We start from the raw sequence: 144,179 nt of genomic DNA, 5'->3' as shown, positions 1-144,179 counted from the left end.
AAAGATGTTTTCCCCCTCCCTCCATCCTCCTCCTAGCTCAGTATACTCACTGACCTCCATGGAGTGTTGTTATCAAGGAGTGCTAAGCTTTTGGGATTGCTTTTATTGATGTTCAACCAGGAGAGGGGAAGAGTGCTTTTTACGCTCTCTGTGTTGGTTTGCATGCCACTCAAGCCTCATATTAAGAATGGGTATTTAGGCTATTTGTGCATTAGGGAAATATTTCATCCATAGAAGTTAGTTTTTTTTCACCTGAGAAGAAGTGATGAAACCTAGTGAGGGTAGCAAAATTATGAATCAAGCTGTGTATCAAACATGTGAGTGAGATGTTTCGGGCCTTGTATCAAATCACAATTTAACTTTGCATCTGTCCCCTGGGTTTGAACCTAGAGGCCACGGGAACAAAAACAAAATCGTATGACGCCCTACTGTGTAGACCTATATATATACAGTGGGGAGAACAAGTATTTGATACACTGACGATTTTGCAGGTTTTCCTACTTACAAAGCATGTAGAGGTCTGTAATTTTTATCATATTTACACTTCAACTGTGAGAGACGGAATCTAAAACAAAAATCCAGAAAATCACATTGTATGATTTTTAAGTAATTAATTTGCATTTTCTTTTTCTTTCCATTCAGTTTCTTCTTCCTCCCTTGTTCTTTTTCTTCCTTTCTGGATCAGCATTCTGGGAGAAGAATAACAGACGAGAAATAAGAGAGAAAGATGGATGAGTTGAGCATGCTAAAAAATCAAATCAAATCAAAGTTTATTGGTCGCATACGCAGATTTGCAGGTGTTATCGCAGGTGTAGCAAAATGCTTGTCTTTCGAGCTCCAACAGTGCAGTAATACCTAGCTAAATGCTGGTGTTATTAGCTCCAACAGTGCAGTAATACCTAGCTAAATGCTTGTTACGCTCGTCGTTGGAAGGAGTAGACCAAGGTGCAGCGTGGTAGGGGTACATCTTTCTTTTATTGATGACACCGAAAAACAACAAATACAAAACGAAACGCACAGTTCTGTAGGGATGGAAAGCAACAATATAAAAAAGAGATCCCACAAACTAAGGTGGAAAAAAGGCTGCCGAAGTATGATCCCCAATCAGAGACAACGATAGACAGCTGCCTCTGATTGGGAACCATACCCGGCCAATAAAGAAATAGAAAACATAGATTGCCCACCCTAGTCACACCCTGACCTAACCAAATAGAGAATGAAAAGGATCTCCAAGGTCAGGGCGTGACAATGCTGGTGTTATTAGCTCCAACAGCGCAGTAATACCTAGCTAAATGCTGGTGTTACTAGCTCCAACAGTGCAGTAATACCTAGCTAAATGCTGGTGTTTCTAGCTCCAACAGTGCAGTTATACCTAGATAAATGCTGGTGTTTCTAGCTCCAACAGTGCAGTAATACCTAGCTAAATGCTGGTGTTTCTAGCTCCAACAGTGCAGTAATACCTAGCTAAATGCTGGTGTTATTAGCTCCAACAGTGCAGTAATACCTAGCTAAATGCTGGTGTTTCTAGCTCCAACAGTGCAGTAATACCTAGCTAAATGCTGGTGTTACTAGCTCCAACAGTGCAGTAATACCTAGCTAAATGCTGGTGTTATTAGCTCCAACAGTGCAGTAATACCTAGCTAAATGCTGGTGTTATTAGCTCCAACAGTGCAGTTATACCTAGCTAAATGCTGGTGTTTCTAGCTCCAACAGTGCAGTTATACCTAGCTAAATGCTGGTGTTTCTAGCTCCAACAGTGCAGTTATACCTAGCTAAATGCTGGTGTTTCTAGCTCCAACAGTGCAGTAATACCTAGCTAAATGCTGGTGTTACTAGCTCCAACAGCGCAGTTATACCTAGCTAAATGCTGGTGTTTCTAGCTCCAACAGTGCAGTAATACCTAGCTAAATGCTGGTGTTACTAGCTCCAACAGTGCAGTAATACCTAGCTAAATGCTGGTGTTACTAGCTCCAACAGTGCAGTAATACCTAGCTAAATGCTGGTGTTTCTAGCTCCAACAGTGCAGTTATACCTAGCTAAATGCTGGTGTTATTAGCTCCAACAGTGCAGTTATACCTAGCTAAATGCTGGTGTTATTAGCTCCAACAGTGCAGTAATACCTAGCTAAATGCTGGTGTTACTAGCTCCAACAGTGCAGTAATACCTAGCTAAATGCTGGTGTTATTAGCTCCAACAGTGCAGTAATACCTAGCTAAATGCTGGTGTTACTAGCTCCAACAGTGCAGTTATACCTAGCTAAATGCTGGTGTTATTAGCTCCAACAGTGCAGTTATACCTAGCTAAATGCTGGTGTTATTAGCTCCAACAGTGCAGTAATACCTAGCTAAATGCTGGTGTTATTAGCTCCAACAGTGCAGTTATACCTAGCTAAATGCTGGTGTTACTAGCTCCAACAGTGCAGTTATACCTAGCTAAATGCTGGTGTTTCTAGCTCCAACAGTGCAGTAATACCTAGCTAAATGCTGGTGTTACTAGCTCCAACAGTGCAGTAATACCTAGCTAAATGCTGGTGTTATTAGCTCCAACAGTGCAGTAATACCTAGCTAAATGCTGGTGTTACTAGCTCCAACAGTGCAGTAATACCTAGCTAAATGTTGGTGTTACTAGCTCCAACAGCGCAGTAATACCTAGCTAAATGCCGGTGTTTCTAGCTCCAACAGTGCAGTTATACCTAGCTAAATGCTGGTGTTATTAGCTCCAACAGTGCAGTAATACCTAGCTAAATGCTGGTGTTACTAGCTCCAACAGCGCAGTAATACCTAGCTAAATGCTGGTGTTACTAGCTCCTACAGTGCAGTAATAACTAGCTAAATGCTGGTGTTATTAGCTCCAACAGTGCAGTAATACCTAGCTAAATGCTGGTGTTATTAGCTCCAACAGTGCAGTTATACCTAGCTAAATGCTGGTGTTACTAGCTCCAACAGTGCAGTTATACCTAGCTAAATGCTGGTGTTTCTAGCTCCAACAGTGCAGTAATACCTAGCTAAATGCTGGTGTTACTAGCTCCAACAGTGCAGTAATACCTAGCTAAATGCTGGTGTTATTAGCTCCAACAGTGCAGTAATACCTAGCTAAATGTTGGTGTTACTAGCTCCAACAGTGCAGTAATACCTAGCTAAATGCTGGTGTTTCTAGCTCCAACAGCGCAGTAATACCTAGCTAAATGCCGGTGTTTCTAGCTCCAACAGTGCAGTTATACCTAGCTAAATGCTGGTGTTATTAGCTCCAACAGTGCAGTAATACCTAGCTAAATGCTGGTGTTACTAGCTCCAACAGCGCAGTAATACCTAGCTAAATGCTGGTGTTACTAGCTCCTACAGTGCAGTAATAACTAGCTAAATGCTGGTGTTATTAGCTCCAACAGTGCAGTAATACCTAGCTAAATGCTGGTGTTACTAGCTCCAACAGTGCAGTAATACCTAGCTAAATGTTGGTGTTACTAGCTCCAACAGCGCAGTAATACCTAGCTAAATGCCGGTGTTTCTAGCTCCAACAGTGCAGTTATACCTAGCTAAATGCTGGTGTTATTAGCTCCAACAGTGCAGTAATACCTAGCTAAATGCTGGTGTTACTAGCTCCAACAGCGCAGTAATACCTAGCTAAATGCTGGTGTTACTAGCTCCTACAGTGCAGTAATAACTAGCTAAATGCTGGTGTTATTAGCTCCAACAGTGCAGTAATACCTAGCTAAATGCTGGTGTTATTAGCTCCAACAGTGCAGTTATACCTAGCTAAATGCTGGTGTTACTAGCTCCAACAGTGCAGTTATACCTAGCTAAATGCTGGTGTTTCTAGCTCCAACAGTGCAGTAATACCTAGCTAAATGCTGGTGTTACTAGCTCCAACAGTGCAGTAATACCTAGCTAAATGCTGGTGTTATTAGCTCCAACAGTGCAGTAATACCTAGCTAAATGTTGGTGTTACTAGCTCCAACAGTGCAGTAATACCTAGCTAAATGCTGGTGTTTCTAGCTCCAACAGCGCAGTAATACCTAGCTAAATGCCGGTGTTTCTAGCTCCAACAGTGCAGTTATACCTAGCTAAATGCTGGTGTTATTAGCTCCAACAGTGCAGTAATACCTAGCTAAATGCTGGTGTTACTAGCTCCAACAGCGCAGTAATACCTAGCTAAATGCTGGTGTTACTAGCTCCTACAGTGCAGTAATAACTAGCTAAATGCTTGTGTTATTAGCTCCAACAGTGCAGTAATAACTAGCTAAATGCTTGTGTTTCTAGTTCCAACAGTGCAGTAATACCTATCTACAAAATAAATAAAAAACTATACACACATAATACAGAAGAAAAAAAATTACATTCAGAAATGTGTATAGACTGTATGGACAGTATATGAATAGAAAAGGTGTGTATAGCAGTAGTTATATAGGATTATCCATGACTAGAATACAGTATATAAAAACATCCCTTTTTCAGGACCCTGTCTTTCAAAGATAATTCGTAAAAATCCAAATAACTTCACAGATCTTCATTGTAAAGGGTTTAAAACACTGTTTCCCATGCTTGTTCAATGAACCATAAACAATTCAAGAACATGCATCTGTGGAACGGTCGTTAAGACACTAACAGCTTACAGACGGTAGGAAATTAAGGTCACCATTATGAAAACTTAGGACACTAAACAGGCCTTTCTACTGACTCTGAAAAACACCAAAAGAAAGATGCCCAAGGTCCCTGCTCATCTGTGTGAACGTGCCTTAGGCATGCTGCAAGGAGGCTTGAGGACTGCAGATGTGGCCAGGGCAATAAATTGCAATGTCCGTACTGTGAGACACCTAAGACAGCGCTACAGGGAGACAGGACGGACAACTGACCACGTGTAACATTTGCACAGGATCGGTACATCTGAACATCACACCTGATGGGCAGGTACAGGATGGCAACAACAATTGCCCACGTTACACCAGGAACACACAATCACTCCATCAGTGCTCAGACTGTCCGCAATAGGCTGAGAGAGGCTGGACTGAGGGCTTGTTGGTCTGTTGTAAGGCAGGTCCTCACCAGAAATCACCGGCAACAACGTCGCCTATGGGCACAAACCCACCGTCGCTGGACCAGACAAGACTGGTAAGAAGTGCTCTTCACTGACGAGTCGCGGTTTTGTCTCACCAGCGGTGATGGTCGGATTCGCGTTTATCGTCGAAGGAATGAGCGTTACACCAAGGCCTGTACTCTGGAGCGGGATCGATATGGAGGTGGAAGGTACGTCATGGTCTGGGGCGGTGTGTCACAGCATCATCGGACTGAGCTTGTTGTCATGGCAGGCAATCTCAACGCTGTGCGTTACAGGGAAGACATCCTCCTCCCTCATGTGGTACCCTTCCTGCAGGCTCATCCTGACATGACCCTCCAGCATGATAGTGCCACCAGCAATACTGCTCGTTCTGTGCGTGATTTCCTGCAAGACAGGAATGTCAGTGTTCTGCCATGGCCAGCGAAGAGCCCGGATCTCAATCCCATTGAGCACATCTGGGACCTGTTGGATCGGATGGTGAGGGCTAGGGCCATTCCCCCCAGAAATGTCCGGGAACTTGCAGGTGCCTTGGTGGAAGAGTGGGGTAACATCTCACAGCAAGAACTGGCAAATCTGGTGCAGTCCACGAGGAGGAGATGCACTGCAGTACTTAATGCAGCTGGTGGCCACACCAGATACTGACTGTTACTTTTGATTTTGACCCCCTTTGTTCAGGGACACATTATTCAATTTCTGTTAGTCACATGTCTGTGGAACTTGTTCAGTTTATGTCTCAGTTGTTGAACCTTGTTATGTTCATACAAATATTTACACATGTAAAGTTTGCTGAAAATAAATGCAGTTGACAGTGAGAGGACGTTTCTTTTTTTGCTGAGTTTACATATAAAGTGGGTAAAACAGTATATACAAATTATTAAAGTGACCAGTGTTCCTTGACTATGTACATAGGACAGCAGTCTCTAAGGTTCAGGGCAGAGTACCGGGTGATAGCAGGCTAGAATAGTGATTAAGATTCAGGGCAGGGTACTGGGTCGAGGCCAGCAAGTGATGACTGTTTAACAGTCTGATGGCCTCGAGATAGTAGCTGTTTATCAGTTTCTCGGTCCCAGCTTTCATTCACCTGTACTGTCTCTGCCTTTTAGATGGTAGCGGGGTGAACAGGCTGTGGCTCGGGTGGCTGAGGTCCTTGATGATCTTCTTGTCGTTCCTGTGATACCCCGGGTGCTGTAGATGTCCTGAAGGCCAGGCAATGTGCCCCCGGAGATGCGTTAGGCTGACTGCACCCTCTGGAGAACCTGTCGGGCTGTGGTGATACAGCCCGACAGGATGCTCTCAATGGTGCATCTGGTGCATCAAAAGAGGCAGTCCTCTATCTTCCCATATGCTTTTGTTGTTTTATCAGCTTTGTATCCAAATCCTGGATTGAGATAACAAACAAATGGATGAGCCCAGCAACGTGCCGAGGGAGAAATCATATTCCCTGGCACACAGAGGGAGAAAGAAAGAGAGGGAGAGAGAGAGGCACAGTGCTGCGTAGTGGTCAAAGTAAGAAACCCAACTGAACTGGTTCTACTGGTCGGGCCTGGTCGGTCCTCTCTGGACTGGTCCGGTCCGCTACTTCCTCCTACCTCACTTCCTATTTCCTTCCTGTTACTTCCTTGCGGTTACAACAGTGAAGTGAGTGACTGGTGTATCTGGTAGAGAAGGAGAGGGGGAGTTAAAGCCACAGCTCACATATTTGCTCCTTCACTCTCTCTCTCTTCAACTATGAGAAAAGGAGGATTGTAGATTATGTCTGGCACTATCCAAGCCAGTGAGAGTTGAGGACTGGGAATCACTGTACGAAGAGTTTAAAAGAGGAATGGTCTCACAATAGCGGTCATCCTTATCTGATTGACTATTTAGACTCTGGATAAGGTTAGGAAAGGCACAACTTAGACCAGGATACAAGATGTCTATTCAAATTACCTTTAGCCGAGCATGGAATAGTCATGATATAATCAAGACTTGTTTTGATATGCAAACACACACACACACATCGTCTGGGAATGTTTTTGGGGGAAATAGACCTCATTTGTTATCGCGCTTCTCATCTCGTTCCTCCTCTCAGTTCAGCGGGTGGGCAGCCAAAAGCAAGCCTTCCCCCGACAATGTCACACAATTACCTCTTAACTGCTCAAACATCTTAACGCTCAAACAAATAGAGCAACCCACAGAGTGACATGGAATCAAAACTGTCACAGGTGATTGAGTCTTCTCATCAAGGCAACCCGTGTCACGCGAATGAAGAGAGCAGAAGTGTAGAGGGGGACAGTATATGTAATGGTAATGATAGGGAACCATGCCGGCTCTGCTTCTGAAAAGACATTGGATACTAATGGGGTTAGATTACATAGGGTGGAGGTTCTAGGGTGCATCCCAAATGGCACCCTATTCCCTGTTTAGTACACTATTTTTGACCAGGGGCCCATAGGGAACAGGGTGCCATTTGGGAGGCATCTGTACTAAACTCAGCCACATCACTGCTCTGCCACATAAAATACACACAGCTAATGGACAACACAGACTACTTTTATGAGGGAAACACAATGATACAATCACATGGCGACTCCCTTATGATTAGGTGATGTTGCGAATAATGTCATGTGAATAAATAAATAGAAAATAAGGTTCATTTAAATGAGAAGAATGCACACTGTACATTAGACCAATGGAAATGGAACCCAAACCAGATCTTGTATTTTTTCATTATTTACACACACACACACAGAGAGAGAGAGAGAGAGAGAGAGAGAGAGAGAGAGAGAGAGAGAGAGAGAGAGAGAGAGAGAGAGAGAGAGAGAGAGAGAGAGAGAGAGAGAGAGAGAGAGAGAGAGAGAGAGAGAGAGAGAGAGAGAGAGAGAGAGAGAGAGAGAGAGAGAGAGAGAGAGAGAGAGAGAGAGAGAGAGAGAGAGAGAGAGAGAGAGAGAGATATTAGCAACAAGATTATGTTGTCAGTGACTGATGTAAATTGGAGAGTGACAGTCAACAGGCATGGCTGACTGGTCGCCATGGTAGAGCAGTGCGGTGGGGCCGTGACACTGACAAATTGAATATCTTGGGAGGGAAATGAGCTTTGGTCTGCAGGTGACAACTGTCCTGTTCCAACACACACAAAGATAACTGATTGCCTGCCTCCAAAACCCCCACCATCCCTCCATCTCTCTTCCATTCTCTCCATCTCTCCCTCTTTTCTCTCTCTCCTTTCTTCTCTTTCACCACAATCTAAAAATAAAAAGGTTCCTGAAGTATCCTTTTGGGGTTCTTCAAATTGAGGGAACCCCTTTTAATGGATCCTCGAATAACCTTTTGAAGAACCTTTTGGGTTTAATTTTTGAACTACCCCCACACCTCCCCCATTATTATTATTATTTATAATAATACACATAACAATAACAACAATATATTATACAGATGTTTAACAAAACATTCACACGACAGTATTCATACCTTTGTTTTTGTGGTAAATGTGAAGGAAAAAAAAATGTTTTGATAAAGTTTTTCATACACATACCTTGTCCATAATGTAGAGGCCAATTTTTGTTGAAGAGGTAAGGGAAGAGGATGGTACATGTGATCTGCATAACATAACAATACCAACTGATATACCTTTGTATGCCTCCTCGTCTGTATACCTGCAGACACAGACACAAAAGTGAGCAGTTCAGTCATCTGCGCCCAATACAGCTAGCCTTCAACATATTCTTATAGCCGACATACTCATACCTCTGTTGATTGATATCCATTGAATTGTGTATTTTCTGTTTTAGAAAGATTTGCAAAAATATGAAAAGATAGATGGTATCATCATAAAACAATATCAATTTAGACAAATCTTACTTTAAATTGAGGAGATCTTAAAATGTTTCAGTTAAGGGCCTGCACCTGCTGTCCTTTCAAATTCAAATCCAACTGTTCCAGTTGGGCAGTTAGGTTCCTGCAAGAACCCCCACCAACTAAGGAGGTTCCTCGATGAACCCCACCTCCTATGGGGTTCTTGGAAGAACATTTTGGGGGCAATTTTCAGAGCCAAGAACACCAAGGTTCTTCAAAGAACTTTGAAGATCTTAGAAGAACCCTTGTTGAACCTCAACATTTTTAGAGTGCAGTGCTTTACAGCATTTATTAGGGTGACCACATGTCCCTGATTGGGAAGGACACTCTGGCATTTTGGCCCTATGTCCTGCGTTCCGCAACCAAACACAATGTCCCGCATTTTATCAACAAATTCAACCACACATCATTTATTTTTTAAGTCGGTTTGTCCCGTATTTCAGTCAAACGTTCCAACCTGTCTCTTGCAGTCACGTTGCACTTATGAAAATATATGTTGCATATACAGTATGTGGTACTGGTGAAGTTAAACTCTTCCCCAATCGTTGTTGAGATCTGATATTCTGTGCCAGACGAGACGTAAGGCCAATGTCATAGCTCTGTGGAGAGTACGGCATAAAGAGGTACTATGGACAGATACTCCAATCGCCGCTGTGGAGCTTTGCAGCTCCTTCAGGGTTATCTTTGGTCTCTTTGTTGCCTCTCTGATTAATGCCCTCCTTGCTTGGTCCGTGAGTTTTGGTGGGCGGCCTTCTCTTGGCAGGTTTGTTGTGGTGCCATATTCTTTCAATTTTTTACTAATGGATTTAATGGTGCTCCGTGGGATGTTCAAAGTTTCTGATATTTTTTTATAACCCAACCCTGATCTGTAGTTCTCCACAACTTTGTACTTGATATGTTTGAAGGTTTTCATGGTGCCGCTTGCTTGGTGGTTCCCCTTGCTTAGTGGTGTTGCAGACTCTGGGGCCTTTTGAAACAGATGTATAAATACTGAGATCATGTGACAGATCATGTGACACTTAGATTGTACACATGTGGACTTTATTTAATGAATTATGTGACTTCTGAAGGTAATTGGTTGCACCAGATCTTATTTAGGGACTTCATAGCAAAGGGGGTGAATACATATGCACGCACCACTTTTCCGGGGGGTTTTTTGTTGAATTTTTTGAAACAAGTTCTTTTTTTCATTTCACTTCACCAATTTGGACTATTTTGTGTATGTCCATTACATGAAATCCAAATAAAAATCAATTTAAATTACAGGTTGTAATGCAACAAAATAGGAAAAACGGCAAAGGGGGTGAATACTTTTGCAAGACACTGTATACTGTATTATATTCTACTGTATTTTAGTCAATGGCACTCCGACATTACTGGTCCTAATATTTATGTATTTCTTAACTCCATTCTTTTACTTTTGATTTTTGTGTATTTTTGTGAATTGTTAGATATTACTGCACTGTTGGAGCTAGGAACACAAGCATTTGTCACGCCCTGACCATAGAGAGCTTTTTATTTTCTATGTTGGTTAGGTCGGGGTGTGACTAGTGTGGGTCATCTAGGGGATTATGTTTCTATTTTGGCCAGGTATGGTTCCCAATCAGAGGCAGCTGTTTGTCGTTGTCTCTGATTGGGGATCATATATAGGCAGCCATTTCCCCTTTGTGCTTTGTGGGATCTTGACTATGTTTAGTTGCCTGTTAGCACTATTATTAGCTTCACGTTTCGTTTTGCGATTTATTGTTTTGTTTTGCTGTGAGGTTCACCAAGTAATAAAAAGATGTGAAAGCAGATCACGCTGCACTTTGGTCCAGTTATTATGACGAACGTGACAGCATTTCACTACACCTACAATAACATCTGCTAAATATGTGTATGTGACCATTAAGATTTGATTTGATACAGTGAGAAGTGGGCCTTGGTCAAAGCTTACACTGAAAAGAGCAAACTCACGCACGCACGCACACAGACAGACAGACAGACAAACATTCCCCCTGATCTGTATGGTGGCAGCTTCTCTCCTCTTTGATTTCTCATCACTCCTCCAGATCCCTTGTTTTTCTCCTCTCCTTTAAAATCCGGTCACACCTGTAATCGGGCTCTACGACAGGAAACTTCAGAGAATCAATTAGTCCTCTCCTCATCCAGGAGCCAAGACGATTCCTGGAGACTTGCGCCTCAAACTCCTTCATTTTGCCCTCCTAACACCCAGCCTCCTCTCTCCTGAGCCCGGATACGTTCGACTGTAAGCCTCTAAAACGTTGATAACGCAAAGCGCCTTCCTCTCTTTCCTTGAACCCCTACCGCCTACCTGCCTCACCCCGGCCCTTCTCTCTTCTCTTCTTTTCTTCTGTCTCTAAATAAAGCTAAAGATGTAGGATATTCATTTGAGCCAGTTTGCTACAGCAGGAAAATAAAATCCTGCAACAGGAAATGTGAATTATTATGTGGATTATAATTAATGGACATTTAGGTAGAAGTTATATTTTTTGTTAGGGCAAATAAAGTCTGATATTTCAAAGTGGAAATGACAAACTTTTGAAGCATTTTAAAAACTCAAATACACTACAAGTTTGCATTTCCTGCTGTGCAGAAACATTCTCAGAAACAAAAGAGTGATCAAATTAAGATCCTACATCAGTAGGATTTGTTTTCATTTTCGCAGCCGGTGATAATGGCTGCCACGTTATATGGCATTTCATCCGCAATTAAATAAACAGTCCTTTGAAGAATCTCTGAATCCCCCCCCCCACCTTCTCTCTCTCTGCCACCGAAGCCTGCTCGGGCTCCTGCCTCCATTCCTCCCTTTCTCAAGGCTTGGTGACAAAGAACTCTGGGGGCAAAGCCAACGACTCAAGCTTTTCTTTTGTCGTCCTGGGTGAAATTAGCAACTGAAGAGGCTTCATTGTAGGGGCCGTTGTTTTTAAACGCTGACGCGTCACACAAAGGCAAACCTGGGGGCCTCTCCCTCTTCTCCGGACCCTCCAAAGCCCTCCACTCAGGGAACAAACAGCACATTGAGGGGTCATCTTTAATCCCCCTCCGCCCCTGCCTTTTGTATTCAGATTAGAGACTAAGAACGATTTGCAAGAGCCCGAAGTCTCTTGTTAAAAGGCGGTTTCCCACTTAACCTGCAATTTACCTGTCACTTAAGCCCGCTGCAGAAATCATGCACAGCCAGTCACACACACACACCTCCTGCAGTAAGAGGCACACACTCACCTACCGCAGTAAGAGGCACAAGAGGTACACACATACACATCCTATGATAAGAGGCACACACACACCTCCTGCAATAAGAGGCACACACACATTTCTGCAGTAAGAGGCACACACAAACCTCCCGCAATAAGACCCACAAACACACCCATCTCCCGCAATAAGAGGGACACACACACACCTCCTGCAATAAGAGGGACACACACCCACCTCCCGCAATAAAAGGCACACACACACACACACCTCCCGCAATAAGAGGCACACAGACACCTCCCGCAATAAGAGGCACAAACACACCCACCTCCCGCAATAAGAGGTACACACACACATCTCCCGCAATAAGAGGCACAAACACACCCACTTCCCGCAATAAGAGGCACACACACACCCCTCCCGCAATAAGAGGCACAAACACACACCTCCCGCAATAAGAGGCACACACACACCTCCCGGGGTAAGAGGCACACACACACACCTCCCGCAATAAGAGGCACAAACACACACCTCCCGCAATAAGAGGCACACACACACCTCCCGGGGTAAGAGGCACACACACACACCTCCCGCAATAAGAGGCACACACACACACGCCCCTCCTGCAGTAAGAGGCACACACACACACCCCTTCTGCAGTAAGAGGCACACACACACACCCCTCCTGCAGTAAGAGGCACACACACACACCCCTCCTGCAGTAAGAGTGTCTGTGTTGTGTTACTCCCTCAAGCCACTGCTCTGACTGGAGTCTTTGTGATGAATGTGGATGTTTATTTATTTATTTTATTTCACCTTTATTTAACCAGGTAGGCCAGTTGAGAACAAGTTATCATTTACAACCGCGACCTGGCCAAGATAGAGCAAAGCAGTGCGACACAAACAACACAGAGTTACACATGGGATAAACAAACATACAGTCAATAACACAATAGAAACGTCTATATATAGTGTGTGCAAATGTAGTAAGATTAGGGAGGTAAGGCAATAAATAGGCCATAGCGGCGAAATAATTACAATTTAGCAATTAAACACTGGACGGCACCCTATGTGCCCTGGTCAAAAGTAATGCACTATATAGGGAATAGGGTGTAGTTTCGGACACACACTGTTCGTGGAGGAAAATGGGGAGCTGAATAAGTTACCCAGTGTTAGCAATTTATGTTATTCTTTAATAACACAAACTCCAAAGCAAATCAGGGGGAGGAAAATAGGTTTATTCAAAGAGGACAAATCAAACGGGGAGGTAGATGGTCATTCTCCCCTGTCCTCAGTGATGCTCTCCTGTGGTTCTCTCCAGTGATTCTCTATCCACAGAACAAAGGAACAGCATGTAGTTTTATAACCCAGCCCTAGCCTGTGGTTGACCAATTAGAATTCCTTGCAATAAAACTAGCCAATGGCCAAATAACAAGTATCCTATTTCAGAAGACATATTCCTCCCATGTCTCTGAACCATTGATCAATAATTCAGAAAAAAATTACTATTTCCATTCCAGTTCTATTCTCGTACTCGGTCTCTGCTTTGTGTGTAGCAGCAGTGTACAAAACAAATGGGGGGGAGGGGTTCAATGTAATAGTCCAGTGACCATTTGATAAATTGGCACCCATATAAGGCTCTGGTCAAATGGCACCAATATAAGACTCTGGACAAATGGCACCAATATAAGACTCTGGACAAATGGCACCAATATAAGACTCTGGTCAAATGGCACCAATATAAGACTCTGGTCAAATGGCACCAATATAAGACTCTGGACAAATGGCACCAATATAAGACTCTGGTCAAATGGCACCAATATAAGACTCTGGTCAAATGGCACCCATTTAAGGCTCTGGACAAATGACACCAATATAAAGCTCTGGACAGATGGCACCAAAATAAGACTCAGATCAGATGGCACCATATAAGACTCAGATCAGAGGACACCAATACAAGACTCAGATCAGAGGGCACCAATATAAGACTCTGGTCAAATGGCACCAATATAAGACTCTGGACAAATGGCACCAATATAAGACTCTGGTCAAATGGCACCAATATAAGACTCTGGTCAAATGGCACCCATTTAAGGCTCTGGACAAATGACACCAATATAAAGCTCTGGACAGATGGCACCAAAATAAGACTCAGATCAGATGGCACCATATAAGACTCAGATCAGAGGACACCAATACAAGACTCAGATCAGAGGGCACCAATACAAGACTCTGGACAGATGGCACCAATATAAGACTCTGGACAGATGGCACCAATATAAGACTCAGATCAGAGGGCACCAACATAAGACTCAGATCAGATGGCACCAATATAAGACTCAGATCAGATGGCACCATATAAGGCTCTGGTCAGTAGTGTGTTATACAGGGAATCAAATCAAATCAAATTTTATTTGTCACATACACATGGTTAGCAGATGTTAATGTGAGTGTAGCGAAATGCTTGTGCTTCTAGTTCCGACAATGCAGTAATAACCAACAAGTAATCTAACCTAACAATTCCACAACTACTACCTTATACACACAAGTGTAAAGGGATAAAGAATATGTACATAAAGATATATGAATGAGTGATGGTACAGAACGGCATAGGCAAGATGCAGTAGATGGTATAGTGTACAGTCTATACATATGAGATGAGTAATGTAGGGTATGTAAACATAAAGTGGCATAGTTTAAAGTGGCTAGTGATACATGTATTACATAAAGATGGCAAGATGCAGTAGATGATATACAGTACAGTATATACATATACATATGAGATGAGTAATGTAGGCTATGTAAACATTATATTAAGTGGCATTGTTTAAAGTGGCTAGTGATACATTTTTACATAATTTCCATCAATTCCCATTATTAAAGTGGCTGGAGTTGAGTCAGTATGTTGGCAGCGGCCACTAAATGTTAGTGGTGGCTGTTTAACAGTCTGATGGCCTTGAGATAGAAGCTGTTTTTCAGTCTCTCGGTCCCTGCTTTGATGCACCTGTACTGACCTCGCCTTCTGGATGATAGCGGGGTGAACAGGCAGTGGCTCGGGTGGTTGTTATCCTTGATGATCTTTATGGCCTTCCTGTGACATCGGTGGTGTAGGTGTCTTGGAGGGCAGGTAGGAACAGTTGCCGTACCAAGCGGTGATACAGCCCGACAGGATGCCCTCGATTGTGCATCTGTAGAAGTTTGTGAGTGCTTTTGGTGACAAGCCGAATTTCTTCAGCCTCCTGAGGTTGAAGAGGCGCTGCTGCGCCTTCTTCACAACGCTGTCTGTGTGGGTGGACCAATTCAGTTTGTCCGTGATGTGTACACCGAGGAACTTAAAACTTTCCACCTTCTCCACTACTGTCCCGTCGATGTGGATAGGGGGGTGCTCCCTCTGCTGTTTCCTGAAGTCCACAATCATCTCCTTTGTTTTGTTGACGTTGAGTGTGAGGTTATTTTCCTGACACCACACTCCGAGGGCCCTCACCTCCTCCCTGTAGGCCGTCTTGTCGTTGTTGGTAATCAAGCCTACCACTGTAGTGTCGTCCGCAAACTTGATGATTGAGTTGGAGGCGTGCATGGCCACGCAGTCGTGGGTGAACAGGGAGTACAGGAGAGGGCTCAGAACGCACCCTTGTGGGGCCCCAGTGTTGAGGATCAGCGGGGTGGAGATGTTGTTACCTACCCTCACCACCTGGGGTGGCCCGTCAGGAAGTCCAGGACCCAGTTGCACAGGGCGGGGTCGAGACCCAGGGTCTCGAGCTTGATGACGAGTTTGGAGGGTACTATGGTGTTAAATGCTGAGCTGTAGTCGATGAACAGCATTCTCACATAGGTATTCCTCTTGTCCAGATGGGTTAGGGCAGTGTGCAGTGTGGTTGCGATTGCGACGTCTGTGGACCTATTGGGTCGGTAAGCAAATTGGAGTGGGTCTAGGGTGTCAGGTAGGGTGGAGGTGATATGGTCCTTGACTAGTCTCTCAAAGCACTTCATGATGACGGAAGTGAGTGCTACGGGGCGGTAGTCGTTTAGCTCAGTTACCTTAGCTTTCTTGGGAACAGGAACAATGGTGGCCCTCTTGAAGCATGTGGGAACAGCAGACTGGGATAAGGATTGATTGAATATGTCCTTAAACACACCAGCCAGCTGGTCTGCGCATGCTCTGAGGACGCGGCTGGGAATGCCGTCTGGGCCTGCAGCCTTGCGAGGGTTAACGCGTTTAAATGTTTTACTCACCTCGGCTGCAGTGAAGGAGAGCCCGCAGGTTTTGGTAGCGGGCCGTGTCAGTGGCACTGTATTGTCCTCAAAGCGAGCAAAAAAGTTATTTAGTCTGTCTGGGAGCAAGACATCCTGGTCCGCGACGGGGCTGGTTTTCTTTTTGTAATCCGTGATTGACTGTAGACCCTGCCACATACCTCTTGTGTCTGAGCTGTTGAATTGCGACTCTACTTTGTCTCTATACTGGGACTTAGCTTGTTTGATTGCCTTGCGGAGGGAATAGCTACACTGTTTGTATTCGGTCATGTTTCCGGTCACCTTGCCCTGGTTAAAAGCAGTGGTTCGCGCTTTCAGTTTCACGCGAATGCTGCCATCAATCCACGGTTTCTGGTTTGGGTATGTTTTAATCGTTGCTGTGGGTACGACATCGTCAATGCACTTTCTAATGAACTCGCTCACCGAATCAGCGTATTCGTCAATGTTGTTGTTGGACGCAATGCGGAACATATCCCAATCCACGTGATTGAAGCAGTCTTGAACCGTGGAATCAGATTGGTCGGACCAGCGTTGAACAGACCTGAGCGCGGGAGCTTGCTGTTTTAGTTTCTGTTTGTAGGCTGGAAGCAACAAAATGGAGTCGTGGTCAGCTTTTCCGAAAGGAGGGCGGGGGAGGGCCTTATATGCGTCGCGGAAGTTAGTATAACAATGATCCAAGGTTTTACCAGCCCTGGTAGCACAATCGATATGCTGATAGAATTTAGGGAGTTTTGTTTTCAGATTAGCCTTGTTAAAATCCCCAGCTACGATGAATGCAGCCTCAGGGTGTGTGGTTTCCAGTTTACAAAGAGTCAGATAAAGTTCGTTCAGGGCCATCGATGTGTCTGCTTGGGGTGGAATATATACGGCTGTGATTATAATCGAAGAGAATTCCCTTGGTAGATAATGCGGTCGACATTTGATTGTGAGGAATTCTAAATCAGGTGAACAGAATGACTTGAGTTCCTGTATGTTGTTATGACCACACCACGTCTCGTTAATCATAAGGCATACACCCCCGCCCCTCTTCTTACCAGAAAGATGTTTGTTTCTGTCGGCGCGATGCGTGAAGAAACCAGCTGGCTGCACCGACTCCGTTAGCGTCTCTCGAGTGAGCCATGTTTCCCTGAAGCAAAGAACGTTACAATCCCTGATGTCTCTCTGGAATGTTACCCTTGCTCGGATTTCATCAACCTTATTGTCAAGAGACTGGACATTGGCGAGTAGTATGCTAGGGAGTGGAGCGCGATGTGCCCGTCTCCGAAGCCTGACCAGGAGACCGCTTCGTTTGCCCCTTTTACGGCGTCGTTGTTTAGGGTCGCCGGCTGGAATCAGATCCATTGTATTGGGTGGAAGGCAAAACACAGGATCCGCTTCGGGAGAGTCATATTCCTGGTTGTAACGATGGTGAGTTGACGTTGCTCTTATATTCAGTAGTTCCTCCCGACTGTATGTAATGAAACCTAAGATTACCTGGGGTACCAATGTAAGGAATAACACATAAAAAACAAAATACTGCATAATTTCCTAGGAACGCGAAGCGAAGGAACGCGACCATCTCGGTCGGCGCCGGAAGTACATGATTTGAGTACCATTTGGGATGTAACTTGTGATTCATGTGGCCAAATCAGAAGACTTTATTTATCCATATCCTCCCTCTTGTGAGTTCTGCTGTCCAACACCACCACTGGGCTGCTGTTGGCTAATGCCCCTCTAAATCTTCCCTGTGACTGGGGCTCTCCGGGTCCACGATGTTCTTCAAGTGATCCATTCGTTCTCAATTGTAGAGCCAAAGACAAAATAAGAGTAGCTTTGGTGTTGGTGTTGCTGAGACAGAGTCACCCATTTTTTAACCAGGCAAGAACAAATTCTTATTTACAATGACGGCCTACCCCGACCAAACCACAACCCGGAGGACGCTGGGCCAATTTGTTCGCCGCCCTATGGGACTCCCAATCACGGCCGATTGTGATACAGCCTGGAATCGAATCAGGGTCTGTAGTGACGCCTCAAGCTCTACGATGCAGTGCTTTAGACCGCTGCGCCACTCGGGAGCCCCGCTATATAGGGAATAGGATGCCCCTATGAGCCCTGGTCAAAAGCAGTGCACTAAATAGGGAATAAGGTGTCATTTGGATGCACCCTCAAAACTGGCTGCCAAAGCTCTGCTCCAAGCCCTTCGTGCTTTTAAAACCATGAAGCATCAGCCATCAGTCGATACCCAGCACCAGACAACCGCTCCGTTTCTGCCAGAGCTTTGAAAGCGTCTTTGATTCACTCTCTCTAATCTCTCCATAAACTATCCCACTGGTTTTAACAGTAACACCCCAGATGTGTTAGCCTGTCTTATAACTTAAAACAGTTTCTTGTTATATGCGCAAAATATAGCTAAAATTTTTTCACCTCTGGATGTTAGAACTCTGGGCAGCTTGAATGAGCAGCATGCCGATTGATCCGTTGTCACAATGCATCACAGGACGGGGATATTGTCCATTGTTTTAAAAATGAGATCCCTACTGCCATTGAGCCATCTCAGATTAAAACCATTTAAAACTCATCACTTCAACCATTTAGGAAATACAATCATTTGGATGGTGGAGATCATTTCCCCTCCATCCTGATTTACAACTGAGAAATGCATCCAAAACAAAAGACAACTTATTTTTTAAGCGGCTTCTCTACTAGTCCAAAGTAAAGAGCAGTAGTACGGTGTCCATATTAGGACAGCCTGACATTGAAACAAGTCCTGCGGAGACTGAGATTGTCCGAATATGGACACCGTACAGGAATATGGAGGATAAAAACCAGGTTAATCATCCAGTGGAAAACTACTTAATTTCCTCCTTGTGTTAAACTGGATCCGTGGCTGGCCTGCTGCTCTTTAAATTTGAGCCTCTCTCCTCTTCTTTCTTCTTCCCTTCATCCTCCCCTAAGAACCCAAGAGAGTTGCTCCCTTCCTTGTGGAAAAACCCACCTGTCTGGCTGCACATCAAGCAGCCTGTCCCGGTGGGGCTCCCGGTTGAATTCCAGTATTAAAACCCATTACAGAGCTATCAGCCCTCTATCAGCCCTCTATTAGTCCCCTATCAGCCCTCTATCAGCCCTCTATCAGCCCTCTATCAGCCCTCTATCAGCCCTCTATCAGCCCTCTATTAGTCCCCTATCAGCCCTCTATCAGCCCTCTATCAGCCCTCTATCAGCCCTCTATCAGTCCCCTATCAGCCCTCTATCAGCCCTCTATCAGTCCCCTATCAGCCCTCTATCAGCCCTCTATCAGCCCTCTATCAGTCCTCTATCAGCCCTCTATCAGTCCCCTATCAGCCCTCTATCAGTCCCCTATCAGCCATCTATCAGCCCTCTATCAGTCCCCTATCAGCCATCTATCAGCCCTCTATCAGTCCCCTATCAGTCCCCTATCAGCCCTCTATCAGCCCTCTATCAGCCCTCTATCAGTCCTCTATCAGCCCTCTAATAGGATGCGTCCTATACACTCTTTCCTCTTTCCATGACTTAGACTGACCAGGTGAATACAGGTAAAAGCTATGATCCCTTATTGATGTCACTTGTTAAATCCACTTCAATCAGTGTAGATGAAGTGGGGGAGACAGGTTAAAGAAGGATTGAAACATGGATTGTGTATGTGTGCCATTCAGAGGGTGAATGGGCAAGACAAAATATTTAACTGCCTTTGAAAGGGGTATGGTAGTAGGTGCCAGGTGCACCGGTGTGTGTCAAGAACTGTAACGCTGCTGGGTTTTTCACGCTCAACAGTTTCCCAACAGTTTCCTGTATCAAGAACGGTCCACCAACCAAAGGACATCCAGCCAACTTCACACAACTGTGGGAAGCATTGGAGTCAACATGGGCCAGCATCCCTGTGGAACACTTCGACACCTTGTAGAGTCCATGCCCCAACGAATTGAGGGCAAAAGTTGGTGCAACTCAATATTAGGAAGGTGTTCCTATTTTTTTGTACACTCAGACCAATGGCCCCTAGTCAAAAGTAGTGCACTACAAAGGGAATAGGGTACCATTTGGGACAAACACATTATCCCTCATCTCTCTAAGTGTTAGCCCTGTCAGTCACAGGAGGCTTCGCTGGCCCAGGCTGCCACCACACACCACCGCTGTCTGAGGCTTCTGTCCGCTGTGAGGCATCGGTATCTCCGCCACCCTCCGGCGCTGCGTTGCCAGTCCTCATCAAAAACAGGATAGAAATGCTCAATCCGTGGAAATATGTCAAGGCAACTGGGGAGGGAGAGATAGAGAGAAAAAAAAACTATTGGATATTAGTCAGAGCAGCACAGTCAATCAGGGCCCCATTTTGATTTGAGGTCAGGAACAGAGAAGAGGAGGAGGAGAATTGGCACATGATGGCTAAATGGCTGCCGGTCATGGGTTGGCTATCCAAGCTCAACCGTATCAGTCAGGAGGAGTAGGTGTGTATGAAAATAGATGATTACTGAAGTGATCAGTACTCCTGCCCTGGACCGCTTAGGAGACAGCAGAGAGAGTGTGTGTGTAAGTGTAAGTGTGTGTGTGTGTGTTGGTGGGTCTTTGTGGAAGAGTGCGTACGTGCGTGCGAGTGTGAGGGTGCGTGCATACAAGTTAATGTGCACTGCTGCTTTAATCTCATTTCCCTCCTATCCTACTCCCTAGGTCCCTCACTACATTTCCCTCTTATCCTACTCCCTAGGTCCCTCATCACATTTCCCTCCTATCCTACTCCCTAGGTCCCTCACCACATTTCCCTCCTATCCTACTCCCTAGGTCCCTCATCACATTTCCCTCCTATCCTACTCCCTAGGTCCCTCATCACATTTCCCTCCTATCCTACTCCCTAGGTCCCTCATCACATTTCCCTCCTATCCTACTCCCTAGGTCCCTCACCACATTTCCCTCCTATCCTACTCCCTAGGTCCCTCACCACATTTCCCTCCTATCCTACTCCCTAGGTCCCTCACCACATTTCCCTCCTATCCTACTCCCTAGGTCCCTCATCACATTTCCCTCCTATCCTACTCCCTAGGTCACTCACCACATTTCCCTCCTATCCTACTCCCTAGGTACCTCACCACATTTCCCTCCTATCCTACTCCCTAGGTCCCTCACCACATTTCCCTCCTATCCTACTCCCTAGGTCCCTCACCACATTTCCCTCCTATCCTACTCCCTAGGTCCCTCACCACATTTCCCTCCTATCCTACTCCCTAGGTCCCTCATCTCATTTCCCTCCTATCCTACTCCCTAGGTCCCTCACCACATTTCCCTCCTATCCTACTCCCTAGGTCCCTCACCACATTTCCCTCCTATCCTACTCCCTAGGTCCCTCATCACATTTCCCTCCTATCCTACTCCCTAGGCCCCTCATCACATTTCCCTCCTATCCTACTCCCTAGGTCCCTCACCACATTTCCCTCCTATCCTACTCCCTAGGTCCCTCACCACATTTCCCTCCTATCCTACTCCCTAGGTCCCTCACCACATTTCCCTCCTATCCTACTCCCTAGGTCCCTCATCACATTTCCCTCCTATCCTACTCCCTAGGTCCCTCACCACATTTCCCTCCTATCCTACTCCCTAGGTCCCTCATCACATTTCCCTCCTATCCTACTCCCTAGGTCCCTCACCACATTTCCTTCCTATCCTACTCCCTAGGCCCCTCATCTCATTTCCCTCCTATCCTACTCCCTAGGTCCCTCACCACATTTCCCTCCTATCCTACTCCCTAGGTCCCTCATCTCATTTCCCTCCTATCCTACTCCCTAGGTCCCTCACCACATTTCCCTCCTATCCTACTCCCTAGGTCCCTCACCACATTTCCCTCCTATCCTACTCCCTAGGTCCCTCATCTCATTTCCCTCCTATCCTACTCCCTAGGTCCCTCATCTCATTTCCCTCCTATCCTACTCCCTAGGTCCCTCATCTCATTTCCCTCCTATCCTACTCCCTAGGTCCCTCACCACATTTCCCTCCTATCCTACTCCCTAGGTCCCTCACCACATTTCCCTCCTATCCTACTCCCTAGGTCCCTCACCACATTTCCCTCCTATCCTACTCCCTAGGTCCCTCACCACATTTCCCTCCTATCCTACTCCCTAGGTCCCTCACCACATTTCCCTCCTATCCTACTCCCTAGGTCCCTCATCACATTTCCCTCCTATCCTACTCCCTAGGTCCCTCATCACATTTCCCTCCTATCCTACTCCCTAGGTCCCTCATCACATTTCCCTCCTATCCTACTCCCTAGGTCCCTCACCACATTTCCCTCCTATCCTACTCCCTAGGTCCCTCACCACATTTCCCTCCTATCCTACTCCCTAGGTCCCTCACCACATTTCCCTCCTATCCTACTCCCTAGGTCCCTCATCACATTTCCCTCCTATCCTACTCCCTAGGTCACTCACCACATTTCCCTCCTATCCTACTCCCTAGGTACCTCACCACATTTCCCTCCTATCCTACTCCCTAGGTCCCTCACCACATTTCCCTCCTATCCTACTCCCTAGGTCCCTCATCTCATTTCCCTCCTATCCTACTCCCTAGGTCCCTCACCACATTTCCCTCCTATCCTACTCCCTAGGTCCCTCACCACATTTCCCTCCTATCCTACTCCCTAGGTCCCTCATCACATTTCCCTCCTATCCTACTCCCTAGGCCCCTCATCACATTTCCCTCCTATCCTACTCCCTAGGTCCCTCACCACATTTCCCTCCTATCCTACTCCCTAGGTCCCTCACCACATTTCCCTCCTATCCTACTCCCTAGGTCCCTCACCACATTTCCCTCCTATCCTACTCCCTAGGTCCCTCATCTCATTTCCCTCCTATCCTACTCCCTAGGTCCCTCATCACATTTCCCTCCTATCCTACTCCCTAGGTCCCTCACCACATTTCCCTCCTATCCTACTCCCTAGGTCCCTCATCTCATTTCCCTCCTATCCTACTCCCTAGGTCCCTCACCACATTTCCCTCCTATCCTACTCCCTAGGTCCCTCATCTCATTTCCCTCCTATCCTACTCCCTAGGTCCCTCACCACATTTCCCTCCTATCCTACTCCCTAGGTCCCTCATCTCATTTCCCTCCTATCCTATTCCCTAGGTCCCTCATCTCATTTCCCTCCTATCCTACTCCCTAGGTCCCTCATCTCATTTCCCTCCTATCCTACTCCCTAGGTCCCTCACCACATTTCCCTCCTATCCTACTCCCTAGGTCCCTCACCACATTTCCCTCCTATCCTACTCCCTAGGTCCCTCACCACATTTCCCTCCTATCCTACTCCCTAGGTCCCTCACCACATTTCCCTCCTATCCTACTCCCTAGGTCCCTCACCACATTTCCCTCCTATCCTACTCCCTAGGTCCCTCATCACATTTCCCTCCTATCCTACTCCCTAGGTCCCTCATCTCATTTCCCTCCTATCCTACTCCCTAGGTCCCTCATCACATTTCCCTCCTATCCTACTCCCTAGGTCCCTCATCTCATTTCCCTGTGAAATTATTTTGGTAAATACGGAAAGGCCCCCTTAGGCCACACAGGCCTGGACCCTCTCTTTAGGACTGGGCCCTCTCTTTAGCACCCTCTCTTTAGGACCCTCTCTTTAGGACTGGACCCTCTCTTTAGGATTGAACCCTCTCTTTAGGACCCTCTCTTTAGGACTGGCCCCTCTCTTTAGGACTGGACCCTCTCTTTAGGACCCTCTCTTTAGGACCGGACCCTCTCTTTAGGACCCTCTCTTTAGGACCGGACCCTCTCTTTAGGACCGGACCCTCTCTGTAGGACTGTAATCTCTCTTTAGGATAATTGACTCCTTTTCCTCCTCCTCGATAATTCGTTGCTTGCGTATGACAGCTAAATCATCAGTTAGCCTGCCCCTGTCACACACACAGGAAATCGGTGTGGTGGAAAGTGGTGTCATTGTGCAGAAAAACAGGGGTTAACAAATGAGAGCACTTCTAGATCTATGAATGAATTATGTCTCTTAAATACCTTGAGCAGAGGCAACTGTCAGCCTGCCTCCATGCTAATCAGGGACAAAATATGACCAGTTTGGCATTAAGGAGGCACGGCTGCTAGAGAACGAGGCGAGATATCAGGCCATTAGAATACGATGTAGAAAGAGGAGGAAGGGAAGTGCTACTAAGGTACACAATAGTACATTTTGGTAAATAGAAGGTGCTCTTTGGTAAAAGGGGTAAATTGGTCATCAGAAAGAAAGCAGGACCAAGACACTCTTCATATTATTAATTAAAATGCCTTTATTAGTATGGCATGTTCAATAGAAACAAAGTGAATTAGAATATTAGAATACGATGTCGGATTCAGCATTGGTGGACACTAATGCATTCGTCATGAGATGAATAATAACAGTGATATCCTCCTCCACCCCCATTCCACTTTAATGCCATCCCCCCTCTGTATTGAAATAGAGGTGGATTATAGTGACAAGAAGACAGAGATATAATTTGTTTAACAATATCCGAGTCAGCACTCAGCATCTATACCAGAGCAGTCATCAGGAATAGAAGAGGGTACTGCAGTGTGGAAGAGAAGTGTACTGGACTGCTCATTTTGTAATGAGGCTGAAATCAGACACAACACGACTAGAGACAGCAGCTACAGGGTCTTCAGAAAGTGTTCACACCCCTTGACTTTTCCAACATTTTGTTGTGTTACAGCCTGAATTTAAAACGGATTAAACTGAGCTTTTGTGTCACTGGCCAACACACAGTACCCCATAATGTCAAAGTGGAATTATGTTTTTAGATTATTATTTTTTTTTACACATGTATTAAAATGGAGAGCTGAAATGTCCCCTTTGTTATGGCAAGCTAAAGTAAGTTCAGGAGTATTAATGAGCTTAACAAGTCACATTATAAGTTGCATGGATTCACTTTGTGTGCAATAGTGATTAACATTTTATTTTACCCTTTGTTTTTTAAAATCAGGTAAGTTGTCTGAGAACACATTCTCATTTACAGCAACGACCTGGGGAATAGTTACAGGGGAGAGTAGGGGGGATGAATGAGCCAATTGGAAATTGGGGAGGATTTTTGAGTGATTACCTCATCTCTGTACCTCACACATACAGTTAATTGTAAGGTCCCTTAGTCAAGCAGTGAATTTCAAACACAGATTCAACCACAAAGACCAGGGAGGTTTTCAAATGCCTTGCAAAGAAGGGCACCTATTGGTAGATTGGTAAAAAATAAATTAAAAAACCCTGCATTGAATATCCCTTTGAGCATGGTGAAGTTATTAATTACACTTTGGATGGTGTATCAACACATCCAGTCATTACAAAGATACAAGCTTCTTTTCTACTGCAGTTGCATTTCACCCTGAGGCCATGGTGACTTTAAAACAGTTACAGAGTTTAATGGCTGTGATAGGAGAAAACTGAGGATGGATCAACAACATTCAATCAATCAATCAACTGTATTTATAAAGTGCTTATATGGAAACCCAGCCTAAAACCTCAAACAGCAAGCAATGCAGATGTCGAAGCACAGTGGCTAGGAAAAACTCCCTAGAAAGGCAGGAACCTAGGAAGAAACCTAGAGAGGAACCAGGCTCTGAAGGGCAGCCAGTCATCTTCTGGTTGCGCTGGGTGGAGATTATACAAGATTCTAGTTACTCCACAATACTAACATAAATAGAGTGAAAAGAAGGAAGCCTGTACAGAACAAAAATATTCCAAAACATGCATCCTGTTTGCAACAAGGCACTTAAGTATTACTGCAAAAATTGTGGCAAAGAAATGTACTTTTTGTCCTGAATACTAAGCGTTATGTTTGGGGCAAATCCAACACAACACATCACTGAGTACCACTCTTCACATTTTCAAGCATTGTGATGGCTGCATCATGTTTTGGGTATGCTAGTCATCGGTAAGGACTAGGGATTTTTGGGGGGATAAATATAAATCAGAATACAGCTAAGCACAGGCAAAATCGTAGAGAAAAACCTGGTTCAGTCTGCTTTCCAACAGACACTGGGAGACTAATTCACCTTTCAGAAGGACAATAAACTAAAATACAAGGCCAAATCTACATTGGAGTTGCTTACCAAGATGACATTGAATGTTCCTGAGTGGCCTTGTTACAATTTTGACTTAAATCAGCTTGAAAATCTATGGCAAGATTGAAAAATGTCTTTCTAGCAATGATCAACAACCAACTTGACAGAGTATGACAACATTTTAAAATAATAATGGTCAAATATTGTTAAATCCAGGTGTGCAAAGCTCTTAGAGAGTTACCCAAAAATACTCACAGCTGTAAATCGCTGCCAAAGGTGATTCTAACATGTATTGACTCAGGGGGTGAATACTTATCTAATCAAGATATATTAGTGTTTAATAAATGTTCGAATCTTTCATCCACTTTGACATTACAGAGTATTTTGTGTAGATCGTTGACCAGAAATTACAATTAAATCCATTTTAATCCCATTTTGTAACAACAACAAAAAGTCAAGGGGTGTGAATACTTTCTGAAGGCCCTGTAGTGGAGTTGTTACATACCCTCATACTCCTGCTCATTCACCTGCAGCTGATAGTTTTGTTCAAAGATCGTCAAAAGACATGCTCACCTTGCTATTGTTCTATCTTCCAGAATCATCTCGCACATTGGTATATTTCCCCTGGGAAATGTGTGTTTTAGCATGTCAAGTGGGCAGACTAGAGCGGTTCAGGGCCAATGGAGGGCACGTCCTCTCTTTCTCTCTGAACAAAAAGTTGGAGAAATTGGGGGCCAAGGACAGTGCATTAATATTCCTATCCAGGGTTGCAGAATACCAATCAGGATTCTGGGATTTTTTTTGCAACCGATTTCTTATTTGACTTCAATGACTTCAACAATCTCTCAATAAATTATAATCCTTTGATCTACAGTACCAGTCAAAAGTTTGGACACCTACTCATTCAAAGGTTTTTCTTAATTGTTGCTGTTTTCTACATTGTAGAATAATTGTGAAGACATCAAAACTATGAAATAACAAATATGAAATCATGTAGTAACCAAAAAAGTGTTAATAAACAAATCAAAATATATTTTATATTTGAGATTGTTCAGAGTAGCCACCCTTTGCCTTGATGACAGCTTTGCACACTCTTGGCATTCGCCATTTGATTAAATGTTCAGCCTTCTTATGGCTTGGTGGTAGAAGCTGTAAAGGAGCATTTTGGTCCCAGACTCGGTGCTCCGGTACCGCTTGCCGTCTTTCACAATGTTTAGGGCCTTCCTCTGACACCACCTGGTATAGAGGTCCTGGATGGCAGGTCTTAACTGAAAGGAAAAACCAAAAACTAGCAGACACTAGGCCCTCCATGGAATGAGTTTGACACCCCTGCTTTAGTACAAGCTTTCCACTCACACTTTCTGCCTTCTGTCCTGTACTATGAATGGTTAGACCTCCCTCTAGTGACTAAATTGTACGCTACATACAAACTAACTGTTGGTGTCTTCCCCCCCACTCACATCCACTAGATGAGGTTTGATAAACTTCGTCTGACTTTCAATAAAAACTCTTGCCTGAGTTGTAATAATGCTGCACGATGTGTTTCAACCAGCGCATGTGAGCGGAGTTGAGTGTTTGGTGCTCCATGTCCTTTCCTGGTGCTCCATGTCCTTTCCTGGTGCTCCATGTCCTTTCCTGGCGCTCCATGTCCTTTCCTGGCGTTCCATGTCCTTTCCTGGCGTTCCATGTCCTTTCCTACTGCTCCATGTTCTTTCCTGGTGCTCCATGTCCTTTCCTGGCGCTCCATGTCCTTTCCTGGCGCTCCATGTCCTTTCCTGGCGCTCCATGTCCTTTCCTGGCGCTCCATGTTCTTTCCTGGTGCTCCATGTCCTTTCCTACTGCTCCATGTCCTTTCCTGGTGCTCCATGTCCTTTCCTGGTGCTCCATGTCCTTTCCTACTGCTCCATGTCCTTTCCTGGTGCTCCATGTCCTTTCCTGGTGATCCATGTCCTTTCCTGGTGGTCCATGTCCTTTCCTACTGCTCCATGTCCTTTCCTGGTGCTCCATGTCCTTTCCTGGTGCTCCATGTCCTTTCCTGGTGCTCCATGTCTTACTAGTACCTTTGAATTCATTTTTAGAAACAGGAGTTTGGCCAGTCTGGGGCTTCAGGCTCATGCGATGGTGCCTGAAGAGCCGGCCAGCAGCGGAGAATATCCTCTCCACAATAGTAGAGCCACTGGGGATGCTAAACACCATGTTGGCCTCTCTTGCCAGGCTGGGTAGAGATGCAGAGTTGTTTAAAAAATATATCTATAGGTAGGCCTAACGTTTTTAGGCAAAAGTTCACAATCAAAACGCTCCTTGAACGTGGGAATATGCCAGGCCTATTGGGCCATTGTGTAGATAATAGAACAAAAATGAACAAAACGTTTATGAGATCCTATTTTTTGTTTATAACTACTTTGCTACAATGACACACTTAGTTATCTCCCCACCTTGTTCATTTATTTTAGCATGTGCACATATTAAGTACACCATCATGCTTTTGGGAAATGTGTCTTTTCAGATTCCACAATGATTCTTCAGTTATGGACACTAGCCTACATCACCGCACATTCTCTCTTGCTCTTGGTCCTCTCTTTGTAAGTCACCTTGATTTAGCACATGTGTCTTTTATCAGTTGGTTAAAATATTTAGCAAATTCCATGACAGGAGCTAAAGCAAGATTTATAGCAGAACACAAGTACACTACAAGCCGAGCCCTGGGCTCGTGAAGTGAGCACTACTGGAACGAAACTGGAGCAGGTGAGAAAGCCGAAGCTCCAGACTTTGGGAATCTGGCTCCATGTTCCAGTCAAATTGGGCACTCAGCTCCTTGCTCCGCTCCAGCTCCACTCCGCTCACGTGCTCTGGTTTCAACCAGGCATACTACTCTTTTTTTCTGATGACAAGAATGAGAATGATCAGAATGACACATTATCAAACCCACATATTTGTATTTCCAATACCCCACTTTACTTACCTCCGAGTTTTACTTAAGTCAGAGTAATGAATGCATTCTTTATTCAAAGCGTCACATTTGCATGACAAGTGTTGCATAATACATTTGTAATGGTCCTTAGCACAGGGCTAATGAGTGATGCAATGTCTTTCTGAATTATCTAGCCAATAGTCTTGTGCTCTGCCCCTGACAACCAAGTGATTAGGCCTTTAGTCTCAATGTCAACATTATTTAATCTGCAAATCACTGGCCCACAATGAGAGGAGAGACAGGGAGATGGCATCCAAATCACATTCGATTTTTTCTCTGTAAGCAATTATTGGAGCCAGTGATTGCAATATGAACAATGTCTAATGAATATTCCCATGAAGGTATAGAATCAATCTAAGGCCACTATGACCGTGCCTGTGTCCCAAATGGGTGTTATTTAGGGTGCACTTGTGGCTCATCATAACACATCTAATCTTCTCTGAATGCATCCTAGCCAAATTAGATCACAGGAAACATAAATCATCCTAACTTCTTCTGTGCTATCCCTCCTCCATCTCAAGACTGCCAACAAAGCCAGTCGCCAGATCTATACTGTGTTATTGAGATACCAGATGGCCATTTTGTGTCATCTTCCTCTGTGGACAGTCTTGTCTGCTGTGATCTCTGCTTGTTGTAATGTGTAGTTGTGTGGCTAGCTGTGTTTGTGGATGGTGGATGAGTAAACAATCTCGTCTAGCCACCAGCTGTTGCGTAAAATGTCAAGTGGTAGTGTTGGGCATCATGCTGGGGAAAGAGCTGAAGGAGCTGTTTGCATTGGCTGTCCAGCCTGTCAGCTACATGTTAACCTCATCCCCAGGCAACGGGGAGGAAGCCTGGTGTCAGCTACATGTTAACCTCATCCCCAGGCAACGGGGAGGAAGCCCGGTGTCAGCTACATGTTAACCTCGTCCCCAGGCAACGGGGAGGAAGTCCGGTGTCAGCTACATGTTAACCTCATCCCCAGGCAACGGGGAGGAAGCCCGGTGTCAGCTACATGTTAACCTCGTCCCCAGGCAACGGGGAGGAAGCCTGGTGTCAGCTACATGTTAACCTCGTCCCCAGGCAACGGGGAGGAAGCCTGGTGTCAGCTACATGTTAACCTCATTCCCAGGCAACGGGGAGGAAGCCTGGTATCAGCTACATGTTAACCTCATCCCCAGGCAACGGGGAGGAAGCCTGGCGTCAGCTACATGTTAACCTCGTCCCCAGGCAACGGGGAGGAAGTCCGGTGTCAGCTACATGTTAACCTCGTCCCCAGGCAACGGGGAGGAAGCCTGGTGTCAGCTACATGTTAACCTCATCCCCAGGCAACGGGGAGGAAGCCTGGTATCAGCTACATGTTAACCTCATCCCCAGGCAACGGGGAGGAAGCCTGGCGTCAGCTACATGTTAACCTCGTCCCCAGGCAACGGGGAGGAAGCCCGGTGTCAGCTACATGTTAACCTCGTCCCCAAGCAACGGGGAGGAAGCCTGGTGTCAGCTACATGTTAACCTCGTCCCCAGGCAACGGGGAGGAAGCCTGGTGTCAGCTACATGTTAAAGGTCCTGAACAGTTATTCTGAAATTACTTTTTCTCTCATTGCTAACTACCAGGAAGTTTGAAAAGACAGGGTGAGTGGGCAGGGAGCATATATTCATGAGCTCGCCTTGACTGACAGTTCTTTGAAACGCCTGTGTCAAGCAACTTGAATGTAGTGAGCAGCAGTGGAGGCTCCTCAGAGGAGGAAGGGGAGGACCATCCTACTCAGTGAATTTCAGAAAAAATAAATAGTGAAACAATTAAAAAGGAATCGTTTTTAGATACAACTATACTAAATATATTCACATAACTGAGTCACCAAATAACTGATTAAAACATACTGTTTTGCAATGAAGCCTCAACAGCATTCTCTGGGGTGGCATCAGGGTGTAGCCGGAAGACAGCTATTTCCCATCCTCCCTGGGTACAATGACTTCAATACAAAACCTAGGAAGCTCATGGTTCTCTCCCTCTTCCATAGACTTACACAGTAATTATGACAGCTTCCAGAGGACTGACATGTTGTCCACCCAATCAAAGGATCAGAGAATTAATCTAGTGCTGAAAGCATAACCTACCTAGCTAGCACTACACTGCAGTGCATTGCAGTGCAATAAATGTGGCGAGTAGTTGACTCAAAGAGAAAGACAATAGTTGAACAGTTTTTTACAAATTAATTTCTTCAAAAATGAAGGAGAAGCAGCAGAGAGTGAAGGGAAAAGGTGTGAGGAGGAGAGCATGTAGATGTGAGAAGGAATTATACAACGAGCAAAGTGATGATGCTGTTTGTATGTGGCTGCTATGAAAGTGAGCTTTTGTGTGCAGATGATCAGGAGTATATTCATTCCGCCGATTCTGTTGAAAAAACATTTCACAAACGGAACGCGGATAAACCTACCTGAATTTGTTCAATAGAAACTCTTGTTTGCAACTGTTTGGACTAATGATTACACCCCAGATAAGCTAGATGCAGGCAAGAGAGTGCAAGGCGGTATTGAATGTGTTACTGTCTGTCACCTTGATTACTCCTAGTTGTCTTTTGATCTGTGCACCTATGTTATAAACTTTAATTCGTAGGCTAGGTTGTAGGAACCTCGTGATGGGCATAGGAACATTTTGAGTATCATGTAGTAGCCTAAACCTATCGATGTTACATTGAGCTGGTTGAATGGAATATGAATGACAGTCATCCAATATGCGGTAATCGAAATAAGGCCATGCTCATTAAAAAAAATTGGCTTACCTAATCTTAAACCACACCGATCACCACTTGTGAGCAGTGTTTCAGTAAAATCATCTCAAGCTAATTTGGTGAAACACAAAGCAACTCAAACAACATTAAAATTGCATTAATGATAAACATTTTTTTATACATCTCCCATTTGGCATGTCTCTTATGATACGGTTCACAGCAGCACTGACGGATGTATTGACTTGACAACTGTGTCAGAGTTTGGACCCGCCCCCCTAGCTAGGCTGAAGACCTAGCTAGCCAGTAACTTTCTAACACCAGACACAGATGAAAGGGGAAACATATAAGTATCTTTGCCATAGGTGAATAGAGTACATTTTTTATTATATTTGCTGACACCCTACAGTCAAATGTTGGCACCAGTAGAGTAGCTATCTACAGTTGACATCAGAAGTTTACATACACTTAGGTTGGAGTCATTAAAACTAATTTTTCAACAAATCCACAAATTTCTTGTTAACAAACTATAGTTTTGGCAAGTCAGTTAGGACATCTACTTTGTGCATGACACAAGTCATTTTTCCAACAATTGTTTACAGACAGATTATTTCACTTATAATTCACCGTATCACAATTCCAGTGGGTCAGAAGTTTTTAGTTTTTAGCTTTTTAACTAGCTCATGTTTTTTTTAAACATGAAGTCTTTTGTCAATCCAGATGCTCAGATATTTGTAGGCGGGAACCCAATCAATGGGAGAACCATGCAGTGAATAAATATGTAGTACATCTGGAACATTCTGGAGAGAACTAGAGAACAACATGTATTTAGTCTTGCTCACATTAAAACCAACCAGGGCGTTCTGTAAGGTAACAAGGTATTAAAATTAGAGTTAAGGGGATGAAGTTTGATCATAAAGTTACTTGTCCCCTCCCCCATGTCAAACACTTGGATTCATTATTAAGGGGACAGCCTTGTCCCGTTAATAGGGGGACAACCTTGTCCTCTTAATAACCAATCTAAGTGTTTGACATGGGGGAGGGGACCAGTAACTTTATTTTCAAACTTTATCAATGTAGAAGCAACAGTCATTTTTCACATCTTGGTCATAATAATACTTTCATCTGGTTTCCTTCAAATGTCATCCAATTTCATGATAAACATGCTTTTGACTGTTCATGACCTTTGGCCTCGTCCCCAGGCTACGGGGAGGAAGTCTGGTGTAAGCTACATGTTAACCTTGTTCCCAGGCTACGGGGAGGAAGTCTGGTGGAAGCTACATGTTAACCTCGTTCCCAGGCTACGGGGAGGAAGTCTGGTGGAAGCTACATGTTAACCTCGTTCCCAGGCTACGGGGAGGAAGTCTGGTGCACGAGGCTAGCTACTTTAGACTCCCAGAATGTTTGTCCTCCAGTATATCTGACCTGTACACCTTTCCACATATCTGAGCCAGTTTTTTAGGGTGCAAAAATTATTTTCTTTATGTACGTACATTTTTCAGAAGAACACATCAAATGGTTCTTAATTTTTGCAATTATACATATCACTTTCATTGCACAAACATTACAGAACATTACTTTCAATAGTCAATAGTTGTCACGCCCTGATCTTAGAGATCCTTATTTATTCTCTGTTTGGTTAGGTCAGGGTGTGACTCGGGTGGGAGATTCTATGTTTTCTATTTCTTTGTTGTTTTTGCCATGTGTGGTTCCCAATCAGAGGCAGCTGTCTATCGTTGTCTCTGATTGGGGATCATATATAAGTTGTGATTTTCCGTTTGGGTTTTGTGGAGAGTTATTTTCTCTTTAGCTGTTTTGTTGCCTGACAGAACTGTTCGCTTTCGTTTTCTACTTTGTTATTTTGTTGCGTTGTTCAGTTTTATTAAAAATCATGAACGCCTACCACGCTGCACCTTGGTCTCCTTCTTCAACCCACGAGAGTCGACACAATAGTCCTCTTTTACAACATCTTTCCTTCATCCTAGCATAGAAAGAATAAAATACAAAGGATATATATATGTTTACGTTGTACTATACATTAATATTAAAATGCAGCACTTGTAGTCGATACAAAGAGCCAAAGAAAATGACAGCAGTCACATATTGCATCTCAAATGGCACCCTATTCCCTACATAGTACACTACTTTTGACCAGAGCCCTGGTCAAAAGTAGTGCACTACATAGAGAATCGGGTGCAATTTGGAAACAGCCACCATTTCCGTGTGAAAGACTGCTAGTCAATGAGTCATCAGCTTTCATGACTTAGGGAACCTTACTTTGCTGAAGATACTAAGTTGTCCCTTTGTCGTGGAAAATTGCGAGATTATGTTTTAGTGTTTGTAAGATTATATTATAATCTTTGTATTGCATTAGAATGGTTGTTTTATTAGACAGAATAGAATCTGTCGACTATTGTGTGTGTGTTCCACTGAGGATGGGCCTCTATGAGATAGAACTGACAGAGGAGATTTACGATGTCTTTGGCCAATAAAGCCTAAAGAGCATTCCAGATGGATGAGGTAATGTTTTTGTACTATGAAGTACCAGGAACGAGATTAGAACCTCGTCTTAGAGACCAAACTGAACGATAATTTATAGCTAATGCTATCTGGCTATGGGATACTCTTTTCTAAAGTAAAAGGCCCTTTGTGAAGAGTTCCTGAGATCTGTGGTTCGTCATGTGAGTTGAGAGGGGTATATCTTGGCTATAAAAGATCTTGGTATTCTTTTGTAGGCACTCTCAAAGGGAGATTTTGAAGCTCTCAAAGGGAGATTTTGAAGCTCATATTATTAAAGATGAAATTTAAGTATAACTCTGACTGGTGTGTGGTTTATAACTCTACTCATTTGGGAATACAGGAAATTGCCACGACACCTTTTACAGTATACAGTGTCCAAGGTAACAGGACAAAACAATAAGCTAAGGAAAAATAGAAGAATATCTCAAAATAACATCCTTTTTATAGGGTCTATCACGATAGCACCGTGATGTTTTTTAAAATCTTATAGGCATAGTTTACCTAAATTATAAAATCAAATATTGGCTTCCTTACCAAAGCACGTATTTCTGTCTTCCCCTGTCCATATACTGCTTACAGGGTAACACCCAAACCAGACCAGCCACGTTGCGTCAACGAGTGTTGCAAAATAAATGTACACGTTATTAAAATATTTCATCCAGACTGGTCACAAGCATCAACGAACATCTGCATAGCCAAGCACTATAATAGAACTTGGTTCTATTTGAGACGCTTGACACGATGCAAGTCCCACCTCTCCGATCTACTCATTCGTTTTCAGGAGCATACAAACCCACATGGGTATTTGAAAGATGAACGAAGAGAGATTAATCATAGATAACTAACTAAAAACTAACTACGTTTCGCCTTGTATCTGTGGATCAACACTAGAAGCGCTGAGAGCATATTTTTAGGTCATATGAATTTAGCATTTTAATAACTCTGCCATTTTCAGTCATGTCTCCCCGTCCTTGACATTTCCTAAATACGTTTATTCAGGTTTCAAGTTTTAATGTCAAGTACAGTGAAATGTCTTTCTCGCCAAGCTCCAAACCCAACAATGCAGTAATCAATATCAACGTAGCACTAAAAATAACATCAATAAAAAATAAGAACAACACAAGAAAGTAAGATGCTATATACAGGGTCAGTTCTAATACCATATTTACGTGCAGGGATACTGGAGTGATAGAGGTAGATACTGTATGTATAGGGGTAGGGTGACTATGCATCAGGATATGCCAGGTGGCGAATCGCATCTCTGCATGTCTGGCAGACATATCAGTGTGGATGACGGATCACCACCTCAAGCTGAACCTCGGCAAGACGGAGCTGCTCTTCCTCCCGGGGAAGGACTGCCCGTTCCATGATCTTGCCATCACGGTTGACAACTCCATTGTGTCCTCCTCCCAGAGTGCTAAGAACCTTGGCGTGATCCTGGACAACACCCTGTCGTTCTCAACTAACATCAAGGCGGTGACCCGTTCCTGTAGGTTCATGCTCTACAACATTCGCAGAGTACGACCCTGCCTCACACAGGAAGCGGCGCAGGTCCTAATCCAGGCACTTGTCATCTCCCGTCTGGATTACTGCAACTCGCTGTTGGCTGGCCTCCCTGCCTGTGCCATTAAACCCCTACAACTCATCCAGAACGCCGCAGCCCGTCTGGTGTTCAACCTTCCCAAGTTCTCTCACGTCACCCCGCTCCTCCGCTCTCTCCACTGGCTTCCAGTTGAAGCTCGCATCCGCTACAAGACCATGGTGCTTGCCTACGGAGCTGTGAGGGGAACGGCACCTCCGTACCTTCAGGCTCTGATCAGGCCCTACACCCAAACAAGGGCACTGCGTTCATCCACCTCTGGCCTGCTCGCCTCCCTACCTCTGAGGAAGTACAGTTCCCGCTCAGCCCAGTCAAAACTGTTCGCTGCTCTGGCACCCCAATGGTGGAACAAACTCCCTCACGACGCCAGGTCAGCGGAGTCAATCACCACCTTCCGGAGACACCTGAAACCCCACCTCTTTAAGGAATACCTAGGATAGGATAAAGTAATCCTTCTAACCCCCCCCCCCCTTAAAAGAGTTAGATGCACTATTGTAAAGTGGTTGTTCCACTGGATATCATAAGGTGAATGCACCAATTTGTAAGTCGCTCTGGATAAGAGCGTCTGCTAAATGACTTAAATGTAAATGTAAATGTAATAAACAGAGTAGTAGCAGCGTACATTTTGATTGTATGTGAGTGTGTATTTGTGTGTGTGTGTGTTATGTGTGTAGAGTCAGTATAAATGTGTGTGCATGTTATGTGTGTGTTGGAGTGTCAGTGTGTGTGTATATGTAGAATCCTGTGAGTGTGCATAGAGACAGTAAAAACAAAAAATTCAAGGGTCAACTCAGATAGTCCGTGTAGCCATTCTGTTAGCTATAAAGCAGTCTTATGGCTTGGGGATAGAAGCTGTTCAGGAGCCTGTTGGTGTCAGACTTGATACACCGATACCGCTTGCCGTGCGGAAGCAGAGAGAACAGTCTATGACTTGGGTGGTTAGAAACTTTAACAATTTTCCGGGCCTTCTTTTCACACCGCCTGATATAGAGGTCCTGCATGACAGGGAGCTTGGCCCCAGTGATGTACTGGGCTGTCCTCACCACCCTCTGTAGCATTGCTGTTGCCATACCAAGCATTGATGCAGCCAGTCAAGATGCTCTCAATGGTGCAGCTGCAGGATTTTTAAGACTACGCAATATCAAGATTTTTTAAGACTACGAATGGACCATTTTAAATCCTTAGTGATTTGGACACAGAGGAACTTGAAGCTCTCGACGCGCTCCATTGCAGACCCCCCCCCCCTTTTCTGTAGTCCACAATCAGCTCCTTGGTCTTACTTTTGATTAGGGAAGCAGCGAACCTTCACTGTAAGGACAACGTTTGTGATGCATTTCCTTATGAAGTTTCCTTATGAAGCTGGTGACAGAGGTGGTTAACTTGTCGATGTTTTCGGCGGAGTCTCAGAACATATTTCAATCAGTGCTAGCAAAGCAGTCCTATAGCATAACCTCGGATTCTGATGAACATTTCTCAACGGAGCGAGTCACAGGTACTTCCTATTTTAGCTTCTTCTTGTAAACAGGAAGCAGGAGTACAGAGTCATGATATGATTAGTGGTCTAGGACTTCTACAAAGATTCAGTAAAAAAAATAGAAAAAAGGACCATATGCATTTCAAGTAAAATAACAACCCATTGTTCATCTCCTAGGACAAATTAGCTAGCAATAGCAAGCTAGCTAAATGTCCATGAATGTTTAACGTGTGTTTCGACATACCCCCAAATGTATATCGTTGGTTCACAATTGGTTTTGGTATTTTAATCAGCGTGTCATGATTTCGTTTGTTGTGGACTGACGAAATCCACACATAACATCTTTCCTTCATCCTAGCTTATAAGAATAAAATAGAAAGGCCAGATATGTTTACGCTGTACTATACATTAATATTACAATGCAACACTTGTAGTCGGTACAAAGAGCCAAAGAAAGTGACAGCAGTCACAGGCTACAGCAGTCACATTTGTGGCCTGCTGGAGGTCATTTTGCAGGTCTCTGGCAGTGCTCCTCCTTGCACAAAGGCGGAGGTAGCGGTCCTGCTGCTGGGTTGTTGCCCTCCTACGGCCTCCTCCACGTCTCCTGAGGTACTGGCCTGTCTCCTGGTAGCGCCTCCATGCTCTGGACACTACGCTGACAGACACAGCAAACCTTCTTGCCACAGCTCGCATTGATGTGCCATCCTGGATGAGCTGCACTACCTGAGCCACTTGTGTGGGTTGTAGACTCTGTCTCATGCTACCACTAGAGTGAAAGCACCGCCAGCATTCAAAAGTGACCAAAACATCAGCCAGGAAGCATAGGAACTGAGAAGTGGTCTGTGGTCACCACCTGCAGAACCACTCCTTTATTGGGGGTGTCTTGCTAATTGCCTATAATTTCCACCTTTTGTGTATTCCATTTGCAGAACAGCATGTGAAATGTATTGTCAATCAGTGTTGCTTCCTAAGTGGACAGTTTGATTTCACAGAAGTGTGATTGACTTGGAGTTACATTGTGTTGTTTAAGTGTTCCCTTTATTTTTTTGAGCAGTGTATATATATAATGACACACAGGTCATTGTCACACAGGATATATAGTACCAGTTTATGTAATAGCCAGTAGACAGCCATGCTATGTTGGGCAAGGCTTGTATAGTGCCGTCATCTGGATGCTCCCCTTATCTTTAATATCAGCAGTCAATGCCTGGTCCTCAGAGGTCAAGAGCTGGTCCTCAGAGGTCAAGACCTGGTCCTCAGAGGTCAAGAGCTGGTCATCAGGTCTCACATCTATATCATAGGCCTCTGAGCTGGCGAGATCACAGGCCCCTACTGCAGGGGTATCCCCATGGGCGGAGTTACTAGACTTGTGGGAGGAGCTCTGAGAGTTGGTGGGACTGAGCTGCACAGCAGTGGTGTCCTGCAGCGTGTGCTCGCTCGTCTCCATCTCAAATGTGACGCCGGCCCCTATCCGCGTCCGACCCCAGCTCTTGTCCCCCTTGGCCTTCCCGGCATTGTGGGTTGGTGACCGCCGCCCACACACACAGCACGCCCCAAAAAAGGACAGGGCCACCAGTAGGAGGAGGGGCCCGATGACGATGGGTGGGTTGCTGGTGGGGATGAAGGACTTGAAAGCGAAGGCCCCCACCAGGGTGATGTTGATGCCCGCCAGCATAATGCACAGGCCACAGGCGCAGCACAGGGCCGGGGAGGGGAGACTCTGGGGCCGTTTCCCGAATACCGTTTTGGGCCCCGAGCTCTTATCGGGAAGGACCATCTCTCCAGGCTTTATGTTGTATACTGCCTAATTTAGATATTTTTGGGATTGCATATTACTTAATTATTTTATGGCGTCAGCTAAAATACAATTTAATAGTCTTGATTAACGACAACATAATCCAGCCCAAATGCAGTACAGGTCTGAGTATTCTCTGCCCTACAAGAGAAGAGAGAGTCAGATGATGAGGAGTCAGATGATGTGTTCCTGTCATAGAATAAGTTTTGTACAAAATAAATCATTGTCACACAGGTCTAAAGGCAACTGACATTGAGGGAGAAAAGCTGATGCATTATGCATACATGACGAGTAATAAATGCTACAAAGACTAGATAAATCAACGGTATTATTATCTTCAGCTCTGCAACATATTGATGCCCAGTTTTTTCACAGAGAATAAGACATTCTGAGTTTCTTGTCTTTTGTTCATATATATATTCCTAAGTACACAATGAACAAGTACACTGGCTTCTGATAAGCAAGCAGCCGATCGTTTACATTCTGAAGAGGTATTGGTCTTATATTACATGGTTAAAAGTGTATTAGACTACATAAATATACGTCTTAGACTGACACATAGCCAATAAACTGGAGCATTTTAACACATTACGTTACCCTGATTAAACAATAAAAATATAATTACCATTACAGAAGTTATTTTATTTAAATTGTCGTTTAAAGACCAACGTATATTCTAAAATCACTGACTGGCATTGGACAATTCATTCAGAACAGAAAATATTTTATATTCTTTTGGTGGTGAAAACAAATACGTCACTGACAGCAATTGCTTTTACTTACATATGATGCGTCCCATAGTTCAGGTAATCTTGTTTGAAATACAACACTATTCCCGTCGTTTGCCTCTCATTTCAATCGAGTCGTGGACTTTCCATGACACTCTCTCTCTCGTGAGTTCCCCCACCCGAGCAGGTGGAATACGATAGAGGAAAAGAGAAGAGCGCTCATGAGTTTCGTGCATGGTTAACCACTAGGGGCGCCATATGGGCGTCATTCACTGATGAACACACACAAGTACAGCGAGACTAATGGTTGAACAAACCAACACAGACAAGTGTATTTAAACAAATTAAATAAAAAAAGGTATTCGAGATATCTGTAGAAATTGATTATGAAAGCAAGTTATATTTTTTGCAGGAATTGAAAGAGCCCAATATGTATTATGGGGATAGTTATTGTTCATTTTGATGATTAATTAACCAAATGCTTTGTATATAATCAAACTCTGATAGAATCCCTGTGAAATATTGCTTGCTTAGAAAACCATCCAAACATGTAGCCCAGATAAACTGTACCACTCTTTGTTCTGAACCCACAATGCAACAAATCATGATTCTGAACTACCCACCCCATACACAGTGGTATAAAGTACTTAAGTAAAAATACTTTAAAGTACTAGTAGGTTTTTGGGATATCTGTACTTTACTATTTCTATTTTTGAGAACTTTTACTTCACTACATTCCTAAAGAAAATAATGTACTTTTTACTTCATACATTTTCCCTGACATCCAAAAGTACTCATTACACGTTGAATGCTTAGTGGGACAGGAAAATGGTCCGATTCACACACTTCTCAAGAGAACGTGGTCATCCTTGCAACCTCTGATCTGGCAGACTCACTAAACACAAATGCATCGCTTGTAAATGATGTCTGAGTGTTGGAGTGTACCCCTGGCTTACTGTAAATGTTTAAAAGAAGAAAATGGTTCTGTCTGCTTTGCTTAAAATAAGGAATTTGACATTTACTTTTGATACTTAAGTATATTTTAGTAATTATATTTACTTTTGATACTTCAGTATATTTAGAACCAAATACTACTTTTTTACTCAAGTAGTATTTTACTGGGTGACTTTCACTTGAGTAACTTTCTATTAAGGTATCTATACTTTTACTCAAGTATGACAATTGGGTACTTTTTCCACCACTGCCCATACAGTGCAACAAAGCATGATTCTGAACTATCCACCCAACATTCAGTTCAACAAAGCATGATTCATGATGTCTTCCTCACCAGCTTGTGTGTATATCCCCCTCGAGGATGGCATAACATTTTACTAGACACTCTTATCCAAATCTACTCCATGTGGGAATTGAACCCACAACCCTGGCGTTGCAAGCGCCATGCTCTACCAACTGAGCTACACGGGACCATAACAGTGTCTGCCCGTACAACTTCACGGTTACCTTCTTCCTTTAGGCGCTCTAGACCAACCCCCATACTCCTCTCTTCACTGTGTGGTCAGGTGAATCACAATCATCCATGTCCCAGTTTCATTCACACTCTACAATAGGCAACTGGTGAGTGATGCGCCTGAAATAAACCCATTCAATCAGTCTCTGTTTATGTACTCGCACTGAACCTAGAAGAACAGTCAATCTGCCTAACTTGTTACATGATGTCAGAGTTCTGCCTAGAAGTCAGAGAAAGAAGAATTTCATAAGAAAGAAATGGGTTTTATTGGGAAAACAGCATACCACAGGGGCTATTGATGTGCAACATCGTAAGAACATTTGCCATAAGACCTCATACACATGGGTTATAAGGTATTTAGCTGCATAGCTTATGCCAATTAATGTATCTTATCCCATCTGATTTGAGTTTAGTGCACATGTCCCAAATGGCACCCTATTCCCTATGTAGTGCCCTACTTTGACCAGGGCCTATAGGGTGCCATTTGAGACACAGCCGGCCACATGCATCAGGCCCTAATGAGAGTGAGGGCTTTACCATAGCCACTGGGAGATCCCTAATGTGTTGCACCCTCTCTGACGGCGAGTCCGTGCCCGCTTAGGAAGGCCACTTAGTTGCTATAGTGATGGAGTATCCATGGCAAACGGGGGAGATCCAGGCATTGGGTAGAAGCCGTTTTACATGGGGGGGGGTGCAATACATGAAGTTAAAGGGTGAGGGGAATAAGTGCTAGACTTCCATCAGTGTCCCCACATTAATAAAATGACAAGCTCTTACAGAAGTGAAACAGTCAAACTGGTAGAGGTAAATCAAATCATTTCAGTAACCAAAGAGCATTTCAGTAACCAAAGAGCATTTCAGTAACTAGGTGGATTTGAACAAATATGTTACACAGGCTGAAATGGCCATCTGACCAATTTATTCTTAAAAATCTGAATGTGACATGCTAGCATTCACAGTCAACACAAGCTATTTCTATCAGTCTCTATGGTTTCTTTGGTATACTTATTCAGATCCATTAGCTGACAAACCAACCAACAATACACAAATAAAAGAATTACCTAAAAAACTGATATAAAACTATAACTCCCTTTCCGCCGGAGAAAGGCATCTTTATCATGGCATCCCCTCTGGAATATAGAATATATAAAAAATAAAGTTATGGATGTTTAAAAAAACAATACAATATTAAAAAACAAAAAGACATTTCCAGATTTCTAAATCACTTAAACGAAGTGTGAATAGCCAAAACAGTAATTCATTCACGTAAAAAGAAAGCTTCAGGTTATTAGTGGTATGAGTGAAAATAAGTTAAACACATTTGAAGCAAGCAATGGCAGAATGGTCCTGTAATCATTTGGAAAAAATGTGCAAAGACATCATACAAATTCTAGCTTGGCCCCAGATCTGTTTGTGCCATCATGTCAACTCTTTGTAATGTCATGTTTTGCATGACATTGAGTGACAACATAACACAAACAAACTGGCAACCAGGCTAGTGCAATTCTGGTTTCTGAGGTAATCCTTATAGTTTATCAATACTTCAAATATGTTAGAAATAAAAATACCGATGAAATGCAATCATTTCAAATAATTTAAAAATACATATGACGATTGAGTTATTTCAAAGTATAGAAGTGTTCCAGGTAGCTGATGTTTCGATAAGGAGATAAGAAATGGAATTTCAGGGTCATTAAAATAATAAAATGATTTACATCTTCAAAATGCTTTTCAAATTAATGATCCACTCTCAAATCATTCAGTAACCCACCTTCCACAGGCACAATGTCTTAAAAGTTCTAGGCCAAACACTAGGTCAACATACTGTAGATATCGACCCATCTGTCAATAATAGGGCCCCAGAATGCTTACTAGGATAATCAAGGACAGAGTCCATTCCCTGAATACCAGGCCATAGTCATTGTGTCTGCTTGCCTTGCCATTATTGGGTTGCAGACTTCAGGGGTTGCAGAATTCTCAAAACATTCCAAAAATTCCCAGTTAGGTCAGAAATCCTGCATGAAAGATTTGAGGTTGGATGCTTCTTCCCTGCTGGTTCCAGAAATCCTACAACTGGGATTTCTGGGAAAACCAGGACATTTTGGGAAAGTTTTGAAACCCTCCTCACAGCCTATGTATGACCAGCCCTAAAAACAGCATTACTAAGTGTCTGAAAAGTAATGCTCTACTTTTGCAGCATTCAGTAACTCTATAAATAATGCCAAAACCTTTTCACAGCTTGACCAACACAACGTAAATTAAAATGGTTTTTAAAATTAAAATTATTTTTACAATAAGACAGGCTAGCTACATGTACTGTATGTGTATTAAATGCCCCATGCGGACGTCATCAAGAATCCATTCCTAATGGAAATAACCGTGCAATTAAGTATAGCTAGCATAAAGCAACCATCACTAGCAGTCTTAACCATAGAAAAATAATCACTAGAACAGGCTTAGACCAATTCTAGTGACTATATTTCTGCCGTCTTAACATGATTGCGGTCTGTATAGACTGAGGTTATTATCAAATGCAGGAAACTACCTCAGCCCAAACTAATCACTGAAACCAGACTCAGCAACTGATACAAAGCTGGGACTAAGTGTGTGTTAGCTAAGTAGAGGATAAAAGTGCTTCCCTTTGTGCTCCTGTCTCTCTGTTTCTAGATGATAAGAAGACCACTGGCCATGATGAGAGCTTGAACAATGAGGCTACCAACCTGTGAAGCTACACAGGAGTCTGCTGCCAATGGCAGTTATCGTCCATCTCAGATGGTGTGACATGGTAAACACCACGTAGAGAGGAGGAGCAGGGGGGACGAGAGACTAGCACCAGGATGGAGGGAACAGAGGGGAAGGAAAGGCACACAGAGCCTGGCAGCAGTTCTGAGGCTGACATTGTTAAATCAGAAAATCTGACCCTGTAGGGATCTTAGAAGCACACGACTATATTAGAAGGATAAACCAGGTGCGAGGGAACTCCCGAGCCTGCAGTAGCACCAAAACGAGGTCTTCCTGGGGTTAAACCATGAGCTGGTCAGGTGACGAGAGTGTCGAGGTTGTCATCATCAGCAGGCAAGAAGTCCTGGGTGGTGCGCTGAGCGTTGGACTGCGCCCGTCTGCGAGCCAGCCGGGAGTTGGAGGGGGGCGAGAGCCTCATGGAGGTCACAATGGTGGTGACCACTTCCTCCTGCTCCTCGTCGTGCTGCGACAGCTGGCGGTTGAAGGCGATGGCGTCGGCGGCAAACTGGGTCAGGTCTTTGGTGCTGCTGTTCCTGTAGAGAACGAGCAGACGATCAGTCAGAGATTGATCAAATTATAGATCACACGTTTAGCTCTAGGAGACATACACTCAATTTGTCAGGCACACTCCTAAATCTAATTTTGTTCGATGTTTTCAGGCCTCAAAAATGTCAAGTTGAGGCCATTATGCTACTTTGGAGGTCTGGAAAACAAACTTTGATTTTGAAGTGTAACGTCCCTTCAACGACTGACTTTATTAGCCATCTGTCTGTCATAACAGAAGAAATTAGCTTTAATGTACTGCACATTCTGTGAAATGAGCACTGAGTGGATTACCTTTGGAGGAAGTGTGGGGTTGGGAGACCTCTCTCTGGTGCATTCTAGGGGAAAATAAATAACACATTTAAATAAGATAACAGGAAAACAGAATCCATTTATTTTAATTGTACCCTTTCCTTCACAGATATACAGTGGAGGAAATATAGAGGTGAAAACAAGCCCACTGGTTTCTTGGATGTCTCTTTCACACATTCAGCCTTCTTAGATCAGTGTAGAATAGACAAGAAAGCCACATCAGAATATTAACATCCACCGGAACAACATAAAGTACAGACCTGGGTTCATATACTGTTTAGGGTATTTCAATTGATTTCAAAAGTAATTTTGGAACTTAAGTATTTGGATATTTTTTTATTTGAAACACAATTAGTATTGGAATGTATTTGGAAACACTTGTTTAGCAACGACATGTATATCTTTTTAATACTCAAATACACAGTATTTATACAAATAATTAAATTCCCATGCATTTGAACCAGGTCTGTTTGGTATTTGAAATTATGTATTTTTAAATACTTATTTCAAAATACTAGGCTATTTCCAATAGAAGTAGGTGATTCGAGCCACATTATTAGAAAATAATCAGATACACAGAAAATAAGTATTCAATAACAAATAATAGACATGTATTTGAACCCAGGTGTGGTATGTTATGACCATACACCCACACAGTGGACAGAAGGGTTAGGAAATTGACACTCACCCCCTGCACCCAGGAGTGCTGCAGGACCTGGGCAGCACTGAGGCGGAGGGTGGCATCCCGCACCAGCAGCCTGGAGATGAGGTCCTTGGCCTGGGCAGAGATGTGGGCCCAGTCCCTCTCTGGGAACTCATACTGGCCATCCTGGATGTTCTCAAACAGATTCTTCTGCAGGGGTGGGACACACCATATTAAAAAGGAAAATCGTGAATAGTGCAATATTTTGGGCATTCACTTATGACATGAATCAGAAAGTTTCTAAAGTGCTTATGAATTATAATGGTTATAACACAATTTTTATTTTATTTTTTACAAACGGTCTCGAAGGTCCAGAGTTTGTGTTCCTTCAAGACGGATTTTAAAAAAAGTGCTGTAGATGTCTAAGGTGAACTGGGGGTTTGAGGAAGACTGGTGATGGCTTGTGTACCTGGCAGGTGCGGCAGGTCTCTCCACGGTCCCAGCCACAGTCAGTCCCACAATGACCAGTGAAGGGGGGGCTGCCACTGAGCAGAATATAGAGGATGACCCCCAGGCTCCAGAGGTCACAACGCTTGTCGTAGAACGATGCCTCGTCTGTGAACACCTCCACCACCTCTGGAGCCATGTACTCTGCCGAGCCACACTGAGTCGGGGAAACCAAACACCGTGAGGACATATGTCAAATCAAATTTGATTTAAAAGTGCATTTAAAATCGCAACACTCTTTACAGTAAAAGTAAAAAATGTGCACTCAGGGACAATTAAGACATTGCCAGACGGACAGACACACAAATATCAGGGTTAGTGGTAGGTTCAGGTTGTGGTATTTACCGGTGTGGTGAGCTCTGGAGTGGTGATCGGAATACAGGCACTGCTCAGCTTCACTCCACTGCCCAAGTCAAAGTCACAGATTTTCACCAGAGACACCTGCAGAGGGAGAGAAAAATAGCAGGCATTCACTAGCTATATCCACAATAACTGTTTGGCAAACATGACATTTTCTACAGAAAACATATGTTGTTGTTCCGTAGCACATTAGGGGAAACAAAGGTTACCTGGTCCGTAGACTCACACAGGATGTTCTCTGGCTTTAGGTCCCGGTGGGCTATACCTGTAGAACAGAGAATGTTCATGAGGAAACAATCACACTGTAATTCTATACAGGCCCAACCCCATGTGCAGGGGTCCTACCTTTGTTGTGGAGGAAGTGGAGAGCTTTGGAGATGTCCCTGACCACACGGCTGGCCTCCAGCTCATCAAAGTGCTTACGGTTCTGGATGTGAGTCAGAATGGATCCTGTATGGGTAAAGAGGAGAGCTTTCAGGAGCAGAGAGAGGAGAGCTTTCAGGAGCAGAGAGAAGAGCGCTTTCAGGAGCTTTCAAGAGGAGAGCTTTCAGAGAAACACCTAATATTTTCATGTAACCTGGGTCATGTTCATTAGGCCACAAAGCACCACCATGTTTTGCAACAGAAAATAACATTGTTTTTATTGGACAAGTTCAGTTACAGCAGTATCTCCCCAGTTGACTTTTTTTCTCTCCATTTTGAGCATAATGAACATGACCCAGCGTCACCCTCACAAAAGTGGGATAATATGATAAAAACAAGAAGACATACCTCCACGCAACTTCTCAAACACCAAGTAGAAGCAGGAGTCATCTTCAAAAAACTGTATTAGTTCCAGAATGTTCCTGAAAATGTTAATAGGAACACAGTGGGTGATTTTTTGTTGTTGTAGTTATCATTTAACGTTCAGAACTTTAACTTTGTAAAGTGAGAGCACACACTTGTTGCCCTGGCACTGGTAAAGGGTCTCCACTTCACGGAAGACTCGGCTGCGACTGTGCCCCGCGTTCTTCTCAATGATCTGAGACAAAACAAAATGGACACGGGTATCAGTGAGTGAAGAAAGCTTAGTCACAGAACCATGAGCCTGATGTATAAATTTGAAGCACCCAGTTGGCATTCCCACTCACAACAAAATATGTTGATGAGAGGAAGCCCACTAGCCGGCAGTGGGAAAAGATGGAATCAGATGGATTTTGGCCGACGTTCTGCACATTTTCTCATCATTGAAACATTTGATCTCAATACAGTTTTCTGTTCCCAAAACTAGAATCTGTTTGGAACAGAGTGGACTAAGTTTTGTAGACTTTACCCTTTGCCAAAGTTTCTAAAAATTACGTTGTCTAGGAGTCCAAGGGCAAATTGAGCTATTGCACAAGCGCACTTCACAGGCGTTCCCTAACGGAAATATGCAACTACATGCTAGAACGCACCAATAGGATCTCATTAGCTTGTGCTCTGCCTACCTCCTTGCTAGTTCTGCCCACTATGATTAACTTGCTCCCAGTGGAAATGGCAGGCTGTGGGTCTATCTTGGATTAGTTATAAAAAATCTTTGGCTTAGTGGGTGGTATACGTGCACATCCAACAACAAAAAAATGTCCCAGGTGCTGGATCAGAGAGGACAATGTAGAACAAAAAGCGAATCTGCACACTGGTATAACGCTTAACTGTTTAATAGGACAACGTTTGGACCACAAACTGGGTAAAGAAAACACTGTTTGGGTTCGAAACAGCATCAGTTAGGGACTAATTATACTTTAACCACCCTGGAATGACAATAAAAGCTTTGCGTGTGATATATGACATTCATCACAAGTCCCATATGTCCTCTACGCACCCTGGTCAAAAGTAGTGCCCTAAATAGGGAACCGTTTCATATGGATTAACTATGTGCCAATCTGACTCACCTTCACAGCATATTCATTCCCATTCTGAAGACTGATGCATCCTTGGACCTTTGCATATGCACCCTGACCCAGCAGTTCATCTGTCAGTTTGTACAGGTCTGGAGAAAAGAAAAGCGCACAAAAGCCTGTCTCTGGTATCTATGGTGTGGGTGCATTTATTAAAACCCTAGATTTTGAATGACATGAGCGATTGGATATTTGACATGCTTGTCTGATTTATGTGCAACATGATTACCGCTGAAGTTTCCTGTAAAGCTGTCTGTTGCTCTTGACCTCCTTTTCTTCTTCTTTGGTTTGGCTGAGTTTGGAATGGTTACTGGCTGGGTGGCTTCCATTGGGTTGGCTGAGTCTGGGACGCTTACTGGCTGGCTAGCTTCCACCTCTGTATAAACAAGTCAACGATTAATTCACGTCAACCACAGTTACGTTGTAAAATATTGCTTGAATCACAAAGTGTTTGCAACGTGCATATTGACTAACATCTATTGACTATGTGCCAATCAACAAAAACACATGTTTTCTTAAATTGTGAATGATTGTTTAAAACTGTGATACATTGATAGATCCTTGAATGGATTAACTATGTGCCAATGTGACAGCAAAGAAATGATTGCTTAAAGCGTAGTGTGTGCAATGTGTATACTGACTAACATGTAGGACTTCTATTTGCCAATGTGATAGCAAAGCAGACAGTGAGAAGCTGGTTGTGGAGCTGGGTCAGTATCCACAAAGCATCGGAGTAGAAGTGCTGATCTGAGATCGGTCCATATAATCTAAAAGGCAAAACTGATCCTGGATCAGCACTTCTACTCTGAGATGCTTTGTTGATATGGCCCTGGTCAGAGGCCTGGGGTGCAGTACCTGGAGGGCCCTTTGAGAGGCACTGTCTCTCCTCTGTGGCAGTGGGGGGCACCACATTCTGCTGTACCCCACAGCTGTCCCCTACCGAGCCAAAGGCCAGAGAGTTACTCTGTAACAGAGAGAGAGAGAGAGAGAGAGTGGGAGGGAAAGTGTGAAAGTGAGAGCAGAGCCAGAGAGATCAGGTGGTGGAGAGGGACAGAAAGAACAAGAAGAAGCACAGTGTGTCACTTTTGTTCTTAAAGTACCAGTGCAGTCCTAAACTACATTCAAATCTACTGATATGGCATATTCTAGATAAAATAGCAATACAGTATAATTACAACCAAGCTCCTGGTTTAAAACATGGTTATCTTCCCCTGTGGCAGCCTGCAAATAGGGTACACTGATATGCAAGCACAAACGGGGAAAGCTTACAAAAACCTTATCTCCCCCTGGATATTCCCAAACACACTTTCACATCCAGTGATAGCATAGGCATATTTGTATTACTCATTGAAAATGATGCAACATATCCAGTTTAACCTCAAGATAAGCATAATTACTGGCAGTCTGTTACTACTAGAAGCTACTCTTATCTGATCAACAGGAAAGGTTAAGGGAAGTAACAAGTGTGACAAAACCAGAAGCTATGACAAGTTTGTAAAATAGCTAACGTTAGTTAGCTAGCTATTTCTGACAGCAATATTGAGTTACCTGGAGAGAGTGCTGGAAGGCTTGCAACTCTGCCACCCTGCTCTGCCTCACCATATCTGCCAACTGAAAAATAATGAAACATTTCAGATAGCTAGCACGTTTTCGAGTAGCGAGCTAGTACAGTAAAGTAATGTTGGCAGGGGCAGAAACAGGGAGAGTATTCAAAGTTACACTAAGGAATTCCATCAGTGATGATGTAAGATGTTTTCACTTGAACAAACATTCCAGAACTGGTTTTACCTTTCCTTACACACATATACAGAGCTGTTTTTGTAATGTTGGTGTTATTCTGCTAACTGTAGACTATGTCAAACCTATCTGGATAATTGGGTGAGTTATTGAGTCATTCTAGAAAACTCAGCTCCAAATATGCCGGTGAAAGCAGCCACGACTTGGTCGTGCCAGACTGGAGGCGGCAAAAATACAGCTAGTTAGCTAACGTTAGTTCAAACAAACAGGCAGCAAAAGTAGGCTATGCAATCACACACATTAGCTAGCTAACTATAGTAAAGATACTCGTAAGGTTATAAGAGGTCGGCCTTATTAGTTGTCTAGCTAGCTAGCAAACCATATATCAGCTCAGAGTCATAACGATGTTCTGAAAATAATTATATCAGATGAGTTTGTTATGAAAAGCCAAAGCAAATACATTTGCGCTAGCTAGCTACAGTACATAGTTAACTAGCAAGCTGGATAACGTTAACTATTTTAAGTTGGCTAGTTACTATGTCACCTAATCCGTCTTGCTAATGACGTTATGAATTACTGATGATATATAAAACAAATCTATCTCACCTGGAGTCTGTGTCCAAATACGCCGAAATCCTCCTCCAGAGCCTCGGTCATCCTCTGGATTTTGCGGTGGGTCAGGGTGGACAACAGAGTGAAATCCAGTTAGTGACGTAAGGCGGTAAACGCAGAGCTCCCGCCTCTTGCATGTCCTGTAGTTTATTCATTGGACGAAAAAAAATAAGCCACTAGGACGTCAGGTATTGCAAAACAACTTCCCCTATTTCATAATAGGGAATTTCTGGTGTATGACAGCACCCTCATTCATAGAAAATATACAAGGTAGGTTAAATTATAGTCTAGGGCGTCCTATTTAAGTTAAATAAAGGTTAAATAAAATATATTTGTAGTGCAAGTTATATTAATGAGTCATGAGTATTTTAAGATGAATCATTTCCTAAAAAATGAACACAATTAACTCAACAGGAGAGGCCAGGAAGGGTAAAAGAGGCTCTTAATACTTGGAAATTGAATCAGTTACACATCAGATCAGTCTCACAGAGTAAGGTTTAAACTGGTTTTGTGTAAATTAAAATGAAGTCAGTAATTCACAGTATGAGTCCATACTTGTCATTCTGTACATCCCTGGACACATCACACAATGTATGTTTTTTAAGTTGTCTGGCTAGGACACATTCAACACATATTTGTCACAAAAATGCAAAACACTGGAGACAGGTCTTGTGTTGTGACCATAGAGAATGATAGAGGCCTCTAGTGGCCAAAAGGCCGTATTAGCATGGGCAGCTCCATTGAGAGCTTCCAACATTTTAATGGGGTCAACTGGGCTGGACTTCCAACTTCATTGGTTGATCCCTCCTGGTGACCCTGTTGGAGTTATGTCCAATCAGGTCATCAGGAGGAATCACCCAATTGCGAAGAAGAAAATGTACTACTTCAAAATGGAGATGCCCATGCTGTCACAGACTCTATAATTGCACAGATACAAAGATGAGTCCTCTATCTATCTCTATGGTTGTGACCTTCCATCCATTACAGAATGTCTCAAACACCTCAAAGCCGCAAACATGTCCAAAGTTGATGATGTCAAGAACTATACATGCTTAATAAAACAGAGCTAGAATAGTTATTACTAAAAATGACTAAAATTACAATAAAGCTCAGAAGACTGGAGTGCTACATCATGTCACAGCACTATAGGAAGCAGAACAGTCCTTTTTCATAAAACATATAGACTATTGGCTGAAAATGTCACTTTATGAACAAACGTTGTAATGCTTGGGATGGATAACACTTTAGTTCTTCAAATCCACTCAAAATCCATTCCTTTAGTTTGACTGTTTGGTTGTATTGAAGCTGTGGGTCTCTTGAAGGCCACAGGGAATGCTGAAATGATGTAAACTCCATTTTCCAAGTGGTTTAGTTACAGATCTTCTCTGTCATTGCCCTCTGAGGGTAGAGAAGAGAGAGTAGAGTTGGGGGATTAACATGATATTGACAAATAATTGCATTATATGCCTACCTTGCTGCAAAAACAAGACATAGGAATGGTTATTACAAAGCTTTCTCATTGAACAGGCCTACGATTAAAGGGCCATCTGGAAAAAAACAAAAACAAAGCGTTCACTCGTCCCTGTTTTGGTAAGACATATTCTCCAAGAATCACTGTCTATCATGAAGTCCAAAAATGGATGTACCAATCCCAGATTGCCCTGTTAATTTGAGGTGACAGACAGAACTACATGCCTATGCTGACATGCTGTATGATGATGCTAAAATCACTTCCTAACGGATAGGCTAAAGCCATAATCTGAGGAGAACTCATTCGGCTGTTTCCACTCGCAAAACAGATGACTTATAGTCAACCAAAAGCAGACAAGCTAAATGCTCAATCCATCACACTGTCTTATGTTAACAAGGTTGATTTCCCCTCATATTGCATTGTTGACATAATGTCTCATTGTTATTTATAAGTAGAATCTGTACTTCATAATGATGATAACAGAGGACTTTTATTGTATACCTCAGAGCTCCTACCTTCATCGGTTCAGATGTAATGAAGTGCTGCACTAAAGAAAACAACTTGAAAGTGACATCATTCTTATGTATGGCTGACTAGACTGCAATTTCACTTATAATGGTTATATTAACCAAACCAGACTTTTAATTTTTTAAATTTGGGAAATAAGTAGTGCATCACTAATTCCAATGACTGTGGCAAAGGGAACAATTAAAGACAAACAGCTATTATATACTTATCTTATACTAGACTGTGATTTAGTCATTATGTTCTATGCCCAGAGAGTGATTGTGTATAATCGCCCAGGTTGTGGTTTGAGCAGACACACTTGTGGTGTGAAATAACGGTGACAATCCACTGCTTCTGTTTTATGACAGTAAAGCTCCTCCTTCATTGAACTACAGCAAAATTAGACCATCTAAGTCTGAATGACTGCACTACAGTATGTGAAGGATATTCCTTCATAAATGAATATCCAGACACCCCCTGCACTACACTGCATTCGGAAAGTATTCAGACACCTTCCCTTATTCCACATTTGGTTATGTTACAGCCTCATTCTAAAATGTATTAAATATTTTTTTTTCTCATCAATCTACACACAAAGCCCCATATTGACAAAGTGAAAACAGGTTTTTAGAAATGTTTGCACATGTATATATAAAAAAAAAAAATATATATATATATATATATATACAGTGGGGAGAACAAGTATTTGATACACTGCCGATTTTGCAGGTTTTCCTACTTACAAAGCATGTAGAGGTCTGTAATTTTTATCATAGGTACACTTCAACTGTGAGAGATGGAATCTAAAACAAAAATCCAGAAAATCACATTGTATGATTTTTAAGTAATTCATTTGCATTTTATTGCATGACATAAGTATTTGATACATCAGAAAAGCAGAACTTAATATTAGGTACAGAAACCTTTGTTTGCAATTACAGAGATCATACGTTTCCTGTAGTTCTTGACCAGGTTTGCACACACTGCAGCAGGGATTTTGGCCCACTCCTCCATACAGACCTTCTCCAGATCCTTCAGGTTTCGGGGCTGTCGCTGGGCAATACGGACTTTCAGCTCCCTCCAAAGATATTCTTTTGGGTTCAGGTCTGGAGACTGGCTAGGCCACTCCAGGACCTTGAGATGCTTCTTACGGAGCCACTCCTTAGTTGCCCTGGCTGTGTTTTTGGGTCGTTGTCATGCTGGAAGACCCAGCCACGACCCATCTTCAATGCTCTTACTGAGGGAAGGAGGTTGTTGGCCAAGATCTCGCGATACATGGCCCCATCCATCCTCCCCTCAATACGGTGCAGTCGTCCTGTCCCCTTTGCAGAAAAGCATCCCCAAATAATTATGTTTCCACCTCCATGCTTCACGGTTGGGATGGTGTTCTTGGGGTTGTACTCATCCTTCTTCTTCCTCCAAACACGGCGAGTGGAGTTTAGACCAAAAAGCTCTATTTTTGTCTCATCAGACCACATGACCTTCTCCCATTCCTCCTCTGGATCATCCAGATGGTCATTGGCAAACTTCAGACGGGCCTGGACATGCGCTGGCTTGAGCAGGGGGACCTTGCGTGCGCTGCAGGATTTTAATCCATGACGGCGTAGTGTGTTACTAATGGTTTTCTTTGAAACGGTGGTCCCAGCTCTCTTCAGGTCATTGACCAGGTCCTGCCGTGTAGTTCTGGGCTGATCCCTCAACTTCCTCATGATCATTGATGCCCCACGAGGTGAGATCTTGCATGGAGCCCCAGACCGAGGGTGATTGACCGTCATCTTGAACTTCTTCCATTTTCTAATAATTGCGCCAACAGTTGTTGCCTTCTCACCAAGCTGCTTGCCTATTGTCCTGTAGCCCATCCCAGCCTTGTGCAGGTCTACAATTTTATCCCTGATGTCCTTACACAGCTCTCTTGTCTTGGCCATTGTGGAGAGGTTGGAGTCTGTTTGATTGAGTGTGTGGACAGGTGTCTTTTATACAGGTAACGAGTTCAAACAGGTGCAGTTAATACAGGTAATGAGTGGAGAACAGGAGGGCTTCTTAAAGAAAAACGAACAGGTCTGTGAGAGCCGGAATTCTTACTGGTTGGTAGGTGATCAAATACTTATGTCATGCAATAAAATGCAAATTAATTACTTAAAAATCATACAATGTGATTTTCTGGATTTTTGTTTTAGATTCCGTCTCTCACAGTTGAAGTGTACCTATGATAAAAATTACAGACCTCTACATGCTTTGTAAGTAGGAAAACCTGCAAAATTGACAGTGTATCAAATACTTGTTCTCCCCACTGTATATGAAATACCTTTTTTACATAAGTATTCAGACCATTTGCTATGAGACACCAAATTGAGCTCAGGTGCATCCTGTTTCCATTGATCATCCTTGAGATGTTTCCTCAACTTGATTGGAGTCCACCTGTGGTAAATTCTATAGATTGCAAATGCTTTGGAAAGGCACACACCTCTCTATATAAGGTCCCACAGTTGACAGTTCTTGTCAGAGTAAAAACCAAGCAATGAGCTCGAAGGAGTTGGTCGTAGAGCACCGAGACAGGATTGTGTCAAGGCACAGATCTGGGAAAGGATACCAAAATATTTCTGCAGCATTGAAGGTCCCCAAGAACACAGTGGCCTCCATCATTCTTAAATGGAAGAAGTTTGGAACCACCAAGACTCTTCCTAGAGCTGGCCGCCCGGCCAAACTGAGCAATCAGGGGAGAAGGGCCTTGGACAGGGAGGTGACCAAGAACCCGATGGTCACTCTGGCAGAGCTCCAGAGATCCTCCGTGGGGATGGGAGAACCTTCCAGAAGGACAACCATCTCTGCAGCACTTCACCAATCAGGTCTTTATGGTAGACAGGCCAGACGGAATCCACTCCTCAGTAAAAGGCACATGACAGCCCGCTTGGAGTTTGCCTAAAGGCACCTAGAGGACTCTCAGACCATGAGAAACAAGATTCTCTGGTCTGATGAAACCAAGATTGAACTCTTTGACCTGAATGCCAAGTGTCATGTCTGGAGAAACCTGGCACCATCCCTACAATGAAACATGGTGGTGGCAGCATCATGCTGTGGGGATGTTTTTCAGCGGAAGGGACTGGAAGACTAGTCAGGATCGAGGGAAAGATGAACGTTGCAAAGTACAGAGAGAGATCCTTCATGAAAACCTGCTCCAGAGCACCCAGGACCTCAGAATAGGGTGAAGGTTCACCTTCCAACAGGACAACAACCCTAAGCACACAGCCACGACAACGGAGGAGTGGCTGCGGGACAAGTCTCTGAATGTCCTTGAGTGACCCAGCCAGAGCCCGGACTTGAACCCGATCTAACATCTCTGGAGAGACCTGAAAATAGCTGTGCAGTGACACTCCCCATCCAACCTGACAGAGCTTGAGAGGATCTGCAGAGAAGAATGGAAGAAACTCTCCAAATACAGGTGTACCAAGCTTTTAACGTCATACCCAAGAAGACTCGAGGCTGTAATCGCTGCCAAAGGTGCTTCAACAAAGTACTGAGTATATGAATACTTATGTAAATGTAATATTTCAGTGTTTTATTTTTTATACATTTACAAACATTCCGACAACCTGTTTTTGCTTTGACATTATGGGGTATTTTGTGTAGATTGATGAGGAAAAATAAAAATGTAATCCATTTTAGAATAAGGCTGCAACGTAACAAAATGTGGAAAAAGGGGTCTGAATACTTGTAAGTATATTAATAAAAACCTCCCATCCAAGTGTAACAGAGTTAATATCGTAAGCTCACCCCTAGGGTTGCAAAATTCAGGTGACTTTCACCAAATTTGCTGGTTTTCCAGAAATCCTGGATGGAGGAATCTTCCAACCAGGATTTGAGGAAAAAAAAAGGGAATTTTGGGAAAGTTACCGAAATGTGCAACCCTACTCACCACCACACCTCTCTCACCAGGGGCTCCAGTTCTGAGTGCTCGATGAGGCTGAACTCAGAGATGAAGTAGTAGTAGTGTTTGTAACAGGTATTGATGTGAGCCTCGGCGCCCATGCTGCAGATGCTGTCAAAGTGGTGGATGTAGACGTGCACAAAGACCCGGAAAAGACGGCTCAGAATCTTCTTACACACCTGCTGGAAGTTCTTAGGGAAAGGAACACCTACAACAAGAAGGATAGAGCAGTCAATGAGGAGGAACACTGGACAGTTAGTTCCCTTATAATTAAGCATTGAGCCTTTGCAACCACATTCAATTCCTTTTAGAGACCATCCCTGGATGCATTAATGAAAACCCGTTTGTAACTTTCACAATATCATTATGTTCCATAATTATGTTCTATTATTTTTCGATAATTGCTTCTTTTTTTTAAACTAGGATTAAAACACAAATCACATGAGTTTTCATTGAAGATCATTTAAACCCACACACTGGACATCAGTATCCATTACATCAGGTATTCCCAAACTAGGGTACGCGCAATACCGTCAGGGGTACGTCAAACAAAAATGTCATTCACATTTTATTTTTTAAACAATAGTAATTCTTCACATTTTCAAACCCTGGATGGAGGAATCTGGGGAAAGTTACTGAAATGTGCAACCCTTTGGGGCTATACATTTGGGTGAGTTTTTTTCCCCCTCGCCTGAGTAGCCTCATTTCACTGCCAATTAAAAAAAATTAAACCATCTAGTTTTCAGCAAAATAACTACACAATGTCAAATACAGGTAGCCTAGTCAAATAATTAACATCCAATCACATTAACATTGCTCTCTCGCAGGAATTCCACTAACGTTCCATATGTAGCTGCTGCTCATTCAGTTTGCTCGGAAATTGATAAATGGTTAAAAAAAGTAAGGCCCGCGTCCATAGAGACACATACAGTACCAGCTCTACTGGTAGTACTGCTACTACCAGCAGTACGACACCTGCACCTGTCGACGACACAAGTTATTCTGCTTCCACGAGCACATCCAATGCTAGCATCAGTAACTACATTTGTTGTTAGCCCAGCTAGTATGGACACTGACAGTTGTGAATCTGATGCAGCCGTAGAGCTACTGCCCCCCTACCCGGAAAAGCACCGAACAACAAACAGGGACGTTGGACCATCGAAGAGGCGCAAATATGATGAGAACTACATTGATTTGGGGTTCACATATATTGGGAGTAGTGCCTTTCCTCAGCCACAGTGTGCTATATGTGCAAAAGTACTATCTCACAACTCGATGAAACCTTCACTCTTCCGCAGACATTTAGAAACAAAACATGCCAATTTGAAAATTAAGCCACAGGACTTTTTTAAGCAAAAATTAAGACGACTTTCGAGTAGTAAGACATGTATAAAAGCAACAGATACCATTAATAAGAAGGGTCTATAAGCGCCTTATATGGTGAGCTACTGAGTGGCTAAGACAGGCAAGCCTTATACTATTGTGGAGGACTTAATTCTTCCTGCTGGGACAATGCTGGGGAAAAGGCCCAAAAAACTATACAGACAATGCCTTCATCAAACAACACGGTTTCACGACGCATCAATGACATGGCAGGAGATGTTTTGAAACAATTACTGCTTCGCATACAAGTCAGTGAATTCTAAGCTTTACAGCTGGATGAGTCAACAGACGTGGTGGGCCTGGCACAGCTCCTTGTATATGTCCGTTACGTTTATGGGGGGTCAATTAAGGAAGACATCCTCTTCTGCAAACCACTGGAAACCAGGACAACAGGAGAGGATATTTTTAAAGTACTGGACAACTTTGTGACATCAAATGGAATTTGTTGGTCAAGATGTGTTGGTATCTGTACTGATGGCGCAAAAGCCATTGTCATGATGTTGCCTGCTTGGGTACTGCAAACCCCATCCCCCTCTCCCTGCCTCTCCCTTTCCACCACAACCCATGCGGTGATCACAGAGAGATGTCGTAAATTCCTGAGAATCTCCCCACCACAAACAGTATTAAGACAGAGGGTAAACTTTCAGGACAAAGGAATTCTCTTCCACCTCACAGAACTTGAGGTACTTTACCTCATACCCATCCTGGATCCGGGAGCATCCTCATCAAAAAAGCTGACTAGCATAGCCTAGCCTAACGGGACAGGGATATAGCAAGGCCCCTGAACTCTCGTGTATTTTCTGCACTATGCAATGATATAGGCTGCGACCATGTAACGCTTTTACAACATACAGAAAGAAGTGCACTGGTTATCAAGGGGCAAAGTAATTGACACGTTTTTTTAATTGAGAGAGGAGCTTAAAGTTTCCTTTACTGACCATCATTTTAACTTGTCTGACCGCTTGCATGATGACAAGTTTTTCACACGTCTGGCCTATCTGGCTGATGTTCTCGTCTGAATGATCTGAATCTAAGATTACAGGGACTCTCCGCAACTATATTCAATGTGCGGGACAAAATTGAGGATATGATTAAGAAGTTGGAGCTCTTCTCTGTCTGCATTAACAAGGACCACAGATAGGTCTTCCCATCATTGTATGATTTTTTGTGTGCAAATTAACTCAAGCTTACGGACAATGTCAAATGTGATATAGCGATGCACCTGAGTGAGTTGGGTGCGCAATTACACAGGCATTTTCCCGAAATGGATAACACAAACAACTGGATTTGTTATCCCTTTCATGCCCTACTTCCAGTCCACTTACCAATATCTGAACAAGAGAGCCTCATCGAAATAGCAACAAGCAGTTCTGTGAAAATTTAATCAAAAGCCACTGCCAGATTTCTGGATTGGGCTGCGCTCAGAGTATCCTGCGTTGGCAAATCTCGCTGTAAAGACACTGATGCCCTTTGCAACCACGTACCTATGTGAGAGTGGATTCTCGGCCCTCACTAGCATGAAAACTAAATACAAGCACAGACTGTGTGTGGAAAATGATTTAAGACTGAGACTCTCCCCAATACAACCCAACACTGCAGAGTTATGTGCATCCTTTCAAGCACACCTTTCTCATTAACCTGTGGTGAGTTATTCACAATTTTTGATGAACAATAAGGTTTTATATGTAAGATGGTTATATAAAGAGCAAAATTATTGAATATTATAATATTATTATTTGTGCCCTGGTCCTATAAGAGTCACTTCCCACGAGCCGGGTTGTGACAAAAACTCACACTCACTCTTATGTTTAATAAATGTATCGTATAGTGTGTGTGTGGCAGGCTGACTCTGGTGCTAGAGGGGGTACGCAGCTGGAGGTTTGAAGGGGAACCACTGCATTAGATAATCTCCCTCCCCAAACAGAGGTTGATGACAACCCTTTAACAATGAACAATAGACTCAGAGTACCCCATTCAATTTCTTCTAAATGCCACCCTCATTGTATAATTAACCTATCCTTGAACCTTTCTAGATACATTAAAGGTATTGTCAGAGAAGGTGGAGTATGATGCAACATCACAGATGCATTCACTATCATCCACATCAAAGAGCTTTCATTTTAATTACTGCTGTAAAATGTTCTGTACATTGACTTTCTATAGGACCATTACAACTGAGAATGTCTCCTGAACATCAATATACTTTTGCACCCTGAAGCACCATTATATAGCTAGTAGCTTCCATGGTCACACACCCCATAGATTCAACTCTAACTTCAAAGACAGTCCCCCTACAGAGGAGTCCCTCAGGGTTTAGTATGAGGTCCTCACACACCTACTCTTGTGGGGAAGATGTCCTCATTGTTGATGTTGGTCTCAATCCAGTCCATCAGCAGGTTCATGTACTTCAAGGCAGGCAGCTTGGTGGGCTTCTTGTAGTCGTCTCCGTCCTGCCACCGGTACTCATAGCGCAGGCCCCCAGACATGATGGGGCAGGTGCGCTCGGTGCAGAACTCGCTGACCGTGCCGTAGATTAGGTTGATGCGGTTGAAGAAGTCCACCACATGCACGGCGATCCAGTCATTGATGTTCTCTCCTTCAGGAAGCTGGACAACTTTCCTCAGGTCCAGGCCAGACTTCAGAGAGGCCTGGGCCTTCTTGTATAGTTCAAAGCGCTGGGTCCCAGGCTCGAAGCGCTTCCGAGGCCTGAACGTTTTGTCTTTGCTGAAGACTTGTCCGAGACAGAGCGCCATTGTCTTAATGGTGGACTCTATGTTGATGTGTGGGCCTAATGGACAGTGTGTGTGTGTGTGTGTGGGGCGGGGGGAGGGGGTTCCTGAGAGGTGATTGGACAGGTTTCACGAACATAAGTTTGTTCAGGTTAAGGTGTTCTCTGAGGAGTTCTGAGGGCAGTGACCTCTACATTGGGGACGGTTGGGAATGCAGGGACATTTCTCTGAAAAATAGAGAAAACAACAAGAAAGGTCATGAGAAGTTAGAAAGGCTTCTACCCCCATTATATCATGCCTGCAAACAAAGTACCACAATACTATCATGCCTGCAAATTAGGCAACATGATAGAAATCAGCAAACTAAATCAGCAAATAATAAACAGTATTGTCAGCTTGTTTACAAAGGAAATAGCTTGAGGGACTTGATAAGCAAAGCATGTTGTGATTGTGGAACTGCTCTGAATATAAAATATGACCCCAAATATGAGGACAAACCAACAGTGGAGTGTACAAGAATCCATTTGCGGCATTCATTTCTGGTGGCTGCTATGTAAAATAAGTTGAAGGTAACAATACTGACAACCATCTGGCCCTTGAAATAGGTCATTTTATGTATGTATGCATGTATGTATGTACAGTTGAAGTCAGTAGTTTACATACACTTACGTTGGAGTCATCAAAACTCATTTTTCAACCACTCCACAAATTTCTTGTTAGCAAACTATATTTTTGGCAAGTCGATTAGGACATCTATTTTGTGCATGACACAAGTCATTTTTCCAACAATTGTTTACAGACAGATGTTTTCACTTATAATTCACTGTATCACAATTCCAGTGGGTCAGAAGTGTACATACACTAAGTTGACGGTTGGAGACAGAAAGCGTCTCCTTCCTGAGCGGCATGACGGCTGCGTGGTCCCATGGTGTTTATACTTGCGTACAATTTTTTGTACAGATGAACGTGGTACCTTCAGGTGTTTGAAAATTGCTCCCAAGGATGAACCAGACTTGTGGAGGTCTACAATTTTTTTCTGAGGGCTTGGCTGATTTTTATTTTTTTTCCCATGATGTCAAGCAAAGAGGCACTGAGTTTGAAGGTAGGCCTTGAAATACATCCACAGGTACACCTCCAATTGACTCAAATGATGTTAATTAGCCTATCAGAAGCTTCTAAAGCCATGACATAATTTTCTCAAATTTTCCAAGCTGTTTAAAAGCACAGTCAACTTAGCGTATGTAAACGTCTGACCCACTAGAATTGTGATTCAGTGAATTATAAGTGAAATAATCTGTCTGTAAATAATTGTTGGAAAAATGACTTGTGTCATGCAAAAAGTAGATGTCCTAACCGACTTGCCAAAACTATAGTTTGTTAACAATAAACTTGTGGAGTGGTTGAAAAACGAGTTTTAATGACTCCAACCTAAGTGTATGTAAACTTCCGACTTCAACTGTATAAAGGGCTGTGGTCAAAAGTTATGTATGTACAGTGGGGCAAAAAAGTATTTAGTCAGCCACCAATTGTGCAAGTTCTCCCACTTAAAAAGATGAGAGAGGCCTGTAATTTATCATATGTACACTTCAACTATGACAGACAAAATGAGAAAAAAAATTCCAGAAAATCACATTCTAGGATTTTTTATGAATTTATTTGCAAATTATGGTGGAAAATAAGTATTTGGTCACCTAGAAACAAGCAAGATTTCTGGCTCTCACAGACCTGTAACTTCTTCTTTAAGAGGCTCCTCTGTCCTCCACTCGTTACCTGTATTAATGGCACCTGTTTGAACTTGTTATCAGTATAAAAGACACCTGTCCACAACCTCAAACAGTCACACTCCAAACTCCACTATGGCCAAGACCAAAGAGCTGTCAAAGGACACCAGAAACAAAATTGTAGACCTGCACCAGGCTGGGAAGACTGAATCTGCAATAGGTAAGCAGCTTGGTTTGAAGAAATCAACTGTGGGAGCAATTATTAGGAAATGGAAGACATACAAGACCACTGATAATCTCCCTCGATCTGGGGCTCCACGCAAGATCTCACCCCGTGGGGTCAAAATGATCACAAGAACGGTGAGCAAAAATCCCAGAACCACACGGGGGGACCTAGTGAATGACCTGCAGAGAGCTGGGACCAAAGTAACAAAGCCTACCATCAGTAACACACTACGCCGCCAGTGACTCAAATCCTGCAGTGCCAGACGTGTCCCCCTGCTTAAGCCAGTACAAGTCCAGGCCCGTCTGAAGTTTGCTAGAGAGCATTTGGATGATCCAGAAGAAGATTGGGAGAATGTCATATGGTCAGATGAAACCAAAATAGAACTTTTTGGTAAAAACTCAACTCGTCGTGTTTGGAGGACAAAGAATGCTGAGTTGCATCCAAAGAACACCATACCTACTGTGAAGCATGGGGGTGGAAACATCATGCTTTGGGGCTGTTTTTCTGCAAAGGGACCAGGACAACTGATCCGTGTAAAGGAAAGAACGAATGGGGCCATGTATCGTGAGATTTTGAGTGAAAACCTCCTTCCATCAGCAAGGGCATTGAAGATGAAACGTGGCTGGGTCTTCCAGCATGACAATGATCCCAAACACACCGCCCGGGCAACGAAGGAGTGGCTTCGTAAGAAGTATTTCAAGGTCCTGGAGAGGCCTAGCCAGTCTCCAGATCTCAACCCCATAGAAAATCTTTGGAGGGAGTTGAAAGTACGTGTTTCCCAGCAACAGCCCCAAAACATCACTGCTCTAGAGGAGATCTGCATGGCGGAATGGGCCAAAATACCAGCAACAGTGTGTGAAAACCTTGTGAAGACTTACAGAAAACGTTTGACCTCTGTCATTGCCAACAAAGGGTATATAACAAAGTATTGAGATAAACTTTTGTTATTGACCAAATACCTATTTTCCACCATAATTTGCAAATAAAATCATAAAAAATCCTACAATGTGATTTTCTGGATTTCTTTCCTCATTTTGTCTGTCATTACATTTACATTTAAGTCATTTAGCAGACGCTCTAGTTGAAGTGTACCTATGATGAAAATTACAGGCCTCATCTTTTTAAGTGGGAGAACTTGCACAATTGGTGGCTGACTAAATACTTTTTTGCCCCACTGTATATTATGTTACTGCTCTAGGGATGTAATTATAGTTTGGATAATCTTATTTACTATTATCTATTGATTTTTACCTTTTTTTCCCACTCTTAATGTGATACGCAAAGGAGAGAACACCAGAAGAATGATAATTTAATTACCATAGTGAATTATTGTAATGTTTGTTTATGTGCCAATTAATCCCATAAGGGATGGGTTGCCAACTGGTGATTTGACACAAAAATAACATTTAATTAATTTCATTGATTCCAGCATGATCTAATACTGAAATCCGACCAGAGGGATATAATCAAGGGTATTTGACTGAATTAATGGCATGGTGCACTTCACTAAGACATTTTGGGTAGTACTGGGAAGTCAGCTGTTGTTTAAGTAATCTGTACGTGAGACATTCAGACGTATCTTCTATCCACACGCTCAACAGAAACATTTACTCTAACTGGCCATATGACTCCAATGGAGAAAATCAATTCAAATGCAGCACCTTGAGTTGTTTAGCACCTTTACTATTGACATGATACCTGATCTGCACCTTTTATACCTGCTGTAAACTGTGTACGTGACAAATAAAATGTGATTTGATACAATATTGACAGAGGTGGAACATGGACAAATTGACTGAGGATGTTATGGAGAAAGCTGCTCGGCTGGCTGTAGGGATGAACAGACCGGAACACAGTATACATACTGCAACAGTCTCAGAGACATCATTTTGCAGTGTCCTGGGCTGATTAAGGATCAAACAGCCTGAATGGGTTTGACATTTTCCTTTCAGACAGTCAATGTTACACAGAGGGAAAGTCATCATCATCTGGTCATCTGGGGGTCAATGGGATGAAAAGTGGGTCCTCCAGACCTGCCTGTTTATTACACTAAATTACTTGTTGATCATTAAGGTTAATATCAGTATTGGAATCTCAGTATGATAGGCCAAACGGCAGACTAAAAAGGAGGGAGGAAAAAGGTAAGGGGAGTAATTTAGAGGATGAGTCATCAGAATACCTAGAGTATCAATCATGTCCGCCATAGAGAAGAGTGGTGTGGTGTGTTAATAGTCCTGAACTGACTGTGGATCAGATCTTACGGAGAACTCTCAAACAAAACACAGCAACTCTGCCTTTCTGAATTATAGAAGGAGTTCAGTGCAGGTCAGTGGTAGCCCACTGAGTATCTAGCTTCTTGGCTCCATGGTTTAGAAGGTTTACTTTTCTTTACTGAGTTAGTTTCCATGACGGAGTTTCATGCGGAGAGCTCTGAGAAGTCAAGCCAAAATTACAGCTCTCAAGAAGTCATACAGATATGGTTTCAAAAGGCATACTGAATAAAATACAAACAGTGTGATGTTCTAGAATAGTTTTGAATCTGCTGTTGCTCCTTTCATCCATTCTAAATGACAATGTCTGGTGGTGATGTGACTATATCCGCATTTATGTCTCACGTCCCGTTTCACACAGCAGCTCTCAACACTTCCTGAGTTTGTTATTGTGCAGCTTGTGTGGTTAAACTGAGCACCAGTTTCTGTTTTTACAGTATATACACCGAGTGTACAAAACATTAGGAACATAGAAATAGACTGCCCAGGTGAATCCAGGTGAAAGGTATAATGCCATTGATGTCACCTTCAATTCAACTTCAATCAGAGTAGATGAAGGGGAAGAGACGGTTAAAGAAGGATTTTTAAGCCTTGAGACAATTGAGACATGGATTGTGTATGTACGCCATTCAGAGGGTGAATGGGAAAGACAAAATATTGAAGTGCCTTTGAACAGGGTATGGTAGTAGGTGGCAGGCACACCGGTTTGAGTGTGTCAAGAACTGCAACGCTGCTGGGTTTTTCCACACTCAACAGTTTTCCATGTGTATCAAGAATAGTCCACCATCCAAAGGACATCCAGCCAACTTAACACAAATGTGGGAACTGAGAAGCATTTGCGTCAACATGGGCCAGCATCCATGTGGATCACTTTTGACACAATGTAGTCCATGCCCCGACTAATTGAGGCTGTTCTGAGGGCAAAGGGGGATGCAACTCAATATTATGAAGGTGTTCCTAATGTTTTGTCCACTCAGTGTAAGTCAAGCATATTTGTGTGCTCTGAGCCTGAACTGTACAAAGTAATCCAGAATGAGACAAAGTAGAAATGTTGAATGCCACCTGGTTTAGTGTAATTTTACTGTAGTTTTGCTCTCAGACTGTAGCAGAAACTTGACAAAGAGCTTCAGCTCACACTACTCAGAACAGTAGGCCTAAAGTATGACTGTCATTCTTCTTCTGGACAGCTTCCTCCACATCTGTATGGTGTTTGTTACACAGTATGTGTGGTGTGAACAGGATCGTCCTCTTCCTCAGTACTTCACATCTATTATCTCTAGTGGATCATTTCCATTAGAGGCATTGGGTATTCACTTGGAGAATGACCATATGACAGAAGGAGCTGGTCCACAACTGGATAGGTAACTGACTTGATGATGGCCACTACACTCCCTTAGTTTTGGTATCTAAGTCTAAATCCATAGCAGTCCCACAAATGTGAATACCAGTCATGGGCAGTAAACCTCAGAGTAATTTAATAACAGTGACAGTGCACATAAAATAAATGTCTATATAGGCCAAGGGATAGGGGATATGCCTCCTTTTTTTTGGATTATGACCTCACTGCTTCTCAGTGACTTCATGCCTCTCCAGTTACAGACTGGTGCATGTCTGATCACGTATGTGGGACGGTGGACCAGGTCCGCTATGCACCCTGCATACTTTACTGATTTTCCATGGAATTTCCTTCTAACACTGGAGAATAACAATAGCTCTTTCAAGGTCCTACAAAAATACTGTATGTGGGAGAGAGAAAACAGTAGCTAATGCACAGGAACAAATTCAGTAAGATCTAGTCATATGGAACAAAGAGAAAGAGCGTGAGAGATAAAAAGAAAGGGGAAAAGTTTCCCCACAGTACCTGGCCGGGGTTCGTGTGGATTGCTTGGAATGATGTGGGGAGTCTTTGGATGGCCAAGGAGAGTTCCGTGGTCAGCCACCTTTACTTTAATTCCCTCTGGACAACGATCCAGGCAGATCTGTCCCTCTCCGGATCCTATGGAGACTCTCTCCTTCCCAGCCACCAACAGACCTTGAGGCTCCAACTTCACTCAGCAGCCAGCTACACAGCAGCGCAGACAAAAAAAGCTGAAAAAAAAGTTGTTTGGCTTCTCTTCCTGTGAGTGATGTCACATCCTGACTTTGTCTGCTAGGACCCTGCTGTATCTCTCTCTGTGTCTGTGTCTGTGTGTGTGTGTGTGTGTGTGTGTGTGTGTGTGTGTGTGTGTGTGTGTGTGTGTGTGTGTGTGTGTGTGTGTGTGTGTGTGTGTGTGTGTGTGTGTGTGTGTGAATGGAAGACCTACAAATCAACAGAGGAGGTTCCTGTACTATAGGGGTGGGAAGAAGCCACCTGGCTCTCTCTTCCACTCCTCTCAAACCGCTCAGCTCTGCTTCCAGGACAAGATTCATCCCAATAAACCTCAACCTGCTATAATTTCTATTTCATTGTCAAGATGTAACCAAATCCATCAATTTTGACTTGCATAAATGTATTGTCTGGTGCAACATACACAATCAAGCGTCACAAATCTACATTTTTTTTTTGACTCGAGCCACAGGAGACCTGGACTGTTCTCCATGCTCCTGTAACGAGTTTTAATATTGCCTTGTGTATTTCACCTAAATCCTTTCATTAGCTTTCATATCCATAGATTGTGAGTGTATCGATTGCTCTGTGGTATATTGCTCTGGCCTGTAGTACCTTCAAGTCAGAGGCAGGAGTTCCCTCTCAGTATGTTTTGATTCTACTGAGGAGAGGTATGTGTAAATGCATATGTTATACATGTTTAGAAGTAGTAAAACGTCATATAATTGTGATATAATGTATTTCAATAGTGTTGTGTTGCTAGCCAAACGTTTCTGATGAAATATTCTGCTGAAAGAGTTTTCTACGAAGTGGTGCAATTTTAAGCTAGCTAACGTTAGTTAACTTACATGCTAGCAGGCTGTCTGTAATGTAACTTCCCTCGTGCAGGTACTTGCTTGCATTACTTTTCCTCACGTTAGGTGTGCAGCATTGAGAAGCTCACCATTCAGTGCATTGCATGTATTCCATCCAATCCAGATAAATAAAAGACAACTACTGTCCATAGACCTGTTCGTTACAAATACAGCAGACTACAACGCAGAAAAGTAGCCAAATCGGCTACACTCCCATCCGGCAGGCGGGACCGGTGCATCAAGGCTCAGACCAACAGACTCCTAAACAGCTTGTATCCCCAGCCCATAAGACTGTTAATTGGCTAACAACTACAGCTCTCCCACAGACTATACATACGGACTATATGCCCATCCACAGGTCTCTACGGGGTATAGTAGGTGCCAGGCGCACGGTTTGTGTCAAGAAATGTCACACACATTTCCGTGTGTATGAAGAATGGTCCACCACCCAAAGCCAACTTGATACAACTGTACATTTATATTCCTGCACGATCGGACATATATATATATTTATTTTCTTCTTCATTTGTGTGTATTGTTAGGTATTACCGCATTGTTGGAGGTAGAAACAAGCATTTCGCTGCACCTGCGATAACATCCGCGAAATGTGTACAGCCTATTTAATAAAAATAAACCTCTACTAAATCAAATAATGTTGAACATTGTTAATCAAAGTGTATATTACTAAATGATGAGTTCTGTATCTCACAGCTGCATTGAAGAGATGTTTAGGGAATTACAGGTGAAAGGCCCCCTGCAGGGATCCACAACATCCACAGGATGTCATCAGCTACATATCTTGCTTCCAAGGGCTCAGAAATGAGAGAAGTCCCTCTTGAAATCCAGAGCTTAAAAAGAAGTCCCACATAAAATAAGTAATTGCCAATAATCAATGATGAAATTCATGTTCGATTTATAAAAAATGTGTGCAAGGCTAAGCTTTAACTGTAAGTGATTAGGATCACTAGGATATAACTAAATTGTACCCCTTACAGTAGGCTACGGTGTCAACTGTCAAAAGATGTCAATAGTGTAATTGTAGCCATTATTACACAGCTTTCAGACGGGACTGTAGGCCTAAAGCGGTGTAATAAATGGTACATTGGGTGGCCTATAAGTGATGGGTTAGTTTAGGAGATCATTAAAACAGGTTTTTTAGTGTATGTTAAAAAAATATATATATATATTTTCTCAGTTTGGGCAGACAATCAATGTCCTGATCAGTCTCAGCATGCACATTGGTACGGGTCTAAACTAGTTCGACTGAAAAAAGACTCCACCTTTTCCTTTAACCGCCCACCCTTTCCTGTTTCATCAAAAAAGGGAGTGCGGTAAAATCGTTTTTACGAGGGATGCGTTCAGTTTGATTAAATGTTCGCTACGTTGCCTAACGGCTTCTGCTGAACGGAACGTTCTTCAGAGTTCTTGAACAGACTGAATACGTTTGGTGGGTGGCGGGGTGTGGCTTGAAGAAATGAGTGACATTTATAGCGAAGCGGCCATGCTGACAGGGTTCCCCAACTCCTTTTTTAAACTTCGTTTCCGTTTAATTGAACATTGCGTTACCTTTTTTCGTACTGAACTCAGCCCTGAAGGAGGACACAACACACCACTTGTTTTAACGGTTCTTTCTTCTAACTCCTCACGCTCTCCGACACTTTGTTCCAGGTGGGTAACACTTTTATTTCACTAATTATAGCATACTTGCTGTTCTGTATAAAATTCATTTGGGAATTAAACTTATTTTTCTAGTTTAACTATTGTAAAACAGGTAACCTATTTGGCTGCAGGCAATCTACAGTATATGCTAATTGTTGGCTGTCACAATGTCACTGTAGTCGCCTATTATATTACCATGCATATGATTAGTCATGGTAGGGGATTTGAAAACCACTTAACTTGATAAACTTTGTCAGTGAAGTTACACATTTTATTTTTGTATCTGCGTCATGTGGCTATGCAGACCCTATTTCCTACAACTTTGACCGTTTTATTGTCAACATCACTGCGCGCATTGGCCACAAAGTGTTTGAATCAACGTTTCAACGTAATTTGTGAACGTATTGTGACGTGGAATCTACGTGGGAAATACATTGGATTTGAAAAAAGTCATCAACGTAAACGGTTGATTTGAGTGTAAAATTTCAGCCATAGGATTACGTCATCATGGTAACCAAATTTGAACAGAGATAAACCTTGTATAATATATGTTGAGTTTTACCTTTAAAACAATGTCAGACCTTTGACTCCACTTACCAGAAGGAAAATATATATAAGCAGGGCAGCACTTCCTACTGGGAAATGTATCTATCTACAGCTACCCTTCAGTTTCCCATCCAGGGTTTTAACCAAGCCCAGCCCTACTTAGCTATGCTATTTGTCACTGCCTATTAACAATGTGCTATAGTGAGAATGACTGACGGGTTTTTTTAGATATCTCCACTTAAAACCTAAATAAGTTCACTGCTGCTATTGAAGTCATTCCAAAGGTTGGGTTTAATAACAGAGCAAATTAAATGTGACAATACTATTGGGCATTTGCAAATTCAACAATAGCTATCGTTTCAATTCAACCCAGAGTAAAACAAAAAATTGACAATACAAGAGGCCTAGGGTTTCAAGCTCATTTAAAAAATATATTTAGTGATATTGAATTGTGTTTGGTTATCAACTCAACCAAGTGTGGAGAATCTGCAGTCTGAACTGAACACATTGCTCCTGTAAGTGCCAGGGCAAACCAACTTGCCCGTGGGCTTCCGTTGCAAAGCATTCCACTTTCCCATGAAGGCTCCTCTCACTTTCCATTGCTCTCTTTTTGTCGAAGGATACTATCACTGTCACAATACACACTGATGCCAGCTATCAGCTTATCAACAATAATGATTACTCTGTGTATTCAACTCTTCAATGGTAGTGTAGATAAATGATTTGTTCCATTGTTAATGGTTACGTCCATGTATGTTGATTATGGAGGATTGTTATCTCTCTCACATCACAAGGCTATTTCTTTGACATGTAAATGTTTCGGACCATTGAGGCAACGGTTTGAAACTATAGCCAAATATTTTAATAGCGTGTGAGAAACTGCTTCAAGGTGACTGGCCCTGTTTGTTTTCTGATGCTAATGTAAATATTATGATCTTAATGGAGCGGTGTCACTGTTTACACACAGTATACATCATGTTTCTATCGTCCGATGAGTGTCAACGGCTGCTGCATAAAGAGATAACCTTGTCTCGAGGCTAATTGCGCAAAGCGATTGCGTCAGATGTGTCAGAACATTTTCAGCTGGATTCCCGGACACCGATTTAAGCCCCAAAATAAAATATAGGCTTTTTAGTTTAGGACTGGGGTTAATCTCTGTCTGTGAAACCTACAGTATAGGGAAGGAAGACCCAGACTGGACTGATTAGAATGCTTTGGGTCATCATTTTATGCTCTTGCTCATTGCTTGATTGTCCATCAAGCAAAAGACTGGTGTCCGAAAGGTTGCTGGATCGAATCCCAGAGCTGACAAGGTAAAAATATGTTGTTCTGCCCCTGAGCAAGGCAGTGGATGTCAATTTAAGGCAATTTAGGCCTCTGATTCAGAGGGGTTGGGTTAAAAACTGAAATGTGTTTTCCGCAGAATGCATTCAGTTGTACAACTAACTAGGTATCTCCTTTACCTTTCCTTCTCCCATGTCATTTTCCCCTCAGCCATCTAGTAATTTTTAAAATGTATTTAACTAGGCAAGTCATTTAAGAAGAAATTCTTATTTATAATGACCGCCTACCCCAACCAAACCCAGATGACGCTGGGCCAATTGTGCTCCGCCCTATGGGACTCCCAATCACGGCCGGTTGTGATACAGCCTGGAATTGAACCAGGATCTATAGTGATGCCTCTAGCACTGAGATGCATTGCCTTAGACCGCTGCTCCCTTAGACTGCCGCGCCACGCAGGAGCAGCGGTCTAATACAGAGAGGACAATGGCTTAACTTGTTCCTCTTAAGAGTTGGCCAATTGCTCTACTCTCCCATCAGATTAAGGCATTTGCTTGTGTCCTTAGGAGGAGCCTCGTGATCGCTAAAAGGAAATCACTTACTTTGCCTCAGCACATTGAGTTGATAGAAGGCACTAAAGAATACTTTTTTCCCCCATAAGACTTTTGCGGACCATCTTTCACGTACACTGTACTCTGTGGAATGTTTAGTCACCTCAGACTGCCAAGAAATCTGCAGCTGGATCGAACATCAACATCATTTCCCAGAGCAACTCATTCTAGGTTTACCATAAGCGTTCAATGGATTAATTAATTGATTTGATATGTGGCGCTTATTAGTGTGTGGAAGTTATTTTCATAATAGGCAATGCATTCCTCACAGACATTATGGATGCTGTCATTCCATACGTTGCATAACCTACATAGCGCAGCATTATACAAGACTGTTTGTGAGACCTGCTCTATACTAAAAGCTCAGATGCACCAGTAGGATTGTCAAACATTTGCCTGCCGACAGCACTTAGCACCTCTGAACAGTGTCGGCAGTCAATCTCTTTTGTGTTCACACAGCAAAGACCTTGGAAGCAGTCAGCCCCTCAACCTTGTTAAAATACTCCAAACCAGAAGGTGGCAGTAGCGTTGTTTGGCATTGCATGTCCGTGTGTGTTGCTAATGGTCTTGATTCCAAGCTAGCTGCGCTATTTTGTATAAAGCCCTTGTTGTTTTTATTTTTATTTCACCTTTATTTAACCAGGTAGGCAACTTGAGAACAAGTTCTCATTTCAAACTGCGACCTGTATACTAGCCAGATGGCCTCAGTTAGATAACTACCTAGAAAGATGACGAAGAAACAATTTTATTCACTCTCCATAATTCTATACTGCAAGTGCCAGCTCATAGCCAAATGTTTAGCAAGCTAGTTAAGTTTAGCATATTCGCTAGCTAGCACAACCTAGCTAGTGCAGTGTCCTTTGCTAACTCGGCAGCTAACACAGGCAGCTGTTTCATGGAAACTAGCTAATCCATTATGATTTAGTTATAATGTCAATACTAGCTGCTGTGATTAGCTAGCTTGGAGGACGTATTTAGTGTTGTGTGTATTGCGTCTGTGCACTTAGCTAGCTCCTATCCCATAGCCTACATTACATATGAAGTGTGACTGGCTTATCCGGGGATGTATGGAAAAAATGTTGTCTGATTGGCTCAATGTCAAGTTGTTGGCAAGCATTGCAATTCTACAAGTAGAATCACTAGGTTCGTGGCTACCGAGTCAGCAAGCAGCAGGTACCGCTTTTGTTCTACATGCTTAGAAAAAAAGATGCCATCTAATTTAACTTAAAAGAACTTAAGGGTTCTTCGGCTGTCCCCATAGGAGAACCCTTTGAAGAAACCTTTTGGTTCCAGGTAGAACCCTTTTGGTTCCAGTTCCAGGTAGAACCCTTTCCATAGGGTTTTACATGGAACCCATAAGGATTATACCTGGAACCAAAAAGAGTTCTACTTGGAACCAAAAAGAGTTATCGTATGGGGAAAGCCGAAGAACCCTTTTGTAATGAAGGAACGGCTTGTGATAAGTAGATATTGGCAGTCTAAAGGCAGTGAGATTCTAGGTGTGTTTCATGCTTATTATGTCAAATCTGACTTCAGGATGTTACCTTTTAACCACATGAGGGGGGAGGGACCTTCTCCAATGTGATAGAAAAGGTGAGGAATTGAGGAAAGATGAATTGAGAAAGCCTGTGTCAGTTGAACCCTTTATCTGGCAAATGAGTAACTACCCAATGGGCCAAAACTGGTTGAATCAACGTTTTTCCCAGGCCATTTCAACCCCAAAAATCAGAATTATGACGTTGAATCAATGTGGAAAAAGTCATCAACGTAAGGGCATTTTGTTTATCACTTAACTTTTAACCTAAATCCAATGACGTGGTGAAATGTTTAATTGATTTCACATTGAATTCACAATAGTTGACAACGCAACCAAATGTAAATCAAAATGTTGAACTGATATCTGTGCCCAGAGCGTAGTTCCTTTTTTCAAGTGCGGAGATAAGTTAAAAAAATTCACTTTCTATTTATCAGAAGGGAAGTAGTGACCTTGTGTGACCACCCATACAGAAGTTAAAAGAGGAAGGTGTTTTTGAAATGTGTGTCAACCCTACACACAGTCCCACTTTGATACCAAAAGTTATAATGCTGACAGTTGTAAAGAATGATTCACATGTTTTAGTGTTGTGATGAGGGAGAAATACCTGCAAATATTTATCCTGACCAGTGACTCAAACTCTCTACCCCTCCTCCCTGTTCCCACCTTTAGAGGGTAGTAAACATCCTCGAGCCAGGTTTCATATGGATCTGATTGTTTGGAACAGTTATAATTCTGTAATGAGCACTTTTTCAAATGTCATCTGAAGCAGGTAATGTTATCCTATGTTGAAACCAGTTCTGATAAGATATACGTGTCACGTTCGTCGTATGGAGGAAGAGAGAAGGACCAAGGCGCAGCGTGATACGAATACATTAATTTAATGAAACGAAGAACACTTAAACAAACTTATAAAACAACAAAACGAACGTGAAGCTATATATGAAAAGTGCAGACACAGGCAACTAACACATAGACAATCACCCACCATATACCCAATGAATATGGCTGCCTAAATATGGTTCCCAATCAGAGACAATGATAAACAGCTGCCTCTAATTGAGAACCAATCTAGGCAGCCATAGACATACAAACACCTAGACAAAACCCCATAAACATACAAAACCCCTAGACATGACAAAAACACCTACATCCCTCATGTCACACCCTGACCTAACTAAAATAATAAAGAAAACAAAGATAACTAAGGCCAGGGCGTGACAGTACCCCCCCCCCCCCCAAAGGTGCGGACTCCGACCGCAACACCTGACACAGAAGGGGAGGGTCCGGGTGGGCCTTCTTACGGCGGCGGCTCGGGTAGGGGACGTGGACCCCACTCCACCATAGTCATTCCCCGCTTTGGTGGCCTCCTAGGAACGGCGACCCTCCTAAATGACCCCACTGGACTGAGGGGCGCCTCTGGACTGAGGGGCGCCTCTGGACTGAGGGGCGCCTCTGGACTGAGGGGCCCCACTGGACCGAGGGGCCCCACTGGACCGAGGGGCCCCACTGGACCGAGGGGCGCCTCCGGACCGAGGGGCCCCTCCGGACCGAGGGGCGCCTCCGGACCGAGGGGCGCCGCCGGACCGAGGGGCGCCTCCGGACTGAGGGGTAGCTCATGACTGATTGGCGGCTCCTGACTGGCGGGCGGCTCCTGACTGGCGGGCGGCTCTGGTGGCTCCTGACTGGCGGGCGGCTCCTGACTGACGGACGGCTCTGGCTGCTCAGGACAGACGGGCGGCTCAGGCGGCGCTGGACAGACGGGTGGCGCTGGACAGACGGGCGGCTCAGGCGGCGCTGGACAGACGGGTGGCGCTGGACAGACGGGCAGCTCAGGCTTGCCGAGGCGCACTGTAGGCCTAGTGCGTGGTGCCGGAACTGGTGGTACCGGGCTGGGAACACGCACCTCAAGGCGAGTGCGGGGAGAAGGAACAGGATGTACTGGACTGCCGAGGCGCACTATAAGCCTGGTGCGTGGTGCCGGCACTGGTGGTACCGGGCTGGGGGCACGCACCTCAGGGCGAGTGCGAGGAGCAGTAACAGGGAGTACTGGACCCTGGAGACGCACAGTAGGCCTGGTGCGTGGTGCCGGAACTGGTGGTACCGGGCTGGGGGCACGCACCTCAGGGCGAGTGCGAGGAGCAGTAACAGGGAGTACTGGACCCTGGAGACGCACAGGAGGCCTGGTGCGTGGTGTTGGCACTGGTGGTACTGGGCTGGGGACACGCACCTCAAGGCGAGTGCGGGGTGCTGGAACTGGAGGCTTGGTTCGTGGCGCCGGCACTGGAGGACTGGTACGAGGGGCTGCCACAGGAGGCCTGGTGCGTGGGACTGGCACTGTCATTACCAGACGGTTAGCACGCACCTCAGGACGAGTATGGAGAGCTGACTCAGGTAACATCAAATCCCGAACACGCTCTGTCGGGTGGATGTCGTGCCTCAAGCACCAACACAGCAGCTCCCTCATTTCACTCTCCTCCAAACTCCCCATTAAATCCTTCACAGTCTCTGTTTCACTCCCGTTGCTCACCTCCAATATCACCCCGACTGGCTCTGGTTCCATCTTCGGCTCCTCACGGTAAGCACTGGAAGTTGGCGCAGGTCTCCTACCTGAACTCGCCACACTCCCCGTGTGCCACCCCCAATACATTTTTGGGGTTTCCTCTCGGGCTTCCTACCGCGCCGTCGTGCTCCTTTCTCCAACTCCATTATCCTGTAACCCTCCTCGCACTGCTCCAGCGAATCCCAGGCGGGCTCCGGCACTTTCTCTGGATAGATCGCCCACCTGTCTATCTCTTCCCAGGTTGTTCTCCACTCATCCTTTTCCCGGGTCCATTCCTCCATAAAGCGCTGTTCCCTCCTTTCACGCTGCTTGGTCCGATTTTGGTGGGTGATTCTGTCACGTTTGTCGTATGGAGGAAGAGAGAAGGACCAAGGCGCAGCGTGATACGAATACATTCTTTCATTTAATGAAACGAAGAACACTTAAACAAACTTACAAAACAACAAAACGAACGTGAAGCTATATATGAAAAGTGCAGACACAGGCAACTAACACATAGACAATCACCCACCATATACCCAATGAATATGGCTGCCTAAATATGGTTCTCAATCAGAGACAATGATAAACAGCTGCCTCTAATTGAGAACCAATCTAGGCAGCCATAGACATACAAACACCTAGACTAGACAAAACACCATAAACATACAAAACCCCTAGACATGACAAAAACACCTACATCCCTCATGTCACACCCTAACCTAACTAAAATAATAAAGAAAACAAAGATAACTAAGGCCAGGGCGTGACAATCCTTCAGTAATAATTGTGGAATGGTGTTTTTGGATGACGTTGTTGGAGTAATAATCAGTACTACCTCTTGGTTATTATCTTAAGGCAAATGCCAGGAATAGCCTAGTTTGAGGTAGGTGACCAAGCTGACAGAGCTGTCACCAGGGGCTGTACTCCTACACAACCTTGGAAAACTACTGACTGACACTTCTCTCTGTAGAGCAAGTGTGCCATCCAGCTGGCTTGCTGGATGATTGTCTGTCCCCCCCAGTAGTCAAATATGTGATGTTTTCACTAGGGTTGTAGTATGACAAAGATTAATTCAATAGATGGAGTAGTTAGATAAGGTAATGCAATGTTGAGTAAACATTTTGGTGGTTTACTCAAGTAGTGAATGAGAGATGGAAATATACTTTTTTCAAAGTGAATATTTTATTTCAAGGTACGCTATTTTTAGTGCAGAAGTATGCTATAGGGTTAAAGAAGGGGTGCTTATTATTTTGTTTATGTACACAAATGTGCTTTTAAACCGATAGAGGTGAAAGAGCAAAGGCAAGCTTCTGATTCATTGCACAATCATAAAATAACAGAATATAACATTAATTTCAATGAGTGGTGACATTGAACTTGTTCCACTTTTCTGAACAACCTCTTGTATGGAACGAGTTCATACAGAACCATGCTGGGGGTGTTATAAAACCACATCCTGGCTTCAACTTCCCTTTCCTGTCAAATAAAATGGCTGGTGCTGAAGTTAGGCTAAAATAAGCTGGTGACTCGCAGTGGAGACACTGTGCTGGGACATGATAGGTTGTCCCTGCCTGGAAACACCAATTTTTGGCATCAACATAGTAAGTAGATCGTTCTGTCACTGTTATTAGTCAATACATGTAATTTATATAACTAGAGAGGAGTGATAGTGCAATAATAACCTTACAGTATACTGGTATTTGTGATTTACAATATCCATTACTAGGAGCTGAAAGACTAGAAAGTTAAACCGTCATGGTGAAGCCCCTCCCCCTCCACCATAGAAATTAAACAAATATGCCTAAATCAAACAAAAGAAATGCCATATACAGTGGGGCAAAAAAGTATTTAGTCAGCCACCAATTGTGCAAGTTCTCCCACTTAAAAATATGAGAGAGGCCTGTAATTTTCATCATAGGTACACTTCACCTATGACAGACAAAATGAGGGGGAAAAATCCAGAAAATCACATTGTAGGATTTTTTATGAATTTATTTGCAAATTATGGTGGAAAATAGGTATTTGGTCAATAACAAAAGTTTATCTCAATACTTTGTTATATACCCTTTGTTGGCAATGACAGAGGTCAAACGTTTTCTGTAAGTCTTCACAAGGTTTTCACACACTGTTGCTGGTATTTTGGCCCATTCCTCCATGCAGATCTCCTCTAGAGCAGTGATGTTTTGGGGCTTTTGCTGGGCAAATACATTTAAACTCAGTTTTTCACAATTCCTGACATTTAATCCAAGTAAAATTCCCTGTCTTAGGTCAGTTAGGATCACCACTTTATTTTAAGAATGTGAAATGTCAGAATAATAGTAGAGAAAATCATTTCTTTCAGCTTTTATTTATTTCATTACATTCCCAGTGGGTCAGAAGTTTACATACACTCATTTGATAGCATTGCCTTTAAAATGCTTAACTTGGGTCAAAGGTTTCGAGTAGCCTTCCACAAGCTTCCCACAAGAAGTTGGGTGAATTTTGGCCATTCCTCCTGACAGGGCTGGTGTAACTGAGTCAGGTTTGTAGGCCTCCTTGCTCGCACATGCTTTTTCAGTTCTGAACACACATTTTCTATAGGATTGAGGTCAGGGCTTTGTGATGGCCATGCCAATACCTTGACTTTGTTGTCCTTAAGCCATTTTGCCACAACTTTGGAAGTATGCTTGGGGTCATTGTCCATTTGGAAGACCCGTTTACGACCAAGCTTTAACTTCCTGACTGATGTCTTGAGATGTTGCTTCAATATATCCACATCATTTTCCTTTCTCATGATGCCATCTATTTTGTGAAGTGCACCAGTCCCTCCTGCAGCCAAGCAACCCCACAACATGATGCTGCCACCCCCGTGCTTCACGGTTGGGATGGTGTTCTTCGGCTTGCAAGCCTCCCCCTTTTTCCTCCAAACATAACGAGGGTCATTATGGCCAAACTGTTCTATTTTTGTTTTATCAGACCAGAGGACATTTCTCCAAAAAGTTTGATCTTTGTCCACATGTGCAGTTGCAAACCGTAGTCTGGCTTTTTTTATGGCGGTTTTGGAGCAGTGGCTTCTTCCTTGCTGAGCGGCCTTTCAGGTTTTGTCGATTATAGGACTCGTTTTACTGTGGTTCTAGATACTTTTGTACCTGTTTCCTCCAGCATCTTCACAAGGTCCTTTGCTGTTGTTCTGGGATTGCTTTGCACTTTTCGCACCAGAGTATTTCATCTCTAGGAGGCAGAATGCGTCTCCTCCCTGAGCGGTATGACGGCTGCATGGTCCCATGGTGTTTATACTTGCATACTATTGTTTGTACAGATGAATGTGGTACCTTCAGGCATTTGGAATTTGCTCCCAAGGATGAACCAGACTTGTGGAGGTCTACAATTTGGCTGTTTTCTTTTGATTTTCCCATGATGTCAAGCAAAGAGGCACTGAATTTGAAGTTAGGCCTTGAAATACATCTACAGGTACACCTCCAATTATGTCAATTAACATATCAGAAGCTTCTAAAGCCATGACATTTTATGGAATTTTCCAAGCTGTTTACAGGTAAAGTCAACTTAGTGTAATTAAATTTCTGACCCACTGTTATTGCGATACAGTGAAATGATCTGTCTGTAAACAATTGTTGGAAAAATGACTTGTGTCATGCATAAAGTAGATGTTCTAACCGACTTGCCAAACTATAGTTTGTTAACAAGAAATGTGTGGAGTGGTTGACAAACAAGTTTTAATGACTCCAACCTAAGTGTATGTAAACTTCTGACTTCAAATGTGTGTGTGTGTGTATATATATATATATATATATACACATTTATTTATTTATATATATATATCCTAATGTTGATTGAGTCCCAAGCCCACTGTATGCCATCTGATCCATTGATCCACTACCGGTTAATTCTTCAATCCCAAAAGAATGGGAAAGATGGGTACCGTATTAATAATACCAGAATTTCAGATGGTACCTTTCTTATCCACTGGGAGTTGAGGCATATAGCTTCATCAACATAACAGAAGTCGAGGAACGTGGACTTATTTTGACATTAGGCCATTAAGGGATCTTTAATGTGCCATCTGAGATTAAATGGTGTGCAATATCGTAAATAGCTCAGCTATTTTATTCAATTTCAGAACGGACTGCTTCTTTTGTAGGAAATCAGCATGTTGCCTTGGTCATTTTACTGTATATTTCATAGCCTGTAGCTCATTCCATTCAGAGAGTGGGGAAGGCCTTGGTAGTGTTGCACCATAGTACAGCATACGGGTGGAAATATCAGGAGATGTGCTTACTTGTTGTGTAACCATTAGAACACATAAAGACACATGACGCAACCACACTCACAGAAACCTGGGGCGTAGGCCTATTCACTAGAAACCAAACAAGTTTCAAGTTTTTATTAGTCGTATGTATGCATGGTATACACCGTCCAACGAAATGCTTATTTGCAGTTTCCTTTGTTTTGAGGAACAATTCCAGTTTTGACTTGATAGAAATACATACAATCCTATCAAATGCCATTTAAAGCTATATAAATCAATAACGTTTTCACTGATTATGACAGAATCAAACAAAGGTTGTAAAAGTATGCTAGACATTTATAGAATAAATCATATCTAGTTTGATTCTGTGACAAATGGTGAATTAGTTATTGATTTATACAGCTTTAAATTGCATTTTAAAGATGTATGTCTATCAAATCAACTGGATTTCTTTATTCAAAACAAAGGTTGTAAAAGTATGCTAGACATTTATAGAATACACCATATATTATGTTTCTGTGACAATCAATTAATTAGTTATTGATTCTTACTATTTTAAAATGGCTTTTGGCGAATGTCTGAATGTGTGAATATAAAACCAACTTTACCTCTGTCTTTTTAATACAGTGGATAAAATGGGGTATGCCAGGTGTAATCTCTGCCTGAAAGAGATCAATTATGCTAACAAAGGCTATTATGCTCTGCTGGCACATTGTAGAACAGATGTCCACAGGCAGAAAGTATACAATGTAATAAATGTGCAGTGTAGGCCAAAGAGATTGCTTTAGTTGTGTTGAACTTGACAGTAACACGTGTGTGAGAGTGAGTGGGGATTATTGAAATGTTTTACTCAGTGAACATTATTTTTGCACACATGTAGCCTTGTGCACTTGATCGATATCTATTATAGTGGCCACTATAATACAGCAAAAATAGAATGCCTGTTTGTTTCATTGTATTTCTACTCTCCCCCCAAGGGTGTGTGTGGTAACAAGCGTTCTATTATAAAAGCTGTCATGGTAACAAGCGTTCTATTATAAAAGCCTTCATGGCTAACTGCAATATTAGTGTGTTGTTTCTTTCTCAAGACTTGAGTGTCATTTACAGTAAAGTCTAGGCAACAAATAACATTGGATTGCTTTCTTTACATCTTTTAGCTGTGAGTTAGGTTCATATTAACCACTTTTTATTTTACACACCGAGACTGATCATGTAGTTCATATTCTTTGTTGTTTAATTAGCTCCAACCTGCATTTCCCCTTAGCAGAGATGTTTCAGTGGGCCCTCACCAGTTTGCTTCCCTGTATATTTACCAATACCATATGTTGGTGTAGAGAATCATGCATGTAGTAAAAAAACTAAATTAAAAAGGAATTAGTGCAGGTGCAAAAATAAGTGAACCCCAAGTTGCATTGGTTAAATTAAGTAGTTAAGTAGAATCAGGTGGGTAAATAATTTTAAACCAAATTAACCAATCAAAGGAGAGATCGTTTGGGCGGGACTCTGATAAATGGAGGTAAGAAACCTGGTCAGTTTGGTGTTACCCATCCAGGTGAATACAAAGCACACCATGCTGAGATCTCAGAGGACATCAGGATGAGGGTGGTGAGAGCACATCAGTCTGGGGAAGGCTATAAAATCATTTCAAAAAGATTTGAGCTTCATCAGTCCACTGTCAGGCAAATAATTTACAAATGGAGAGCATTTAACATGACAGCAACTCGGCCTAGAAGTGGACGCCCTTCCAAAATATCCCCAAGAGCCACAAGAGCAATAATAAATTGGGTAAAAGCCAAACATAACATCTAGAGATTTGCAGACTTCCCTTGCTGCAGCTCAGGTGACAATAAGAAGAACACTGAATCGAAATGCCATTCATGGGAGGGTTGCTAGGAAGAAGCCTCTGCTGTCAAAGAACCAAACTGCCCATCTTAAATTTGCCAGAGACCACCTGGTCAAACCTGAAAGTCCATTCTCCAAAATGGACCTTTTTTGGATTGGCCAAGCCAAAGTCCTGACCTAAATCCACTCGAGATGCTGTGGCAGAACCTGAAGCGGCAGTTCATGCCAGACACCCCTTAAACCTGTAAGGAGGAGTGGGCAAAAATCATGAGTGAAGGAGGTCACATTTTTGCACATCAAATCTGAGTTTCTGTTAAACTACTTTTTGTTCAATAAACAATATAAATATATACACTGCTCAAAAAAATAAAGGGAACACTTAAACAACACAATGTAACTCCAAGTCAATCACACTTCTGTGAAATCAAACTGTCCACTTAGGAAGCAACACTGATTGACAATAAATTTCACATGCTGTTGTGCAAATGGAATAGACAAAAGGTGGAAATTATAGGCAATTAGCAAGACACCCCCAAAAAAGGATTGATTCTGCAGGTGGTGACCACAAACAACTTCTCTGTTCCTATGCTTCCTGGCTGATGTTTTGGTCACTTTTGAATGCTGACGGTGCTCTCACTCTAGTGGTAGCATGAGACAGAGTCTACAACCCACACAAGTGGCTCAGGTAGTGCAGTTCATCCAGGATGGCACATCAATGCGAGCTGTGGCAAAAAGGTTTGCTGTGTCTGTCAGCGTAGTGTCCAGAGCATGGAGGCGCTACCAGGAGACAGGCCAGTACATCAGGAGACTTGGAGGAGGCCGTAGGAGGGCAACAACCCAGCAGCAGGACCGCTACCTCCGCCTTTGTGCAAGGAGGTGCACTGCCAGAGCCCTGCAAAATGACCTCCAGCAGGCCACAAATGTGCATGTGTCAGCATATGGTCTCACAAAGGGTCTGAGGATCTCATCTCGGTACCTAATGGCAGTCAGGCTACCTCTGGCGAGCACATGGAGGCCTGTGCGGCCCCACAAAGAAATGCCACCCCACACCAGACTGACCCACCGCCAAACCGGTCATGCTGGAGGATGTTGCAGGCAGCAGAACGTTCTCCACGGCGTCTCCAGACTCTGTCACGTCTGTCACATGTGCTCATGTGCTCAGTGTGAACCTGCTTTCATCTGTGAAGAGCACAGGGCGCCAGTGGCGAATTTGCCAATCTTGGTGTTCTCTGGCAAATGCCAAACGTCCTGCACGGTGCTGGGCTGTAAGCACAACCCCCACCTGTGGACGTCGGGCCCTCATACCACCCTCATGGAGTCTGTTTCTGACCGTTTGAGCAGACACATGCACATTTGTGGCCTGCTGGAGGTCATTTTGCAGGGCTCTGGCAGTGAGGTAGCGGTCCTGCTGCTGGGTTGTTGCCCTCCTACGGCCTCCTCCACGTCTCCTGATGTACTGGCCTGTCTCCTGGTAGCGCCTCCATGCTCTGGACACTACGCTGACAGACACAGCAAACCTTTTTGCCACAGCTCGCATTGATGTGCCATCCTGGATGAACTGCACTACCTGAGCCACTTGTGTGGATTGTAGACTCCGTCTCATGCTACCACTAGAGTGAGAGCACCGCCAGCATTCAAAAGTGACCAAAACATCAGCCAGGAAGCATAGGAACTGAGAAGTTGTCTGTGGTCACCACCTGCAGAATCACTCCTTTTTTGGGGGTGTCTTGCTAATTGCCTATAATTTCCACCTTTTGTCTATTCCATTTGCACAACAGCATGTGAAATTTATTGTCAATCAGTGTTGCTTCCTAAGTGGACAGTTTGATTTCACAGAAGTGTGATTGACTTGGAGTTACATTGTGTTGTTTAAGTGTTCCCTTTATTTTTTTGAGCAGTGTATATTTTTGTTTCTGTCATTTACTTGGAATGTCTATTACGAATTGGGGTTTCGATAAGGATCTTGTTTATTTTATAACAAATAATGACCAGCACTGTATGTTATTTAAAATTTTTTATCTGGCTTTGTTGGCTCTTCCATATTGTCTATTTCTGATAAGCTACCCAGGACAGGACTGCAAACAGCACATATAAATATATGTAACCTTAGAAATAAGGTTCATGAAGTCAATAACTTGCTAACATCAAATGTTTTTTTTTAAACCTTTATTTAACTAGGCAAGTCAGTTAAGAACAAATTCTTATTTACAATGATTGCCTACCCCGGCTAAACCCTAACCCAGATGACGCTTGGCCAATTGTTCGCCACCTTATGGGACTCCCAATCACGGCCGGTTGTGATACAGCCTGGAATCGAACCAGGGTCTGTAGTGATGCCTCTAGCACTGAGATGCAGTGCCTTAGACCGCTGTGCCACTTGGGAGCCCAAATAAGATGAGATTCATGTAATAGCCATTTCTGAGACTCACTTAGATAATGAATTTAATGACATAGCAATAAAAGGATATAACATCTATAGAAGAGACAGGAATGCTTATGGGGAGGTGTTACTGTATATATATTCAGAGCCATATCTCTGTAATGCTTACAGAAGACGTTATGTCAAGTGTTATTGAGGTGTTGTAATTGTAATTGGTTAAACAAGTTTTCCAACAGTATGCTAAGAGCTGGCAGCAAGCTGATAGGTCTGCTGTTAGAACCAGTAAAGGCCCTCTTTACCACTCTTGGGTAGCGGAATTACTTTGGCTTCCCTCCAAGCCTGAGGACAAAGACTTTCCTCTAGGCTCAGATGAAAGATATGACATACAGGAGTGGCTATAGAGTCAGCTACCTTCCTCAGTAGCTTTCCATCTAAGTTGTCAATGCCAGGAGGTTTGTCATTATTGATCGATAACAATAATTTTCCCAAAGTGGGCAAACTTAGAAGGAAAATGCCAACAATGAACAGTGAGCCATCGGACTCATGCATACAAAAACAAATAATGAAAGAAAAGCATTGTACATTTACATTTTGTAAAGTTAGTGTGGGAGAGGTGGAAAAATTGTTATTGATCAATAATGACAAACCTCCTGGCATTGACAACTGAAGTAGCTGACTCTATAGCCATTCCTATCTGAGCATAGAGGAAAGTCTTTGTCCTCAGGCCTGGAGGGAAGCCAAAGTCATTCCGCTACCCAAGAGTGGTAAAGCGGCCTTTGCTAGTTCTAACAGCAGACCTGCCAGCTCTTAGTATACTGTTGGAATTTTCTTTTGACCAATTACAATGCTATTTCTCTGTAAACAAATGAACAACAAACTTTCAGCATGCTTAGAGAGAAGGGCACTCAACATGTACTGCACTGACACAAATGACTGATGATTGGTTAAAATAAATTGATAATAAGAAGATTGTGGGAGCTGTACTGTTAGATTTCAGTGTAGCCTTTGATATTATTGACCATAACCTGTTGTTGAGAACTTGTCTGGCTTTTCAACCTCTGCCATATCGTGGAATCAAATCAAACTTTTTCACATGCACCGAATACAACAGGTGTAGTAGACCTTACCGTGAAATGCTTACTTACAAGCCCTTAACCAACAATGCAGTTCAAGAAAGAGTTAAGAAAATATTTACCAAACTAATGAAAGTAAAAAGTAATACAATACAGTATCGAGGCTATATACAGGGGGTACTGAGCCAATGTGCGGGGGTACAGGTTAGTCAAGGTAATTTGTACATGTAGGTAGGGTTAAAGTGACTATGCATAGATAAAACAGTGCAAAGCAGCAGTGTAAAAACAAATGACCCCCCCTCCCCCTACCAATGTAAATAGTCTGGGTGTCCATTTGATTAATTGTTCAGTAGTCTTATGGCTTGGGGGTAGAAGCTGTTAAGGAGCCTTTTGGTCCTAGACTTGGCGCTCCGGTACCGCTTGCTGTGTGGTAGCAGAGAGAACATTCTATCTAATAGAACTCAGAGGGTTTTATTTTATGGAAGCTTCTCTAATGTCAAACATGTAAAGTGTGGTGTACTGCAGGGCAGCTCTCTAGGCCCTCTACTCTTTTATATTTTTACCAATGACCTGCCACTGGCATTAAACAAAGCATGTGTGTCCATGTATGCTGATGATTCAACCATATAAGTATCAGCTAACAACAGCTAATAAAGTCACTAAAACCCTTAACGAAGAGTTGCAATCTGTTTTGGAATGGGTGGCTAGTAATAAACAGTATTGGAAAAAGTACCCAATTGTCATATTTGCATAAAAGTACAGATACCTTTTTAAAAGAAAATGACTCCAGTGAAAGTCACCCAGTAAAATATACTTAAGTAGTAAAATATTTTTTTTTAGGTACGAATAGCCAGGGGCACACTTCGACAGTCAGACAATTTACAAATTAAGCATTTGTGTTTAGTGAGTCTGCCAGATCAGAGGCAGTAAGGATGACCAGGGATGTTCTTTTGATAAGTGTGTGAATTAGGCAATTTTCCTGTCCTGCTAAGCATTCAAAATGTACCGAGTACTTTTGGGTGTCGGGGAAAATGTAAGGAGTAAAAGGTACATTATTTTCTTTAGTAATGTAGTGGAGTTAAAGTTGTCAAAAATATAAATAGTAAAAGTCAGATACCCTAAAAAACTACTTAAGTGGTACTTTTACACCACTGGTAATGAAATGGTCCTGAACGTCTCTAAAACTAAGAGCACTGTATTTGTTTCCCTGAGTTCTAGACCTCAGTGGAATCTGGTAATGAATGGTGTGGCTGTTGATCAAGTTGAGGAGAATAAATTACTTGTTGTTACCTTAGATTGTTTTGACCATGAAAGTTTACATACAGTGCATTTGGAAAGAATTCTGACCCCTTGACCTTTTCCGCATTTTGTTACGTTACAGCCTTATTCTAAAATGTATTGTTTTTTCCCCTCATCAAGCTACACACAAAGCAAAAACAGGTTTTTAGAAATGTTTCAAATGTATTAAAAATAGAAAACTGATATCTACATAGGTATTCAGACCCTTTACTCAGTACTTTGTTGAAGCACCTTTGGCAGCGATTACAGCCTCGAGTCTGCTTGGGTATGACGCTACAAAATTGGCACACCTGTATTTGGGAAATTTCTCCCATTGTTCTCTGCAGATCCTCTCAAGCTCTGTCATGTTGGATGGGGAGCATCGCTGCACAGCTATTTTCAGGTTTCTCCAGAGATGTTCGAACAGGTTCAAGTTTGGTTACTGGCTGGGCCACTCGAGAACATTGAGTGGCCACTCCAGCGTTGTCTTGGCTGTGTGCTTAGGGTCGTTGTCCTGTTGGAAGGTGAACCTTCGCCCCAGTCTAAAGGTCCTGAGCGCTCTTGAGCAGGTTTTCATCAATGAGCTCTCTGTACTTTGCTCTGTTCATCTTTCCCTCGATCCTACCTAGTCTCCCAGTCCCTGCCGCTGAAAAACATCCCCAAAGCATGATGCTGTCACCAACATGCTTCACCGAAGAGATGGTGCCAGGTTTCCTCCAGATGTGACGCTTGGTATTCAGGCCAAAGAGTTCTTGGTTTCTAATCTTGGTTTCATCAGACCAGAGAATCTTGTTTCTCATGGTCTGAGAGTCCTTTAGGTGGCTTTTGGCAAACTCCAAGCGGGCTGTCATGTGCCTTTTACTGAGGAGTGGCTTCTTTCTGGCCACTCTGCCATAAAGGCCTGATTGGTGGAGTGCTGCAGAGATGGTTGTCCTTCTGCAAGGTTCTCCCATCTCCACAGAGGAACTCTGGAGCTCTGACCATCAGGTTCTCCATTTAAGAATGATGGAGGCCACTGTGTTCTTGGGGACCTTCAATGCTGCAGATATGTTTTAGTACCGTGCCTCGACACACTCCTTTCTCGGACCTCCATGGAAAATTTCTTCGATCTCATGGCTTGGTTTTTGCTCTGACATGCACTGTCAACTGTGGAACTTTATATATACAGGTGTGTGTGCTTTTCCAAATCATGTCCAATCAATTGAATTTACCACAGGTGGACTTCAAGTTGTAGAAACATCTCAAGGATGATCAATGGAAACAGGATGTCCCTGAGCAGAATTTCGAGTCTCATAGCAAAGGGTCTGAATACTTATGTAAATAAGGTATTTCAGTTTTTTATTTGAAATACATTTGCAAACATTTCTAAACCTGTTTTTGCTTTGTCATTAGAGGATATTGTCTGTAGACGGATGACAAAACGTTTTTAATCAATTTTAGAATAAGGCTGTAATGTAACAAAATGTGAAAAGGGAAGGTGTCTGAATACTTTCAATGTGGCACTGTCATAGGATGCCACTTTTCCAACAAGTAAGTTCATAAAATTTCTGCTCTGCTAGAGCTGCCACAGTCAACTGTAAGTGCTGTTATTGTGAAATGGAAACGTCTAGGAGCAACAACGGCTCAGCCGTGAAGTGGTAGGCCACACAAGCACATAGAACGGGATCACCAAGTGCTGAAGCACGTAGCGCGTAAAAATCATCTGTCCTCGGTTGCAACACTCACTACTGAGTTCTAAACTTCCTCTGGAAGCAATGTCAGCACAAGAACTGTTCGTCGGGAACTTCATGAAATGGGTTTCCATGGCCGTTCAGCTGCACACAGCCTAAGATCATCATGCGCAATGCCAAGCATCGGCTGGAGTGGTTTAAAGCTTGCCTCCATTGGACTCTGGAGTAGTGGAAACGTGTTCTTTGGAGTGATAAATCGTGCTTCACTATCTGGCAGTCCAACGGACGAATCTGGTTTTGGCGGATGCCAGGAGAACGCTACCTGTCTGAATGCATAGTGCCAACTGTAAAGTTTGGTGGAGGAGGAATATTAGTCTGGGGCTGTTTTTCATGGTTCGGGCTAGGCCCCTTAGTTCCAGTTAAGGGAAATCTTAACCCTACAGCATACAATGACATTCTAGATGATTCTTTGCTTCCGACTTTGGGGTAACAGTTTGGGAAGGCCCTTTCCTGTTTCAGCATGACAATGCCCCCTTACACAAAGCGAGGCCCATAGAGAAATGGTTTGTCGAGATCGGTGTGGAAGAACTTGACTGGCCTGCACATAGCCCTGACCTCAACCCCATCGAACACCTTTGGGAAGAATTTGAACGCCGACTGCGAGCCAGGCCTAATTGCCCAACATCAGTGCCCGACCTCACTAATGCTCTTGTGGCTGAATGGAAGCAAGTCTCTGCAATGTTCCAACAACTAGCGGAAAGCCTTCCCAGAAGAGTGGAGGCTGTTATAGCAGCAAAGGGGGGACCAACCAACTCCATATTAATGCCCATGATTTTTGAATTAGATGTTCGACGAGCAGTGTCCACATACTTTTGGTCATGTAGTGTAGATTCAATGGTTGTAAAGATGGAGAGAGGCCTGTCCATAATAGAGAATCTGCTTTTTTGACACCACACTCCACAAAGCAAGTCCTGCAGGCTCTAGTTTTATCTTATTTTTTATTATTGTCCAGTCATAGGGTCAAGTGAGTGCTGCAAAGAAAGACCTATTTAAGCTGCAGCTGGCCAAGAACAGAGCGGGCACTTGTAATTAGAGGGCTAATATTAATACTATGCAAGGAAGTCTCTTGGCTAAGAGTTGAGGAAAGACTGACTGCTTCACTTTTTGTTTTTCTAAGAAACGTGTTGGAAATTCCAAACAGTTTTGCATAGTCAACTTACACACGGCACTGACACACACTTACCCCCCCCCCCCCCCCAGACATGTCACCAGGGGTCTTTTCAGGTCCAAAACAAATTCAAGGAAACGCAAAACACACTTGTCTTATATTTATTTATTAAAAAATGTAGGACCACAGTAAGACTAGATGTTGGCGTCGGCTAATGCGGATCCTAAGAACTCCTAAACTAATCAAATCCCTTGGGAACAGAGCAACAGGTAAACCCGTCTCTGTCCACAGATACAGAAAAATGAAGAGGCCAGACAAGTACATCTACACAACTATTAACAGTTTATTGGACTAGGGTGCCAGTTGTGATGCACACTTTTAGTCACGACTAAGTACCTCATTTAAGTAGATTGATGTTAGATAAAATATTAGAGCAGTACTTGACGAGTGTCCATCGCTCTCAATTAGGGGTGGCTTGTTTGACAAATGTTTTACATCACAAAGGATCTGAGAGCTTGCTTAAAGTAGAGAGGAGTTAGTAGGCTACTTAACCTGTTAATATACAACTACAGGGTGGAGTGTGTCTGACTCCCACTGTTCTGTACGGCCTGGACATGTACACCAAGACGTGAGTGTGTGTGCTTCACGTGTTTGTTCTAGAGGGAGAGTGAGCGTCATAACTACATAGCTTTAAAGATTGTCTCAATATCTGTTCCTCCTTTTAAAACTGGGCTTGGTAGGGAGATCAGACTCAGATTTCATATGCGTGAGAGCAAGCAGAACGTACAATATACTTACATATTTGCCAGTAAGTCACTGTCTTCCTGTAGGAGCCGTAATGGCCTTATCTATGTTATCAGATTTATCAACCAGCCTTGAGTAAACCGTAGAATTATACTTTTTATGTTCCAACTGGTCTCTTCCTTTTTGGTGTTCAGTCTCCAGAGGAAGTATTCCATGTTGTTTGATGAACAATACATTTTTTAAATTACATTTTGGAAAGCCCCTATGATTGTGTTTGTAAGTGTCATTATGGAGTTGTAAATGTTTGACTTCCAGATGGAGGGTGAAATGGATGTTAGCTTTGCTTTCGGGGTGTTGGCTGGGGAAAGAGACTCTAGTGTCACAACAACAGAGTCGCCACTGATTTCTCCCTGCTGTGTATGAGAATAATATAATCAGCCCACCCCCTAGGAGAGAAACCTGCAGGATGATACCATACTCTGCTGTATTTAGGGGGGGGGGGGGGTGGAGGTAAGAGGGGAAGGGGCAACTCCTGTCAGACCAGGGCTGTGGTCACAAAACGGTCACCTACCTACCTTTCCTTTATTTTGAGGTTTTCACACTGCCGGTTGAAATACAAGGCCAGCTTCCTCTCGTTCTCACTCTCTTAACCACCCAGCTTGCATTTACACTGACACATATACACTCCTCCCTCCTCTCTCTCTCTCTCTCTGCCTGCCTCGCTCTCTCTTTCTGAACTAGTTATTCATTCACTGTGTGTGTGCGTCACGGTGGGTGGGGAGGACAGCAGTACCAGTCACACTTCATCCGTTTTCTCTGTCTCACTCACTCCTGCTTCCTCCTCTCTTTCACTCCCTTTCTCTTTCCCTTGACTGCTATCCTGGCGCTTCTCTCCAAAAGGAGCAAGCAAGCTAGCTGTGCTCTTTAGTGTTGGACCGCTCTGAGGTGAACAAGAAATAAACCACATCAAAGACGAGGTAAGTCTGCTCACTTAGCACCAGATGGAGTACCCAGGAAACGAACCCTAACGTCTTCTCCCCCTTTATCTAATTTTGGCACGCTTGTTGAGCCAATGGTTTGGGTTTGTTTCCCTAAGTGGGTTTTAGGTCTTGTGTTTACGTTATCTCTTCAGGGAACGCCTATATTATGTGTCTAACAAGCTGGGGTAAACACACACGTTGTTTTGACATTGAAAAGCCAGTGTGTGTGCGTACAGTAGGTAGAGCAACCCTGCCAACAGTACAGTCAAAAACGTGATTTTGCTGTGTTTTATATATATTCCCACACTGAGGTTGGAATAATACTGTGAAAATTATGATTATGCACTTTTTTAGTGTAAGTGAAAATACATTTCAGCCTGTTTTGTTGGTATGGAGAAAATGTAGTTAATAGACCAGTAAGAAAGAGTTTCAAACCTCTCTGCCAATAACCGCTAGTTTTCAGTTCCCCCCCACCCCACTCAGACCACTCCCAGACAGCCCTAGAAAAATTCTTGCTTGAGAAATTGTTCTTTGCTAATAAGCTATTTTTGTTTATTTTCGACCATTGTAATTGAAATCAATCATAGTAAGTTACATAATTGTTAACCAGAAATGAATTCATATAGAAATAAAAACGTCTGCATTAGGCCTTTAAACATAAGCTGCACTGTGTTTTTTTCTAATTGGCTCCTCCCTCTCTCCCTGTGAATGTTTTTTAACCCTCTCCTCTGTCGTTTTGTTCATCATGAACTCTAACCCTTTGAACAAGGCTCCTTTTTTTCATCACTATGATTAATTGACAGGCTTCCCATAACACATGCATTTCCCCCACCCTTTCCACTGTGCTACTCTTCCCCGCAAGTCATAAGAGGCACTTAGTCGGCGATTTGAAGAGTTATTCCTAAACCAAGATTTATTCCCACCTATTACCAGCGTCACAATTTTGTTCTGGGTTTTCTATGTCAATAGTGTAGTCAGAGAGAATTGTATCTGGTCAAGGTCTCGAGATGGCTGATCATCACACAATAGGTTGATTTGAGGAAAGATACACTCCCTCCATTCTGGAACGGAGAGGAATGAGGTGATCTGACAGTCTCCGCCCTCCTGGTTTATGGCTGTTAACTGTGTAGCCCTGTTGAGTCCAGGGTTAGAGGACTGGAATACCAAAAAGGGCTACATTTAATTGGCTTCATCTGTCTGTCCGTTTTACAGTTAGCTATGCCTATATGGCGTTTCTTTCATGGAATTGAGGTAGTGTTTATCTGTTTATCATATATGCACTGTCACTTTAACTATACATTCATGTACATACTACCTCAATTGGCCCGACCAACCAGTGCTCCTGCACATTGGCTAACCGGGCTATCTGCATTGTGTCACGCCACCCACCACCCGCCAACCCCTTTTTTACGCTACTGCTACTCTGTTTATCATATATGCATAGTCACTTTAACCATATCTACCTCAATCAGCCTGACTAACCTGTGTCTGTATGTAGCCTCGCTACTTTTATAGCCTCGCTACTGTATATAGCCTGTCTTTTTACTGTTGTTTTATTTCTTTACTTACCTATTGTTCACCTAATACCTTTTTTTTAAAATATTGGTTAGATCCTGTAAGTAAGCATTTCACTGTAAGGTCTACACCTATTGTATTCGGCGCACGTGACAAATAAACTTTGATTAGTGTAGTGCTTGGACTTTGACTCTCTGGTCAGGGTGATGAGAAGTGCCACCTTGTGATCCACCACAGTCTGCTGGTGGAACGATTATCGCTGACTTAGTAGTCAACACCATGAGGAAATTCTCCTGGAAGTCTTTACAGTAGCAGTCAGAATGCTTTGTTACAATGTGACTGTGGAGTTTAAAAGTGTTTGTAGTGAGCTCATGGGATTGGTATGTCTGGACACTTGAGGCATTTCAGTAGAGTGAGGTTGCCAGATTGAAGGGATGGCACTGTCAGATCAGAACTGAAGGACTACTGTTATCGCACATTGTTTTAAAGTGAATCGAACAAATATGAACAGTGTCACAGTCCTCTGCTGCTGTACCGCTCAGTCAAGTTGAACTACTAGATTCTGTTGGATGGTTTGGTGTTGCTAAAGGTTGGAATTAATGTCCTGACTGAGATTTCCCTATTTTGTAGTTGTGGTTGTTTGCTTTAGTCTAGATACATTTATAGAAATGTACAAGAAGCCAAAAGGGTAAAAAGAAATATCCTGAATATTCCGCACTCATTAAGTTATTGGCCTGTCTACCTTCTCTGGTCTCTGACAGAAGAATGAGGTTTCTCTAGTCTCTGACAGAAGAATGGGGTTTCTCTAGTCTCTGACAGAAGAATGAGGTTTCTCTAGTCTCTGACAGAAGAATGGGGTTTCTCTGGTCGCTGACAGAAGAATGGGGTTTCTCTGGTCTCTGACAGAAGAATGGGGTTTCTCTGGTCGCTGACAGAAGAATGGGGTTTCTCTGGTCTCTGACAGAAGAATGGGGTTTCTCTGGTCTCTGACAGAAGAATGGGGTTTCTCTGGTCTCTGACAGAAGAATGGGGTTTCTCTGGTCTCTGACAGAAGAATGGGGTTTCTCTGGTCTCTGAGAGAAGAATGGGGTTTCTCTGGTCTCTGAGAGAAGAATGGGGTTTCTCTGGTCTCTGAGAGAAGAATGGGGTTTCTCTGGTCTCTGACAGAAGAATGGGGTTTCTCTGGTCTCTGACAGAAGAATGGGGTTTCTCTGGTCTCTGAGAGAAGAATGGGGTTTCTCTGGTCTCTGAGAGAAGAATGGGGTTTCTCTGGTCTGACAGAAGAATGGGGTTTCTCTAGTCTCTGACAGAAGAATGGGGTTTCTCTAGTCTCTGACAGAAGAATGGGGTTTCTCTGGTCTCTGACAGAAGAATGGGGTTTCTCCGGTCTGACAGAAGAATGGGGTTTCTCTAGTCTCTGACAGAAGAATGGGGTTTCTCTGGTCTCTGAGAAGAATGGGGTTTCTCTGGTCTCTCCGATGTTTTTGGATGTCTCCACTATGTCTATTGTACAGGTTTATTTCCCCCTCACTGGTCTGTCTCTTTCTTTGGTGCCTTCGGATGTGGATTGAAAGAATCGTGTTGTGTTCTCCTGTGTCTGGTTAGGTCCCTCTTAGCCACAAGACGAGCCCCTGACACTATACATTCTCATACTCACACGGAGGCATTCAGGTTTTTGACTAGAAAGATTGGCAGTACAAACTGCCCCTCTGTGTGCAATACTCAGGTCTCTGGTGGTGAATTCCATTCAGTAGAATCCAGTTCTTCAGTGAGATTTTTAACAAATCACATGTCTGTTCAGGGTTATACACACTTGCTTTTGAGCAGATACGGCGTTTTAGGTAATGTTGTCTTGGGGGTTATGTTGAATATATTTTTGTCAAAGTAGAGGGGCACGGCAGAATAGGCTTAAAGTAGTGGCAGCAGGTAGCCTAGTGGTTAGAGCGTTGGGCAAGTAACTGAAAGGTTGCATGATCGAATCCCTGAGCTGTCAAGGTAAAAATCTGTCGTTCTGCCCCTGAACAAGGCCTACTGTTCCCCGGTAGGCCGTCATTGTAAATAAGAATTTGTTCTTAACTGACTTGCCTAGTTAAAGGTTTGGTCTTTGAGTCAGAAATTTAGGCAAGATGCCAAAACATTTTTCTTTTTTCGTTTCCAGGTGGAAAGCGCAAAGAGGACTCAAAAAATAAATTCAAATGTAAATTTGCTCATCTTCCTCACATGGGTACACCGCAACCTTCTCCGATGCTACACTCAAACTAAGGACCAGTAGATTATCACTATCAATAGATATCTAACATTTGTCATAATGTTCACATGATCTCTTAATGTGCAAGTGTTACTCCTCCGATCAAGACAGATGATTGATGTCTGAATCTGCCTGAGTTAGAGGCACTGAGATGTGTGTTGTCACCACAGATATGAGGCACACCTGCCGACTCGCCTTGTTTTCAGGTTCCAAAGGAACAACAGCTATTTGTGTAAGAGCTTTCTGAAATGCTTGGTCTCTGGTCTAAATTAGCATGGAAATGAGAATCATACCGACAGGTGAGCACTCACTCGACAACCAGGAAACTCCCTGCCGGTGCGCTGTAAATCTACATACATTGAACTTTGCCCTATATCACCTGTAGGTGCCCATGATGCTCGGCTTTTCTGCTTGGAACACATAATGAATTGTGGTTTAGTAAATGCCAACCTCTGCCTTAGTTGCAGGCTTTTCCTTGAGGTTTTCACCTATTGCATCCATAATGTGACATGTCATGTGCATTTAAGTTCAAAGGCCTACATGTTCTGATTTCTCAGGAATGTTCTCATAATCACACATGGAGTCAAGACAATAGCGGTTTAGCCTGATATCCCCCTTGCCGTGTGGTTGTTATCGGTGTCCTTGAAGGTTCCAGGTGAACAAAATGTGCAGTTGATCTTAGCTGCTAGATTAGATCTCGCAAACAGGACATTCCTTTGCCTCTTCGAACATGTGCATTTGCTATACCTTCCCAGATGAAACAATACTACCGTTTACTATAGAATACTACAGTACTTACTATAGAATTCTATAGTAAACTGTAGAATCATTTACTACACACTGTAGTGTCCCTCGATCATGTGTAGTACTTACTATAGAATGCTGTAGTAAATACTACAGTTTTATCCACAAAAAACACCCACTGTTAAATGCTACAGTAGTGTCAGCAAAAACACCACACTTTTTTAACTATAGTGAATACTACAGTTTTTAATTTTCATAGACCCTGCCCATTCCCCTCCCCATATCACAATTTTTGCCATCCATAAGTGAGAAACCTACATACCGTATGTTGTGTTCCGAAAAGAGCAGAAGCGTTGAATTATCCGTTCAGACCCCAGTCCCTGTAGCTACCTACAGGTTATGGAAAATTATAGCTCTCTTTAGTATTTCTCTAGTAGGTTTCCTCAAGGAGAAAGCCTCTACTTCTTCTATGTCAAAGATAATAGAACAAAAACACTATAGTCTGCAAAACCAAGACATTACAGTAAATACTACAGTATACTACATTAATTACTATAGTATATATTACATTTTTATTTTACTACAGTATTTAGACTAGTTAACTGTAAATGCTACAGTAAACACTAGTGAATACTACAGTAAAGTCTGCAAAAACACTACAATTAATACTATAGTATTTTTACCATAGTATACTATAGTATTTTTTTATTTGAGTTGTGGCTAGTTACTGGTAAACTACTCCGGACCTTTACCGGAGTTCAAGAGAAGTACAGATTATGCCAGTTAACTTTACATACAGTTATGTGTGCAGGTTATATGATTTAAAGGCCATACATTTTATAGAAAGCCCTGTTGGTCTGAAAATGTCTGGCTGCTGACTTCAAGTTCATAATCACTGTTACATAAAAATAACAAAATACTGCATTCGGCTCATTGAGTACAGAGGCTGAAGTAGATAAATGGATTGGCCTGCTATTCAACATACTTTAGAATATTGGATACTATCTGTGAGAGAGCTCCCTTTACTGAGTGTTGACAAGCTTTTCTTTGTCATAGATTCAACACTGACGTGTCATAGATTCAACACTGACGTGTCATAGATTCAACACTGACGTGTCATAGATTCAACACTGACGTGTCATAGATTCAACACTGACGTGTCATAGATTCAACACTGACGTGTATGTAAGTCACAGGATGTCGTCCACACCACATGAGCGAAATCATGTTGGGCAAAGTTTCAAACGGTGTTAAAATGCATAAAGGACTAAATATTGACATGTATACAAAGCATTTATCTTGAATATTCCATTTGGAAACAGGTTTTGCTTGACATTCTTGCTGTATGAAAGACCTCCAGCCTAGTGTTTGGTTAATTGAAAGGGCTTTCCGTGAGCATACCAGTGGATGGGAGCTGAGAGCGAACACTTCCCACTTGAACTATTGTTGTAATCATGTAGGGTCCCTCCGATTTCAACGATGTGTACACTTGACAATGTCTCCTATACTGTTCCCTGTATGCTCAGACGTTACTGATTGAGTCATTCCATGTTGATTGTGTACTGTGTGTCCTGCTCTAAGGACGGGTAGATGTTTTTGCTCTGTTAGACACTTTTATATACTTTTTGTTGTTGCCCCCCCCCCCCCCCCCGTACATTCCAGTAGGCTGGATCATTACCTTTTGATGGTGTTAGCTTAGGGTAGACTTTACTCCTAGGGCAGGGAGAGCTCAGTGTAGGTTTTCTCTGAACAATGGATCCCTCTTGCTCCATAGTGGGGCAAGAATGCTACCACACCCAGACATCCCAGCTATTGACCAATAACATTGACGACATGCCCTATATGGAGTTGAGATTTGATATGGATAGGTTTTGTCAAGACTGTGCTCAGTCCCTGTGTACACATTTTTATGTTGCTGTATACACATTGTAGCCAGCCAATGTGTCGAGAGATTAGAAGTTTGAAGATTTTATACCAGTATTGATACTTGTAGTTCAGTTGTTGATATAAGTTGCAGGTCGCTGAGTTCAGTCCAATTTTCCTTATAACCCTAAGGTAAATGTGCCCGTCTGTGGAACACCTGTCTTCAGTCCAATTGTTCTTTTATAAACCTTGAGGTTAAACCGTCCCACCACCCACGTAACATGTTGATAAATAAGCCTGTTTGAGCTCTCTCTTCAGTCAGGGTAGTTCTGTCGGCACCTGGATCTCATGAGACTGGTCTAGAACAAATTCAAACTTCAAAGATGATTGCCATTGTCTCCTCTCTCACGGCTGGGGTCATTTGGGGAGAGCAGAGAGAGAGAGATTTGCTGTGGTTCTGTGTTTTGGCCTGGTTCCCATAATTGGCAGTCCCAAACTGAGGCGAATGCTGTGGGATGGAGACGCTCGCCTGTCCCCTGTAGCCCCTCCTCTCTGCTGTCAGGCCATGTCTGCCGGGACAGGGGCAAGGCATGCTGGGATGTGGGGGCAGAGTGTGGTATGCTGGGTCAGTGATATTTGTTCAGAACCAGAACACACTGTTGCTGAACAAGGATCCTCAACTGTAGCACACGCACATTTCCTGTCTCCTTCTTTCATGTCATGAAACCAAATAAAATACCAGCTATAAAGTGGTGTTCTGTGTCATGTTTTTGCGAGTAAGGGTTGATGTTTTTGCCAAATACAACTGTGACTAGATTATTAAATATGATGCAGGCAGTTTAATACCATGAATGATGTTTGGGTAAAGGATATTGTAAAGTCAGTACCTAAAGATACTGCAATAGCATATGACATTAGTCAGTATGTAAGGGATTTGGAGTAGCATATTATATTTTTATATATAATACATGTCTTTTTTTTATAGCGCTTTTCATTACAGAGTTATCTCAAAGCTCTACTGAGTAAAAAACAAACATTGTATACAATAAAAACAACACATTTAGAATCACGGCAGGTAAATAAAAAGCAAAAGCGGGTGCAAAATACATTAAAATGACGACATTACTAATTCATTTGATTTTCCACAGGTGATTGGGTGGTGATACCAGAGGGGGAAGCTAGTCAAAATGCTTCAGGACATTGGTGCTAGAGCCATGGGGGTTTATGATTACCTCTTGAAGGGAACAGGTGAGGTATTTTTCTGCCTAGTTAATTACTTAACTATACCTCTGCTTTGTGTACCGTGAAAGCGGTAAACCTGTTTTGTAGTATATTTTACAGCTCATGTTTTGTTTCTCAGACCCGCGACTGTGGAGTTACCCACTCATGGGGAGTCCGGTGAACATGTCGGCCATCTTGCTGACCTACATCTTCTTCGTGCTGGTTGCTGGGCCTCGCTTCATGGCCAACCGCAAGCCCTTCCAACTCAAGGAGGCCATGATCACTTACAACTTCTCCATGGTGGCATTGAACGCCTTTATTGTCTATGAGGTGAAACACTATGACGCAAAGCTCTTGTCTCTCAAAGATCGGGGTTCTTGATTGGTTCTTTTGAGAGGCATCTCTACAGGACTTGGAGCCAGTCTTTTCCCTAGCAGTGTATTTGGTGTTTGGTATGTGGCAGCTCTGTCTGAATGGGTTATTGCCATACTTGGCCAGAGTGTGTTGGATAATTGGAACTCTAGCTAAATGAACCATTGCCTAGATTGATGGAGGTAAATAAGATTTGAGATTTGCATGTAGAAGATGACCCATATAGTCAATATACACTTGCTTATGTTAATAACAGTATGGCTTCTTTCCAATCTAGTTTGACTACCGGTAGCTACAGTATCTGTTTGTCTCAATTTGTTCTCTTGTCTTTTTAGTTCTTGATGTCAGGCTGGGCCACGACATACACATGGAGATGTGACGCAGTTGATTACTCGGATAGCCCCCAAGGCCTTAGAGTAAGTCTTGAGTCTTTGCTTCACGCATGGTCCCCCCCTCCCCCGTGATGGTCATGAGATGCATACTTTCTTTCAAAGATGATGCAAGACAAGATGCACATTGTTAGGATATTCCTACTGATCCACTGTGACAATACTATCTTTAGATTACTACTAATAGGCTGTTTTGTCCAAATTCTCACATTTGCATGGTGTGTTGTGTTCCCTCACTAGATGGTTCGAGTGGCCTGGTTATTCTTGTTCTCCAAATTCATTGAGCTCTTGGACACAGTAAGACTTCAGATTATTTACTACAGATTTGCAGCTCCTCAGTCTTTCCCCCTCAGTTCACGTTATGGTCATCATGGTTGTATTTGACATGTTTCTCTCGTTGGGTCAGGTGTTTTTTGTTCTGAGGAAGAAACATGGTCAGATCACCTTCCTGCACGTCTTCCACCACTCTTTCATGCCCTGGACCTGGTGGTGGGGCGTCAGCTTAGCTCCCGGTGAGTCCACAATATTTGGTATTGTAAAATGGTGGGAAGACAATTCCATTTGCAGTAGACAAAGGTATGTTGTTGGAGGATCCAGTGGAATGTGGGCAGGGTTGGTTTGAAGTGTTCTGTGTGTTTTACCAACAGGGGGAATAGGCTCTTTCCATGCCATGGTGAATTGCATCGTCCACGTCATCATGTACTCTTACTACGGCCTGTCTGCGGCTGGACCACGCTTCGAAAAGTTCCTCTGGTGGAAGAAGTACATGACCGCCATCCAACTGGTATGTTTTGTTAGTTTGAATGGATGGATGTATATGACATTGTCATTTCCAGTATAAATTTGTACTATGAGTAGTAAGCTTTTGCCAGGTCTTCGTGGCTGTTTATACAGCATTTTTTTGTTGTTTCTCTAAAAGGTGATCTGTACTAGTTTTTGTTTTTTTAACTTTTGTAGATGCAATATACTAAAGTAGTAAATAAACTAGTCTGAAATACCATTATTGATCAGTGCAAGAGCTGTGCCACTTCAGAACATTCTTCTCCATATGCGTATTGTTCCTCTTCATTCCACCAACAGGTTCAGTTTGTGATGGTGTCCCTCCACGTCACCCAGTATTACTTCATGGACAGCTGTGACTACCAGGTCCCCCTGTTCATCCACCTCATCTGGATGTATGGTACCTTCTTCTTCGTGCTCTTCTCCAACTTCTGGTACCAGGCATACGTGAAGGGAAAGCGGTTGCCCAAGCAGGACTCCAAGCCTGGCCTCAACGGCAAGGCCAACGGGACCACCATGGTCGCCAATGGCAAGCACCACAAGAAAGGTAACAGTAATGGCACCAGCAACGGTTCCAGTCACAACGAAAATGGCAGTGCCCATGCGGGCAAGATGAAGAAGTCCTAGGGTCTTCGGAAAAGAACATCCGAGACGCGTGAATACGAGATCCCGCACAAACTACTGTGGATTCCAAAGAATGTTTTGGTTATGTTTCTTTTCTGGTCGTTTTTAGTTTTATTCAGGACAAAAAGCTGGGGAAATTACGAGGTCAATGACTTCTGCGGTTGGGGTCCCACATTTCGTTTTTTTTTTTTTTTTACTGGAAACTTACTATGGAACACAATTTATGAAAAGACATGTTATGTCCTGATGTTATCTCTTTACTGATGTTGCCACCTATGATAAAGATGAGCAATAATGACTATATAAAATAAATAATAAAAATACTGAGCTATATTGTATACAAAAAAATGGTAAATTAAATTATTTTATACTAAGAGAAAGAGATTTTGTTTAACAAGTAATACTTTTTTTTCAACAAAAAAAAAAGGTAAGGTTCAAATTTGACACCTCTAACGATTATTGTAAATAAAGTAGTCAAAAGTTTAGTATTTGGTCCCATATTCCTAGCACACAATGACCACATCAAGCTTGTGACTCTACAAACTTGTTGAATAGATTTGCAGTTTTTGATTGTGTTTCAGATTATTTTGTGCCCAATAGAAAGGAATGGTAAATAATGTATTGTCATTTTTATTGTAAATAAGAATAGAATATGTTTCTAAACACTTGATTATGGATACTGCTACCATGATTATCAATAATCCTGAATTAATTGTGAATAATGATGAGTAAAGGTACAGAGGGTCAAAGATCATACCCCCAAGACATGCTAATCGCTCACCATTTCCAAAAACGGGAGATTCGATGACTTGGCGTTATATTTGACCCTATGTAACTTTCTCACTCATAATTGTTCACCCAACCCACAGCTCTTTATGTGGGGGAGGGGGCTGGTTCAGGGTTGGACTAGGGCAAACACATAATACCGGTATATGAGTTTGACTTTGAGCTGGTGACATGTGTACTGTAAATTACCTAATAATGCCAACACACAACCTCTAATGGTAATGACTGTCTGGAAATGTCTACAGTATCTATGACGTGTCGAGGCTAATGCCATTCTTACTTCACAAGGCTGTAAGTCCAACAACCTCAATGAGTTGGTAAATGACCTGCTTGTCATGACAGAGCAACATTATGGTGCTTCTTTCAAAGCGTTTCTGTGAGACCTTGACACTGTAAATAAAGGTGGACATTAATGTCTCCTTACATCTGCTCGGATACTGATCCTGACGGAAAATGGAACTTTATACTTTGATTTCCACAAGCATTTCAAACAATGTTTGACAAATCCTTGTATGATGTCCTTTGTGTTAATATGTTTATTCATCCTAGGTTGACTGTAATGTATTTCGGGGGTAATCGAGGGGAATTAAAATACATCCGAATTTTAAAACGTTATTAAACATGAATTAATTCAGTTAGCTACAGGTCTACTGATACATAACATTTCAAGTCATTCTCATTTTCCCATTGGAACTGAATACAGCCCAGAGTTTAAAGGCATTCTCAAAATATGGGTATTGAAAATATACAGAAATGTACTGTTCTCAAGCCATGAAATATTTACTGCTGCTGAGGCCAAGGCAGGGTGAGCTTTGGTGAGTCAGACCACTTACCATCCAGCCACCCTTTCTTACAGGTTGGCTGAGACATATATCCTGGAGGTGAGTTACTATGTCCCATGAAAGAGCTTGCTCCTCCAACCAATGCTGTTTTGAAGCTATCGAACTCACACCAGCACAAATGGAGAACCAGGAGAGAGGATGATGTGGGGATGAGTGTGTGCACTTTGACCCCCTTTCCCCTAGGAAATGTTCTCCAGGATATAGAAAATGAGCTCCATGACTAAGGGTTCTTCGCTCCTCTTGCGCCCCCTGCTGTGGATGATGGGGATCAGCACGGTGTCCAGGGCGTTGAGGTACGGGGCTGGGAGGGGCAGGCCGTTACTGCCGGCCACAAACCTCACCTGGAACATGGAACAGCGATGTTAACCACCACACATCTATGGGTTCAACTGCTAGCTTTGGTAATATTATGCAGGCCTATATCCGATCACTATTTACATAAAGAATAACTTTATATTAAAAGGTGGTCAACCACTCACATATTAGTCATTCAAGAAATATTACAACTATTGAAGTCAGGCAGGAATAACGTGATATACAATTTCAACGATTACGTTTCCTCAAAGGTCTAAATTGGCCAATGACCTACGTGCAGTATCTTCATCCTAGCCAATGGCGCCCTCACCTGGTGGGAGTCCAACGTGACGCGCAGCCCCAGCTTAGCCATACCATCCTCCTTCAGCAACTTGAGGTGTGGGCCCAGTGCCAGGCAGAATGCCCGGGCCAGTCTCTCTGTGAGCCTGCTGTGTTCTGTATGGTGGTCACCCTGGCTCTTATGATGACCCCCCTTCTGTAAGGAGAACACCTGAAGGACACAAGACAACAATGCACTTAGAGAATACAGTAATAAAGAGGCTTTGTGTAGGAGTCAAGACTAGTGGTTAGATGTGCCCTAGATATTGTTTGGTCCAAAGGCTGGGATTAACCTCTGTCCAGCGGATGACCTTTCCATTGGCCTTGTACTCAGACTTCTGGAACATCTTGATACTGCTGATGGACTCCATGGACTTGCCATCAATGGGGCTAATAACCCTGCAAAAAACACACACACACACACACACACACGGTAATACAAAGTTGCAGGCAACGGTAAAGAGTAGCCTACATCGATAGAGAATGGTTAATGGGCAGGGGGCTCACAGGTCTGAGACAGACTTGGAGACTGGATGAAACAACAATGGGTTAGTGAGAGGTTAAAGGTAGTATAATGATAAGATACAGAACTAGCCATGGAACACTGATCAGGGCAGATGTAATGACCAAACCATTACCCCTTGTTTACAGTGCATTCTTTCTCTTGCCATTGGACCTGGACATGCTCTTGGCTGTCTGATTGGTCGATCCGCCCACAGGAGATGTTGTAGTCTTTCATCTCCCGTAGCGACTGGCGAAGCTCCACCATGGTCTCCACGGTGATCTGCACCATCAGCCCATCTGGAGAGAGGGACAGCAATACAGCAAAACACACACAGACAGCAACAAGGACATGCACACTCACCTGCACATACATACAGCCACACTCACCTGCACATACATACAGTCACACTCACCTGCACATACATACAGCCACACTCACCTGCACATACATACAGCCACACTCACCTGCACATACATACAGCCACACACACCTGCACATACATACAGCCACACTCACCTGCACATACATACAGCCACACACACCTTGAGTGCACATGGACACACAGATACACACAAACATTGAGAGACTCTAAATAAGGAAATCATATTTAGGATGAAAGTTAGTAGTAATGTCATAATAAGACTATTTCTGTATGTGAATAGTTGAATATGATTAGTAAGGTAATGTTCCAGATCTAAATGAAGATACACAAGGATGACAGTACCTTCAACGATGCTGGATTTGGCCAGATATCCTGATGCTGCTTTAAGGGCTCCACTGAACAAAAAAAAGCAGGAACCAGTAACTGAAACAAAACACAACACCACATATCACCACTTGACTTGTAAACTTAACAAAAAAAGAAACGTCCTTTCACTGTCAACTGTGTTTATTTTCAGCAAACTTAACATGTAAATATTTGAATGAACATAACAAGATTCAACAACCGAGACATAAACTGAACAAGTTCCACAGACATGTGACTAACAGAAATTGAATAATGTGTCCCCTGAACAAAGGGGGTCAAAATCAAAAGTAACAGTCAGTATCTAGTGTGGCCAGCAGCTGCATTAAGTACTGCTGTGCATCTCCTCCTCATGCACTGCACCAGATTTGCCAGTTCTTGCTGTGAGATGTTACCCCACTCTTCCACCAAGGCACCTGCAAGATCCCAGACTTATTTTGGGGAATGGCCCTAGCCCTCACCCTCCGATCCAACAGGTCAGTCCGATGATGCTGTGACACACCGCCGTAGACCATGACGGACCCTCCACCTCCAAATCGATCCCGCTCAAGAGTACAGGCCTCGGTGTAACGCTCATTCCTTCAACGATAAACGTGAATCCGGCCCTCACCCCTGGTGTGACAAAACCGCGACTCGTTAGTGAAGAGCACTTTTTGCCAGTCCTGTCTGATCCAGCGACGGTGGGCTTGTGCCCATAGCGACGTTGTTGCCGTTGATGTCTGGTGAGGACCTGGCTTACAACAGGCCTACAAGCCCTCAGTCCAGCCTCTCTCAGCCTATTGCGGACAGTCTGAGCACTGATGGAGGGATTGTGCGTTCCTGGTGCAACTCGGGCAGTTGTTTTTCCCATCATGTACGGATGTACCAATCCTGTGCAGGTGTTGTTACACGTGGTCTACCACTGCGAGGACGATCAGCTGTCCGTCCTGTCTCCCTGTAGCGCTGTTTTAGGCGTCTCACAGTATGGACATTGCAATTTATTTCCCTTCCCAGTCCTCATGCCTCCTTGCAGCATGCCTAAGGCACGTTCATGCAGATGAGCAGGGACCCTGGGCATCTTTCTTTTGGTGTTTTCAGAGTTAGTAGGAAGGCCTCTTTAGTGTCCTAAGTTTTCATAACTGTGACCTTAATTGCCTCCCGTCTGTAAGCTGTTAGTGTCTTAACGACCAATGTTCATGAATTGTTTATGTTTCATTAAACAAGCATGGGAAACAGTGTTTAAACCCTTTACAATGGAGATCTGTGAAGTTATTTGGATTTTTTAGCTGAGTTTAGTATATAAACACCTTCAATATTACAGTTGGACTAACCAAAAATAATGACAGAACTAAGCTTTCTCCACCTGTATCTTTCTCGGGATGATTCACCCTCTCACATGACACCACATTGCCCTCCAGTGGTGAAAAAAAGTGGTAGCTAAGGCACAGTTCTTGCAGTGAGCGCGTTTAAAAACATTGCAAATCACACATACGATTTTCCCTAGGCTGTCATAGGCCAGATACATTGTGGGTGTTATCTGGCAGTCAATATTAAATCTCTGTACCATAATCTCTCCCTCCCTCTCCCTGATTGTAGGTGATGTGCTGCTTGCCCCTGTGTAGCATTCCTTCTCTACTGGTGGTTCTCATTGATTACAGGACAGGCAGTGGACTCTGTCTCAGTCTCCCTAATAATCTCTGCAACCCAGAAGTAAAATCTTGCGTAATTTGTTCAGATATGTATTTGTATTTATTAAGGATCCCCATTAGCTGCTGCTAATGTTGAGCAACATTAAGTCAGTTATATACAATTTGAAATATTACATGCCCATGGGAGATTACGGTTTCCCCTAGTCCACATCGCCCTCTGTTGATTCTAGGGGCGCTCCCACCTTTGCGAGGCTGATTGTGGATGCTGATGGCCTGGGTCTGGTATTCGCCATCGTCCCCCTGAACACAGATGAGGTGGGAGTCTGCCGCCACGTTGAAGCATGCCCCCATGGCCAACACATGCTCATTGGACTTATTCAAAGCCTTCATCAGCTGAGAAAGAGAGAGAGATTATCGATGATCTATTTCACTTGCTTTGGCAATGTATACATATGTTTCCCATGCCAATAACACCCCTTGAATTGAATTGAGAGGTGAAAGATAGAGAGAGAGAGAGAGAGAGAGAGAGAGAGGTGGAAGGGTGGAAAGAGAGACATGATTGATATCAACCCTTGATCTATTGATGAAAGAGTTGTTTATAAAGGAGTGCTTTATAATTTATATGCATTTATAACGTCGTATTCATTACAGTTATTATAAAGCGTAACCAAGTGCTGCTTCATGGTTTGCCTGTACCTCATCATAGCCGTTGGTAGGGATTTTAATGCAGGTCCTCTGAGCTTCCAGATCTACAGTGAGTCCAGGCACCACTGGCAGAGTGTACCGGTAATTCCTGAAGTCCTGGTAAGCAATGAGGGAAAAATGTGTGATTCATTAGGCCCCAAATGGAAGAAAACAGACCTAAACAGAGAGGGATTTTCTGAACTCGTCCAGTAAGAAACGCTCCATTCATTTTCCGTTGTAAAACATTTTGGTACGGTGTGCCCTAATGAACACAACCTTGGTGTTGATTGTTGTTAGTGTAATGAGAGGCAAGCTACTTACTACTAGTAGTCTCATGATGGTGTGGCCGGTTTCCCCAAACAGAGCCTTCCTGAAGCGCACGCTGTACAGAGGACAGGGGTAAACTGGAAAGGGAGAGGAACGCCTTAATGGGAGGACACTGGACGTGGCCGTCAAAAGCTGCACACTGTGTCTCTGATGCATGCTCTCTCTCTCTCTCTCTCTCTCTCTCTCTCTCTCTCTCTCTCTCTCTCTCTCTCGCAGTGCATGCTGGGTGTTTTTGGAGTTTGAGTGTTTGGTGTGGAAAGCTCTATCCTAACTAACTTTCTTGATTCCTTTCTTTACATGTTATTTTCTATGGTGGAGGGTTAATGCAATATTTGTTTTAGCGGTATCCAAAGTTTTTTTTCAAAGTTAGGGTGGAAGAGGACAGAGAAACTTTCCTGGGTTTTGGAAGTTGTGGTGTGCGCGATGGCTTCTCAGCCTAGCGCGGAGGAGACGCTGTCTATACAGCATGGATTCAGGTGTGTTCCTGAGAACGGAGTTAAGGTGGAGGAGGTTCTGCTCGCGGTCGGTGAACAGGTAGGAGCTGAGTTTATACATTCTGCTTCTAGAATGAACAAAGCTGTGGTTGTGTTCATGAAAAGGGCTAATTTGGTTGGTAGGCTAATTGCTAGCGGAATATTTGTAAGGGATGTGTTGGTGTCAATTTCACCTCTCTCTACCCCTTCAACAAGAGTTGTAGTGGCAAATTTGCCTCCGTTTATTACGGATGATCAAATTAGGAAAGAGCTGAGTCGTTTTGGTAAGTTTGCTAGCGGTTTCCGTGTACTGTCAGCAGGGTTTCAGGCAGATGCCGTTAAACACGTTGTTTCGTTCCGGAGGCAAGTGTTTATGTTTCTGAACAACAACGAGCAACAGCTAAATGTGCACTTTAAAGTGAGACATGGGGAGGGGCTCTATGCAGGTTTTGCCAGCACAGATAGTCTACGGTGTTTTGAATGTGGGGATTTGGGGCACAAGAGTTTTGCGTGCCCACACAAAGGCCGTAGAAAAGGTGAGGGTACAAGCGCCAGTGGGGGAAATCGAGGTCAAAGTGCAGGGGGTAAGGAGATGCAGACAGCAGAGGCTGGACCTAGTCAGGTTAGAGATGGTGGGGTAGATGAGGCTGGGCCTAGTCAGGCTAGAGATGGTGGGGTAGCTGTAGCTGAGTTTAGTCAGGCTAGAGATGGTGGGGTAGTGGAGGATGGGTCTAGTCAGGTTAGAGATGGTGGGGAAGCAGAGGCCGGGTCTAGTCAGGCTAGAGATGGTGGGGTAGCTGAGGCTGGGCCTAGTTATGCTATGGAGGGTGCTGGGTCTAGGCAGGATATGGATGGTGGTATAGCAGAGGCTGAGTCTAGTCAGGCTATGGATGGTGGGGTAGCTGAGGCTGGCCCTAGTCATGCTATGGAGGGTGGGGTAGCTGAGGCTGGCCCTAGTCATGCTATGGAGGGTGGTGTAGATGATACTGGGTCTAGTCAGGTTATTCTAGTGGATGAGGAGAGTATAGTGGGGAAGTGTAAGAGATTAGGGGGGGAGGAGGAGGGTGTCAAGCGGAAAAGGAAAAAGGGTGTGGACAAAGGCACCATGGAAATGTTGCCTGTTGCTGTGGGTGAGGCCCTAACCAGAGAGAAAGAGCAGGTGGTCAGGGTGGGAGATAGAGAAGAGGAGGAAAGTGAGTCTGAGGAAGAGGATGAGGAGTTATTTTTTTCAGACTCCTCTTCAATTGGCCCGGAGCTGACAGCCAGTCAACCAGAGGGGTCTAAGTACACGTTGAGAGAACTGACAAGGTTCCTGAATGAGACTAAGGGGAAAAAAGTTAATCTTGAGGCTTTTTTTCCTGATCCTAGAAAATTTGTAAGATCAGTACAACATGCTATGAGAAATGAGGGGCATGGTGTCCTCTCACCCAAGAAACGGTTTAGGTTGAGGAAGTGGGTCACAACAGTGCGTAAAGGTTTACCTTCAGACACTGTTTAAATGTTTAATTTCTTTCTGACACTGGGGCTTTTTGAGCTTTGCTATTGGTCTATTTCTCTGCTGGCTTTTCTCCCACTTCTTATGGAGACTCTTCGGGTAGGCTCGCTTAATATAAATGGCGCCAGAGATGCGGGAAAGAGGAGTGTGTTGGGTGAATATGTAAAACAAAAAAAAGTACATGTGTTATTTCTGCAGGAGACGCATAGTGATGTGGTGAATGAAGTTGATTGGGGGCTCTGGTGGAAAGGGGCAAGTGTGTTGAGCCATGGGACAAATCTTAGTGCAGGGGTGGCAGTCCTTTTTGCACCGGGTCTGTCTGTAAAAATTTGCTCCTCAAAGGAAGTGTGTAAGGGTAGGTTGCTTGTTGTTAAAGCAGAAATTAACAGCATGGGTTTTGTTTTTATAAATGTGTATGCGCCTAACACAGGGAGAGAAAGAGGGGTTCTATTTGGGAGTCTTAGACAGGAACTCTCACAAGTAGCGCCTGAGGAGACGCTGGTGATCGGAGGTGACTGGAACTGTACAATGGATTTTACAAAAGACAGAAATGGGGAAGAGCCTCATTCAGTGTCAGTGGGAGTGTTAGGGGACATCATTAATCAGTTTGACCTAGTGGATGTTTGGAGAACTAAACATCCAAACACAAGACAGTATACATGGGTGAAGGTTTTTGGGGCTAGGGTGAGTGCAGCCCGACTTGATCGTTTTTACATATCTAGGAATCAGAGCAATAGGCTGCTGGGCGCTACCATTCTCCCAGTGGGGTTTTCGGACCATCACATAACCATGGCTCGGCTGTCTATTTCACCAGGGCCCCGGCAGGCATCTTATTGGAAGTTCAATGTAAAGCTCTTACAAGATGCCACTTTTTGCTCAGTTTTCCAGACCTTTTGGGAAAGGTGGGGGCAGCGAAGAGAGGAGTATGATTCTCTGAGTCAATGGTGGGATGTGGGGAAAGTGCAGATTCGGCTTTTCTGTCAACAGTACACAGCTCTCTCATCATCAGAGGCTAGGAGAGTATTGGGGGAACTAGAGCGGTGTATTAGTGAGATGGAGGTAGAGATGGTGGGGCAAGGCAATGTAGGCCTCCAGGCTAATTTAGCCGAATTACGTAGGGACCTGGGCAGTTTTTTCCAGGTTAAAGCAAAGGGAGCACTTGTAAGAGCTAGGTTCTCCATGCTCAAGGAGATGGATGCTCCCAGCTCCTTCTTCTTTGGTTTGGAAAGACAGAGCAGTGAAGCCAAGGGTATGCATTGTCTACGGCTGTCTGATGGGCGGGTGACCTCTGTGGTGGGGGAGATGCGGGAGCGGACTGTGGAGTTTTATACTGAATTGTATAGGGCAGAAATGTGTGATCCTATGTGTGCTCAGGTCTTGTTCGCAGGACTCCCTAAGCTCTCTCGGGCACAGAGGGATGAAATGGACATTCCTCTGTTGTCACATGAACTGGCAAAGGCCGTAACCCAGATGTCCCCCGGTCGTGCACCGGGGGTCGATGGACTCCCAGTGGAGTTTTACAAAAAATTCTGGGGAATAATTGGACAGGATTTCTTTTGCGTCTTGCGTGAATGCATCGGGGTAGGAGAGTTGCCGATGAGCTGCCGTCGGGCGGCTCTGACTCTCCTGCCCAAAAAAGGGGACTTGTGTGAACTTAAGAACTGGAGGCCTGTGGCATTACTCTGTGCGGACTACAAGATTTTTGCCAAGGTCCTCTCTAACAGACTGAAGTCCCATCTGGACTCTATAATACACAAGGACCAGACATATTGTGTACCGGGACGCTCAATCACGGACAACTTGTTCTTGATTAGGGACATGTTGGACTTGTCGAGAGGTTCTAATGTGAACTTTGGACTGGTCTCTTTAGATCAAGAGAAGGCTTTTGATAGAGTGGATCATGAGTATCTGTTTAATGTGATGTCTGTGTTTGGGTTTGGGAAGAGTTTTGTGACCTGTGTGAAGCTGTTGTATGCTGGGGTGTCATGTATGGTTAAGGTGGGAGGGGGGCTCAGTAGGCCAGTCTGGGTGAGACGGGGCATTAGACAAGGATGCCCTCTATCTGGGCAGCTATACACACTAGCCATTGAGCCTTTTTTAGGACTGCTACGCAGGAGACTGCAGGGAGTGTGCTGGACAGGCATGGGTGTGGTGACAGGAATAGCAGTCTCAGCATACGCAGATGATGTTTCTGTGATGGTCAGGGATGGGCAAGATATGCAGGAACTAGAGACCAGTCTGAAGGTGTACGAGGGAGCTTCATCAGCTAAGGTAAACTGGGGAAAGAGCAAAGCTCTGTTATGTGGGGCATGGGGGGATAGGGCTCCTCCTCTGCTTCCAGGGGGTTTGCAGTGGGGTTGTGAAGGGCTTAAAGTGTTGGGGGTGTACCTGGGCTCGGAGAGGTGGGTCAGGAAGAACTGGGAGGGGCTGTCACAGGCAGTGGTGTCAAGACTGGCCAGGTGGAGGTGGCTCCTATCCCAAGTGTCATATAGAGGGAGGGTGCTGATAATTAACAACCTGGTGGCATCTTCCTTGTGGCATAAACTGGCTGTCCTCAACCCCCCCGCCGGTCTGCTTGCAGACCTGCAACGCAAGCTGGTGGATTTCTTTTGGTCGGGACATCACTGGCTGAAGGCAGCAGTGTTGTACATGACCGTCCACGAAGGAGGACAGGGCCTGGTGGAACTGGAGAGCAGGATGGCTGCTTTCCGGCTAAAGGCGGTGCAGAGACTGCTGTATCATACCGATGTTGGCTGGAGGGAACCAGCATGCGCACTGCTGAGGAGAGCTGGTGGATTAGGGTTGGACCGGCAGCTGTTCCTCATGAAGCTGGAGAGGCTGAGTACAGCAGGTCTCTCAGAGTTTTACTCTGCGGTGCTGAGGGCCTGGCAGCTGCTAAGGCCCATACGAGAAGGGGGTGTGGAGCCTGGGCAGTGGGTGTGGGAGGAGCCTATTTTCCACAACCCAGCCATCCCTTTGAGATCGGTTCAGTCTGCCACCCTGCAGAGGCAACTGATGGCAGGGGGTTTACGAAGGCTAGGTGACCTGAGACTGCTGGGAGAGGAGGGGTGGAAAACCCCGGAGGTCTTGGCGCAACAAACAGGAATAACGTCTCTTAGACTGTTGGAGAGATTCCTGGAGGAGGTCCAGGAGGCACTGTCTGAGCAGGTAAGGGGGGTGTTTGAGAGGCCAAAGGGAGAGGGGCCACCAATGTTTCCGCCACTGCAGGTGACGGCAGAGACTGGAGACTGGCAAGGGGGTCTGGAGGACTTGTTAGATTTTAACACTCCGAGCCTGGGGGAATTTGAGGGGGTGGGAGGTAAAGCTCTCTACAACCTCTGCGTTAAGGTTAGGAACATTAGAAGTCTAACAGGAGTGAAGGCACATCAGTGGCAGGGGGTATGTGGGGCGGAGAGTATGGTGGGTTTTAGATGGAGGGCGCTCTACAAACCCCCAGTACCAAAGAGGTCAGGGGACCTCCAGTGGAGGGTTCTTCATGGAGCCCTGGCCACTAACAGCTGGTTGGCACGTGTTGATCCGGGAATTGGGCAGGGGTGTCCTTTCTGTCAAATGAATGAAACTGTGATTCATGTGTTTTCTGTGTGCACCAGGTTAATGCCATTAATGTCTCTGTTGGAATGTCTGTGTGAGAGGTTGGGGGTGGTTTTTGCTGTTGGGATGTTTATAATGGGATACAGGTATTCGAGTAAGGAGAAAGAAAAATGTGTTTTGTTGAATTTTCTGTTTGCTCAGGCAAAATTAGCTATTTGGCTAACAAGGAGAAACAGGGTCAAAGGTGGGGGGATAACAGACCCTTTACTATTGTTTAATGGGATGGTCTCTGCGCGCCTTAGGGTTGAGTTTGAGTTCTATAAACTGATCAAATGTGTGGAGATGTTTGAGGAGATATGGTGTGTTGGGGGGGCTGTCTGTATTGCTGGGGAAGATGTTTTGGATATACGGTTGTAGGAGAGGGTATTGTTTTTGTGTATGGTGATGTTGGTTTGTATCATGTGGTAGATGGAAAGGTGAGTGTGGTACATGTATGCAGTACAGGATATATTTTTGTTTTTTTATTTTTAGGGGGGGGTGAGTGTTAAATGAAATGAGAATGTTTCAATAAAGAAAGACAAAAAGTCAAAAAAAAGTATCTCTCTCTCTCTCTCTCTCTCTCTCTCTCTCTCTCTCTCTCTCTCTCTCTCTCTCTCTCTCTCTCTCTCTCTCTCTCTCTCTCTCTCTCTCTCTCTCTCTCTCTAGCCACACATCTCTCTCTCTCTCTCTCTAGCCACACATCTCTCTCTCTCTCTCTCTCTCTCTCTAGCCACACATCTCTCTCCTGCCTCCAGAGCGCTGACTCACATCTGTACTCAGCTCCCAATCTGAGCATGAGGCGCAGGGGGAAAGCCTTGGCCCAGGACACCTCAGCCCGGTGGATCAGCAGGCCAAAGAGAAAGGGCTGGTTGGGCATAGGGAGACCCTGCAGGGACTGGAGAGTGGAGTGCACCCAGAGGAACCCTGCATGCTCCTCACAGCCCAGGAAACTACTGGAGAACTGGGAGAGACCCAGGTGGCTCAGTACCTTGCCTGCAGAAAGAGAGAGAGAAAGAGAGAGGGGGGAGGGGGAGCGAACGAGAGAGAGAGAGAGAGAGAGAGAGATGGAGGGGAAAATAGAGATGGAGGGAGGGAAAGAGAGATAATCAATGACTGTACAAAACATTAGGAACACCTTCCTAATATTGAGTTGCCCTCAGAACAGCCTCAATTTGTCCGGGTATGGACTTTACAAGGTGTCGAAAGTGTTCCACAGGAATGCTGGCCCATGTTGACTCCATTGCTTCCCACAGTTGTGTCAAGTTGGCTGGAAGTCCATTCGGTGGAGAACCTTTCTTGATACACACAGGGAATTGTCTCAAGGCTTAAAAACCCTACATCCCAACCCGAGCACTCCGTTCCGCCACCTCTGGTCTCTTGGTCCCTCACACCTCTACGGCACGAAAGCTCCCGCTCAGCCCAGTCAAAGCTGATCTCTGTCCTGGCACCCCAATGGTGGAACAAGCTTCCCCCTAAAGTCAGGACAGCGGAGTCCCTGCCCATCTTTCGAAACCCTACCTCTTTGAAGAGTATCTTAAATAACGTTCAGGTTGCACCCATCCCACTAACACTGACTTTGTTGTTAACTACTATGTTGAGGGAAAATGTACTTGATACTATTGTGATGTGTTGTTGTCTCACCTAGCTATCTTAAGATGAATGCACTAATTGTAAATCACTCTGGATAAGAACATCTGCCAAATGACTAAAATGTAAAATGGAAGGAAAATGGGACTCTTTCAAGACCTGCTTCAGAGCTCAATCCAGTGCTGATCAATGGTAGCTAACTTGCCAGACCACGTCAATACCAGTCTCACCTGTGAGGGCGTCCCTGTAGAGCTGTATAAAGTGGCTGAAGATGTCTTTGGGGAAGCTCTTCTCTTCGGGCAGACATTGCAGCAGCACCACCACTTCCACCTGGCCCACCGCGTGCATGCCCTTTGACGTCACACACCAGCACTTCCTGTTTACATCTGGGGAAAACCAATGAGAGGTAGCGCTTCAATGTGAGGTCACATGTGATTTGAATTGTTCCATAGTGAGCTAAGATGAAAACATGGTGTCACACAGTGTCAATAACTGAAAAAAGGTTGAATGTTGAGAGAAAATGTCACATACAGTTGACTAGCTTGACCATGGCCAGTAGGTTGGCGTTGAGGACAAAGACCAGGGAGTTGGGCCTTCCGCTCTCCAGTTCCTGGATGAGAACCCTCTCTGAGGGCCTTTCCTCCACTGTGTAGTCTGGTGAGACAGATGAAACGGTAACCTAGACATCCTTAGAAACTATTCAAAAGAAGTGTCCAGTTGACAATCCCAGCACAGTGAACTAGCCAGCCATTAGCATCTCCAGTAGCTAACTACCTAATGCTATGACAATCCCAGTACAGTGAGCTAGCCTTCTGCATATCCTGTAGCTGACTACCTAACCCTATGACCCTCAAACTCAACCTCGAAGCCAGGTCCTGTTCCACCGCATTTTTTCGTTGTTCCCCTCTAATTAGGGACTGATTTAGACCTGGGACACCAGGTGTCTGCAATTAATTATCAGGTATAACAGAAAACCAGCAGGCACCGGTCCACATAGGGTAGGGGTTGTGAGCTAGCGGTTAGCTAAAGTGAGCTAGCGGTTAGCATCTCCAGTGTTGGTAGCCTGGTTGTACCTCCTTTGACTCCAGTAGAGGTGAGGATGGGAGGGAGGCCATCCAGTGGGATGAGGTTGGCAGAGCTACTGATGTGGCTACTGACCAGGGTTGCTGTACCCCAGCCACAGGGCCCACACACCTCCTGCAGAGGCTATACGGAGAGGGGAGAAGAATACTTTATTAATCCATACAAGACAGACATTGGTCTTCTGTTGTACCACACACACACACAGTGGCTGGAGCAGTGGGCAGCTACTAGTACCACACCAGTGAGCAGTTTAGGGGTTAAGTGCCTCGCTCAAGGCCACAACTGCAGGTGATGGCATCTAGGACACTCTCAACCAGATGTCCCCCTGTCAGACATGGGATTAGAACCAGCAACGACCCACTTCTCTAGCCTCGAGGCTCTCGGCTACCTGCTGCCCCAAGGAAGAGGAGAGAGGGAGGAGGAAGGAAAGAGAGAGAGAGCTTATAGATTACTTTGGGTTATGGATATCAAAGGTATCAACAGAAAGACTGATAGTACACTACATGTGAGCACATCCTCAGATATTTTATGTACATTTTAAATCAATTGCATTAAATGAGTCTGGTCTGACAATGTTTTGTTACATACATTGAGCAGGGGCGGCCCCTGTGCTATTGGTGTCCTCCTGCTGGTCTGTGGTGAGCCAGTGGCGCTTCTGATTGTAGCAGCTATACTTCTCCTCAATAATAGCGGTGAGAAGGTGGGGCCTCTGATTGGTGTACAAGGAGCAGAGTCTGATTTCTCATTGGATAGGATTTCATCAGCAAACCACACCCTCCTTCTCCCCCTGGGAGGGGTTCCTGAAGAAAATAACAAAAGAGAGAGTGGGAACATGTTTCTACATGTTGCACCAATGAACTGTGTAAAACACAGTTTTTGCCTGTAGTGTTATGGTAACAGTGTTGTCAGGTGATACTCACTTTTCACTAGAGTTGAGTGACAGGAGACACAGACACGCCCCTCCTTCCCATCCAGGTGTGTTAGTCGGAACTTCAGACCGGAGCACAATGAACAGAATACCTGTAGGGGACACGCACGCACGCACGCACGCACGCACGCACGCACGCACGCACGCACGCACGCACGCACACACACACACACACACACAATCACTAACAGGGTCAGCCTCCTTTCTCAGGGACAAGAGACCATAGACAAACATGCATTCCCTTCTTAATTGAAATACAACCAAGTGGTGTAAGACCCTCACCTTGCCACAGGCGCGGCAGTGGTGCCTTCTCTTTGTGAAGGTGAACCTGACTTCACACATCATACAGACCAGCGTATGGGCGTCAGGGACCCACACGGGGGCCACCTCCCCCAGGGTAGTGCCTCGCTCCCTGGACAGAATGCCCACGGGGCCGGCCTGTAGCTCATTGTCTGGATCCACTGACGGAGACATAGGGGAAGGCCTGCAGTCCCCCACAGCTCCCTCTTCACTGTCTGCCTGTGCTCTGTTGGCATTAGTCTCATCAATAGTTAGCCCGTTGGCTTTGGTCTGGTTCTGAAGCCCCAGTCTGGGCCCCTGGGTATGGCTGCCTTCATAGAGCTCCTCCACAGGACGATCAGACGTGTCGTCCAGGTCAGGACTTATGCCATCTGAGCCACTGGGTGAGTCCTGCAGCTTACGTTCACTCTCTTCCAGCTCCTTCTCCTCAACCACAGAGTCCTCCTTGTAGGAGGGCAGCTGAGGCCTCTTCTTCTCCTCCTTCATCTCCACCTCTGGCACAGCCGCTTTGGAGGGTATGAGCATCAAAGGGGTGGAGGCCTTCCCGAAATGCCTCTCTCCCCATGTGGAGAGAGTTGTCACAGTGCAGTTCCCCTCCTCCAGCTGTCTCATCAGCCTCTGAGCGGGGGTCTCTAGTTGGGAAATGGGACCCTCTTTTGTCGCCCCCGGGCTCAGGACCCCCTTTGAATGGACTTTGGATTTTGCAGGGGACTCTGATCCGATGTGACCACAGCCCAGCTGTCCTGACTTTGTGACATCCCCATCTTCGAGCATCAGCAGACAGGGTCTGTGGAGCCAGTGGTGCTTAGCATCCATCAGAGACAGAGCATCTGATTCATCTGTTCATACAAAGACGTGGATGCGGATCAAAACCATTGGAAGAGAAACGTCAAATGAACCTGACAAAGACATTCTGCTTCACGCCGAGAGAAAAAACTGGCTATAAGGAACATAAAACATTTAGTCCACAAGCACATACACGCACTCACAAAAGCGTTCGTTGTATGCATGCACACACACACACACACAGTGACCATGACCCCAGATTCGACCGGCTGTGTTCCTAGGTGGTAATTTGCCATTTATCTTGTCGCATCTAATAGGTTGAACCAGATTTATATATATATGGCTCTAGGTTAAATTATCCACTGACTCCAACATAAGTGCACTGTTGTCCTTGAGAGAGATATTTGCGTCCCAAATGGGACCCTATTCCCTATGAAGTGCACTACTTTTGAATAAATGTTACTTTTATTTAACATTTGAGTTAAATAAAGGTTAAATCAAAAAAATGTAATAACCAGAGCCCATAGTGCTCTGTGATAAAGTAGTGCACTATATAGGAAATATGGTGCCATTTGGGATGGCGGAAGATCCAGAGAGCCAGGTAAAGCTGACTCATTCTCTGTGTGTGTGTGTGTGTGTGTGTGTGTGTGTGTGTGTGTGTGTGTGTGTGTGTGTGTGTGTGTGTGTGTGTGTGTGTGTGTGTGTGTGTGTGTGTGTGTGTGTGTGTGTGTGTGTTTGCGTGTGTGCGTGCGTGCGTGCGTGCGTGTGTGTGTTGGGGCCCACTTTTGTGAAAAATGTAAACAATGTATTTGAGTTTTTACCAGCATTTGTAACTTCAGTCTGATAATTATCTGTATCTGTATAAAACAGTTAATCTGATAATACTTGTGGAATATAAAAATACTTGCTTGATATGTTTTCCAGTTTCTTGAAATACTTTGCAAATGCAACTCTATGTGAAAACTGAAATTATCTATTCATTCCTTTTCGTAGATGCTCTTATCCAGAACAACTTACAGTAGTGCAGACATTTTCATACTGGTCCCCTGTGGGAATCGAACCCACAACCCAAGCGTCATGCACTACCAACTGAGCCACATCCTCACATCGCATCATCACAAACCACTTGATGGCTCAATGTACTCAATTAATGCATTGTGCATTATTTTCCTTCATGGTGATGAAAAGCCTGCAGGTACAACCCTAGATGACAAGCCTATGTACAATACAGTAATGTACACTTACATCAAGTGGTTTGTAAGGATGGTAAATTAGTACTGAACAAAAAGTGGTTGTTTTCCACATTATTTGATTAAGAAAAATATTTAATTTGACGTGAATGTTTTGTGTCTTTGCCCATAACTTTGAACCTTTTGATGTAAATGTTTGAGGACAGGGTTTTGTTCTTTCTAGATTCCATTAGAATGACAATTGCAGAGAAGGGACAAGGCAACAACTCTTACAATTCTAACTATTGAATCCTACAAGATACTGTTCTCAATTATAAAATGGGTGATTCGAGCCCTGAATGCTGATTGGCTGACAGCCATTATATATGAGACCGTATACCACGGGTATGACAAAACATGTATTTTTACTGCTCTAATTAGGTTGGAAACCAGTTTATAATAGAAATAAGGCACCTCAGGGGTTTGTGGTATATTGCCAATATACCACGGCTAAGGGCTGTGTCCAGGCACTCTGCAACAGTCCTTAGCCAAGGTATATAGGCCATATACCACACCTACTCCGGCCTTATTGCTTAATTATACAACTACTGCACACACACAAAAAATTGCCAGCACTATAGACGTCTATATCAGTCAGCTAATACTAGCAAAGGCCCAGTGCACTACTTTTTTTTTTTTTCAGGGGGTGCTACCGCACCCTCAGCACCCCTACTTCCCCAACAGTGGCAAAATTGGATGTTAGATTATGTAGCCTGCATTATTATTATACATTATGAATCAAGGTGTATACAAATAGTTATAGGCCTAATGACAAGATAATGAATGGACAAAAAAACAAATTAAGACAATATTAATTTAATTCTATATTGTTTAAATATTCTACTTCACTATCGACTGGAATGCGCCAAAATGTTATTACGGTGAGAAAGAAAATCTGATTCATAATTCTGATTTTGGGATATGCTGTGATCTCTCCTCGGTTGGTTATTGCCTCAATTGCACAATTTCACATAGCCTTTATTGGAGTTGGTGAATTATTTTCGGGGTAAAACTGCATTGCAGCTTCAACCCCGTAATCGCACCCCAACCCTTCCATTCATGCTGACGATTACTAAACAACAATAGGGCCCAACCTATTCAGCTGACTGAGCGTTTGCGGTACGGTGACTCAGTATCCTGCACACGTGCAACTGTTTTAAATCCCCTCTCAACAAGCGAACACGGCAATGCGACATTTGCTTCTCATCTCGCTTCATTAATTGTTGCAGAGTAATTAAACACAATATTATCTTTATCACGCCATTTCCAAAAATAGTCGTATTTTTCCAGTAATTCATATAGGCTGAACGAATATTCTCACTTGTGCTTCGATCTGTCGTTCTATGAATGTGTCGCGAGCGGCAAGACGCATGATTGCAGATCAGCTACAATTTCCCCTGATTGAAATACATCTTGCATCTCTATACAATAGAATTTAAAACCTTACCGTCTGTCAATGCACCCAAGAGGCTTTCATTCTCATCGTCCCGGGCACTGAAGAACTTCAACATTTTGTAACAGTGGCGAAGAAAATAAGTAAAACAGTCTTGCTCACTATCAGAGGGAGGATTTCCCTCTATTCCCCCCCTCTCCTTCTGCCCCTTTGCTACACTGCAGGTCTTCTTGAATGAACTCAAGGATGTCCTCATATGTCCTTTTCTAAACCAGTGTACAGTAGACCACAATGTACAGTAGACCACAAGCCAGTTTAATTTCATCAAAATCTTGCTCTCATTTCTAGCCAAGTGTCTACTGCACATAGGAATGAATGACTCCTGATGAAACATTTAAAAAGTATTTATCCCAGTGGTTAAAGTCTTAGATCATAATACAAGTCATGTGTACATGAAACCTCAGAAAGAAAACATTTGTCTAAAAATACAACCACGAAAGGCTTTATAACCATTATCTTTGACCAGTGATATTATCATCCAAGTCAGTCTGATATCCATTGCACGGCCTGATGCTGGAGTTGAATGAAATACTTCGAGTTTAAGGCAACACCTGCTTTGATTTAAATAGTGACAAAAAAGCTATGCATCTTGATACTACAATAATGAACCAGGGTGGCAGACATTGTGGAAATTGTAGTTTCTAAAAACAAAATATCCCCTTTCAACAGCTAGAAAGACCACAGAACCATGTACAAAATGTTAATCACCTTTATTTTGTTTCATAAACAAAAAACTTTTAAAAAACTCTGAAGACTAGCTTTATTTAAAGACCACCGCAATCCTGATCGAGACTGACAATGTGGTGAAAAGTACTGAACTGTTGACCAATGTGTTGGGAGTTTAAGTGGGCAAGCCAGTCTGATAAGGGCTGCATCCGTGGGCCATTTCAAAATACACAAGTCTCCGGTTGACGGGATAGTGTTTGAAATGATATGTCTTCATAGCTAAAAGTTAAAACACCGGAGAAGTTGCCTTTCTTAATTGCAGTTCCAGTCCTTGTATCGGGTCTTGAGGGGAAGATCAATCAATTTGCCTCGTTCTTTGATGCTTCGTCAAAATTCTCCACCAGGTCTGAAGAGAAAGGGAGAGCAAAACAAAAGGATGGTTTTACAAGTTGAAATTATGTGAGGTTTCCTCTGAAGTCAAACAGAATCATCCTTACCTGGGACGTCATCATCTTCTTCTTCAATATCTTCTGCTTTAGGGGCTTTGTTGTCGAGCACTGAAACAAAATAAGAAATTGTACGCAATAAGCATCAAGACGTTCTTTGGGTCTCAGGTTGCAGAATAATCCCCAGGGGTGTATTCATTAGTGCACACAAAGAAAGCTATAGCAAAAGTTGAACAAAAACAAGAGTCTCTATTGGACAAATTCAGGTAGGTCCCAACATTTTTTTTTACCCGTTTGGTTCCTCGTAAATACACCCTAGCCTACTGCATCTACCAACCCACCTTGCCGAGGGAACTGCTCTGCCAGTTTACGCAGGCTGGTGAGGCTGTCGGCACCCAGCTGACTGAGGATGCCCGGGAGCATCTCTGTGAGCTGTTTGGTCTCGGCGTGGCCGGTGATAGCGAAGGTGTTGGCCGACAGAGACGCCTGCACTTTGGGGTTGTTGAAATGGATCACTGTGCCGTCATCCTTGATCATGTTTACCTATTGACAGAGCAGGTGGGGGTTTCGGTTACTTCAGATTCTACTCAAAGTTTGGTGCCCAGAGTGACTGACATACAAGACTGTAGCCCATGCAAGAGTCTTCAGAAGTGCAGTCGTTTCATTCAAATTAACCCATAAACTGGAGACAGGAGTCTCAAAGGAGTGAGGAAATATATGAAACGTGCAATGCATGTGTTACAATACATTATCTACGAAATGCAGACATGTGAAATGATTGCTGTTGCTTACCTCTTCAATACCAGCAATGTTGTTTACAGCTAATTTCTTTAGCGAACTCTGAAGTTTTTTGTCATCGGCTGTTGCCGTTCTGTGTACGACCTTCTTCTTCCTACGTGCCGAGCCCTAAAAACAATACAGGGAGATGTAAGAACATACTTAGAGGTTAAATACAGCAGGGGTGTATCCAGTCCTCTGAGACCTCCATCTGGTGATTTTTACCAGGCAAAAGAACCCCAAAATTAAGAGCAATTAAAAAAAAAAAATTGCAGGTCCCTCTGGGCTTACAACGGCAACCAACTAAGACAGCCAACACAGTGGTTCTCAACAAGGACAGTGTTTGAACACTCCACGTGTCTATATATCCTTCAATGGCACGTGTGTGCGTCTCATGTTGTAGCCCTGGGGTATTCAAATCCGAGTCTGGAGGTCCGGAGTACTGCTTGTTTTCTGTTCTACCTCATAACGAATTGCACCCTCAGCTGGGGGTGTACAACAGAACGATGTTCAATGTTTAATTTTACAGAAACGGCCGGCTGAACGACCATTTGAAGAATGGCGTGATTATGGTGTCTCATGTCTAAATCAGTCCTTCATTACAGGGGGAGAATGAAAATTCAGTGGCACATGATGTCGAGGTTCAAACTTGAATTTGCCCATAGTCCTTAACTTGAAGTAACTTGAAGCCCATAGTCCTTAAATCAGGGGTGTGTTCAGTTCATTAAACGTTTATGTTGCGTGACTGTTTATACTGAACGATACCTTCCCCCAAAACGCTGCACCTGTCCCTCAATAGTCTTAGTAGTACATATGCTACTGTTCAGTGGGTGTGGCCGGATCAATATGGGTGTGTGAGCATTTGAAATCGGCACACTCCTGTCTCCATAATCACATTCTTCAATTGGTCGTTCAGAACTGCACCGTTTTTGTTGAAATTACGACTGCACACCGTTGCTGTCCATTTCAAGGGAAGTAACTATCACTAAAGATTGAGAATTCTCTTACCTTTCCTCCTATTCGGACCTGGGCTTGAAGTTTCGCTAATTTTTCTTGGTTCATGTTGCTAACGTTACCTGGGAAAATGAGGGGTTATGAGTTAGAGTAAAACATGACAACTTATCTGTTTTCAATTGGAGGCAGTCAATATGGGTTGGCAATTTATCAATCAACTATCAGTAAAACAATGTGTTCCATAGATGACCAGTGTCAGATAACCTGAGTGGAGCGGTTAACGGGATTACAACCCCACACAGCTGCTGCTAACTAGGATAGCTAACTTACTATGTTAAGTTATGAACCCTTTATCTAGTTAGCTAACCACACTTAACATGGAGGGTGGGTGTAACTAACTACGGTGAACAGTAAGTAGCAAACACAAGAACATGCAATTTGAAAACTAGTTCAATCCACGTGCGACACCTTTCACAAAATATATGGTGTCTGTCGCCGACGTAATATAAACAAATTGCCAGATATAGCTAACATTAGCTAGCCAGGCTAACGTTAACCAGACAGACTGGCTAGCAAGCTAATTTAGTGGACTTGCTGGGTATCACACGAAGTGTCAACGCCTCTTTTCGCCTAAAATACTTCGTTCCCGGTCAACTATCAAACACACATGTAATTGTAGACCACAAAACCTCTCATATTTACGTAAACACGATATACCATACCTGATCCGAAGATATCCGAGGAAGCATGCGACAGCGAAAGATGGAGGATGACTATGAGCGATAAATGACGTAACTCACCATATGACTAATATCTTCTTCCGTGGTATCATAAAACCTTTATGAATCCCCCTACCGCACAGGAGTAGTATAAAGGGGACTGTCTGAGACAACATTTTGATAAGATTTCTTTGTTGAAATGCAATAAAACAGAACTATTCGAAGTCTCTGTATAAACAATATCCTTCATCACCTATCCATCACTGGAAATGAATTTGAACTTAATAACTTGTATCACCTGCCACCATAGCCTATAACCAAGACATCATCAAGGACCCCACACACCCCAGCCATGAGCTGTTCACTTCATTTATGTCGGCAGATGCTATCGGAACGTTAGTTCTGATACCAACAGGCTCAGAGAGAGTTTCTATTTACAAGCCATCAGACTGCTGGACACTTGAACTAGACTGACCACCTGCACTGACTCTCTCCACACACACTACCATACTCTTATTTACTATTGCACAATTTAAACACTTGTGACCCAATGATACATATGTAAATATTGTGCTTTCCTTTTTGCTAAAATGTCTATTCTATTGAGCATTTTACTATATTTCCGTATTCTTATTTTTACAATGTATTTCTTATTGTTGTTGCATTGTCGAGAAGGAAACTGCAAGTAAGCATTTTGTTGAATGGTGTATACCACGTGTATCCTCTACATACGACCAATAAAACTTGAAACTTGCTACACACCAGCGGTAATCAGTCTGGCAATTAGTATGGGCTCCCGAGTGGCGCAGTGGTCTAAGGCACTGCATCTCAGTGATAGAGGTGTCACTACAGACCCTGGTTTGATTCCAGGCTCTATCACAACTGGCTGTGATTGCGAGTCCCATAGGGCAGTGCACAATTGGCCCAGTGTTGTCTGGGTTAGGCGGTCATTGTAAATAAGAATTTGATTTTAACAGACTTGCCTAGTTAAATATAAAAATTACGAGCCTAGAGTTAGTGCTATCTGGAATCCTTGGAATGTCCCTACACTAACCTTAATTCCTATTCTTTACCATAACCCTTACCTTAACCGTTTGAATTTTCAACTTCATTGGGGTGACGTGAGAGTTGGGAAGTTCAAATGATTCGTTTTAGACTTTCCCCATACTGCCCTACAAGGGCAAGATGCAGTAAATACACCTTTGGTCAGACTGAAAGACTGAAATCAGGCTTTGTAGTATCTGTTTAATCTTGTGACAACGTGCCCTGGTTTATTATTAATTCGTAACTAATTAATAATTAACAAATAAGAAGTTATTAATTATTAAGTTCAGTTTCAGAGAAAAATGGAGTGTGACATTTGCACGAACTACAAAATCCAAGAGACCATGCCTTTGGGCAGACGGAGCAATCTTCTGGTCAGGCTCCGTAGACGGGCACGTCGCCCACCGCTCCCGAGTATACTACTAACCAATGTACAGTCTCTTGACAACAAGGTAGACGAAATCCGAGCAACGGTTGCCTTCCAGAGAGACATCAGAGATTGTAACATTCTGTTTCACGGAAACATGGCTCATTCGGGATACGTTATCAGAGTCGGTACAGCCACCTGGTTTCTTCACGCATCGCACCGACAGAAACAAACATCTCTCTGGTAAGAAGAAGGGCAGGAGTGTATGCCTTATGATTAACGAGTCATGGTGTAATCATAACAACACACAGGACCTCAAGTCCTTCTGTTCACCTGACCTAGAATTTCTTACAACCAAATGCCGACCGCATTATCTACCAAGAGAATTCTCTTCGATTATAAATCACAGTCGTGTACACCCCTCCCCCCAAGCAGACACCTCGATGGCCCGGAAAGAACTTCATTGGACTCTATGTAAACTGGAGACCACATATCCTGAGGCTGCACCTATTGTAGCTGGGGATTTTAACAAGGCTAATCTGAAAACAAGGCTCCCTAAATTTTATTTGCATATTGAATACGCAACCCGGGCTGGAAAAATTCAGAAACCTTGTTACTCTAACTTCCGCGACGCATACAAAGCTCTCCCTCACCCTCCTTTCTGCAAATCTGACCACGACTCCATTTTGTTGCTCCCAGCTTATAGACAGAAACTAAAACAGGAAACTCCCGTGCTCAGGTCTGCTCAACGCTGGTCCGACCAATCTGATTCCACGCATCAAGATTGCTCCGATCACGTGGAATGGGATATGTTCTGGATATCGTCGAACAATAACATTGATGTATACGCTGATTCGGTGAGCGAAGTTAATTAGCAAGTGCATCGGTGATGTTGTACCCACGGCAACAATTAAAACCTTCCCCAACCAGAAACCGTGGATTGATGGCAGCATTCGCACAAAACTGAAAGCGCAAACCACTGCTTTTAAATCAGGGCAAGAAGACCGGAAACATGACCAAATACAAACAGTGTAGCTATTCCCTCCACAAGGAAATGAAACAAGCTAAGCGTCAGTATAGAGGCAAAGTAGAGTCGCAATTCAACGGCTCAGGCACAAGAGGTATGTGGCAGGGTCTACAGTCAATCACGGACTACAAAAAGAAAACCAGCCCCGTCGCGGACCCCGAAATCTTGCTCCCAGACAAACTAAAACAACTTCTTTGCTCGCTTTGAGGACAATACAGTGCCACCGACATGGCCCGCTACCAAAACCTGCGGACTCTCCTTCACCGCAGCCAACGTGAGTAAAACTTTTAAAAGTGTTAACCCTCGCAAGGCTGCCGGCCCAGACGGCATCCCTAGCCACGTCCTCAGAGCATGCGCAGACCAGCTGGCTGGTGTGTTTACAGACATATTCAATCAATCCCTATCCCAGTCTGATGTTCCCACATGCTTCAAGAGGGCCACCATTGTTCCTGTTCCCAAGTAAGCTAAGGTAACTGAGCTAAATGACTATCACTCACTTCTGTCATCATGAAGTGCTTTGAGAGACTAGTCAAGGATCATATCACCTCCAACCTACCTGACACCCTAGACCCACTCCAATTTGCTTACCGCCCCAATAGGTTCACAGACGATGCAAATCACACTGCTCTAACCCATCTGGACAAGAGGAATACCTATGTAAGAATGCTGTTCATCGACTACAGCTCAGCATTTAACACCATAGTACCCTCCAAACTCGTCATTAAGCTCGAGACCCCGGGTCTCGACCCCGCCCTGTGCAACTGGGTCCTGGACTTTGATGGGACGCCCCCAGGTGGTGAGGGTAAGAAACAACATCTCCACCCCGTTAAACTTCAACACTGGGGCCCCACAATTGTGCGTTCTCAGTCCTCTCCTCCCTGTTCACTCATGACTGCGTGGCCATGCACGCCTCCAACTCATTCATCAAGTTTGCAGACGACACTACAGTGGTAGGCTTGATTACCAACAACGACGAGACGGCCTACAGGGAGGAGGTGAGGGCCCTCAGTGTGGTGTCAGGAAAATAACCTCACACTCAACATCAACAAAACAAAGGAGATGATTGTGGACTTTAGGAAACAGCAGAGGGAGCACCCCCCTATCCAAATCGATGGGACAGTAGTGGAGAAAGTGGAAAGTTAAGTTCTTCGGCGTACACATCACGAACAAACTGAAATGGTCCACCCACACAGACAGCGTGGTGAAGAAGGCGCAACAGCGCCTCTTCAACCTCAGGAGGCAGAAGAAATTTGGCTTGTCACCAGAAACACTCAAACTTTTACAGATGCACAATCGAAAGCATACTGTCGGGCTGTATCACCGCCTGGTACGGCACCTGCTCCGCCCACAACCACAAGGCTCTCCAGAGGGTAGTGAGGTCTGCACAACGCATCACTGTGGGCAAACTACCTGCCCTCCAGGACACCTACACCACCGGATGTCACAGAAAGGCCAACAACCACCTGAGCTACTGCCTGTTCACCCTGCTATCATCCAGAAGGCGAGGTCAGTACAGGTGCATCAAAGCTGGGACCGAGAGACTGAAAAACAGCTTCTATCTCAAGGCCATCAGACTGTTAAACAGCCATCACTAACATTGAGTGGCTGCTGCCAACATACTGGCTGAAATTTCTCATCACTTTAATAATTCAAAATTGTATGTAATAAATGTGTCACTAGTCACTTTAAACAATGCCACTATATAATGTTTACATACCCTACATTACTCATCTCATATGTATATACTGAACTCTATACCATCTACTGCATCTTGCCTCTGCCGTTCGGCCATTGCTCATACATATATTTATATGTACATATTCTTATTCATTCCTTTACACTTGTGTGTATAAGTTAGTTGTGAAATTGTTAGATTACTTGTTAGATATTACCGCATGGTCGGAACTAGAAGCACAAGCATTTCGCTGCACTCGCATTAACATCTGCTAACCATGTGTATGTGACAAATAAAATTTGATGACCACCGATTTGACCTATGACCAAAGTCAAATAAATGACCATATGAAAAACAAACAGAAAAGTTGGATAAACACATTTAGATTGTAGTTACTGCAAAAAGTAAAATGTTTAAGTATAAACATTCTGCAATTTATGGCAAAAAAAATACTTGAGGGTTATTGCAATACAACATTCAAAATACGAAAATGTAACTACATAAAACTTTTAATTACATGTAGTTTGAGATTTAACTGTTTCCATCAAACAGGAAAACAACAAGAAAGTTCTATAAACAGATTTAGATACTACACTTTGCATTACCCATATAGGTGTTTAATACCATATAAAAGGCAGAGTGCAGTATCTGCATTTTAGGGGGCATAAGTCAAATCAGTGCTCATGGTTGATATGCATAAAGTATTACTCAATTGCATTTTCACTTATCTACCTAACACATTTGGCTGGCTAGTAAAAACATATTTCAAGCCATTTCAGTTTCGCTGTTGGCGTAGTTATTGTGTTTTGCCTTTGTAGGGCAGCATAGCCTAGGCCAGGGGTGTCAAACATATGCAAGGGAGTCCGATCTGACGGTGGTTTGAGTAAAACAATACATTTTGTAAAATATAAAATAAGGGGGAGGTGAACGAACTTGATATATTTAAAATGACTTAAACCAAATTGAAAAAACAATCCAGAAAACCATCGGACAAAAAGTACTCTCACTTAGGACAGACACATGAATCCAAAATGTGTTAAAAACACATTTTTAATCTGCCATCCATCTGCCAGACACAACAGCAACAGTGAAACAACAGAACAATTAATTTTTACCAGAGGAACACCTGCTGAGGCGATATTTCAATCACTCACTGAGCTGTAAAACAATCAATTGGCCTTGTCATTCTGCACATGCTTTAAGGGCTGTGAGGGACTCCAGAGCTACAGATGTCTTTAGTTCTGAGCAGCTGGGTTTATAAGCCATAACTGTCACAGAGAAGACAATTGACATCTAGTGCTGATTGCAGAGTTCATCCTTTCAAGGTTAGGTAGTAAGGTACTAATAGGTGGGCTAGAAGCAATCAATAGGTGTCCATCAGGTGTCCATCTGGGTCCAGCCATTAAGTGTTTGTCATTGTCAATGATGACTAACATGCCAGTGTCTGTACATCTCATGAATGTACAGCACAATATTGTGTCTGGTCGGCCTCTGACATTTCCATCCAAGAAGAAGGAGTCTGGTTTAGTGCTGATGGAGGTGCCGCTGGTCTCCCCAGAGCCTTTCACTGGGCTGCACTTCCAGCGGTTGAGGGGGTGGGAGTAGGAGTAGGACTTGGTGCTCCAGCAGCTGTGCACCAGCAGGAAGAGCTTCTTGAGGATGGCCTTTCTCAGGAGGATGTAGATCCAGGGGTCCAGGATCTGGTTCCAGGTGCCCATGCGGACTGCCAGCAGCAGGCGGGCAAACGCACGCTCGCCCTGGACCTGGGTGCTCAGTATGATGACGTTAACCCAGGAGAGTAAACATAGGACATTATGTGAGACTGAATGTAATCACTTGAAGGGAACCATTGAAAATGTTGTTATAAGTGTTTAGTTCAACACTTCAAAAACACATTACAGTATACCCAGCTCTCTTGAATCAAGGGAAAATGACAAGGGATTTGCTTTCGCAGTGCATTACATTCTCATCTTAAACTACCACATATTACATTTTAGTCATTTAGCAGACACTTATCCAGAGAGCGACTTACAGTTAGTGCATTCATCTTTAGATAGATAGTTGGGACAACCACATCTCAGTCACTAGCTTGGTTTCCATCCAATTGGCAAAAGACTTATGCAAATACAGTAATCCCTCGTTTATCGCGGGGGTTACGTTCCGAAAATGACCCGCGATAAGTGAAATCCGCGAAATAGAAAACTTTTTTTTTTTTTTACAATTAGCAACTATTACATGTATACAAATACAGTGACTCACGTGTAGGCCGTTTCACTGCTCTTCAGACTGGGCCGCTGCATCCTGACTGCGCTCTGCAGTGTTCTCTTCTTCTGAAGCCCGCGGTGCAGGTGTGTTTGTTCGGGAGAAGAACATAGTGATAGGCAGCTGTTGTCGCTCTTTTTTCTTCTTTGCAAAAAGATCCTTGTACACCGACATGCCACCATCGATTACGTTGGAGAACTGTAATGAACGGCTCATCAAAGGGTCCCATTCCTCAGCTACTCGCTTAAGTTCAGTGGCCATTCGCACCATGGTTGCTAAGCGACCAAGCGTTAGTCCTTCCTTCCTTCCTGGCCAACTTAATGTAAATTTGCCAAGCTGTTTTATGTACGTACACATAACTGCACGAGACGACAAAATGATAGCACAATTCGTAGCATGTTTTGATACAAGAAGCGGGAGTGAGTTTTTAGCGAATCAGAATGCAGAGCACAATGCACCAAAAAAAAAAAAAAATGCATTATGAAAATCCGCGAAATAGCGAATCCGCGATAAGTGAACCGCGAAGTGGCGAGGGATCACTGTATAAAAAAAAAATATGCATAAAGAAAATATGCACATTTTCCTGCCAGTGCTGTGTTTCCACCAAACGGACTTGTTGCAGATAAAAAGCAGTATGTAATGACATGCAAAAAAAGTACATTTTGTGTGCACTAAGTTCTCATGTCCCGACTAAAAATCTAAAGTTCAATGTGTTTTCATTGCATGTTCAACTCTACTGATAGTTTTGTCACAAAAACTGTTGCTTTAAATATCAAATGTGCCTAATCTGCTCTAGGCACATGTGCTCTAGCCAACAGCTGGCAGAGAGTGCGGGTGGTTGTGCGGTTAGGCAAGTCTACATGATATTATTATGGATGAGTGAGAATATTTGTATTTGTCATACGGCAGTCACGCATCGATCATCATGTGACCAGAATAAAAGCCTCAATATTTTTGGGAAAGTAGCATCAAGATAACGTGCAGTTTTATCACCACCCTAGGAAATTAATCATGAAATAATGTATCTGTAGCCTAAAATTGTATGGAGCCCGAGTTGTGGGAGGACCACACACCATATCACTTTACGAAAGGCACGTTTTTGTTTACTATTTGAAGAGGTAGGATTTCAGATTTTTTTCAAAAGATGGGAAGGGACTCTGCTGTCCTACCTTCAAGGGGAAGCTGGTTCCACCATTGGGTTGCCAGAACAGAGAAGAGCTTTGACTGGGCTGAGCTGATAGATGCCCTCCCATAGGGGTGGAAGGACCAATAGACCAGAGGTGGCAGAATGGAGTACTAGGGTTGGGGTGTAGGGTTTGATCATTGCCTGACGGTAGGAAGGGGCAGCTTCTCTTGTTGCTCTGTAGGCAAAAAAACATGGTATTGTAGTGGATGGAAGCGTCGACTGAACGCCAGTGGAGTGTGCTGAGGAGTGGGTTGCCATGGGAGAACGTGGGAAGGTTGAACACCAGGCGGGCTGCAGTATTCTGGATAAGCTGCAGGGGTTTGATGGCAAGCAGGGTGCCCAACCAACATCAACTTGCAGTAGGTCAGACGGGAGATGACAAGTGCCTGGATTAGGACCTGCGCCGCTTCCTGTGTGAGGTAGGGTTGTACTCCACGGATATTGTAGAGCATGAACCTGCAGGAGCAAGTCCCTGCTTTGATGTCACTCCAAGGTTCTTTGCATTCTGGGAGTGGGACATCATGGAGTCTTTAACCGTGATGGAGAGGTCTTGAAGAAGGCAGGGCCTTCCCCGAGAAGAAGAGCAGCTCTGTCTGGTCGAGATTGAGTTTGAGCTGATGGGCTGACATCCAAGCTGAGATATCTGCCAGGCACGCAGAGTTGTGTGTCACCACCTAGGTGTCAGAAGGGGGGGAAGTGGTTGTGTGTCAGCCGCATAGCAATGATAGGAGAGACCATGTGAGGATATGACGTAGCTGAGTGACTTGGTGTAGAAAGAGAAGAGGGCCTAGAAACAGATCCTCGCCACGTCACCTTGTAGGAGCGGCCTGCCAGGTAGTATGAAATCCAAGAGTGTGCAGAGCCTGAGACACCCAGTGGTGAGAGGAGGATCTGATGGTTCACGATGTCAAAGGCAGTGGATAGATCTTGGAGAATACACAGGAGAGAGAGTCCAAGCAGGTCATCCGTGATACAAGTCAGTATTCGACGTCCATCCATGTCTGAGGATGTCAGAAGATGATGTGGAAACCGGCCACTAGGGGCAACAGTGAGCACTGTTACTTTCAAGTAGGTTTTGTTAAGGCATTGTGGGCGGGAAAGGTGGATAGGCGTAAGCATCGGCTTCTTATTCCAAAGGTTGCATGTTCGAATCCAGCGATAGAAAGTTGTTTCCATTTTTGTTTTCAGCCTTTAATAGTTAATGCCTAAACTTAACCTTAAACACTTTGAAATTTGGAACGTCAAAATGTGGAGTTTGATAAACATGGATGAACATTAATTCTGATGTGAGACTGAGTTTGTACAGTCAGCTTTGGCAGTGCGGAGAGCCTCCATGACACAGAGAAGAGCAGTCTCGGTGGAGTGACCTGTCTTGAAGCCTGACTGGTTAGGGTCAAGAAGATCGTTCTGAGAGAGATAATGAGAGAGTTGGTCAGACTGGAAGTCTTTCAACTAGCTTGGAAAGACAGTACCGAGCAATATTGAAGAACCCTCACTGCTGCTCGATCATCCTATTTTTCCAACCTAATTGAGGAGAATAATAACAATCCCCCCAAAAAACTAAAAAGCAGCATTTCCCAAGAGAGGATGGCTTTCACATCAGCAGTGATGAATTCATGAACATCTTCGACGAAATGATCATGATCATTAGAAAGCAAATTGTGACTCGTTTCAGGAAACAAGGCGTATGCCGCACGCCACAACTTCGCAGGAGAGCCATTTGAATGTAAAAAACAAAATGTTTTTGGGCAAAAATGCCTTTTGGAACATGTGAAATTTTATGTGCATTAATAACAAAGTTGTATGTCATGTAAATATGAATACAATTGTTAAATTACGAGCCTAGTTTGTTTAGCCACAGAAAAAGAACAGCAACCTTCCCGCTTGCCATGATTGGCTGAGATAATGAGTTGGCTTGACATGCCGAGAGAGATGAGTTTGGATTGGTCTCCCATGTAGCCAGCTTCTGTTTATTTGAGCTGGTCAGTATGTGTAGGTAATCCTGTCTAACGTGGCTTTAAAAAATATATATTGCGTAGTAGAACTGCATAAGTGTTGCTCTCCACTTTCTGGAGGACTGAGTTTTGAAATCAGTGGAATTAGAGTATGATAGCTAAGGAGGAGATGGAGAAAACACCTGTCTCCGGATTACATCTTCAAACTAAGGGCAACCATGGCATCCATGACAGAGGGAGAAGTGTCCATATAATATTAATTTGTATATCAGAGCCATTTGCTTTGTTAGCTAACTAACATTGAACCTGGTTGGTTAGCTACCTGCAGATTCATGCAGGGTAGTAACGTCATGAGTTTGGATTATGGTTCATTGTTTAGCTAGCTAGCAACATGTCTTAACAAAAGACTCCACTATGCAAGTAACCATTTCAATAGAATGTTCATGATGTCACTGCGAACTGTTGCTAGACGTAGCTGGTAAATTCACTCTGGCTATCTACTCCAATTTCAGAGCCCTCTCGTCTGAGTGTGCCAGAGCGCAGAATAACTGACGAATTTACGAACGCGCAACACCCGTTGAATATGGCCGGTGTCCGCAAATGTTGGCAAAAAAAGCATTAAACTGTTGCCAGCAGCAGTCACCAACGCTGTGGATAATATAAAAACAGCCTAACCAGCTCTGCTAGGGTGAGTAAAACAGTCAGTGAGCTGTTCTCATTTGTGCCTGGAAGAAGCTAGCAAGCTAGTCAATGTTATCCAGTTAGCTTGGGTGCTTGACTGCTGTTATGACAGGACGCTCGGATCAACCCTCTTAAGGACCAAACACTTTTTCAATTTTCGCCTAAAATAACCCAAATCTAAGTGCCTATAGCCCAGGCCTTGAAGCAAGGATATGCATATCCTTGATACCATTTGAAAGGAAACACTTGATGTTTGTGGAAATGTGAAAGGAATGTAGGAGAATATAACACATTAGATCTGGTAAAAAATACATAGAAAAAAACAGTTTTTGTATTGTTTTTGTATAATCATCTTTGAAATGCAAGCGAAAAGCCATAATGTATTATTCCAGCCCAGGTGCAATTTAGATTTTGGCCACTAGATGGCAGCAGTATATGTGAAAAGTTTCAGACTGATCCAATGAACCACTACATTTCTGTTCAAAATGTTGTATCAAGACTGCCCAAATGTGCCTAATTTGTTTATTCATAACTTTATGTTCAAAAATGTGCAATCTCCTCAAACAATTGCATGGTATTATTTCACTGTAATAGCCACTGTAAATTGGACAGTGCAGTTAGATGAACAAGAATTTAAGCTTTCTGCCAACATGTCCTGGGAAATGCTCTTGTTACTTACAACCTCATGCTAATCACATTAGCCTACGTTAGCTCAACCGTCCCGCAGGGTACCACCCCAATCCTGAAGAAGTTAAAAGAGATGGGTGGGGCTAAAGCTTCGTCGTCTCAAATGAAACTGAGAAGGACCTCTGCGTTACTCTGGACTCTGATCTCTCTTTTGACGAACATATCAAGAATACTTCAAGGACAGCTTTTTTCAACTTTGTAACATTGCAAAAATCACAAACATGATGCAGAAAAGCTAATACATGCTTTTGTCACTTCTAGATAAGACTACTGCAATGCTTTACTCTCCAGCTACACGGATAAAACACTAAATACACTTCAGTTAGTGCTAAACACAGCTGCTAGAATCTTAAGCAGAACCTAAACATTTGATCATATTACTCCAGTCCTAGCCTCTCTACACTGGCATCCTGTTAAGGCTAGGGCTGATTAAGGTATAACTGCTAACCTACGAAGCATTAAAAGGGCTTGCTCCTAACCATGTCTCCGATTTGGTCCTGCCGTACATGCCTACAGGACACTACGGTCACAAGATGAAGGCCTCCTTATTGTCCCTAGAATTTCTAAGCAAGGAGGCTGGAGGCAGGGCTTTTTCCAATAGAGCTCCATTTTTAGGGAATGGTCTGTCTATCCATGGGAGAGATGCAGACTCGGTCTCAACATTTAAGTCTTTACTGAAGACTCGTCTCTTCAGTAGGTCTTGTGATTGAGTGTAGTCTGGCCCAGGGGTGCGAAAGTGAATGGCAAGGCACTGGAGTGACGAACCGCCCTTGCTGTCTCTGGCTGGCCGGCTCTCCAATGGGATTCTCTGCCTCTGAACCTATTATGGGGGCTGAGTCACTGGCTTACTAGTGCTCTTCCTTGCAGACCCTAGGAGGGGTGCGTCACTTGAGTGGGTTGAGTTACTGATGGGATCTTCCTGTCCGGTTTTAAGCACACTTGAGCTTGTGCGGTGGAGGAGATCTTCGTGTGCTATGCTCAGCCTTGTCTCAGGGTACTAAGTTAGTGGTCTGTTGAGATCCTTCTAGTGGTGTGGGGGCTGTGCTTTGGCAAAGTGGGTGGGGTTATATCCTGCCTTGTTGGCCCTGTCCAGGGGTATTGTCAGACAGGGCCACAGTGTCCTCCGACCCCTCCCGTCTTAGCCTCCAGTATCAATGCTACAATAGTCTGTGTCGGGAGGCTAGGGTCAGTTTGTTATATCTGGTGTAATTCTCCTGTATTATCCGTTGTCCTGTTTGAATTTAACTCTCCTGTTGTGTTCGTTTCATGTTAATTAATTCTGTGTTCCCAGTCCAAAATGACCACCCCATTATAAATCCATAATAATACATATATTATCACCTAATGTTGTGTTAGATATTTTTATCAACTTAAGTTTGTAAACATTACAAGTTTTGAACTTATATTTGCTATTTATGGCCTGTAGGCCTCATTGACCAGAGCCCATACAATTTGTTTGAGTAAAAAAAGCATAATGTATGGTTATTTTGACTATAACAAATACTCATGAAACATAGTGCTATTTATCAGACAACTTTGTGCCAGAGTTTAACAAGGACTCTCTCCTCCTCACCAGTGTCATGATCAAGAGTCTCACATACACTATATCGTTTGGTCATTGTGTTGCCACAGAATTAATTGTGAGCAAGGTCGCAAAAAAGCTTTATATACCAGTGCTGCGAGAAAAGTTCTATATATTATTGAAACAATGTTGCGATTGTTTGTGAGAATGCCAACAGATGTGGTTCCCGTGGGGGAAAGATTCTATTGGGGAAAGGTTCCCGTAAGGGTTGCCATGGAAGCCAAGAAGGGGAGTGAGGTGTGTGTGTGTGCGCTCAAACACACATGCATGTGGGGGTCTGGGAGAGGAAGTTTGTCTGTCTATCTGATGAATGGGCATGTGCCTGAACTCATTTTATACACTAACTGTAGTCTCACCCATTAATTTCTAATGACCGGTCATTTTTGACCGGGAACACCACAGGTATACAAAAGCTAAAGAAAACACCCCAAATTTAATTAAAAGCATCAAAATGTAATTTGTGTGTTCAGATGCCCTGTGTGGACAAAATCATGGAACCTTATGACAATCAGATTAAATGAACTACATTTTCAGAGAGAACTTGTAAATCAGGCCAATTCGACCAGAACACAGCAGGAGGGTTAAGTATGCTCCCTCTATTGCTCTCTCACCCTCCCATCCCGGAGGACCTGAGCCCCAGGACCATGCCTCAGGACTACCTGGCCTGATGACTCCTGGCTGTGCCCAGTCCACCTGGTCATGCTGCTGCTCCAGTTGCAACTGTTCTGCCTGTGGCTATGGAACCCTGACCTGTTCAACGGACGTGCTATCTTGTCCCAGACCTGCTGTTATCGACTCTCTACAACACCTGTTGTCTTGACCTCTGAATGCTCGGCTATGAAAAGCCAACTGACATTTACTCCTGAGGTACTGATCAGTTGCACCCTCTACAACCACTGTGATTATTATTTGACCCTGCTGGTCATATATGAACATCTTGAACAATCTGGCCATGTACTCTTATAATATCCACCTGGCATAGCCAAAAGAGGACTGGCCACCCCTCAGGGCCTGGTTCCTCTCTAGGTTTCTTCCTAGTTTCCTGCCTTTCTACTGAGTTTTTCCTAGTCAATGCACTTCTACATCTGCTTTGCTTGCGGTTTTAGTCTGGGTTTCTATATAGCAGTTTGTGACATTTGCTGATGTTCAAAGGGCTTTATAAATAAATTTGATTGATTGATTGATTCAAAGTCTACTTTAAAGAAAAGAAAGGGATACCGGTCTTTAGTTTGACGACATAGGAGTCAAGTGTTGGTTTCTTGAGGGGAGCAACTCTGGCCATTTTGAAATCTGAGGGGACGCTGCCAGTGGTCAGAGATGAGCTGATGAGGGAAGTGATGAATGGGCGAAGCACTACAGAGATTGTCTGGAGAAGGGAGGAGGCTTGTGTCAAGTGGGCAGATTGTTGGGAGGCCGGATCTCACTAGTTGAAGGATTTCATCGGGAGAGAGAGGGGAGAAAGGACAAAGCGTAGGGTAGTTCTATGTGAATGGGACCAGTGGACTCAATAGACTGAGTGAATGAGGAGTGAATGTTGTCAACCTTCTTTTCAAAGTGGTTGACAAAGTCATCCTCAGAGAGGGAGGGGGTGGATGATTAAGAGGGAGATGAAGGTGGAAAAGAGTTTCATAGGTTCAGAGGCAGAAGCCTGACATTTTGAGTGATAGAAAGTGGCTTTAGCAGTGGATACAAAGGAAGAGAAGATAAGAGGGAAAGGATGATAGGTCCTCCAGAAGGATATTTTCCAAAATGTTCGTTTCACTTGCCTGCAGGCCTGTTCTGTAAAGTCGCTATGAGTCACAGAGTAGGAGGGGAGAGCCGAGCAGAAAGGGGACAGTGTGAGTCATAGCATGCGGAAAGGGAGAAGCGTATGGTCGAAGCGGCAGAATCAGGAGACAAGAGGGAGAAGGATTTAGCAGAAGGGAAAGATAATAGGATAAAAGAGGAGAGAGTAGTTGGAAAGAGAAAGTGAAGAACGTGATGGCGGAGCACCATCTGGTTAGGGGCTGAGTGGGTAGGGTTGGAGGAGAGGGAGACAAAGTAGTGATCAGAGACCTGGAGGGAGGTTGCAGTGAGATTAGTAGGTGAACAGCCTCTAGTAAAGATGAGGTCAAGCATATTGCCTACATTGTTAGTGGGTGGGAACTGGGAAAATTTCAGGTGCAAAGAGGCAAGGAGGCGAAAGAAAGAGGTGGAAAGACATTAATCGAAGGCATACGTCGGGGGGTTGAAATCGCCCAGTACAATGAGCGGTGAGCCATCATCAGGAAATTAGCTTGTCAAGGTGTCAAGCTCATTGAGGAACTCTGTAAGGGCACCTGGCGAGCGATAGATGACAACAATGTTAAGTTAAGAGACAGTGACAGCATGGAATTCAAATGAGGATATGGATAGCTGAGTGAGGGAGAAAATAAAACATCTCGACTTAGGAGAAATTAGTAGCTCTGTGCTACCATCACAACGACCAGATGCTCTCGGAATATGAGAGAACACATAGTCAGATGGAGAGCAGCAGTGTCTCCATCAGGGCCAAAAAGTTTAGGGATTGAAGGGTAGCATAGGCCGAGTTCATCTCAGCCTTCCAAATGCTGCCGGACACCAGGAACTCCATATGGGTTGTGCGTGAAGGGTACACTAAATTACACTGAACAACAATATAAAATGCAGGATGTAAAGTGTTGGTCCTTTTCCATGAGCTGAAATAAATTATCCCCAAAAAATTCCATACACACGAAAGCTTATTTCTCTCAAATTGTGCACAAATTTGTTTATGTCCCTGTTAGTGAGCATTTCTCCTTTGCCATGATAATCCATCCACCTGACAGATGTGGCCTATCAAGAAGCTGATTAAACAGCATGATCATTACACAGGTGCACCTTGTGCTGGGAACAACAAAGGCCACTCAAATGTGCAGTTGTCACACAAAACAATGCCACAAATGTCTCAAGTTGAGGGAGCGTGCAATTGGCATGCTGACTGCAGGAATGTCCACCACAGCTCTTGCCAGAGATTTGAACATTAATTTCTCTACCATAAGCCATCACCTACGTCATTTTAGAGATTTTGCAGTACGGCCAATCGGCCTCACAACCGCAGACCACGTGTATGGCTTTGTGTGGGCGAGAGGTTTGCTGATGTCAACGTTGTGAACAGAGTAACCCACGATGGCGGTGGGGGTTTTGTATGGACAACTAACAGAATTGCATTTTATCAATGGCAGTTTGAATGCACAGAAATACTGTGACGAGATCCCGAGGCCCATTGTGAGGCCCATTTGTTTTTAAAGCTATCTGTATTCCCAGTCATGTGAAATAGATTAGGGCTCAATGAATTCATTTAAATTGACTGATTTCCTCATATGAACTGTAACTCAGTAAAATCTTTGAAATTGTTGCGTTTATATTTTTGTTCACTAGAGAAGGGTTACAGGCCAAGGTATAGAAAACACAGACATAGTTGATAAAGCTACAAAAGAGCAAAATGACAATCTGAAAAAAAGTCTATGTAAAATACTCAAGTGAGAGAGTGGTGTGAAACCTTCTCTTTCCTTCCTCGAACAACTCCACAGAATCGTCTTTGTTTCAGCGATGAGACTACCACTAACACGACTGCCGCCGAGAAAACAGGGGAGACTGAAGTACTAACACTAATTGCTAATTGCCTAGCAGAGGTAAAGAGCACACCTCTTGGTACTAATTGCTGATTGCCTAGGAGAGGAGAAACCACTCCCTCTCCAATACAGCCACTGATTGCCAAAACAACAACAGTCATAAATGGCCCTGCCGGTAATCCTGGTTGATGTGTCAACAGTCTGCTGCAAATTATGTGCAGTCAGCAGTTCACACACAAAGTAGACTACTGGGAAAACAGACAGCACTTAATTAAAGCCTTTTACTGCAGTGGGCTAAATCAGGGTCATGCATAGTGTTTCTTGGGAGTCTTTAACAAATCTACTTTGACGCAAAAGTATACACCTCACACACATGGTTATGGTCTTATAAAAAAGAAGACACCTGTACAATACCAGATCTAGAGTTGTAATGTATTACATTTTGAGTTTGCATCCCAATATTGCACTTTATATACATCACAGGAGACTGAAATATAACCACATTGTTTGACATAGAAACACCAGATTTTTGGTGGATTTAAAAAAATACATTTATTAGTTATGATATTATGGAAAATATTAATAACATCCCACCCATGAGGCCACTAGAGGGAGATTTGGTCCATTGACTGCAGGAATGGTTTTGAAGTAGATGGCCCTAGCTGGTAAAAAGACAGTACTATACAACAACAGATTAAAACAAAAATTATACAGTGCATTCAGAAAGTATTCAGACCCCTTGACTTTTCCCACATTTAGTTACGTAACAGCCTTATTCTAAAATGGATTAAATTGTTTTTTTTTGCCCTCATCAATCTACACACAAAACCCTATAATGACAAAGCAAAAAACTTTTACAAATGTATATATAAAAAACTGAAATATCACATTTACATGAGTATTCAGACCTTTACCTCAGTACTTTGTTGAAGCAACTTTGGCAGCAATTATAATCTCTAGTCTTCTTGGATATGACGCTACAAGCTTGACACAACTGTATTTGGGGAGTTTCTCCCATTGTTCTCTACAGATCCTCTCAAGCTCTGTCAGGTTGGATGAGGAGCGTCATTGCACAGCTATTTTCAGCTACCTCAGCTACGAGAAGGTCTTGTGGTTTTGCTTGCTCTGGTCATAGAAGTGACATGATACTGTATATCCCTGGTTGATATTGGCTGCTAAGATGAATGACTTTCAACTTGAAATGCAGCTGTAAAACTCAGTTTCTGTAGCCTATCTTGCATTTCGCATTATAGTTTATGGCTGTAATGACAGGCTACATTTGTGCAACGATTGTGCGCGCATGTTTGCGTTTGCAAGTGCATGTGCACCCATGGGAGGGGCTTAAGTTTAGTTCGATATGCACAAAAAGCTAATTTCTCTCAAATGTTGTACACAAATTTGTTTACATTGCTGTTCGTGAGCATTTCTCCTTTACCAAGATAATCCATCCACCTGACAGGTGTGGCATATCAAGAAGCTGATTAAATAGCGTGATCATTAGACAGGTGTATCTTGTGCTGGGGACAATAAAAGGCCACTCTAAAATGTGAAGTTGTCACACAACACAATGCCACAGATGTCTCAAGTTTTAAAGGAGCATGCGATTTGCATGCTGATTGCAGGACTGTCCACCAGAGCTGTCGCCAGACAATGGCATGTTAATTTCTCTACCACAAGCCACCTCCGTCGTTTTAGAGAATTTGGCAATAACACGCCAGCCCAGGACCTCCACATTCAGCTTCTTCACCTGTGGGATCGTCTGAGATCAGCCACCGGACAGCTGATGAAACTTAGGAGTATTTCTGTTTGTAATAAAGACCCTTTGTGTGGAAAAAATCAGTCTGACTGGCTGGTCCTGGCTCCCCAGTGGGTGAACCTGGCTCCCAAGTGGGTGGGCCTATACCCTCCCAGGCCCACCCATGGCTGCTCCCCTGCCCAGTCATGTGAAATCCATAGATTAGGGCCTAATTAGATTAGGGTCCACATCACCAATGAACTATCATGGTCCAAACACACTAAGACAGTTGTGAAGAGGGCACGACAAAACCTTTTACCCCTCAGGAGACTGAAAAGATTTGGCATGGGTCCACAGATCCTCAAAAAGTTCTACAGCTGCACCATCGAGAGCATCCTGACAGGTCGCATCACTGCCTGTTATGGCAACTGCTCGGCATCTGACCGTAAGGCGCTACAGAGGGTAGTGCGTACGGCCCAGTACATCACTCGGGCCAAGCTTCCTGCCATCCAGGACCTACAGTTGAAGTCGGAAGTTTACATACACTTAGGTTGGAGTCATTAAAACTCGTTTTTCAACCACCCCACAAATTTCTTGCTAACAAACTATAGTTAATGGCAAGTCGGTTAGGACATCTACCTTTGTGGATGACACAAGTCATTTTTCCAGCAATTGTTTACAGACAGATTATTTCACTTATCACAATTCCAGTGGGTCAGAAGTTTACATACACTAAGTTGACTGTACCTTTAAACAGCTTGGAAAATTCCAGAAAATTATGTCATGGCTTTAGAAGCTTCTGATAGGCTAATTGACATCATTTGAGTCAAATGGAGGTGTACCGCTGGATGTATTTCAAGGCCTACCTTTGCTTGACATCATGGGAAAATCAAAAGAAATCAGCCAAGACCTCAGAAAAATTATTGTAAACGTCCACAAGTCTGGTTCATCCTTGAGAGCAATTTCCAAACGCCTGATGGTACCACGTTCATCTGTACAAAAATAGTACGCAAGTATAAACACCCAGCCGTCATACCGCTCAGGAAGAAGACGTTCAGTCTCTCCTAGAGATGAACGTACTTTGGTGCGAAAAGTGCAGATCAATCCCAGAACAACAGCAAAGGACCTTGTTAAGATGCTGGAGGAAACAGGTACAAAAGTATCTATATCCACAGTAAAACAAGTCCTATGTCGACATAACCTGAAAGGCCGGTCAGCAAGGAAGAAGCCACTGCTCCAAAACGGCCATAAAAAAGCCAGAATAGGGTTTGCAACTGCACATGGGGACAAAGATCGTACTTTTTGGAGAAATGTCCTCTGGTCTGATGAAACAAAAATAGAACTGTTTGGCCATAATGACCATCCTTATGTTTGGGGGAAAAAGGGGGAGAACACCATCCCAACCGTGAAGCACGGTGGTGGCAGCATCATGGGACTGGTGCACAACACAAAATAGATGGCATCATGAGTAGGGGAAATTATGTGGATATATTGAACCAACATCTCAAGACATCAGTCAGGAAGTTAAAGCTTGGTCGCAAATGGGTCTTCCAAATGGACAATGACCCCAAGCATACTTCCAAAGTTGTGGCAAAATGGCTTAAGGGCAACAAAGTCAAGGTATTGGAGTGGCAGTCACAAAGCCCTGACCTCAATCCTATAGAAAATTTGTGGGCAGAACTGAAACGCGTGTGCGAGCAAGGAGGCCTACAAACCTGCCTCAGTTGCACCAGCTCTGTTAGGAGGAATGGGCCAAAATTCACCCAACTTATTGTGGGAAGCTTGTGAAAGGCTACCTAAATTGTTTGACCCAAGTTAAACAATTTAAAGCCAATGCTACCAAATACTAATTGAGTGTATGTAAACTTCTGACCCACTGGGAATGTGATGAAAGAAATAAAAGCTGAAATAAATCATTCTCTCTACTATTATTCTGACATTTCATGTTCTTAAAATAAAGTGGTGATCCTAACTGACCTAAGACAGGGAATCTTTACGAAGATAGATAGAACATGTGTCAGGAATTGTGAAAAAGTTTAAATGTATTTGGCTAAGGTGTATGCAAACTTCCGACTTCAACTTTATATAATAGGCAGTGTCAGAGGAAAGCCCAAAAAATTGTCAGAGACTCCAGTCACCCAAGTCATAGACTGATTTCTCTGCTACTGCACGGCAAGCGATACTGGAGTGCCAAATCTAGGACCAAAAGGCTCCTTAATAGCTTCTACCCCCAAGCCATAAGAAGACTGGTGAACAA

At 43.6% G+C, this 144,179-nt stretch overlaps 6 protein-coding genes and 1 pseudogene across 15 annotated transcripts; 2 read left to right on the top strand and 5 right to left on the bottom strand.

Annotated features, from left to right (window-relative positions):
* Positions 1–38,646: 38,646 nt before the first annotated feature.
* LOC139539258 (transmembrane protein 275-like) lies at positions 38,647–40,348 on the bottom strand. Its single transcript, XM_071342121.1, has 2 exons — positions 40,204–40,348; positions 38,647–39,561 (listed from the first exon to the last, which is right to left on the bottom strand). Exon 2 carries the CDS (start codon positions 39,400–39,402, stop codon positions 38,761–38,763), a length of 642 nt encoding a protein of 213 aa, XP_071198222.1. The 5' UTR covers positions 39,403–39,561; positions 40,204–40,348; the 3' UTR covers positions 38,647–38,760.
* Positions 40,349–41,858: 1,510 nt separating this feature from the next.
* mknk1 (MAPK interacting serine/threonine kinase 1) lies at positions 41,859–51,169 on the bottom strand. The gene is made up of 14 exons (XM_071344257.1): positions 50,983–51,169; positions 50,188–50,250; positions 49,495–49,603; positions 48,869–49,015; positions 48,634–48,731; positions 47,665–47,744; positions 47,495–47,568; positions 47,069–47,173; positions 46,933–46,988; positions 46,709–46,804; positions 46,326–46,520; positions 45,902–46,066; positions 45,196–45,239; positions 41,859–44,891 (listed from the first exon to the last, which is right to left on the bottom strand). The coding sequence occupies exons 1-14, from the start codon at positions 51,031–51,033 to the stop codon at positions 44,654–44,656; spliced, it is 1,521 nt and encodes a 506-aa protein (XP_071200358.1). The 5' UTR covers positions 51,034–51,169; the 3' UTR covers positions 41,859–44,653.
* A 244-nt stretch (positions 51,170–51,413) lies between these two features.
* On the bottom strand, positions 51,414–68,610 carry mob3c (MOB kinase activator 3C). 5 transcript variants are annotated; one of them, XM_071344262.1, is made up of 5 exons: positions 68,155–68,610; positions 67,082–67,282; positions 60,610–61,230; positions 56,897–57,099; positions 51,414–52,386 (listed from the first exon to the last, which is right to left on the bottom strand). In XM_071344262.1, exons 3-5 carry the CDS (start codon positions 61,025–61,027, stop codon positions 52,357–52,359), a joined length of 651 nt encoding a protein of 216 aa, XP_071200363.1. In that variant the 5' UTR covers positions 61,028–61,230; positions 67,082–67,282; positions 68,155–68,610; the 3' UTR covers positions 51,414–52,356. The 5 variants fall into 5 exon arrangements, 4 of the variants coding, with proteins under 4 accessions (XP_071200363.1, XP_071200364.1, XP_071200365.1 ...); XM_071344263.1 differs by having other exon boundaries at positions 67,082–67,308; positions 68,155–68,473; XM_071344264.1 differs by having other exon boundaries at positions 68,250–68,387.
* Positions 67,945–102,694, top strand: LOC139540440 (very long chain fatty acid elongase 1-like). Of its 4 annotated transcripts, none has more exons than XM_071344260.1 (8): positions 67,945–67,977; positions 99,236–99,335; positions 99,448–99,638; positions 100,016–100,096; positions 100,310–100,366; positions 100,476–100,581; positions 100,717–100,853; positions 101,150–102,694. In XM_071344260.1, exons 2-8 carry the CDS (start codon positions 99,275–99,277, stop codon positions 101,474–101,476), a joined length of 960 nt encoding a protein of 319 aa, XP_071200361.1. In that variant the 5' UTR covers positions 67,945–67,977; positions 99,236–99,274; the 3' UTR covers positions 101,477–102,694. The 4 variants fall into 4 exon arrangements, with proteins under 4 accessions (XP_071200361.1, XP_071200360.1, XP_071200359.1 ...); XM_071344259.1 differs by lacking the exon at positions 67,945–67,977 and adding an exon at positions 69,455–69,828; XM_071344258.1 differs by lacking the exon at positions 67,945–67,977 and adding an exon at positions 91,492–91,714.
* On the top strand, positions 96,627–96,684 carry LOC139540565 (U7 small nuclear RNA; annotated as a pseudogene).
* A 78-nt stretch (positions 102,695–102,772) lies between the features above and the next one.
* Positions 102,773–120,690, bottom strand: LOC139540438 (zinc finger FYVE domain-containing protein 9-like). Its single transcript, XM_071344256.1, has 16 exons — positions 120,543–120,690; positions 117,063–117,919; positions 116,773–116,872; positions 116,441–116,652; positions 115,843–115,975; positions 115,301–115,423; positions 115,000–115,155; positions 113,951–114,175; positions 107,618–107,700; positions 107,309–107,413; positions 106,855–107,005; positions 104,964–105,044; positions 104,373–104,535; positions 104,028–104,133; positions 103,727–103,906; positions 102,773–103,442 (listed from the first exon to the last, which is right to left on the bottom strand). The coding sequence occupies exons 1-16, from the start codon at positions 120,604–120,606 to the stop codon at positions 103,281–103,283; spliced, it is 2,901 nt and encodes a 966-aa protein (XP_071200357.1). The 5' UTR covers positions 120,607–120,690; the 3' UTR covers positions 102,773–103,280.
* A 553-nt stretch (positions 120,691–121,243) lies between these two features.
* btf3l4 (basic transcription factor 3-like 4) lies at positions 121,244–140,258 on the bottom strand. Of its 3 annotated transcripts, none has more exons than XM_071344255.1 (6): positions 140,091–140,258; positions 123,446–123,513; positions 122,453–122,566; positions 122,002–122,203; positions 121,712–121,771; positions 121,244–121,620 (listed from the first exon to the last, which is right to left on the bottom strand). In XM_071344255.1, exons 2-6 carry the CDS (start codon positions 123,497–123,499, stop codon positions 121,574–121,576), a joined length of 477 nt encoding a protein of 158 aa, XP_071200356.1. In that variant the 5' UTR covers positions 123,500–123,513; positions 140,091–140,258; the 3' UTR covers positions 121,244–121,573. The 3 variants fall into 3 exon arrangements, with proteins under 3 accessions (XP_071200356.1, XP_071200355.1, XP_071200354.1); XM_071344254.1 differs by having other exon boundaries at positions 140,115–140,225; XM_071344253.1 differs by lacking the exon at positions 140,091–140,258 and adding an exon at positions 124,114–124,234.
* Positions 140,259–144,179: the final 3,921 nt, after the last annotated feature.

Source organism: Salvelinus alpinus, chromosome 15, assembly GCF_045679555.1.
Source record: "Salvelinus alpinus chromosome 15, SLU_Salpinus.1, whole genome shotgun sequence".
In the NCBI taxonomy this organism is placed as follows: Eukaryota; Metazoa; Chordata; class Actinopteri; order Salmoniformes; family Salmonidae; genus Salvelinus; species Salvelinus alpinus.
The sequence above is the reverse complement of the archived record's forward strand: the minus strand, read 5'-3'. Positions and strand labels throughout refer to the sequence as shown.

Coding starts and splice junctions, on each gene's coding strand:
- LOC139540438 (XM_071344256.1), bottom strand. CDS start 120,606: ATGTTGAAGTTCTTCAGTGCCCGGGACGATGAGAATGAAAGCCTCTTG. Junction 107,414..107,617: donor CCATCATGAGACTACTAGTA/GTAAGTAGCTTG, acceptor ATTGCTTACCAG/GACTTCAGGAATTACCGGTA. Junction 103,907..104,027: donor AGGTCATCCGCTGGACAGAG/GTTAATCCCAGC, acceptor TGTGTCCTTCAG/GTGTTCTCCTTACAGAAGGG.
- mknk1 (XM_071344257.1), bottom strand. CDS start 51,033: ATGACCGAGGCTCTGGAGGAGGATTTCGGCGTATTTGGACACAGACTC. Junction 49,604..50,187: donor CCTTCCAGCACTCTCTCCAG/GTAACTCAATAT, acceptor TCTCTGTTACAG/AGTAACTCTCTGGCCTTTGG. Junction 47,745..48,633: donor GGAATGAATATGCTGTGAAG/GTGAGTCAGATT, acceptor GTTTTGTCTCAG/ATCATTGAGAAGAACGCGGG.
- mob3c (XM_071344262.1), bottom strand. CDS start 61,027: ATGGCGCTCTGTCTCGGACAAGTCTTCAGCAAAGACAAAACGTTCAGG. Junction 57,100..60,609: donor CATCTTCCCCACAAGAGTAG/GTGTGTGAGGAC, acceptor TTCTTGTTGTAG/GTGTTCCTTTCCCTAAGAAC. Junction 52,387..56,896: donor ACTCAGAACTGGAGCCCCTG/GTGAGAGAGGTG, acceptor CTCTACCCTCAG/AGGGCAATGACAGAGAAGAT.
- LOC139540440 (XM_071344260.1), top strand. CDS start 99,275: ATGCTTCAGGACATTGGTGCTAGAGCCATGGGGGTTTATGATTACCTC. Junction 100,367..100,475: donor TCATTGAGCTCTTGGACACA/GTAAGACTTCAG, acceptor TCGTTGGGTCAG/GTGTTTTTTGTTCTGAGGAA. Junction 100,582..100,716: donor GGGCGTCAGCTTAGCTCCCG/GTGAGTCCACAA, acceptor TTTTACCAACAG/GGGGAATAGGCTCTTTCCAT.
- btf3l4 (XM_071344255.1), bottom strand. CDS start 123,499: ATGAACCAAGAAAAATTAGCGAAACTTCAAGCCCAGGTCCGAATAGGA. Junction 121,772..122,001: donor AGAGCAGTTCCCTCGGCAAG/GTGGGTTGGTAG, acceptor ATTTTGTTTCAG/TGCTCGACAACAAAGCCCCT. Junction 121,621..121,711: donor AGAAGATGATGACGTCCCAG/GTAAGGATGATT, acceptor CTTTCTCTTCAG/ACCTGGTGGAGAATTTTGAC.
- LOC139539258 (XM_071342121.1), bottom strand. CDS start 39,402: ATGGTCCTTCCCGATAAGAGCTCGGGGCCCAAAACGGTATTCGGGAAA.